Source organism: Porites lutea, chromosome 1 (assembly GCF_958299795.1).
Source record: "Porites lutea chromosome 1, jaPorLute2.1, whole genome shotgun sequence".
NCBI lineage: Eukaryota > Metazoa > Cnidaria > Anthozoa > Scleractinia > Poritidae > Porites > Porites lutea.
This window is the reverse complement of record NC_133201.1, coordinates 54,639,648-54,766,149: the sequence shown is the minus strand read 5'-3', so window position 1 is coordinate 54,766,149 and position 126,502 is coordinate 54,639,648. Positions and strand designations below refer to the sequence as shown.

At 41.1% G+C, this 126,502-nt stretch overlaps 6 protein-coding genes and 3 long non-coding RNA genes across 9 annotated transcripts in view; 3 read left to right on the top strand and 6 right to left on the bottom strand.

Annotated features, from left to right (window-relative positions):
- Positions 1 to 8,981: 8,981 nt before the first annotated feature.
- LOC140932343 (uncharacterized) lies at positions 8,982 to 44,962 on the bottom strand. The gene is made up of 26 exons (XM_073381963.1): positions 44,871 to 44,962; positions 38,826 to 38,951; positions 37,237 to 37,349; positions 33,550 to 33,648; positions 32,882 to 32,998; positions 32,104 to 32,256; positions 31,715 to 31,840; positions 30,903 to 31,025; positions 29,749 to 29,871; positions 29,147 to 29,299; positions 28,899 to 29,021; positions 28,081 to 28,254; positions 27,680 to 27,868; positions 25,786 to 27,152; positions 25,452 to 25,593; positions 20,592 to 24,689; positions 19,670 to 19,831; positions 18,705 to 18,863; positions 18,053 to 18,214; positions 16,846 to 17,024; positions 16,427 to 16,519; positions 15,991 to 16,086; positions 14,412 to 14,468; positions 14,220 to 14,312; positions 13,204 to 13,357; positions 8,982 to 9,621 (listed from the first exon to the last, which is right to left on the bottom strand). Exons 1-26 carry the CDS (start codon positions 44,960 to 44,962, stop codon positions 9,296 to 9,298), a joined length of 8,799 nt encoding a protein of 2,932 aa, XP_073238064.1. The 3' UTR covers positions 8,982 to 9,295.
- A 4,179-nt stretch (positions 44,963 to 49,141) lies between these two features.
- Positions 49,142 to 55,183, bottom strand: LOC140939986 (uncharacterized). Its single transcript, XR_012166285.1, has 3 exons — positions 55,046 to 55,183; positions 54,582 to 54,740; positions 49,142 to 49,246 (listed from the first exon to the last, which is right to left on the bottom strand). It is a non-coding gene; the product is annotated as an uncharacterized lncRNA (long non-coding RNA).
- Positions 55,184 to 62,100: 6,917 nt separating this feature from the next.
- Positions 62,101 to 66,325, bottom strand: LOC140932333 (uncharacterized). Its single transcript, XM_073381957.1, has 8 exons — positions 66,197 to 66,325; positions 65,577 to 65,667; positions 65,376 to 65,465; positions 65,034 to 65,162; positions 64,791 to 64,884; positions 64,614 to 64,693; positions 64,368 to 64,465; positions 62,101 to 62,300 (listed from the first exon to the last, which is right to left on the bottom strand). Exons 1-8 carry the CDS (start codon positions 66,312 to 66,314, stop codon positions 62,101 to 62,103), a joined length of 900 nt encoding a protein of 299 aa, XP_073238058.1. The 5' UTR covers positions 66,315 to 66,325.
- An 11,082-nt stretch (positions 66,326 to 77,407) lies between these two features.
- LOC140932323 (uncharacterized protein F54H12.2-like) lies at positions 77,408 to 78,784 on the top strand. The gene is made up of 2 exons (XM_073381948.1): positions 77,408 to 78,065; positions 78,153 to 78,784. The coding sequence occupies exons 1-2, from the start codon at positions 77,408 to 77,410 to the stop codon at positions 78,782 to 78,784; spliced, it is 1,290 nt and encodes a 429-aa protein (XP_073238049.1).
- A 1,144-nt stretch (positions 78,785 to 79,928) lies between these two features.
- Positions 79,929 to 80,642, top strand: LOC140932312 (uncharacterized). The gene has a single exon (XM_073381937.1). The coding sequence runs from the start codon at positions 79,929 to 79,931 to the stop codon at positions 80,640 to 80,642; it is 714 nt and encodes a 237-aa protein (XP_073238038.1).
- A 4,596-nt stretch (positions 80,643 to 85,238) lies between these two features.
- On the top strand, positions 85,239 to 89,210 carry LOC140932303 (uncharacterized). The gene is made up of 2 exons (XM_073381926.1): positions 85,239 to 86,574; positions 86,626 to 89,210. The coding sequence occupies exons 1-2, from the start codon at positions 85,239 to 85,241 to the stop codon at positions 89,208 to 89,210; spliced, it is 3,921 nt and encodes a 1,306-aa protein (XP_073238027.1).
- Positions 89,211 to 91,724: 2,514 nt separating this feature from the next.
- Positions 91,725 to 94,577, bottom strand: LOC140922045 (uncharacterized). The gene is made up of 4 exons (XR_012164060.1): positions 94,459 to 94,577; positions 93,688 to 93,840; positions 93,262 to 93,387; positions 91,725 to 91,834 (listed from the first exon to the last, which is right to left on the bottom strand). It is a non-coding gene; the product is annotated as an uncharacterized lncRNA (long non-coding RNA).
- A 21,387-nt stretch (positions 94,578 to 115,964) lies between these two features.
- Positions 115,965 to 119,217, bottom strand: LOC140921930 (uncharacterized). Its single transcript, XM_073371940.1, has 2 exons — positions 119,077 to 119,217; positions 115,965 to 116,411 (listed from the first exon to the last, which is right to left on the bottom strand). Exons 1-2 carry the CDS (start codon positions 119,201 to 119,203, stop codon positions 116,011 to 116,013), a joined length of 528 nt encoding a protein of 175 aa, XP_073228041.1. The 5' UTR covers positions 119,204 to 119,217; the 3' UTR covers positions 115,965 to 116,010.
- Positions 119,218 to 124,059: 4,842 nt separating this feature from the next.
- Positions 124,060 to 126,502, bottom strand: part of LOC140922060 (uncharacterized) — a 6,863-nt gene continuing 4,420 nt past the window's right edge. The window contains exons 2-3 of the long non-coding RNA XR_012164063.1: positions 124,487 to 124,645; positions 124,060 to 124,212 (exon numbers count right to left, since the gene is read on the bottom strand). This is a non-coding gene — a long non-coding RNA (uncharacterized lncRNA). The remainder of the gene's footprint in view (positions 124,213 to 124,486; positions 124,646 to 126,502) is intronic.

The following is a 126,502-nucleotide window of genomic DNA, read 5'->3' as shown; positions in this document are numbered from 1 at the left end:
GAATGGTGGTAATTTATTTTTAATGCAGTTTTTATTTATTTAGGTCTTTCTGTTTATAAATGTAGAAGATATCGATTAGAGCCGCTTACAAGAACTTATGTATAAAGAGATTGTAATTGAATAAAAGCCGGAAAAAGGTATGAAAGCCAAAGGCATTGGAAAATATCGCTATTCGGTAAATTTTGATGAAATCTAAAGTACACGTATCGAAAACTGCAATAATTGACTTTTTCCCATCACAAGAAATAACCCTAGAAAGAATAAATTGATTGGAACAGAGATCAAATATGGCGCGATCAGGAATTATATTGACCAAGCGAAAGTAGTATAGTAGGGACTGGTCAGGCCTTTTTTGAGCAGGACACCCATAAGGAGGGCAGGAATACATTAACGCTAATGACGACACAGCCTTTCGTCTTTACATTGATCATGAATAAGATGCGGTAAAATTTCATCAATATAAGGTAATGTGCTATCTTAAGGTGTTTGACAGGTTTTAGGTCAACGAATGTCTTGGTTTTTGATTGGTTGACTAGAAACTAAGAATATAATTCATTGTTCTATTCATGTTGTCGAAGAAATAAGCGCACCCTCACCCGTGACTTAACACCACTGAACCGTAACATAATTATGCAAGTTCTAATTTCTTCCGCTTTCATCGTCCATATTGCAGAAATGAAATTGTTCCAACCCCGGTTCACTGATTCTTGGCGCCCAAATCGTGCATTGCATATTAGATGTCGTGTCGCATAAAAGGTAAGAATTAGTTTAGTTTAATACATTCGCCACAAAACTTACAATAGGACATTACGAAATTACAACGGCGACGGCAAAAGGAACGTCAAAAAAGAAATTGGTTTAACGAGCAAACCAGCAACTCTGCACGTGCATCATGCTTTATTTTGTCAATTTCTTTGCCTTCCCTGCACAACCCTGTACTTGAGAACGGAAAACAGCAAGGCGATAAATTATACCATCTCCGTCCGAACTCAGGTGCGGTCCCCTCTCTTAAGTTCCAAAAATTGTGATTGTGTGGGATTATCGCAGAATAGTTTTAAAGAATGCGAAGTCTATTTTTCAGCAACGTTTTCATAGACGTCGTCGTTGTCGGATCGTACGGTCTCTAATGATGAACGAGAACAACAAAACGTAAATGGGGATAGGAGAGGAGGGTGACAGGGAATAGCGACAGAACTTTCTTCCCATTGCAACCTAACTCGCTTAAAAGACATATAGGATAGGATAATGGAATATATATATTTGAAGATTTTGTTTGATTTCAAGATGGTCTCTTGCTGCCTTTGATAAGCAGCACATAAACGAGAAAAGCAGTTGTTCTCCCAGCACCTTTAATAAGCGTCATCTAAAGGAAACAGACATAAAGAATAAAAAATGTATAAAAGGTTACATTACAAAATGTGAGTGCTCCCAAATATGGGAGCAATTACAGTGGTCTGGGACCATGCACTGTAATTGGCTTACCGCTTTTGTGAGTTTTAGCCAAAAAAGCCGACTACATCATGTAAAAATTAGGCAGAAATTGACAAACTACGCAAGTGCATACTATTTTAAAACGCTACGGGACCTTACCGCTTGTAAATATGCTATAAGATAAAAATACAAATAAGCTAAGTTTAATGACTCAAAGTTTACAATACTGACTTATCGCAAACTGCCGCTTATAAGTCCTGGGCTTATACATCTTTGTACACCAGGGGGTTTGGGGAGGGGCTTATAAACGAAATTAAGGGCTTAGGTCCGGGCCGGAGGGCTTGTAACTGGAAAAGAAAAAGAGCTTCGAGACAAACCATAGAAGTCTCAATAAATGAAACTGAGAGACTGAAGGGGGGGGGGGGGGGGCTTATAATCGGAGCTAGAGCGGGAACTTATATCCGGGGGATTACAATCTGATTTATGTTTTTGTTTATACGTAGAAGGGCCTATAACTGCTATAACTGGTGGAGGCTTCTAAGTTTGTTGGGGGTCTTTTAAGCGGCAGTTTACAGTATGTACCTACTATGCCTGTCTTAACAGGCTTCATCTAGTTAAGCCTTATTTATTATAAAGTTGATTGCCGAGCTGTTCCGTATCAACACTATTTCAGTTCGATTCACAGTGTTTAATAGCCCCTCCAGAACAAACATGTGGTCGGATTGGTTTCATTTTAAGGGGCGCCGGAATCGGAATCATCCTCGTTTGTCCCCATAAGTCACTGCAAAGCTGCAATTATTTCACTTTCTGAAATTGACCGTCACTGCATCGAAACCTTTCTTTTGAACATCTCCGTAATACTTAGATCTATATATTAAAGATAGGTTACTTTCCATTAGAGATGCCATACTCCATCCCGTCTTTATTTCAAATAATGTTTAAGGCACCTCTGCCGGATACGGACACTTTGTCCTTTGATGTCCTCCTACCTCATAATAGGTTCGACTGTGTAGATCTTATATAAATAAGGCTTTAACATTAAGATAAAACTACATGTTAAAACATAAATTGAAAGTAGCTTTCTCCATGCGTTTTATAGACCTCATGGCAGTCGTTCAAAATCGAGGGGAAAGTAATAGGCTCGGGGGAACATAGCCTCCTATGTAGACGTGCTTTTGGCTCGTCACGCAATCCTCCCAATCGTTGGGAAGGAACGCGTGACGAAGCCCTAAGAACGTCTGGGCGGGAGGCTAAGGAAAACATGGTTTGTCTACCCTTGTCGCGCGCGCGCGTCCTTTTAATTCTTGCACGCATAATGTCCCCCTAGGCTATGCAAATATGTGCTTACCTGACTAAAAGAAAAACAAATAAAAAATAACGCGTATTAGAACGAACGACGAGTCAGTGTCATCTTAAAGCTGTTTTCAAGGTCAAAGTGATTGTTGATAAACTGACAAAAAACTTTTTGGATGACGAGTAGCATATATATATATATATAAAAAACACGCAAAAAGTTTTGCTCAAATTGAGTCCTAATGGACATTTAGAAAAGGTGTTAGTTTCCTAATTAGCAACATTTCGTGCACTAAACAATCGAAATTGTTGTCGCACTTCTTAAGGACAGAGAACTGTTTGTCAAAATCTGTCGGGACAGTAGAGTGTTCATCCTTATAATGTTTGCCAGTGGAGGAAGACATATTTTTGTGTTCAACACGCGCTGGTGTAAGTGCCTTAGGGTATAAACTACATAACTTGCATTGCACAAGTCACATTTGTTGGCTCCACAGTAGAAACAAAGTTAATTTCAAGAAAGCACTTGGAAATCTTGGAACCGTTGCACGTGCACATCGTGCACATGGCTTCCATTTCTTATTGGTCAAGTGTGTTCTCAAGTGTGGTGTAGACCATACTTGGAGGCGAACTTCGGCTTCTTTGAACTACGAACGTTTCCATGGTCACCAAGTAAAGTTGAAGAAGGTACATTTTACCCCTTCAGTCTCAAACTTAAGTAGGTTCCAAGTACACTTACTTTATACTTGAAGCTCTAGTGTGAAGCCAACAATTGAAATTGGTAAACTACATACTGTTGGTTTACATATAGGCGGTTTTTTCTCGTGAACTTTAAGGACCTCCTGTATCTTGTTGCTATCTGCGGGGGCAGGTTTCGGTGGCTGGCCCTCCGCCTTTGAAGCACCAAAATCCCTGATGGTACTATTCATAAGATGTTTCGGATATTTAGCCAGAAGATTCACACAGTCGTTCAACCAGTTTTCGTTAGCAAAAAGATCCAGGAGGTCCTTAACGTTATGAGAAAAAACCGCCTATTGTAAACCAACAGTGTGTAGTTTGCCAATTTCATTGGACTTGCGCGATGCAGGTTATGTGGGTTATACACTGAGGCACTTAGGCTTCGTGCAAACGGACGCAACAACTCCCAACATTGCTGCGCCAACAATGTTGGGAGTTGTTGGGTACGTGTTGGCAGTGGTCTGCAAACGGATGAAGAAAACTCTCAACAATGTTGTGACCTGTAGTGCATCGTGGGAAGGATACAGCCCATAAGTCTTTGTAAACCATTGATTTGATTTGAATTTGAATTTGAATGCGTAATGAGCGTGCGTGGCCCCAACAATGTTGGAGGAGCTGTCCAAACGGATCCAACATTGTTGCGCTACGCTTCGGCTATCACGGAACAAAAGAAATGTTGGGAGTTGTTGGCTGAAAAGTTTGACCGCTTTCAAACTGTGCGCGACAACAGCAACAGGGTGTGCAAACGGACACAACATGCAATATCCAACAGTGTTGGGAGTTGTTGGTCAACAATGTTGCGTCCGTTTGCACGCAGTCTTACACCAGCGCGTGGGTGAACACAAAAATATGTCCTCTTCCACTGACAAACATAATGAGGATAAACACTTTACTGTCCCGAAAGATCTTGACAAACAGTTCTCTGTCCTTAAGAAGTGCAACAAGAAGTTTGATTGTTTAGTGCACGAAATGTGCATTGGAAAATATCGCTATTCGGTAAATTTTGATGAAATCTAAAGTACACGTATCGAAAACTGCAATAATTGACTTTTTCCCATCACAAGAAATAACCCTAGAAGGAATAAATTGATTGGAACAGAGATCAAGTATGGCGCGATCAGGAATTATATTGACAAAGCGAAAGTAGCATAGTAGGGACTGGTCAGGCCTTTTTGAGCAGGACACCCATAAGGAGGGCAGGAATACATAAACGCTAATGATGACATAGCCTTTCGTCTTTACATTGATCATGAATAAGATGCGGTAAAATTTCATCAATATAAGGTAATGTGCTATCTTAAGGTGTTTGACAGGTTTTAGGTCAACGAATGTCTTGGTTTTTGATTGGTTGACTAGAAACTAAGAATATAATTCATTGTTCTATTCATGTTGTCGAAGAAACAAGCGCACCCTCACCCGTGACTTAACACCACTGAACCGTAACATAATTATGCAAGTTCTAATTTCTTCCGCTTTCATCGTCCATATTGCAGAAATGAAATTGTTCCAACCCCGGTTCACTGATTCTTGGCGCCCAAATCGTGCATTGCATATTAGATGTTGTGTCGCGTAAAAGGTTAGAATTAGCTTAGTTTAATACATTCGCCACAAAACTTACAATAGGACATTACGAAATTACAACGGCGACGGCAAAGGGAACGTCAAAAAAGGAATGGGTTTAACGAGCAAACCAGTAACTCTGCACGTACATCATGCTTTATTTTGGTCAATTTCTTTGCCTTCCCTGCACAACCCTGTACTTGAGAACGGAAAACAGCAAGGCGATAAATTATACCATCTCCGTCCGAACTCAGGTGCGGTCCCCTCTCTTAAGTTCCAAAAATTGTGATTGTGTGGGATTATCGCAGAATAGTTTTAAAGAATGCGAAGTCTATTTTTCAGCAACGTTTTCATAGACGTCGTCGTTGTCGGATCGTACGGTCTCTAATGATGAACGAGAACAACAAAACGTAAATGGGGATGGGAGAGGAGGGTGACAGGGAATAGCGACAGAACTTTCTTCCCATTGCAACCTAACTCGCTTAAAAGACATATAGGATAGGATAATGGAATATATATATTTGAAGATTTTGTTTGATTTCAAGATGGTCTCTTGCGGCATTTAATAAGCAGCACATAAAAGAGAAAAGCAGTTGTTCTCCCAACACCTTTAATAAGCTTCATCTAAAGGAAACTGATATAAAGAATAAAAAATGTATAAAAGGTGACATTACAAAATGTGAGTGCTCCCAAATATGGGAGCAATTACAGTGGTCTGGGACCGTGCACTGTAATTGGCTTACCGTTGTTGTGAGTTTTAGCCAAAAAAGCCGACTACATCATGTAAAAATTAGGCAGAAATTGACAAACTACGCAAGCGCATACTGTTTTAAAACGCTACGGGACCTTAGCGCTTGTAAATATACTACAAGGAGCTATAAGATAAAAATACAAAGCAGCTAGGTTTAATGACTCAAAGTTTACAATACTGACTTATCGCAAACTGCCGCTTATAAGTCCTGGGCTTATACATGTTTGTACACCAGGGGGTTGGGGGAGGGGCATTTAAACGAAATTAAGGGCTTAGGTCCGGGCCGGGGGGCTTGTAACTGGAAAAGAAAAAGAGCTTCGAGACAAGCTATAGAGGTCTCAATAAATGGAATTGAGAGACGGGAGGGGGGGGGGGCTTATAATCGGAGCTAGAGCGGGAACTTATATCCGGGGGGTTACAATCTGATTTATGTTTTTGTTTACAGGTAGAAGGCCCTATAACTGCTGTAACTGGGGCAGGCTTATAAGTTTGTTGGAGGTCTTTTAAGCGGCAGTTTACAGTATGTACCTACTGTGCCTGTCTTAACAGGCTTCATCTAGTTAAGCCTTATTTATTATAAAGTTGATTGCCGAGCTGTTCCGGATCAACACTATTTCAGTTCGATTCACGGAGTTTAATAGCCCCTCCAGAACAAACATGTGGTCTGATTGGTTTCATTTTAAGGGGCGCCGGAATCGGAATCATCCTCGTCTGTCCCCGTAAGTCACTACAAAGCTGCAATTATTTCACTATCTGAAATTGACCGTCACTGCATCGAAACCTTTCTTTTAGATAACACCGTAATACTTAGATCTATATATTAAAGATAGGTTACTTTCCATTAGAGATGTCAGACTCCACCCTGTCTTTATTTCAAATAAAGTTTAAGGCACCTCTGTCGGATACGGATATTTTGTCCTTTGATGTCCTCCTACCTCATAATAGGTTCGACTGTGTAGATCTTATATAAATAAGGCTTTAACATTAAGATAAAACTACATGTAAAAACATTAATTAAAAGTAGCTTTCTCCATGCGTTTTATAGACCTCATGGCAGTCGTTCAAAATCGAGGGGAAAGTAATAGGCTCAGGGGAACATAGCCGCCTATGTAGACGTGCTTTTGGCTCGTCACGCAATCCTCCCAATCGTTGGGAAGGAACGCGTGACGAAGCCCTAAGAACGTCTGGGCGGGAGGCTAAGGAAAACATGGTTTGTCTACCCTTGTCGCGCGCGCGCGTCCTTTTAATTCTTGCACGCATAATGTCCCCCTAGGCTATGCAAATATGTGCTTACCTGACTAAAGGAAAAACAAATAAAAAATAACGCGTATAAGAACGAACGACGTGTCGGTGTCATCTTAAAGCTGTTTTCAAGGTCAAAGTGATTGCTGATGATCTGACAAAAAACTTTTTGGATGACGAGTAGCATATTTGAAATATGCAAAATCACCCAAAAGTTTTGCTCAAATTGAGTCCTAATGGACATTTAGAGAAGGTGTTAGTTTCCTAATTAGCAACATTTCGTGCACTAAACAATCGAAATTGTTGTTGCACTTCTTAAGGACAGGGAACTGTTTGTCAAAATCTGTCGGGACAGTAGAGTGTTCATCCTTATAATGTTTGCCAGTGGAGGAAGACATATTTTTGTGTTCAACAACCCGCTGATGTAAGTGCTTTAGTGTATAACCTACAAAACTTGCATTGCACAAGTCACATTTGTTGGCTCCACAGTAGAAACAAGGTTAATTCCAAGAAAGCACTTGGAAATCTTGGAACCGCTGCACGTGCACATCGTGCGCATGGTTTCCATTTCTTATTGGTCAAGTGTGTTCTCAAGTGTGGTGTAGACCATACTTGGAGGCGAACTTCGGCTTCTTTGAACTACGAACGTTTCCATGGTCACCAAGTAAAGTTGAAGAAGGTACATTTTACCCCTTCAGTCTCAAACTTAAGTAGGTTCCAAGTACACTTACTTTATACTTAAAGCTCTAGTGTGAAGCCAACAATTGAAATTGGTAAACTACATACTGTTGGTTTACATATAGGCGGTTTTTTCTCGTGAACTTTAAGGACCTCCTGCATCTTGTTGCTATCCGCGGGGGCAGGTTTCGGTGGCTGGTCCTCCGCCTTTGAAGCACCAAAATCCCTGATGGTACTATTCATAAGATGTTTCGGATATTTAGCCAGAAGATTCACACAGTCGTTCAACCAGTTTTCGTTAGCAAAAAGATCCAGGAGGTCCTTAACGTTATGAGAAAAAACCGCCTATTGTAAACCAACAGTGTGTAGTTTGCCAATTTCATTGGACTTGCGCGATGCAGGTTATGTGGGTTATACACTGAGGCACTTAGGCTTCGTGCAAACGGGCGCAACAACTCCCAACATTGCTGCGCCAACAATGTTGGGAGTTGTTGCGTACGTGTTGGCAGTGGTCTGCAAAGGGATGAAGAAAACTCTCAACAATGTTGTGACCTGTAGTGCATCGTGGGAAGGATACAGCCCATAAGTCTTTGTAAACCATTGATTTGATTTGAATTTGAATTTGAATGCGTAATGAGCGTGCGTGGCCCCAACAATGTTGGAGGAGCTGTCCAAACGGATCCAACATTGTTGCGCTACGCTTCGGCTATTATGGAACAAAAGAAATGTTGGGAGTTGTTGGCTGAAAAGTTTGACCGCTTTCAAACTGTGCGCGACAACAGCAACAGGGTGTGCAAACGGACACAACATGTAATATCCAACAGTGTTGGGAGTTGTTGGTCAACAATGTTGCGTCCGTTTGCACGCAGTCTTACACCAGCGCGTGGGTAAACGCAAAAATATGTCCTCCTCCACTGACAAACATAATGAGGATAAACACTTTACTGTCCCGAAAGATCTTGACAAACAGTTCTCTGTCCTTAAGAAGTGCAACAAGAAGTTTGATTGTTTAGTGCACGAAATGTTGCTAATAAGGGAACTAAAATCTTTTCTAAGTGTACAATCGGACTCAATTTGAGCAAACGTTTTGCGTGACGTTGCATATGTCATATATGCTGATCATCATCCAAAAAGATTTTTGTCGATCAGTTTATCAGCAATCACTTTGAACTTGAAAATGGCGTCAAGATGACACCGAAACGTTGTTCGTTCTTATCCGCGTTATTTTTTACTTGTTTCTGTATAACTAATAAAACCTTTGCTTGTTAACTAAAAAAAGACTGAAAAAAATACTCCCAGGTAAAGAGGAGATTCGTTTGTCTCGTTATTATGTCTTAAGATTTTCAAGGTTTCCAAGGTTACTAAATTATTGCGTATCCTTAGTTTGAAAAAACCTGAAATGTAAGGTTAATAACCAAGAGACCCTGTCAATGGCTATCGGTCCTGGCAAAAGGCCATTTTTCAGAAATTAATCACGTAACGGTGCTTATCACGAGAAACAGAAAAAATTAACGCGCTAATCATACATGCTCAAGTGCAAAATCTCTATGAATAACCAAATGAAAACTAAAAAGGCTGCTTGTGATTCGCTTGAGACTAAATAGGTCATTTCCCTTCAAATGCAGAGTTAACCTTAAGAGTAGCCTGCCTTGCAACAGAAGGTTGCGGATTGGCATTGACATAAATGCTGTAATCATCCAGCGATACATATTCGTTCTCTTGTATTCCAGGGTACTCCTCACCTTCAGCGTACATAGGATCATTATCTGACTGAATGCTTGAATAGTAGTCATCCTCCTTTGTCTCCGGAGGATTTTCGTTTGTTTCATAAGTGGGGTTATCAAACTGACACGATGTTGGTGCAGAAGAAGGCTTTGATTTCCTCGTCTTTCGTCTCTTGCACCAAAGGACAAAACCCACAAGAACTGTAACTGATAAATTGAAAAACCCTTATTACCATCTGAAATTTGAAGCAAATAATATCTTTGAACATATATGTGATCTTAATTTACTTCTTTATATTTCAAGCGTGGTTGCATGCACAGTGACAAAGTCTCAACGCTCTCACAAAAAAAACCGACACACCTATCAATGTGAAGAATCAGTTGAATTTTTCCTACTTGTCCACCCCATTAAATTAAAGTTTCATACTGGATGTGACTCGGCAGTAAGCTTTTCCCGATTATGCTAGTAAAACTGGCATTTTATTCTCCTAACAATTCTTGTTTTTCGCCAAACAAATGCTCAAATTATGCTAGATTCTCAAAATATTAAATGCTTCTTTGGTTGCAGAAAATGCTTAGTTTTATTTCAAGCAAAACGTACAAACTCAGGCATAATGTGTGCTTATTATCGACTGAATAAAGTGAAAAGTGCTTAATTGTTTGTTTATAAAACTGCTGATACAGCCAAAACTTGTCCAATGATAAACAATTAACCAATGTTCGAACTCCTTAACGCCTGTTGTACTATGACATGACGCTCGCTCATGTAATGGGACTTTCGTTGTATCGCTGTTTCCTCTCCGCTTGAACTCTCCATTGGTTGATTCTTAATATCGATCTCGAGCTACCGTTGAAGGTTGAAGAGACTGCTCTATTCCTTCTTTATACAATGATGTGAATGCTACGCGCGCTGTGATTGGTCGTTGTCCATGATCTATTAGAGTACAGATACATGGATGACGTCACGGGAAACTTGTTTTCTTTGTTTTGTTCAACATAGCACGCGGTTTTGAAAATGTTTGTGAGGTTATTTCGGATTGAGGCAAGTGAAAGCTTCGGAAAAAGTTTAGCAGGAGCTATTTACAAAGAAGAAAAATGGAGAAACGGAGACCAAAAAAGCTATTGACTACTTGACAATGCCTAAACTACAAGAAATCTTCACAACAGTTGCCATCGTGTGTCTTCGCTACGAGAGACTCGCTGTTTTGCAAAATGTTTTCGCTATTATTCTTCTTTGAGCAAGAAAAGACAGTGAAAAACTTTTCGAAGAAACTGTACACAAGTAAGATAAAGAAGAAGCTAAGATTAAAAGTTGGGTTTGGGACTTAAAAAATGCCTAAACTAGCACAAATCCTCAAAAGGTCAAGCGGTTCGAGGCAGGTATGTGTATCGGTCTTTTTCTTTTCTGATCATTGTATAAAAAAATAGATTCCATGTTGCCGTGCATCTGTTCAGTAATAGCCTGCTTAAGATCCGACGACGGCAGACGTCTGTGACGGCGAGCGGAAGTGAAATTGCTGCTAGAAAGACTTCCGGCTGCCGTCGTTGCGAAGTTTCCCGCCGTAGCGGCCTTGTCTGTGACGTGAAGAAGGCCATTTTGCCGTCGCGTGTAAAACGTGAGTAAACTTGATCAAAATAATGCCATTTAAAAACATTTTGAGTGAAATTATTTTAGCACTGTTAACAGTTTTTTCTCAGTAGACCATTTTTGTCGAATTTCTAAGCGACTTAAACGATTTGAACACGGTATTTAAATTAAATTTGTTTGCCTTCTCTAAACAGTTTGACTCGTTAATCGCCATGGACTCGGTCAACTCGACAAAGAAAGCAACCAAGTAAGTTTTACAAGTTTTTTCTTGTGTTTATTGATGTGTTTATTAACAATTATGATATCGTAGACTTGTTTCGGCATTAAATTGAGGTCCAGTGGATTATGTCACTCATCTTTTCTCGAAATAGCGTTTTTTTTGACTCGGCTTCTCTTACAATGTAATTATAATCAAGAGCTTTCAGTAAGACAAAAAAAATGCATCGTCGTCGAGACACGAAACGCTTGCTTCTCGAAACTGCTCAAAATACAACATCACGATTAGCTTATGCTTGAATTAGGCGGCATATTGCACATGTACACATGTACACAAACATGACTGAGACCGCTTTGATTTGCTTTAGAAAGATCTGAACTGATTTAACGGTGAATCGATTTAACCGGTTTCCAAGGTCGAGATGAAGTCTTCAAAATGTTCGTAATTCTGGTAGGGAAAATCCAGACTTTTAGATCTGTTGACATCATACAACAGTAAAAATTCATCTTCTGAAATGTCGCCATCATCGAAACTTGTCAGTAACAATTCACGAACATTTCTAGAAAAGTAGCCATCGCTCTTGTATTTATTTCTAAACTTCAACGGGAAAAGGCGTTACAACAACCCGCCGTCGCGCGAGCTTTCTTAATACTATTTTTCGCGCCATTGCGACGGCGACCTCACCCCAAGCCCCCTCGACCAAGTCTGCCGTCGTAGAATCTCGCCGTCGTCGGATCCTAAGCTCACTAATAGATCACAGAGGACGTCAAAATGTCGTAAAAACAAAGAAGTGGCACACTCGCCTGCGGCTCGTGTGCCACTCTTTGACGTCATCTGTGATCTATTACTGAACAGACGCACGGCAACATGGAATCTATTTGTTAAATATTTCAAAAAGATGGCGTGGCACTGGCCAAGACCATCTTGCGCTGAACAGCCTCTGAAAGTTAACCGCTGGCCAGCTAGGTCCAGACTTCTTTCAATTCAGTTCAATCTTCAGTTACAGAAATCCTTCTCTCAACCACAAAAGCAAATCATCACATGCTTTTAAATTCTAAAATTTAGCATCAAAAATCTTCTGAGTACCGAAATCTAGATCAGAGTTATGCAAAATGCTAAATAATGCGAGAAATTCTTTTAATTTACAGAAAAAGTGTGAAAAAGGCTTGTTTAACCAAATAATGCCAAAAAATGCTAGCATATATATAATCGGGAAGGGGTTGCTCGGCAGGAGCAAAACAGAGGTGTTTCGAAGAGTGTAACCACTTCCTGGAGTACATTTTCTCTTTATTTCTGTCCGAGTCAAAAGGCCAATTTTACTGTTACTTTTGGCGAACGTACTTAGAAAGATGAGAAATGAGGAATTATTATTCCCTTTGTTTACAACTTATTAGTGCCAAAATCTGTTTTGCTTTGCCACTTAAGGCATGGAGGAGAGAATGTTTAAGGATCTCTCCCAGGTTTTAAAAATTGGGAAAGACATAAAGTGTCGATGGACGAAAATGCCCACGCTTAGGTAAATACAATTGCAGCGGACACCCTCAGAGAACAGAAAAATATGTACGTGATCGGACTTGACAATTTAGGGACACTGTACGAACGAAAAGGGTCTTCGTGAACGTTCTTTAGAGATAGATGGATTGTTTGGGAAGCTTAGCACACTTTTACGTACTGAACTTTGCTAATACACCGGAATGATTACTCTTATTATGAATAATTGGTCTTGTAAAAAGTCTATTTACAAATGCAGCGTTTTTAAGTGAGTTATGTGGGGCCTTGTCAAAGCTGCCATAGGTAAAGTTGTAGGAGATTGTCCGTTGTAAGAGCTTCCGGGTGGCCTTAAATTTTGATCAGCGAATCAAGGCAATTTATTTTTGTATTTTGTGCATATTTATAATGTGCAAGTCATTGAAAATATGTATTTTTTTTCCCAAAGGTGGTGTAGTGGTACAGTGGATATATACTTCAGGAAATCTCGGCTTACTTAAGACTATAACGACTGGTCCACCAATAATGACGGGAATTTTCCATGGTAACTTCTCTGAGTCTTCCTGGCCCTTAAATTCGCCCGAATCGTCTTTTGTGGGATCAGAAACCGATGGTGGAGCCTCCGTCATTAAGGTTCCAGTAAAATGCATCTAAAAACAGGAATACGCAAAGTTTCTTAGTTTACATTTCGGGAAAAACATTAGAAATGTGGTGGTGCTGGAGGGGAAAAAATTGAGGGGGAGCAAAATATTAATTGTGGAGTAGACGAAAAGGGAGGGAGAGGTAAGTAAAAAATGTCGTTCAGTATCAGCAAAAGCTAGTTTGCCTTCGCCCTCATTAATTATGCACGATTTGCACGCCAAGAAGCCGTGAACCGGATGTGGAACAATTTGTTTTCCGCAATGGGCAACGAAAGGGCAGAAAATAGGTCTTGCATTATTACGTTACGGTTCAGTGATTTCAAGTCACAGGAGTTAGCTCTTATTTCCTTGAAAACATGAATCAACCAATGAATACTTTACTTAGTTTTTAGCAAACCAATCATTACCCAAAACATTCATCGACCTAAAACTTGTTAAACCGGTTAAACCGCCTAAAAATAGCACATCACCTTATTTTTTAAAATGACATTCCATCGCAAAGTTTATTTATGATGCAAAGACGAAAGGCTACGACGTAATCGTTGTTAATGTATTCCTGTCCTTCTTTATGGTATTTCTGCCCCCAAAGGCCCAACCAGTCCCTACTATACTACGTTTGCTTCGTCAAAATAATTCCCGATCGCGTCACCTTTTCGTTTCAAGTGCCAGCTACATTTTTTTGGTGTATGTTCCGATCAATTTCCTTCTCGGGTTGGGTCTTGTGATGGGCAAAAGGCAATTGTAACAATTTTTTGACACGTGAATGAAAGCACTAGCTCCATTATTTCATCAAAATTTTCTTTATTTTTTCAAGGTTTACTTTGTTTGATCAAAATTAACCGATATTTTCCAATGCCTTTGGTTTTCATACCTTTTCCCCACGGTATTCAATTACAATCCCTTTAATCATCAGTTCTTGTAAGCGGCTCTCATCGATATCTGCTGCATTTATAAACAGAAAGACCTGAAGAAAAAAAATGCATTTTTAAATTGATGACCAGCATTGAACTTTCCAAGTCTAGATAAAACGTTCAACTGAATAATTAAAGGGTTAGGTGCCTACCTCTGCTCCATATTTAGTTACATTCATTTCAGATTTCTTCTCAGTTACAACACCTGTCTGTTGATTTAAGAAAAAGAATCGTTTACCTAAGGTTTTAAAAACATAAACAATTCTAATCCTAACCTCAATCTTTTGCCTTTCCCTTTAAAAAAAGGAGCCGAGGCCTTAATTAGCTAAGAACATCTTTTGTAAAAAAGAAGTAAGCGAGTAAATACTCTTTATCCCATGTAAAAAAAATGAAAATTTCAATTGTATCTCTACCAAGTTACATTTAAGCTCATTTAGTTTTGTTTTCGTATGATAGTTGAATGTAACCTACGAATGCAGCCGTTTCTCCTAGGAACGTCTGCGACTCAGCGACGACAGAAATGCCATACTAAGGATGTAAATCAATGTTTACGTAATAAATCCGGTTGTCATGGTGTTCCAAATGTAAAATTGTCTGATTTTATGTTTCTCCTGGTCTGTTATGGTAACGTTTTGTGTTCTTCTGCGAACGAGCTCAAGCAAACTTAGATGCTTTTTCTAAAGAAGAATATATTCTAAGAACATTGACTGTTTTGTGGTAGATTCATCATGTTTACATTTGACCTTTGTGGCCTTTTGTCTTTTGTCTGTTATTCGTAAACAATAGCTAAAACAATATAACTACTACGTTGACCAATCAGAGCTCCTGACCAGACTCCGGACAGATTTGACGTCATGAGTAAGGAATTTCTGTCGCTGCGTCGCAGACTTCCCTCTTCGTCAAACGTCCTGAGTGGCGAGGAGCAAGGAGAAACAGCTGCATTCGCAGGCTAAGTTGAATGCAGCATGAAACAAATGGGAACTTAAATGTTTTACTACGGGGGAGGGGGAAGAAATTTAGTTCCCACCAGGAGCCATAATATTGATTAGGGCTCCTGATTCCCCCTAAAAGTCTGTGGTTTCTTTTTACTTGAGATGGGTTACTGAAAAGCACCTATGTTTTACCTGAGGGTGTGGTCATCTGTAACATTGTAAGGTGGCTGAACACAGTTTTGGCAGTTTGTGATTATGTGTCATTTGCCAAATCATGGCAAGAGAAAGGTTGCTGCTCACAAGCTGAAACTTGGCAAGTGGAAAATGTACCGATGAAAGATTTTGATTAAATTTAAAAATTGACGTTTTCATAGTTTCCATGGCAACATAAACGATTGAATATAACCTTAAAATTTCACTTTTTCTCATTTTACATAAAATTCGCTCATTAATTATAAATTTTCCTTGGAAACTTATTTGACCAAATTTTAACAGACGGGTTTTTAGATAATCAATAATTTAATTGTACTGTAATTATTAAATGTGTCACAAAATTCGTCTGTTCAACTTCCATTTTAAAGTTCTCATTACTTAAAATACGATGAAAGGAAAAATTCTGCCAAATATCACAAAATTCTAATTAGTAGATTTTGAGAAATCGTCTTCTGTGTTCCATTGCTTTTTCGCCGCCATGTTTGACATGTTTGTCTAATCTAATGGTGTTCAGCCACCTTAAACGCTCCCTAAGCCAACAAAAAATAACTTTACACTTTCAATTCGAAATAAAGATCGTTCTTACACCAAAAAATCTTGACAATTCTTTTTTGATCAGCTCCAGAATTTCTTCCTTGTTCTTCATGATATCCGGAGAAACCAGCTTTTCGGTTAAGAACAGCTGAAGATAAAATTATTTTTATATTTCAGTAGAAATATAGCAAAACATTTCACTAAGAAACAGTTAATCGAGTGAATTATCGCTTAGAATATAGAATACAGTCATAATGATATGCAAAGCGTACTTCTAATCTAAAGAGCGCTCCCTCGAATAACCGCCGCATTAAAGAGCGGAAAAAGAGAACGCTGCACCCTTCAGCAGTTAATTTTATCCAATCAGAAGTAAGTATTCATTCACGCAACTTGAAACAACCTGATTTATTACAAGACAGGAGAGCGCGCAACATCGCCTTTCACTTCACATTGCAGAAGCGATAAACACGAAAAAACGCAATCATTACCTTTATTTCAATAATTCTGGAGGGAGACGGCGATTCAACACCTGTGTTGATACAAAAGTTATAGATAAATAAATAAAGACGAAAGTAAATAGTCTTTATTTACTCTCGGCGGCATTTACAGCTCAAAGCCTAGTTGGTTCGAGAAAATAAGTTAACGAAATAATCCAGATGCAACATAATAAGACTTGCAATAATTTGTTATGAAAGACGTAGTTATTTCTCTGCTCTTTGTAATTGCGCCTAAAAAGGTTTAAAGGAGAAACGAAAAAAGTCTCTATGTCACTATGTCTACAATGTCTACCACTTCACGTAATTTTTTTTAAGTCTCTGTTTTCTGTGTCTGTCCGAGTGGGCACGCTTATGGAGAAAATGGGGACCCGAAATATACAAGAATTTGCGTACGCTACGTGAAATATTACAGCTGATTTAATCGACTTACTTATACAGTGCTTTTTATCTACTGTTCCACTTGAATGAGTGTTAAAGTTAGGTCCGCAGGAAATGCAAGATGGGCGCCCTCTTGAAGATTGATACGTGCCACGAGGACATAAGCTGCACGTTCTGTTTAGGGAACTGTACGAACCAGCTGGACAGTCAGCTGCAAAGATTCGCGTAAGAAAGGGAAGAGAAAGTAAAACTCATGTTACTGCTATTTTCACTGCTATCTGACCTTCGTAGCCAAAATACGTAGAGATTGAGAGGCTTTTCTCTCAGTACTCCGGTTGTCCCCTACTCTGCTAGCAAAGGTTTCTTCACCGGCATGGCCGGTCTTTAGGATTCAAGGAGTCGTTCGCGTAGCCGACATTTGCGTAGATTTATGATAGCGACGTGAACGACTACGCATATGCTAAAGTACATACCGGAAAGAAACTTCTACTTAAAGGGTAGCTTTTTTTTTTCCTTTTCGGCATGGTTTTAGCATGTGCGCAGTCGTTCGCGTCGTTGTCATAAGCTAACTACGCAAATGTCAGTAACGCGAACCACTTTGTAAATGCTAAGAACCCCGACGGGAAAGAGGCCTCTGCTAGCAGGGTTGGGGAGGGGGAGGGGAGGGGGGGGGGGGGGGAGAGAGGGACCCGAGAATTAAGGGGTAAAACCTCGAGGAGCAAGAAGGAGAACCACAACTAATTTCACCAACATATGACGTCGCCTCCGGCATTTGAACCCAGGCCACGATTGCTCCGCAATATTTTACTGTTCACTTGTTTGACAATTCATCAATTCATTATTAATGACTACTTTAACTGTTTGAGCCTGTAAAGCATTTATTAATCTCTCTCCTCCGCCAAGGCTCCCGCTGGGTATCCCAGCAAAAATAGCAATCCCACGCTCTCTCTTTTATTCCTCTTCTCAGCCTCCCTGAGACACAAAGAGGTCTCTACAGAGGAGAAAGGCTATTGATCACTTCTCATTGAACCTCTGTTAATCAAATGCGTCAAACGATTGTGAGGCGGGGGGAGGGGGGTAGAGGGAAAGGGCAAGTAACATGGGAGACATTCAGAGAGAAGGGAAAAATCACCAAAAACCGACAAAGGGGGTGCAAATATTATTGCGCTGCTTTAGTGCTATATGTGTTTCACGCAGATCGTAAGACGTTCAAACATTTACATAACATTGATACTTTACCAATACAATATGATTCTTCCACTGTTCCAATCAAAGCTGTAGTGAGGTTTTTGCCGCAGGGGATGCATTTCATTTGACCTTGAACAGGTTGGTAAGTACCCAGAGGACATTCAACACAAGTAGCCTTCTCAGTACTAAAGTAAGATCCAGCAGGACAGATTTCTAAAGACCAAATAAATAGAAAAAAGAAACTAATTAGAGCACTTTTGATTTATTGTCGAAGCGAAAGGTGTTAAAGAAACGTGCGTTTATGAAGAGTTGGAAATTTTTCGTCTGACTTAATACTGATCAGGAGACAATTTTTTTTTTTTAGTTTATTTTTATGAAGAGTTGCCAATTTTTGGCAGGTTAACCTCAACAGAGTGAAACCAAATACTGTTGGTCCGTGACAGTCCCCTTCCTCACAAGACACGAACCACCCCTACGGGGTCCCCATGTCCCTACCCTTTTCTAACAGCAGTATGGGCTTTATTACGTCTCCGTGCAATTGATGAGGAAGGATGAAGGAAACAAAGCCAACAGCTTCACGTTACCGCCCAATGGCGCGGTCAATGAACTGAGACAAGATCTTAAATCGCAGGGAAGATTGACTCCACGGTGTCAATTGGAGGTTATGGGGCCTAACCCAATCTTTTTAATACCTTGAACTTACCAATGCAGTGCTTATTGTTCACCATGCCAGTTGTTGCGGTAGTTAGGTTTTGACCACATGATATACAAGATAGCTGAGCTCTTGCAGGTTGGTATGTACCGTGAGGACACAGAATGCACGTTCTGTTCAGTGCTGCGAATGAACCACTCGGACAGTCAGCTAAGAAGAGAAGAATAGTATAATAGTGACATTAGAGTGGTTAAGGCCCAGTTCAAACATTGTGCGACGAGACATCCACGGCTGGAGAGGCGAGCCTGATAATGCGACATCGTGCGGTACCAAACTTAAATTGCCAAACCAAACTACACAAACGTAAAACCCCAATTTCCTATCTCGCCTCATCTATCAACAAGGTCCTGCACTTTATTGAAGGTGCGTTTGAACCGGGCCGCTAAATATTCAAACATCTTATTCTAAAATGGCAGCAATACTACTTTTGTGAAAGGTTTGAACCCAGAAGTCATTTCATAAGTAGGTTGAGCATGATCGTCCGGGTGAACGTAGTCCTGGCATGAATAGGACTGTTGTTGACAGTCACTGACGTTTCGACAACCTGTTTGGTAGTATCTTCAGAGTCAAAGTGAGTTGTATCACGTCAGTTAATGGTATTAAACTATGGTTATTGACCTGATTGGTCAATTAAGTCGTGGTGTTATTGGTCGTCTGTAAGTTAAACCGTGATGTTATTGGCTATGAAGACTCGTAATATCATTGGTGCGTTTCGAATGCCACAGTTTAATAGTCGTGTATTGTCTGAGTCAAATTGTCGGTTGTTTATGTTAATTAGCCCTCTTTGCCTTGATTGCCTTTGCAGAATTCAAATGAAATTTTACCTTGAAGCAAGGTATCCAGGGTGATTAGCCTAAAGACAAATGAATGACCGACCTTTGATAAAATGAAACCTTCGGTAAACATTTGTCAAAGTAATGACTACGCACCCAAATAATCAAAGTCGGATACTTTACCGATGCAGTCTTGTTCTTCTACAGTTCCTTCCATAGCTGTTGTGAGGTTTTGGCCACAGTGAATACACTCGTTTTGACCTTGGTTTGTTTGATACATACCATGTGGACAATCAACGCAGGAGTCATTTTCAAGGTTGTAGTATAGACCAGCTGGGCAGTTTGCTAAAAGAAAGAAAACGTCTAACTTAGCTTGAAATAAATACGGTAAATAACTTAGAGCGTATACTTTTAATAGAGTAATAAAAAAAAATCAGACGAGTTGGGCTAGCTTAACGCAACATATGTTAAGAATCAAAAAACCCTATCTAAACAACATGAGAAATCATGAGCGTCATTTTTCTAGGACAACTATCCCCCAAGTCGGGGCCAAACAATAGCAAATAACGACCGAGACAAAAAAATCGGCATGATGACGTGAGTCTTCTGGTCCCAGTTGTTCAAAAGGTGGCGAAAACATTAAACGCCAGATCAATTTCTATCTACTGGATAGTGTTATTGATTTCTCTATACTTCTCCATACTATACTGGATAATGTTTTTTTCTGCTGGATCAAATATCGTGTTTTTTCCGATGGATCAATGATGCTATCCAGATTTTGAACAACTGGGCCCTGATGTGTATTGACGTGATGAATCGAGGCCAATTTTTCATTCAATTCAGTTTTTTCCTAGCAAATTCAGCCAAGAAAAAGAGAAGTCGTATACATATATAGATTTGAACCGGTTCGCTCTGACCCGGTTAGCGCTCTAAATGTCAGCTTTTGAAACGCTTTGTACGCTCGTTTGATAAAGATAGACAACGCAGGCGCGTACGTCCCTGTCGCGGGTGACGTATTCTCACTGTGTGTCTCTGTGTGTTGAGCCAAATGAAATTGTAATTCTTAACACATCTATTAAAGTCACCAATGTAGAACGCAACTTACCACAAATAAAACCGTTCCCACTGAGGAACTGTCCTTCGGGACATTCGGGTGATAACGGGTAGGCGAATATACTTCCAGGTTCAACAAGGAGAGTGGTGGAGTTCCAAGAAACCTTAAAGGTCTTGTTAAGTACGTCTGCGTTGAACTTTTGAAGATTCTCGACCATCCTTGCTTCACCAACAGCAATCACTTCAGCTAGTTTTGTAAAGGTTGTAAGGTTTTCGTCTTTTAACAAGTCTTTATCAAAGTCGATAGTGAATAACAAATACGGATTTGACGTATTCTCTGAATAGTAGGTCAGATCAGAGACTGAAAAAGTGGACAAATTCAGCGATGTTGCCAGGGAATTTAGGAGGCTGTCAGTCAGATTGTCGTCCAGTGATGAAGGTAATCCATCACATAATTGCGAATCTGGGGCAGAACTGTTGGAAGAATTAGATGTTAGCCAACAGAGGTTGGTCAGGTTAAAAGTAATCAGCAATCGTGGAAGGCCAACAGTGTAGTTTAAAACATCTAGTCGGGCCCTTTGGCTGACTGCTCTACCGTGTTCATTAGATGCTTCACAAAAGTAATAACCCTCCTGGTAAAGATGAGGGTCGGCGATGTATAACACAGGTCTGGTTTCGTTTATTCTGATAGTGGATGCGTTTTTGGATTGAAAGAACCACTGGAAAGTAGGCAATGGCTCGGCAGTCGCATTACACTTAAATGTCACTGGTATTTGGCTTCTAAAGACTACTCTGTGTGGCTGTGGATGTTCAGTGATCACAGGCTTGCTATGAATTCTGACTATTGTCACATTGGACAAAGTATTTCCTTTATTGTTCGAAACCTCACAGACATAAGCTCCCTCATCATCCTTGGTGACGGCGTCTATCGAGAAAGCTCCAAATGTTGATTTGCTTATGGTCTTATCATTTCGTCGCCAAGTATATATTAGGATCTCTTCGGTCTCTGCACTACAATTTAGCGAAAGGCTATCTCCAGGGAAAATGATAACCTCACCTTGAGATGAAGACGTTATTCTTGGTGATCCTCCACACAAAACGGAGTCATCAAGCGTTTTGTTCAATAAGTAATCGGCGAGAATGAGAGCCTGCTCTGCTTCCTCCATACTCAGGACTTTAGTTGTTAATGACTGAATCACAATTTCAAGTCGAGGCAGGGTATCTTTAATCTCAAGTGCCCTCCGACTGCTTTCGAACTCATAAAATTCCCTTGCTCCCTCGAAAAAGTATTTGATGCAGTCTTGAGTGCCAGAGCACTCTTCAAAGCCCTTTTCTAAGGTGTATACCTCCAGGAAAGCTCTCCAAGCCTCAAAAGTGTCATTCCAAGATTGAGAAGAACCATTTATCAGCTTGATATTCTCGTCTTTTAACACCTGTATGACTTCTAGGAATCCGGTTATGAAGGAGCTGTTTAGATATTCTTTGCTGTAGTTATTTGCTGTTTTTGAGGCATTCGAAAAAGAACCGGTAGCATTCATTGTCTGGGATAGATGCTCAAGGTCGTGTACTCCAAACTTCAGGTCTTGGTGTAATCCTTTGACTGAAGAAATAAGGGTATGCAGAGATTTGAACATGTAGCTGAAGTACAAGTTTGTGTTGTTGACAAAAAGGCACGCGTACGGGTAATCCATAAAGCTCGAATGCACAGAATGTGTAGAACCTGCTGAGTCTTCTGCAGCTGATCGCTTTTTTCTTGCGTGTTTTCCACCAAATAAGTCGACAATAATGTTCTTGGATGCCGAAGAAACTGAACGTTGCATCTGGTCGAAATTAAGAAGAAAGCGGACAGGCACTTGTTTTCCACTAAGTGTGCTTGCATTACTTTGCACAACAATCTGTTTGGCGTCCTCAGATACCACGGAAAGAGAAAAGTGCAGGTCGTCAACGTCTACAACTTTCCCATTATCCGAAGAATTCATAGCCTGCGCTATTTTCAACCCAAATTCAACAATGCGTCGAGTGTGAATCATCGAAGCATTTGTGATCTCCACAACTGAAAGTTTTTGTTTCATGTGTGCTTCTATTTGTTTCAGCTGAGAAACAGCGTTCTTATGAAGGACTCTGGCTTTTTCAAAAGAAAACGTCGCTTTTTGGACCCTCTCTACAGAGGATCTTAAGGACAAGAATTCCGATTGCAGTGTTTCATTCAGAGCATCCAGCCTGAACTTAAGTTCTGTCATGGATAGAAGACATTCCTCGTTGTCTAAGATGCACTTGGGGTTCATTACTTTAGTTTCACAACCATATTGCTTGCAGCATTGGTATGGCGGTCCGTATCCACCTGGCTTTGCCGTTACAGTGTGACCATTGCATTTCACTTCCTTAATGATCTGCTCCACTGATTTTACTTTATATATTTTGTGGTCGTACTCCACAATTTGAGGCTCAGCTGGCACTTTTTCGTAAGTATTGGAGCAACCAAATATTGACTTCTTGAAAGCTCCAACGATGCCTCCTATTACACCTCCAACAACAAAACCCACAGCACCGCCAACCGGACCTTTCAACACCTTTCCAATTGTTTTTCCAATTTGAGCCCCCTTTTGAGCATATTTTAAAACAGCTTTTATGGAGATGCCGGACCTACAGTTTCCAGTGTAGACGGTTTTATATGTAGGAACTGTGAAACTGCGTTTTTCAATCTCCCTCTGTATAACGTTAATTGTTATGGGTTTGTCAACTGTGTTGCATTGCCGTTCAAGATAAGTTATATTTGTGGGATCCTGGCAAAGGTCCGGAGTGACGCAGCCATTTAAACAAGTGTAATTACACTCTTGTATCTCACAAATGTAGCCTCGGACGTTCTCGAGAAAATAGAAGGTGCTGTTAAATCGTTGTTTAGCAAGATGGTGATTTAGACGTGCAAGACGGAGCTCCTCAACAGCTTTTTCTTTCCAGACCTTCAGTTCGTCCACAACTGACTGTTTTGACTTAAGGACGTTTTTAACGAAGACTGCTTTTCTTTTTGCCTCAATATATGCTGAATGGGAGTACGCTAATCTTTGTGTTGCATCTCTCGCCGCCATAGTAGTTTCATTTTTTATCACCTTTTCAAGAAGGGAATGGAGGTGTGACGACCTATTCATCTTACCTTCTACTCTAAATACTATGGAATCCCAGTCAACAACGTTATCAATTTGAGCTGTGACATTTAATAGTGCGTCAAACCCTCCAAACATATCGCCTGAGATGACAAAGGATAACTCACTTCCAGTAATTTTTACCATTGCTTTTTTCTTCATTCCAAGTATTTGAACAATACCCTCAAAGGTTGTGGAAACGAGGTCACGATCACGCGATAGGAACATTTTCAACGTTCCACCGGCTGGAAGTGTTATTAGACTACCAAGAGAAATAGTATCCAGAGCAGTTCCTTCAACAAGTAAACCGGCTTGTTGTCGTGATGGGTTGGTGTGACAATCGTTGCTATGCAGGGACCAGATGCTTGAGTCTATGTTTGCAAAGCAGAGCTTCTCGTGGCATATTTGAGCAGTCAGAAGAAATCGAAAACCCATAAAGTTCTGCTGAATAACAGACTTGGAGAAAGAAAGAGAGATAGCCTTGGGGAGGTCTGCTCTTAATTTAATGAAACGATCGATAAAACTGTTTATACTTGTTTCATTCCTGTAGGGCTGCAACTTAGCTATAAGAAGGTCAAACGCGCGAGAGATGACATCAAGGTCGTCATCTAGCTCCTTAACAAGCACTTTCAACCCTACCCAATCGGAAGCTGAGGACAAAAGGTATCGAGCTTTGGTCACAGCAGCTAATATCTCGTCTGCCACTGCCTCCCACCTCTTTGTGTTGGATTGTAGTTGAGGTACAGTTCTTCCAACATCAAAGAGAGTTCGTTTAATTTCTTGCGCCTGCCATTCCAAAAACCTCAGGTTGTTGTTATTGTCCTGTGCCGAGATAACCTCACCACCAGTCACTGAATAGTAGATCTGCAGATATTTCAATCCACCATCGGGTCTGATGATATAAGCCAAGGGACTTGCTCTGAAAAGTTTTGAGGATTGTTCAAGAGCGAAAACGAATCCCTGAGGCACTCGGCAATCATCACTGAAACCTGACGACAATAACGTGATTCCTGCGACATCGAAAGAGAAAACATTTACTATTAGAAGGATGATCATCGCAGTTGTATACGCAACTTATGCAGTTGCGAAAAGAAAGCCTGAAAAAAAACTTCAGGCTTGTACGGGATTCAAACCCTTGACCTCTGCGATACCGTGGGAGCGTTCTGCTAATAAATTCTAATGAGCCAACTGGGAGCAGGAACAGACATATGATTTTCATGTATTCATAATCTCCTCATCATCATCCTTTCACGGGTTTATACCTAACTAATTGCACGACCTGCTCCCAGTTGGCTTGTTAGCTTAATTGGTAGAGCGCTGCACCGGTATCGCAGAGGTCAAGGGTTGTAATTCCGTACAGTCCTGGGTTTTTCAGGCTTTCTTTTCCCGACTGCATAAGTTGCGTAAATAACTGCGATGATCTTCCTTCTAATAATTTTTCACTCAGCAGTTCACATGTATAATTTTCATATATTCATAATTTAAAACATGTACTTTTAACAAACTCTTTAGTATATTTACAAACTAGTTGATTTATTTCTTGCTTTTTTATCTTAGGTAATTATTTAATCTAAAACTGGTACGTCTTGTGGGTATTCTGTACGGACCGAATATGGTTATTTAGTCATCATCACCAGATCTACTACATAGATGCAGTAGTCAAGTGATGCGAAGAAAAACAGCAATGAGATACTAGTCTGTCATTTACGAAGTGATTTTCCTCACAGATTAAAATTCATACTACCACAGTTTATCAACAGAAAATTTCTCACCTCCAAATGTTGCTTTCCCAATAAGGTCGCTAGAGTAAAAGGTTATAGGAAATACTTCTCCAAGGCTGTGAAGGGTGATGTTAAACTCAACTGATCCATGGAAGACAAATCCTATTGGCTCCGAGAAATAACTGGTAAATACCTACGAGAGAACACAATGAAAAAAAAGGGGTTTGTTTACGATCATGAAATAAACCGGAGAAGTACAGCTATCATGTCCATAGAGCTTTTTAACAGCCTATGGAAAATGCTGCAGCAAATTGAAAAATAATAGAAGAAAGGTGGAGGTTGTGTTTTGCTCAAAGCTAACAGCTCAGGAAAACGCTATACTTACGGCATCTAAGTTTTCTGCGAAAGCAAAGGTTTCTCCACTCATTTTCATATTTACAGCCTGATACTCGTTACTCAGATCGATGTTTGCACTTCCTTGCCACCACCAGTTATAATAGAAATCGGAGAAACTTCGAACCAAGTGGCCGTTCGGTACACTGCTTACAGACCTGTTATATCTTCGTGGAGTAGTGAAACCAAAGGAAGACACCAGAAGTTCCCACCCTCCCAAAGTCAGGTCTTGCATAAATTGCATGGTTGCAAATTTTTTCCTTGCCCGTTGGGATAACGTTAGGAAAACTCCTGGTTCGCAAATGTCAGCTGCGAAACACGATCCTTTGCTTGACAAGGAAAGATGACTGTTTTCAACTGAGATGTTAAAATTCACCGTTGGATGATAAAGGACCAAGGCGGTTTGTATGTGGACAGGAAATTTGCATATTGGGTAAGTGAGGTGGGTATCCATTGTTAGAAAAAGGTTGGACTGTACGTTTCCTATGTCGAACAGGTTACTTTCCTCTCTAACCCGAAATCGTAACCACAACGGCAATTGATCTGTTAAGAATCTCAGAAAAGACTTCGAGAAGGCATCTTTTTGTATAATTTCAATGAGGTCTTCTCCTGTTAATCCGATATTGTAACAATCTGGCCTTTGGTTGCTGACTTGCCATCGATCTGATAGGCTTGTGAGCCCAATCAATCTTTCCATTATATCTTTTTCTAATGGAAGCGGCGAGGAAAAGTCATAACCTGCTAAGCTAAGAGGGATCGTCCTATTGTTAGATGTTATAATATGGATTGGACCGGATTCAATTAAAGTTGGAGTTGATATGTTGGATGTGTTTGAATGAAAAGCTATTTTGACATCACATGCTCGGAATTTCTTTATGTCCATCCGTTGACATCCAACTGGTAACTCGCCCGCTAACAAACCAAGCCTGGTGTAAACACTATCTTGACTTGAGACATTTCGGCCTATAAATACAACGCTTTTGCGTGGAGCCGTGAAATCATACTTGTTCACTCCATCGAGACTATACGTCACCATTCCAACCGCAGAATTGTAACCAGTTATTTGAAACTCTGCCTTTGATGCCGGGTGCTGAATTATCAATTTCTCAGGCTGAATGGTCAAGTTCATGGTGGGATTTAAATAAACTGTCAATGAATTTTCTGGCTTTGCACCCATCTCCAGTGTCTTTGAGGGATGACCAGGAATCAGTTTGGGGAAATCAGGAGGCGTTACAACGCCCCTTTCACACAGGCTGCCCTCATATCCAGTCTGCTCACAATCGCAAGAAAATTGTCTTGAACTGATAACTATGCACTGGCCACCATGACGACAAGGATTAGGTTTGCAGAGGATTATCTCTGAGAAAAAAGGAAACATGTAGTTGGCTATCCTTTCTTTTGAAATAAAATAGAAATTTTGTGATCATTCAAATGCTACCAAGTTTTCACGTGTCTCTTCTTTTTCTTTCTTTTTTTGCCCTATATTTCATTGAAGGGATGAAAACACGAGGAGGGATGTTGTAAAATAACGATGAACGTAAAAACATTATTTCTAAACTAAAGTACCCTTCAAAACGCTCACATCTCCATGTTTTCAAACAACAGAAACATAGAAGAGTAAAGAAGCAGAATACTTCTCAATGCAGTGAAATCGTTAAGATACTTTTCTTAATTTTCGACAGTTTTTCTTGTTTAGCCACCATCAGGTTTCGCTGTAGAGGCAGATGTACATCTTGTCTTGGCTCAAATATGAAGTGGACGATATTTTCTTATGGTATGAAAAGGAAAGGCTTCAACACTTTTATTTGATATAAGGATTCAAATGGACAGGGTTTTCACGTCTTGAATTATATCACATAAATTATTGAAACATCAACAATACTAACCTTCGCAAGTAAAGTTTCCTATGTCCCACTTAACTTCGCTTGAATTAGTCAAGCGGCAAGTAGCAAGATTACTACCAACGCCAAAGTGGCCATCCATACAACCAAGTGTACATCTTGAGCCAAATGTAGAGTAACACGGAAGATACACTTGTCCTCTTGCTGGAAGGTCTAGGCGACCACAACTTTTCACTGTGCACGGGTGATAAAAACAAGAGAGAGGTAAGAGAAAATTGTTTGGGGACATTGCATAACAATTACCCAATGAAGAGTAACGCTCTTATTTTCCAGTCAGATATGGCTAAGCTTAAATTCTGATGGCCTTATCTCGTTTTTTAACAATATAGGCTGTAAACAACAGTTTAACTACGGATAAGTTTTACAGAGACCACGTCTTTGCTCACCTTTGCAAAATGTTTCATCACCGTCCCATTCTGTAGAATTCATGCAGGTTCGTCTTTCAGAGCCTTGCATTTCATAGCCATCATTGCAGGAAAACAAACATGTCTCGTTGGTAACCAAGCCGCTACATATCATGTGTCCATTAGGTGGGGCCTTGATAGCCTCGCAAGGAAGCCCTTCTCAAAAAAAGAAAGTATTAATGTTACAAAGCCTAGTGTCGGAAATCAAAAGAAAGTCTTTTTTAGGTCTTTGGGCTGGCTGCTTAGACAAGGAATAGTTTTCCCTATCGCCCAATTTAAGGGAATCAGGATTCCGGAAGGTGGGAAATTTTTCTTGTGGAAAAGAGAATGAGTACTTGGCTTTGGAATCCGGTATGTAGCTCAAGGACGACTTGAATCCGACTGGAATCCTCAGTTTCGAATGAGAATCCTAAATCCAAGCTCCACTGACACAGAATCCGAAATCCAATCTTGGATTCCCTTACTTGGGGCGATCCTTACGTGCGTTTCAGCATTAGGTTGGATTAGTTGTAAGTAAGAGGCGTTGCACCTCTAGTAACAAATGCCTGTGACAATATTACAATCCTGAAAAAAGTCTTGGGACAATTTTTGCGTATGTGGCGCTTTTTTGAACATCACACCCCCAGCCGCCTCTTAATGTCACATACAACATTGACCCTGTGTGTCGGTTGTAGATATTTACTTCCCTGTTTCGCGCAGTGTGTTACGGTGGGTTATACTAAGGAGGCAAGGTGTAAGCGTCAGGCAGCATTTAAGACTATATTTTATTCAAGATCAGAAAGAAAACTTAAGGCCTTCACCTTCACAGGTTTTCATGTCCGGTTTAAGCCTGTATCCGGACAAACACGAGCAACCATAAGATCCAGGTGTGTTGTGGCAAATGTGCTGACAAGAGTGGCTTCCTGAGAGACATTCGTCTACATCTGTGTTGTTCAAAAACTAAAGTTAATTGTTTGTGTTCAAAGATCACAGCAATTATCTGCCGGAGATCGACCAGGTAAATGAAAAACAGAGGCGTTATGGGGTTTACAAATGTCTTAAATAATACCTCGGCATCGTTTTCCATCGTAGAGCAGACGGTATCCACGGTTACAACTGCAGGTGTAATTCCCTTGTGTGTTGTGGCAAAGTTGATCGCATCCAGCAGGAATAATGGTTCTGTTCAGGCTGGCCACATACACTGGAGCACACTCATTCACGTCTGAAAGAAGTAAAGTACGTTAATTTTACTTATCTGTTACTGATTACCATATGCAGGGGGTCTTGACCACGCTGTTGTTCCCAAACGCGATATTCTAACGTTCCCATTTTGCAATTTTTTTATATCAAATTATTGATGTACCCGATTTTTTTTCGGAGATAACGTTTATCAGCTATGAGTAAAACCATGCAATAATTCCATTGCCTTTCACTCAGTATCATTAGCTAACGTACTAGCTCAGTTTATCAGCTCAGAAATAGTGAGTAAAGGAAATCGGCGTTTTTGGTTAGAAATACTTCATAAAAATCAACAGAAAGTAGATTTTTGCTACAGTAAGCAGACTCACTTTCTAGCTGACTCGTCAATTATCTTACCGATAAAAATTTTGAGTCCAACCTCTTATTGGTTATTAGTTTGCTCCTTTTGACATGCACAATTCGAACGCATACCTGAACAAGTTTTATTGTCTCTGTTTATCGCATATCCAGAAAAACATGAACAGAAAAAGCTTCCATGAAAATTGTTGCACCGATGGTGACATCCATGATGGCTCGACATACACTCATCCTGATCTAAAATCCAAGTCAGAAAAAATATGGGTGACTTCTTGGTGCCATTCATTACTTTCGCGTAGAGCTTTAGACGAGGGGTACCCCCCACGTTCCCTTTTACAACGTTCAGTGATCATAAAGATATAGAATGAGCCCATGATAATTGGTATAAGTTTGGAAAGCACAAGACTAGAGATTCATTTGTATCACCATTTAGGCCAAACAAGTAGGGCTGTCAGAATCGATTACGCCTCTACTACGATAACTAATAAAAAAGAGTCAGACCCGGAGCGAGGCTAAAATAAGTAAACTTGTTAGTGGGAGGGGACGTGGGAACAAACTGGTCTAGTGAAAGCCATACCAAAAAGTAGACATTGAAAAGTTTCATTTCACGATGGACAATTATACTTTTTGCAATGTCACAGATTGTGTTGACCTCCTGTAATATAATATTCTTTTTTATTATATAAACACCAATGAAATACCAATGGTTTGGTATTTCATTGGTGTTTATATTATAAATAGAACATTACATGGCCGCTTGGAGATACGAAATTTCTCTTCTCGTGTTGAAAAAATATTTCACTTATTCGCTGCGCTCACTCGTGAAATATTTTTCGACACTCGAAGAGAAATTTCGTATCTCCACACGGCCAGGTAATATCCTCTATATATTATAGAAGAATTGTACGTCTAGCTGTATTGGATACATCTGCAAAGTCTAAAGCCCATTCCACCTACAGTTTATCTAAAGAACAACTTCAGTATTGTTACGTTCCTTTTGTTTGTCTTACTTTAAATGAAAGATGCTGAAATACACTTTTGTCAATCTTTTTCCTTTTAACTTTTATTAATTCGAACCAATAACAACAGCATCCCTCTCGTTATGTTCTTACATCTCAAATTGTTCCCGAGACAAACTCCACAATGGCTCTTGTTTAAGTCATTAGTACTACTCTATAAATGTAGATAAGGAGCAGCAAGCGAAATAAGGTTTAATTGGCTGCTTAAGTCAAATAACGTCATCCTGAGAAAGAGCATGTTAAAATTACCTGAGCAAGTTCTGCCATTTGAATCCAAAAAGAATCCATGATTGCAGCGGCATAAATACGAGCCTCTAGTATTGATGCACTGTTGAGCGCAAAACCCGTTACTGGACAAGCATTCATCAATGTCTGCAGGTGAAACAAATACGCTGTTTATAATGGTACTTCTGCGAGGGCATACTGGATATGAAACGTTTACGGGAGATTTTAAAATATACATGTGATTGGGTGCCAATATCGGTGCCACCGAACAGGGCGTAGCCTTTTTAACCAAGTACCAGGCACCCTGCAGTTACCTGAATAAATATTTTTTCGAGTCTGGAGCATTGACAGGAATCAATAAACCGTTAAACATTTCTTATCGGTGCAGGGCTTGCATTGAATAAATGAATATTTAATTGAACACCCTCTTTCTTTCCTTTTGAGCCTTTACGAAATTAATAATAATAAAAAAATTCCCTTGAGACATTAACATGACCAGTTCAAAAAAATTCCGCAAATGGCACAAGACGAACACATTATTTAAAAGCGTTGCGAATGAGAACTCCAACAACAACTCCAGTCACCTGAAATCGAAAGCATGATCAAGGGATTTTGATTTGTTTTTTATCAAAAGATTTTCGTTTTCAGTTATGCGGTCGCCAGTCATTTCATGCTTACTAGTTGTGCTGGACACGTCAGGAGGCCATAATCTCTCCAATCAATTTTTGACAGAGATAATCAAATTTTCATCAATTCATTTCCAAGTAGGTCATTTCAGGGACTGAGAGACTTCACATTACCCATTGCAACTTTTAAGTCTTTCCATTTTTCTTTACCTTCGCATCGGCTTTCATCACTGGCTGTAACGCGAAAGCCCCGATAACATCCACAAGAGAATTTCCCCGGAAAGTTGTTACAAATCTGTTCGCATCCTCCATTCCCAGTTAAACATTCGTTGATATCTGAAGAACAAATTCAGAGACAGAATGTCTTTTTTCTAAGGTGAACTGAGATTGAGAAGCCAGAAATTAAAGTATTTTTTTTAAATACCGACCTCTTACTATTTAGTCACAAAAAAAAATTGCAGTGAGATTCGGAAGCTGGAAATTCCTAGATACTATTATTAGATGAGATCAAAATAAATTAAAGAAGACATTTATTGACACCCCTAACACATTCGACATAGAAAAACACTTTCTTCTCACAAGAAAGTAGTAGTTTTTACCGTCACAAATTGTTCCACCACTTCTAAGCTGGAATCCTGGTGCACAGGAACAAGTAAAGCTGGGCACAAGGTTGATACAGTTCGCACCACAAGGCTCGCCGCTTACACCGCAACTGCAGGGACTGGGAACTATTGTCAGGCACTCGTTAATATCTGCGAGGAAATGAACAATAGTCATAAAAGAAAGTAATTTGCCTCGATTGAAAACCTGGGTAAGGTACTCCATGAATTTTTGATGGAGCGTACCACCGGAACCCTTGGCCTATTAACTAGACCATGTTATGCTGCATTTTGTAACTCTATTTAGAGAAGACACTATATCACTGCATGCCAGCCTCGTTACCAGGGAAAGAAAAGTGACCCATCTGAGCCTAGTTACCAAGGAAAGAAGAGAATCTGGGAACGAGGTTGACTGCGTCCCAGATTACCGATACTCTACGATGATCAATAAGACTGCGCTAGGCTTGATAAAATAGTTTTACTCAGTTGGCCTTTACTTACTTGAACAATTAAGGCAAACGGTTTCAAATGTTTCGGATGCTTAGAGCTTAATTTGCTGGCATAGAATCGCATTTATTGTATTCGTGTATGTAACTCATAATATGAAGGGCTACGAAAAAACCAGAGTATTGCTTATACAGAAAAAGAAAATTTGAAACGCATATTTAGATCTAGATGTTACAGAAAGGGAATTCCTTTCAGATTTGCGAGTGTTAAAATTGAAGTAAAATATATAGCGATCTGCCAGTTATAAAAGTGATAACAATAGTGAATATACCATGGCATCGATGACCACTTTTGGTGTATCCAGGATTGCAACTGCACTGATAAGAACCCTGTGTGTTAGTGCAGACTTGATCGCATCCACCTTTGTTTACAGCACATTCATCTAAGTCTATGGAGCGAAAAAAAAACTGCATTTAAACTTTACAAAATCAGCCAGATGAATTTAAACTGGCTATCTCTTTTTTTAAGCAATTTTTGCAATAATGTGCACATCCTTGGATACGATAGGTGAAAGAATATAAGAAAGTAAGTGACTTAGCACGTGATAAAAAAATAAAATTTAGGAAAAAAATGAAGGGAAAACGTGAAAATGGAAAACACAACGGGGTAACTAAGGAGATGATGACGATGATGATAATGGTGAAGAAGGTGGCGTGGGTAATGAAAAACATGGAAAAAATCATTTTCGTCTCATTGTTTTACCGATATGTACAAGACTGAGGCCTTGCCGTAAGTCATGCCCTGTAACGCTTATGAGATTCATCCCTTTGGCGTGATAGACGAAGTGTTCCTAAGCCCCTACCTCACCTAAAAGCGAGCAATTCTGTGAAACATGATGCCATATGAAAATTACAAATAATTGGGAGTAATATGAGGTAGATGAGGTCCGACTCATGTAGATTTCTGAACACAATGCAACCAGCGGGAAAGTTAGAATACCTTGCGCACAGTTGTTACCAGTCCAACCGGATTGACACTGGCAGTTATCGGGTGCAACACAGCTCCCGTGACTGGAGTGACATCCTTGAGAACATATCGCTGATATATGGAAAAGAAAAGGAAATATTTGAGCAAATTATCTGTTGATATCTAGTTTATTATCCTGGATTAAACAGAAGGTTTTAAAATTATTTATTACAACATAATTAGGATCTCTTAATCAAAATCGACATCCTCTAGAACTGAGTAACTCAAAAACCACGCTCCATTCCGCGGCACGTATTCATGTATCTAACATTTGAAGGTAGGCTCTTCCCGGGGGTTACTTTGAGCTCTTACCCTCCGTCCGTCAAATATTTTGCTCTGACTAAATGTTTGCGTTAGAAACGTCAAATTTTCATCCATTTTAAGACGGTAAATGGACTGTATCGACTCAGTTGAGAAACCAAATTTTTTTGTTTCACTACCCGACCAACGCAACATCTCAGTTTCTGTAGATGTTATACCCTTCGTTTATTGAAAACATAATGCTGGGAAATTTTAAAGTACCTGTTAATAAGTAAATACCTACTAACTCATTTGCTTATGTAGCCCATTTCATTCCCATCTACTGTTCAGTGCTTAGTGAATATGGGCCTGTTTACATGGAGGTGGGGGACCCCAGGTAAGCGAGGTAACATGTGGCGGGTCACCCCGCCTAACATGTAAACGTGATCATATTAAAATGAGAGACTATGTGGACAGGCGGGCTACCCCACCTAAGCGGGTTACCTCACCTACCTGAGGTCCCCCACCTCCATGTAAACAGGCCCTTAGTGTAATTTATGATGGCTGTGTGAACAAGGGCCATACAGTTATCTCATTCATTTTCACTTTTAAACTGTAGTTAACTTAAATGATTCACACTTTTTGATCTGTATCAGGTACGATGACAGTGTGAGCAAGGGCCATACACCCCTCACATTCATTCAAACATGTACGTTTCTGTTGGTTACACTGATCCATCTCAGTAAGCAGGGCTTTGCAGAAAACAGCCTTACCATTCTATTTTATATGATTACGTGCATAACCTCCATTGAACTAAACTGGTGGAACTAAGCTGTAAGTGACACTGACAAAGAATGTATACAATGTCCTATTGCTATGAACGCACATGAGCCGTTATGGCTCTAGTTGACTCTATTGTTGTAAGGTGTTTACGGTTGGATGATAATAATACATGTATTATCATCTCAGCTCTCGCACATTGACCTTTTTTATTTTTAATGTGGTATCTTTCTTACCTTTTACCCCCAGAGGTTTTGTGTGACTGCATTGGTTGGGGGATACGTTCCCAATTTTTTTTTTCCCCTGTGGTTTTTCAGGTTTTCGTATCAGGCGGCGCACACCCACATCCATTGGCCTCGGGTGGGGCAGCCCTTTCACTCGTTCCTTGATCTGGGCTGTGGCGGGTGCGCCCTAACTTTTGCTGGGATAATGTTCTTGTGTATCTAATTTTCCCAGCTTTATATGCTTTAATTTAATAAACGGCCACTCCCGTGGCCAAAATATCCCATAATGGGTTTGTGATTATTTTGTGTCCCAGCAAACAGAGCTCGCCAAAAGCGAGACTCCGCCAACATCAATACCTTTCGTAATATGCTTGTATGTTATGACTTGTATGTTATTAAATGAATGTTCTTAGACTCTTAGTTTTAATTTATTGATGTACATCTCATTTTTTAGAACTTTAAAAACCATGTTTTTAAACTTTTAACTTGTAAATAATAATAATTATTTTTAATAGTGATTTTAGTCTAACAGGACCCTCGTGTAAATCACTGGTTTACCTAAAACTGGCATCCTCAATTAAGATTATCATCATTCAGTTTGAAGAATATGGGGCTTTTATATAGACCGGTTAACATGATTATAGGGAACTAATAATCAGAGCATACATCAGTTACTATTAGAAGGTCTGGTGTTGCGAAAGACGGCAAACATCAAAGTTGATAAAAGCAACAGTGCAGCTGTGAATTTATCATTCGGAACCCCCCTTTGACGGTACACTGTCCTTTGTTCTTTTGTTCACAGATTATGACGGAATAAATTAAGGAGGAGTTTTTATTGGTCAGAAAGATCAAAATAACAGGAATACTATTGAACGTTGTGTACCGTCACGTTCGCAAAAATATGAACCAAACAAACGATTCCAAACGAGCAAAGGCGTTTTTGAGCGACGCATGTCAACAGGAATAACCTGCAATCACGCTTTCCTTCTTCCCTTTTTGTATGGAAGGCCAAAAGGAAAGTTTTCGTCCCCTTTTCCGTCTGCCGATTTACGCCCTTTCTGCGAAAAAAGAACGCCTCATCGCAGGTTACAACTGGAAGTGATACCAAATAGGCCACTTCCCAGTTCCAAAGACCCTCACCTTTAAAATGAGGCTAGGTGCACAACCTTTCTTCTGAAAATGAGTTTTATTTGCATGAGAATGAAAAATGATTTCCATATCAAATGTAGCCTGAGATCATGCCCTCTCCCTATATTATCCCTTTATGTCTCTCACGGGAAGAGAGCATGTACAGTTCTTTGTCGGATCACATGTAAAAAAGCCAGAATCTGGACTTTTTTCTGATTGGATAGGAAACAATACGGATGATTTGCGCTGTTCCGATTGGCCAAAATGCCGCCATCCGTTAGTTGTTGTTGATTTCAGTCTTCACTTTTGCTTGCGTAATGAGCAGTGAATACACACGCGAGTTCGTTATGAAATTTCTGCCGGCTCAGTTTTCTTAAATTTGAAGAATGCCTAAATAGAAGTTTCATCCATTGAAATATTTTCCATCTCCTGGTAAATTAAAACAGTTGCAGTCAGAACTTCACCGATCATTTGAATGCAATTTGATACCGGCTACAAGTTACAGAAGCGACAAACAGGTTCACTTTTCAAATAATCAATTCATGAATGGAACCTTGACCTGGTTTGACTGTAATTCCTCCTTCAGAAATCATGCTGCGCATTATTCTGAGCGATCTTCGCTTTCACAACACCTTTCAGTTCGTGAAATATGGTGCTTCAGCCTATTTTTTTTTCACTGCTTTCGGCACAGAACGAAGTCAAGGAGCTTTAACCAGAAAATTCTTTATTATTTGTAGCTGTTAAATAAAGGTACGGCAGCTCCAGCTGCACAAAAAGCAACACATTAATTTTTTTTTTAGGAAGCGCCATCTGAACATGGACGTATATAAAAATTTTCTTTTCCCTAAAATTGATTTTAAAAGAGACATTATTCGCGCTAAAATTTTATTCCCGTATGGTAAACGCTTATTGGCTAATAACATGACAGGTCAAGCAGACGTTAGATTATGTAAATTAGGGGGCGGTTGACTGCTTATTAAATAAATGCATCAGGCGTTATTTTTTTTCCCCTCTCGAGCCAAAGAAGCAAAAAAAAACCAAATAACGCCTGATCTCAGGTTATATCAAATGCTGAGCCCCTACCCTCGTTTTGAAACAGAGGCCCGGGGAACTCGGAAATGGCCTACTCGTATCGCTAAGTGTCTTTTCCCTTATCAAGGCGATTTGCCTGAAAATTTTGGCCAAACCACTGCACAAGAATACAACACAACTTCTTCCGACTGACGTGTTTCACTCAAAATCGCCTTTGGCCAGGGTCCCTATTGTAGCAAGAGTCCCTTGAATGTACCTTTTCTACATTCCCTCGAACTGAAGTAAGCCTTCTGCCATCCACTACAACAATAGAGGACTGTCAAAGAGATGCTTCTTGTTCTCTGAACAGAGCGGTACGCTCTTCTTGGTCTTTCAAGGAACACAAGGAGCAGAACGAGGTTAAAACAAGGCTAATAAACTGTTACCGATGCAAAATCAAAAGCAGGGGTAATAATCCGCGGTAGTATTTATAAGACAAAGGCTAGCTGAACCGAGCAAATGACTGAAAGGAATTAAATAGGCATAGCAAGGTTACGAATCTCATCTGGCAGGAGATAAAAACGTCAGCTGTTTACAAAGCGAGGCCTAAGAAATGAAGTGGGCACTACGTACCGATACCCCCTAGCGGTTAGGGCGGGATTTGAGCCCCGGAAATGGAATTTCAAAAGTAAACATTGAATTGATCGCTGTTTAATTCATTTACTACCTTAAAGTGCCTCTATAGTTCAAAGAAAATAGTATAAATGGAATTTTAAATGGCATCCAATTCAAGATGAAACAAAATTATGAAATAAGATATAACGCGTGTTTCGTATGTGATTCTTTGGGGAACTACTTGTGCCAAATCACCTTTGAGACCACTGGTCAGCAAGTACACCCTTACAATTTTTACACTGTATACAGCAACATAGGAATAAAATAACAAATAAAGGAATAAAAGAAAAGAAAGAAATTAATGGTTGATAGAAGTGGACGGTGGTCAGAGGAGCTTAGCTTTCGAGCTAACCACCGCTGAGATGAATGGAAATACTCATTATGTGCAGGGGCGGATCTAGGGGAAGGGTGCGGTTTTCTAATACAACTGGTATTCTGCAAAAAAAAAAAACTATGTGGTTTATTGGTGTTGAAGTACAGCAAGAGACGAGTGCACCCCCTCCTAAAAAAATCCTGGATCCGCCCCTGATGTGCGATAGGTACCATGGCAAATATGGACGCTAATGTGAAACAGTCATTTATCTGTAGTCAACTTTAAGAGTTAATTAAGCAGAATTCGTTTGTATTGTTTTTTGAATTGGTAGTAGCTGAGTGTTTTCATGCTAGTAGGAATCTCTTCCAAGATTTTGGTTATGGCAAACTTAAAAGTGTGTTTGCCATAATTTGACCTCATACGTGGCACATGAGAATTAAGATTTGATGCACATCTGGTATTGTGTGAGTGAATATCAGCGTACCCTATTTTCTTCCTCTGTCTTGGAGTTAGAATAACTAACATAACTGGAAGCGTGTAAACTGACGAATGCCTGTATCTCCTATAGTCTTGGATACAATGGCTGTCAACCATTAACGGGTTTTAACTGTGTGACGAAGAGCGCTTTAAACGAGAATACATTGTTACGCCCAAAAGTGATTACTAGAACAGTCATTGGACGACTCCGTGCATCGTGGAGTCATTGGGACGGCACATGGTGTTAGCAAATACTAGTTAAAAGTTAAGGTGAAAAAAGCCAACGTGAAATTATTTTTCGTAGACACTGCATACTTCATCTTATAATTTTCTGCCGCGATATTCATAAGTATGTTGTTGCCCATACCGCACTACTTTAGTGTTACAAACTTCTTGCTTACCGTGACGTAGAGCATCTAAACCAACCCCACAAACCGCAGCTCGTAGTTGTGGCTGTGTAGACTGTGGTTGCTGTGACCGTATAGTATGACTGTGTCTGCACAGTCTGCCTGGAGCACACGTTCTGCCTGAAAAAGTTAATGGTGTAACTAGTCGATTCTTAATAATGCTCTCCCGATCTTGGAAGAGACTGATTAAAAACCTCAGGTTCAGATATAGAATTAGCCTAAACATGATGCGCCGTGTTAAAATCCCTTTTCACGTTGCCTAAATCAGTGTTCAATTACTATTAGGAGGTTAATCATGATCAGTTCGGGGGATTACTTGGCCAGTCATCCTGTACATTCAAGAATAGTCGGTCAATTATTTATCAAGATAACCTTCGCGCGACAAGTTTAGCTAAAATGTTGCCCGTATTACTTAACCTTTAAAAAGGAAAGAAAGTATGCACCAATGTACGCCCGGAATTGTTCACCTGCAACTTGGGAGCTAAAACAAAAGTGGAGAAACATCGCTACAGGGAGAGGAGAAAAGCTATTAAAAACCGTTGGGCACAGAAGTCCAGTAAATTGGAAACGAGACCAAGAGAATTCTAATAAGACCTTCAACCTATTTCTAAGTTCGAAAAGTAACCGATACCACGAACATTTCCATACGAATTAATGACAGCATAATTAGCGACCAAAGAAATGTAGCAGAAGTATTTGGAGATTACCTCTCCACGATGGCAAACGAAATTGGAGGCCAACATGTCCCTCAACTCGGCGAAGAAGACTTTAAAACGCATGTGAGCGTGGAAGCATTTCGCCATTCTTACCACAGTCTTCACTTTGAATTCATCAAGATAGACTCTCGTGCAGTCGAAAACGAGTTAAAGAAGCTAAAAAGTCATGGGATGGGACGCAACCTTCATTAAAATTCTGAAGCAAATGGCAGTCAGTCTTACACCTGCGTAAAACAAGTCTTTTTAACACCTGTAGTCAAAGTGGGCAAAAAGGAGGACAGGGCTGATTATTGGCTAATTACAGACCAGTAACTGCCCTGAAGGCAGTAACGTTCACAGAGAGAATAGATACCCATTTATATGATAAATTGTCTGCTTACAGGAAAACGCACAGCTGCGAGATCAAACTAACCCGTTTAATGGAGGACTGGAGAAAAGCTATGGATAACGAGGAATGCGTAGCGGTTTTGTCAACGGACATGAGCAAGGCATTTGAAAAGTTGGATCTGCGCTAATGATTAAGATACTTAACCTTAGAGCTCCTCGTTCCTATTTCATCGAGCGAAAAAACTGCGTTAAAATCAACAATATGACAAGCACATGGAAAGACCAGTTAGGGGTTGTCCACAAGGTTCACCACTCGGTCCGCTACTATGGATCTTGTTTCAAAATGACTTATCTCTGAACGTACACACCAGTAACTTGTTCATGTATGCTGATGATCATGATCGATAAAAATCGATATCGGAAATCAATCGATATCATCGGTATTAATCGATTTAATCCGCTGATTAAAATCGATTGATATTGGAAATCGATAGAAATCGAGGTCACAGAAAAAATATTTTAACGATTATTATCGATTAACAAAATCGGTAACAATCAATAGGAATCGATAGTAGTCGATAAAAAGCAATAATCTTGAAGTGAATATTCTGAACATGACGACGCTATTTGGCAAGCAAAACCCATGAGACAGGCTTTTGCTAAACACATTTTATTTTTGATGACTTCAGTAACTCCTCCAGGTGTAGTCTTCACCAGATTCCATTTTTATGGTTCTTTAGTTTCCTGATTTGTCTTATGGATCTTTACATGTCCATTCAATCTAGACGTGGTTCTTTCTTGATGCGACTCATTGAAAACATAAGAACACTGATTTTGTTCTTTATTATGCTCCATATATATGTAGTTGCTACAGCGACAGAGGCTTATTTTCTGCCATTTTCGTACTAATATTTCTTTCCTTATTATGATCTGCACTTAAGCTAAAAATAGTGTCTTGTTCTTTTAGTACCGGTATTTTGTCAACAGATAAATAAAAAGAACTGCATAATTTCACGACTGAATGACTCAATAATACCGTACGGACAACATCGCGTTAATGTTGAACTTCTACCGAAAAATGACTCAAGTCTTTTCCGATAATAATCGATAAAAATCGATAAAAATCGATAAAAAATTATTATCGATTTCTATCGGAAATCGATATTAATCGAAGTCACAACTTATTCTTCATCGACTTTTATCGACTGATATTGGAAATCGATATTCATGTATGATTGTTATCGATTAGGATCGATAATTATCGATTATCGGTTTATCGATTAATTACGTCTAGCAAAGTGGATCTGAACTGTTGACATCCATGCCAACCCAAAGAAGTACCTAGTTTTAGCAATGACGCCTCGAAACATTGACAAGGAAGCAAAGGATTAGTGTACCCTTGACATCAAAACCAACGGCTGATTTAAGAATTCTTGGAGTAAACATAAATAATCAGCTCAGTTTCACTAAACACATAAGCGACATTTGTAAAAAAGCGAGTAGGAAAATAGGGGTGCTAGCAAGACTACGCAATCTAGTCTCATGCAAGACCAAGCTTAAACTGTACCTAACAGCAATTCTTCCTCACCTGAGGTATTGCCAAACTGTATGTCATTTTTGTAAGCAATCTGAGAGGCGAAAGCTGGAGAGACAGCAAGAACGCGCTTGAAGAGCAATTAACAACTGCAGGGCAGACACTTACGAAGATCTTCTACGCCGTGCAAACTTGCCCTCTCTCTACAATAAGAGGCTTCAAGAGATTGTAATTTTAATGTATCAAGTTAGAAATAGTTTGGCCCCTGACTACATAGGTGAACTTTTCAATTTTGCAAACAAAAGGTACACTCTAAGAGATGCAGATTTTGATGATACCTCACTACTTAACAGTAAGATATGGAAAACACTCTATTAGGTACCTGGGCCGATACCTTTGGTTCAGACGATCTTCAAATAATCGACAGCGACCCTCGCTGGACAAGTTTAGATGAGTTAGATGGAACTTCAGAAAGAAAGACTTGATTCCTTTTATTAAGGGTACGTGCACCAATTGTTACTTATGTATCACTTAACCACGTTTGCAATGGAATTTTGTCACTTTTTAATTAAAAATTATAAATTCGTGAATATTCCAAATATCAGTTTTTCTATGAACTATATAAGCGATATTAAATTTGTGAATAGTGCAGATTTTTAGTTTTTATTATGAACCTTCCTTGTCTTCAAAATGATTGTAAATTTTAAAATAGATTTTTAGCACTCGTAGCAACCCTATTTTAATTTTTTATTTTGTATTTGGAATGTTCTTTTAGTGTTCACAATTAGCTAATATCTAGCTAAATACTCTGACACTTAAATAAAGTTCATTCATTCGTTTGCTAATTGATTGCACTGAATTAGCGATTTTTGCCTCCTTCTTACGTAGAACAATAACTAAGAGCATAGAGTATTAAAGCAAGACGCTAAAAAGGTACACGAACGACCAGAGGCAAAAATATCTCCGTTTGGTAACATATATATAGTAAGTCCGAGATTAGGCCGTATGCACTCTCCTAGCGCCGAATGCAATAAGAGTGACATAATGAGCTTAGGTTAAAAAAAAACAACAACAACATTCATCCTAACGACCATCTTGACTGTATTTTCCCATGCACTTAAAAAACCGTCGTTTTCAATGATAATATTAGTGTCCCACTAGGTGGCTCAGAGTCTGATCTACGAACTCTACCGAAAGAAAAAGAAAATATTTCATTATCTTCCCTCGTTGTTCCCTTTTTACGGGAAATGTGCCTAGGCATACTGGTGCATGCTTTGTTCTTTCGCATGCTAATCATGCTTTGTTCTTGCGAAAGTGAAGCCCGCTTTTCCTGTTTATCAGTAAACGAGACCCCAGCAATGATAATTACTTTTTCTTTTCTAAAAATTATGCTGTTTTTGAAACTAAGTATTACCAAACAAATCATCTGTAGACGGATGTAACTAAAAGGCATTTTAATAATTTAAACCTAGTAGTGTAAGTTTAAAAAGTGTTCAAATGTTTGCGTGTTGTGTCTAGCCATTACTTCTGGGAAACTATCCGGGAGGGCATTGAAATCATCAGACAAAAAAATTATTTTCCATTCATTTTGAAAATACCACAAACTGTTTCCATGTTTGATATGTCGACTACAGTTACTGACTTTTTATCGATGAAAACAATCGAAACTCCTGATTATTTGAACCATCAACATTGTATACCTCTGGCTGATTTTTGAAGTTTCTTGTTTGAATTATTTTTCATCCCTCAGGGTTGATTCCACTGTCGCGTAATTTTTACGTGCGTACGTGCGTAAAATTTATGTTTGCAAATAAAATAGAGGCAAGCATGAACGGTCGCTCGTAAGCGTAAAAGTTAAAGTTTAATCTCAACACTTTTAATCTCAACACTTTATATCTTGCCTCTATTCTAGTTACGTGCGTTACCGTGCGTAGCCAAAAACGCGTCAGTAAAAATCAACTCTCAAAGTGGTTCGACTCTATTTTTAATTGCATATTATATGCTAAAGGATCGCGGCTTGAAATTCACTGATGCGTATTTACCTTCAAATTTGTCGGCTGCACAACTCTATTTCTGTTTTCTCTAGGTGAAAAAGGAAAGGCTAATAGACCTACTACTTAACTTCCTTCCTTTTTTTCCTCAAACAATGGAGCACGAAACATTTACGTTCCCTTGGTAACATTTCTCTTTAACATTATTTTCCAATAAAAAACTATCAGGCTATCAAATTAACCTTGTTTTGTGCCATGTTATCTTTTTACAGCCACCTCAGTTTGTTAATGTGGAAGAAATCTTATAAGGTGAAGATGCAAATTTTGGTTTACTTTCGTTTGTCAATATCTATATGCATTTTTACAGTTTAATTCAGCTAGGAAAGTGAAATTTAAAACTTTTGGTTTTACGTTATATCCGATGAAGCGAACCTGAAAGTGTTTGAAATCACAAATTAAGACGGTTGAACGTAACGTCCTGCGGAAGATAGAAGTTAAATCTGATTCAGACGGTGCGTGGTGTTGAAGGAGATTAACTTTAGACGACACTTGCTATAAGGGTGGATTTATTTGCAACATAAGCGTATAGCTGTCGCATTTGCCTGATGGAATTTTTTATTGTTTTAGGCTCAAAGAAATAAAAATTCTAGCGGAAAAATGCGACAGCTATACGCTTATGTTGCAAATGAATCCATGGCCACCCTAAGGCGAGATGGCAAGAAAAATGCCTTTCTAGAAGGAAGTGAACTAAGTCCACTAATCTCATAGGTTTTTTTCTTGGTACGACCATATCAAGTGATAATTGGTGGTTTTGCTGAGCGAAATTGTCGGCAAGAAGTTTATCATTTTTTAAATCACTTACCAAGTGTATTATTGGCGCTGATTCAAAAAGTAAAACAAAAATACCCTAAGCCCCCACAAATTTCGATTCGTTTTGACGTGGTTATCAATTAGTCAAATTAAATGGCACTAAAAAAGGTCTAACTAGCTGCTAGAAATTGTCCTGACATAGACAAAGAATTCATATCCGATTGTTGTGATGGATTATCGGTATCCTATCGATGCTGAACATATCCTCGCTTACACCATGGTATTGAGGATGAAAAGGAACAAAAGAGATGACTGGAATATTGGAGCCATCTGGGAGTCGAAAAACCGTTCCCACCTGGTTAAAATGCCAAGGATCCACAATGATCTTGTCTATTCCATTTTGTTTAATGACATTTTCTTGAACGGTGTAAAAGCAAGGCCTTGAGTCTAGAACTAATTTAAACAATACCGTCCTGAAAGTAAAGCTTCGTAAAGATTGCACATCACTACCCTTACTACTTATCTTGAAATAGTTATATACCCCTTTTTTAAAACTGCTTGTACATGAACAAACTTTGTTATTATCTTTTTGCTTTCCGCGATGTTTGCACACAATTTTCAAGATAAATTTCTTCTAAGGAAGTGCAGAGGCACAACTTACCCATTTGCGTCGAGATTTGACGGATTAACGACAGCTTGCTTCGTTTCCTGAAAGCGGGAAATGAGACTAAACACTAAGAAGAGAAACAACATGACCTAGCCTTTGGACTCAAAGTAGAAAGTGCTTGTCGAAACATATTGTCGCTGAAATTAATCAATATTTACATTATTCCCGGAACTGTCATGATTCATTCTAGTAAATGCTACGATTCGTTTAAATATGAATTGTAAATGAAGCAGTGAACTATGACGAACTTTGTCTGACTCATAATATTTTTGGTTTTAAAACATTTCGGCCACAAAACGTTTGAAAAACCTGCAGCTTTCATATTAGGTTTTAATGAAAACTTTGGAGCTGAGGTCAAAATAGTTATAAGCCCCCTCTGAATTCAGTTTTGAATTAGTTTTTACAAATAAGGCCACGAATTCGAAGTTTTGGAGCAGGTGTCCCATTGTGAATAATGTATAGACTGTTTACACAACTAAACAGTCTTTCAGAGGCAGCAAGATTGGCGATCAAATATTCCCAATGCCTGGCATCATTTTTTACGATCACCATTACTCTTTCCTAGTTAGTTTTTACGTATAAGCTAACAAGATCTGCGTGAGTCAAGAAGTTTTCTAGCTTTTAGAATGCAGAATATCTTTTTGCTTACGTAAATTTGGATTAGTGCTATTTAAACTTACCGGGTATCTAGAGGGCAAATTCAGTATTGTTAACAAATGAAGCCATCGCAAGCAAAAATAGTAATATTTATTAATAATATTTATTATTTATTCAAAATATTTCCCCGATTCTGATTGGCTAAAAGCACACTTTTCATTCACATAACCAGTTTCTGATGAGCAAATTTGGAAGAATTTTGTGTTTAGCGAGGAAATGACGTCACAAATGCAGCTTCTGCAGGTTAAGGCACTGTCAACCGAGAAGACCTGGGGACGGGGCTGCGTTGTTTTGGTTGTGAACTTGAAAAATGGCGGACAATTTCATTCGTTTCAAGAGTAAGAACTAGGCGAAAAAATAGATAAAAACACGGCTAGAACAGCAAGAAGACAACTCGAAGGGCAATCTCTGCCATTTGGGAAATATTTGCGGAGCTGTACAACCCTAAACGTGCACTATCGAAGATGAACTGAACATCGATGGATCGGTGGAGGGAGGCATGTACTAGCCATGTTTTTAAACTAGGAATTATTTTGAATGACTAATAAAGCAATTATTGAATTCGGCTTTCGTATCATATGAAAAATTATGGAGATCTCGGATTGTGTTATCCGCCTCGGCCTACGGCCTCAATGGATAACATCCTCCTTGATCTCCATAATTCTTCATAAGATACTCAGCCTCATTCATTAATTGTTAATTATAAATTTGTACTGCGCAAATATCAATCCAGAAGAATTTTCCTCTGCGCAGTAGGCTGGTTGCACGTAGAGTCTGGACCAAGTGGAACTCACAGTGCGCGATCGCTTCAACCAAGGGCGCGATCCATTCAACCAAAATTTCCGGAAATTTTGGTCCAAAACTCAATGGATCAGTTCGGTCCAACCGGAAAAGTTTCGAAAAAAAACTAGTCCACCTTTTGAGGTGGACCACTTTTCCCGGTCGGACCGGTCTGAATTTTGGTTGAATGGATCGCGCCCACATTTTCATTGTTTCGAACAGATAAAACACATTTCCGAGGAGGAGGTACCCTGCGAGTAGTGGTAAGGAGGAGGCGTCTGAGGGAACACATATGAACAAGCATATTGTCGTTTTGGCTCAGAAATGTGACGAATTTAACAATTTCGAGGGCTTTTAATTGGTAGTTGACTGTGCTCTTAGAACACAACACTTGTATAAGATTCATAGTCAGTAGGGAACTCATAATCTTTTAAATTCTTATTTTTCACCCAAACTGGACATAAAGTTATCAACTTTTATTCCGCAACATTAGCCGGTACGTATATTTCGTAATCTCTAGAAACTACTGTACAAGGAATCCAGTGCATTTACTATACAATGTCAAATTGTCACACAGACAGAAAAATTCGATTTTATCAACTGAGTTTCGCCTTTATTAATTTTATTTAGACACATTGAATGTACACTTTTAAAATCTGAGTTGTTATAAAACTTAACAGAAACTCAAAATACCATCAGGTTACGTTGTAACGCCTACATTGTAGCTTAAGATAATTATTTATGGAGTTTAATAACGATTTAGGATATACTATGTTAAGCTTGATGCAGAAAAAAAAATGCAAAATTTTATCAAACTATATACTAACCACTACAACAAATTCGACTAAGGTATGGATGAATAAAAACTAATGAATGAATACACGAAATTCTATAAACTTGTAACATGTTTGTTTAATTAACAAGACTTAAAAGAGCATAGTTCAATATGTGTCCCTTTAACATCGAGAGCCAAGACGAGTCATTCTTAAAGGTGCGAGCAAGCCTCTTTCCATAACAGAAAAAATCTAGAGGAGGAAACGACAACTTGTTAACGAAATGTAAGAAATGGTAAATAAGAGATCCCAAGCGATCCCCTCTCTCTAAAAGTACATATAATCCTCCGTGACAGATCTTACACTAATTCAAAGGACAACAGGAACTAGTATAAGCAAAAATGACTTTATTGTTTGCCGGAAAAAAGCCAAGCCGCAGCAGGGGGAGAGCGAAACCGAAGGCCTACCCCCCTGATGCGGCTCGCGGGTGGGTGGGTGGGGATATAAAAATACAAAGGCGGTTCTGCTAGCTAAGAATGACTGATACAAACGATGACATGTCGTGGGCTATAAGGGCAAACCCATGTCACGCACATTCGAAGATTGACAATCGTTACTACGTATTATACAACCATTGGTCAGAGTCCAATACTTAACATATACTATGTGCTGCATGTGCTTTCTTTTCTTTTCTGCATGCTGTAGTTAACTGTTCTACGTCAGTGACGAGGGTTAATCTTGACAGTGGCTTGTTTTGCGATTCCAGGGACGCATGCCACAGCTGGTTGGACGATGACGTCATAAATTTCATCATCATTTACCGATGAATAGTCGTTCTCTTGTGTTTCCAGTGGTTTTTCGCTGACTGTATATCCAGGATTATCAAATTGACAGCTTGAGTGATATCTTCCATCCCCCCATGGAGGATTCTCGTGAAATAAGTACACAAAGCACAAATAATAAGATGCCAAAGCCAGAGGCTTATATGGCGTAGATAAGGGAGTTTAATTCGTCGAATGTTGGCAATTTATTTTGGAGTTGAATTCTAAAGGACTGCATCAAAGTTCAGGAAAAGAAAAAGAAAGTTGTTATCTTTTGTTTCCGTCCTAGACAAAAAGTGAAATTGGGCAGTTTCACGTTGTAGTCGTGCATCGACTGTAGAAAAATATAAAAAAGCGTGATGCGCGCGCAAAGTTGTTGTTTTGCTTGTCTAAACTTTTTGCATTTTTGCCGTTCTCGTTGCCGTCGTCATCGTCGTTGCGTAAACTCCCTAGTAATGTTGAAGTGAAAAACTGCGACTCAAGCGTGAAGTAAAACTCCACATATGACTCTTCCCAAAAACAATTTCCACGGATCAAGAGAAGAGAAAAGAAATTGCTCGAGGGGAGTGTCGCTAGATTACAAAATTACAAAATGGTAAGAATTGTTTTCGACCTTGAAATCGACTGGTTCTTTTTCCGTTTAAAACCTTTTTAAGCCTGAGGATTTCGTTTACTTTTACAGATTTTTGAAACTCTTTATTGATTTTTGAGTTTTTATCACCTTGTAAGTTTATATATGATGTCTATCTTAGTGAGCACTTTTTCTGTCAGCAATTCAACCCCCGCTCTAGCATTTCTCCCCTTAGACTAAACTTTAATCCCTCCCGGCCTAACGCAAAGGTAGACAAAGAGGACAATTTAGTAGTGCTTTGCCGAACTAATAAGTGTATTTATGTAAATGACTGTGGGCCCAAACAAAAAAGTCTTACGACGAGAAATCCAGACACTTTTTCTTTTATCAAATGAAGAATTTTCTTCTTGTCTCTTATCATGTTCGAAGAATCCAGCTTTCCACGGAAAAATAACTAAAAATAAAATTGCTTTACGTCAGAAGTGACAGAATACGAAATCAATTATAGTGGTAATAATATTGATAATGATATTAAGTTCGAACTTTACGCAACCAAATCAAATCGTGAGGATTAGCAAAGGACAAGCAATTTTTTTTTAAAGTATCTTAACAAAGAACTAGGTCAGATACGGGCGATGGGATACAACGATTGATAAAAATTTGATACCTTTAATTCAAGAATTCTCGTCGGAGACGAAGATGGAGAGGCAGTGACTGTTACGGGGGCTTCAACACAGAACGGAATGATACTTGTTGGTTTTGTAATCTCTGTTGTAATAAGAATTCAATAATAATTTAATCACTTATATTGCACAAGTATTCATAAAAATGATCAAATGCGCATTACATTGGTAATAAAAGCATAAAAAACCTTTATAACATAGCACGCGTGCTTGCCCTATACATACAAGTGCTATGAACAACATCTTTATTTAAGATTTTTTTCATGATGACGTGTTCATCTGTGTTTTTCGTCTCTTTTCCTAAGTACCCAACAATCGACGGCAATGATGAAAAACTTTCTAGATTTTTTTGGAATTTAGCTTCGTTTTAGCCACTCGAACTAACAGCAAAAGCGGTGAAGATGTTTCACAAATAATAGAGCCTGAATGATTCGTTGAAAAATCTGCCGTGAAGACTGACATTTAAGTGGAGAAAAGACCACAAATTGGTCTGTGTCAGCAAATATCTAATTTGTTTTAAGTGTCCTCCGTTTTCAACGTTTGTTTATCCTTTACAAAACAAGTTAATCATAAAGTAAGCTCAACAGCGAAAATTTATGCACTTCTGTTATCGCCGAACAATCCGACTAGAGCAGGAAAATTTCTCTTGCAATAACAAGAAAGTTACACAATAAGACATAAATTTTAAGTTATTACGCACAAAAACAACTCCTGCCAGGTCTTCTCAAGAAGCTCAGAGTGCAAAGAAAGTCAGTTTTACAGCCTGCAATTTGGCCAAGCTGTAGCTAGCATTTACTAGCCCACAAGTAATTTCAACTAGCCGCCTAACCCTTTTTGATTAACACGATTGACTGGATTGATTACAATCCTTCTGTAATTTGAATTTCCCCAAAAGACAGCACTTGCCCGTTGGGCAGGTTAAGAGCAAAAATCACTAGCCCGATAGCAAAATCCACTAGCCCCGGGCTGTCAGACATGACTTTCTTTGCACGCTGCAGCTGTAATGACCAGCCATTGTTCGTAAATGAATATAAGTTTAAAGTAAGATAACAGTCGTCTTCGCTAAAAGACAAGCTCTCTGGATTTCGCCGAGCAAAACATAAACATCTTTTCAGCAAATCCAAACCATACTCCGCGACTTCTTAAGAGCCAATGTCTGTAATTTTCGAGAATCGGTTGACAGTCGTGAATTTTTGCATTTCTTCATCTTTTGCCCAAATAATCTTTATAGTACATTAATTTCAAAAATCACCTTAAAACTTGTAACAGCTTTTTATTTTTTCAGGAATCAGGCAAAGTTTGAAAAACTCTAAATCGGCGCTCTTTCGAGTATGAAATTAGCGAAAATTGAGCATTTTCTTTGCGCTCGTACATAAAAACGGAATAATGTCTCTAGATGAAATCAAGTCACAAAACAGACACACATTTTTACTATATAATTCAGGAATTAACTTTAAATAAACCGTTTAAATGAGACTGTACCGGCCGCCAGAAGAAACACGGTTTGAGCACTTTTCAAACATGGCAAATTTGACCTAACTTCACCATCGTAAAAACCCAGTTGGTACATGGAATTTCAATATGAAACAAGAACTGTATTGAAGCATATCCTTTGCTGTTGTTTGTGTTAAAATATTTCTGGCGGCATTCCAAATGCGCACCGTCGAGAGACCAAAACCTGAAGGGTATTTTGACACCAGGAAAGCGCGTGCAAAGAGCAAGTTTCGACGCTTGGAATATTAATCCTTTCAAACATAAGTTACTTCGACATTTAAACCCTAGTCAGAGTTGTAAGGGTTTCAGATTATATTTCGGCGTTTCTGTTTGGTTTAACGTGATTCCTTTCAACTGATTTTTGCGATAAACCATAATGAAGAGACACGAATACGCGGTTCATATCACAGTTAGTAGAGGGGAATATTGTCGAGATACTCGCTTGCTATAGTTTTAATTGTATTGAAACCTTAAAATCAGAAAAGTTATTTACTACCTGAACTTAAATGCTAGGCGGGGTCACAGTACCGAAAAGTAAATTCTGCATCAAGGCAAAATCAAAGTTAAGTTTGTGTATGTTTCCAATCTGTCAATACGAGGGAAGATGACATTCCGGAAGTGCGTGACGCGTAACGCGCCGGAAAAGATATTCCTGGTATAAATGTCTTACGGTGCAAATCTTTGATGTATGTTCGTTTTGCATCTGGCACATATTCAAACTTGGTTTGTGGCGCCTGTGGCCCCAGTAATGCTGAATGTATTGCGATCACTTGGTATGCTCCTGAATTGTTAGTCACGTGAGTATGTAGGGCATCGAGCCTACCATGCTAATGATAAAAGTAAGGTTTTCTGCATTTACGTTAGGTGACCTTTGTTTGATCCACAAAATTGGCGCATGAAAATAAGAGTTTGTCCTCACCATTGCTAAATGTTTTTTGTTCCGGGTGGCGGTGCAACAAATCACGTGGTACCGTTCTAGATCAGGCTACTGGCTGCTCATAGAGAGGTCCATAAAGGCACGTTGATTGATGACTCTGTATGGCCTGAAGAAAATGATTTACGCAGACGTTTTCTGAGCGACGAAGGTGCAGCTTTTACACTCCTTTTTCGTTTCGAAAATGGACGAGCACGCGAGCGAGATCCCCTAGCGCTAATGGTCAATAAATCCCCTGAGGTTTTTATTTTCATACGTGAAATCGATATGAAAGGCTATTTTCAGCCTTTTATCTCTTTTCCGCGCAACGTATTTTGGTTAAAAGATGATAAGTAAAATGGCTGAGGCATTTTAAAGCATTTTTTCATTTACGCGACGGATTTTGACGTTATGAAAAAGAACTTGTCAGTCTTGTCAGTGAATTGGTTTCTTTTCTAGCCTGCGAAAGAGTGCAGGGGGGTGGTGGCGGAGAGAGCCAGGTGACTATTCCTTTTTTTAGGCGGGATCTAGCATGTACGTGCATTCTGGTCTAACGCCATAATGTGTAGACTGGCCTTTAAGGGGCGGGGGATCAGATCGTCAACAGCAGGTTGAGTCTAGCCAGAAGATACCCTTGCTGCAGAGGAGCAAAGCAATACTACTTCCAGTAATTTAAACATGTTGAATACTTGTATTTCGCTCATCAAATGTGTCCATTGTCCATTGTCGATTTTTTGTGTTTCAGGAATGTTCTTTTGCGGAGCATTGGCCAATTTTTCTTTAAACATTTTTACTCGTTTCCATTTCCCTGCTCTACCTTCATGATGCATATGGCGTACGTGTGTAACTAAATCCCTCAATTCATACTGAGGTGATCGACAGAGAAGTCTATACGCCAAGCGGGGTTAAGATCAGTTTATTACAAGCAAAGGCGCGGAAGTAAGTGCAAATAAAAGAGAACTAGTGTGAAAAGTTTTGCAGACTCAGCTTACTCTATTTGTTTTCTTTCTCTATTTGAGTTTCGGCTTGTACTTCCTAAAATCAAGTTTAGTTCGACATGTTTTGGGAATATAAAATATAAAAATAATAATAAAAAAAAACAGTGTTAATTGTCATTTTATTTTTTCTTGTAAACCCGTGCGATGATTTATCCCTGTCTGTACAGTTGCGTGACAAGACTCAAATCACACACGCTTCATCACGCAACACGGAGTTTAGTCCGTGGTTAAACGACGGAAGATTTCAGTAAACTGCGGCCAGTTGCAGTTGAAACGACTGTGGTAAGTAAAATTCTTAAAGATCTCGTATCTCATTTAGAGCTAGCAAGCCGTTTCTAGTGGTTTTATTTTAGGTGCAGAAACTCGAGGTCAATATTTACACTCAACACGAAATTAGCAGCGTTGTCTTTTTCAGCTACTTGCGTGCAATCAAATGCAGTGTTAATCTACTTAGTTCTTTTTTATAACCATCAAATTGAAAAGTGTTTTTCATAATATCTTAAGAGCTTCCCTTAATGTGCCTCTTGTAAAGGAAGCTAAGTTTGCAAAAACGTTTGTGTGCCTACACTCGCCGCTAGTTTGTTGCAGCGTTCCAACGTGCGAAACTACCCTGCACGTTTCGGTGTCTCTGCGACGCACTTTTGAAATGCCGCCAAAAATTTTTTAACACAAGAAACGGCAAAGGATATGCTTTAAAATAGTGTTTGTTTCATGTTGAAATTCTATGTACCAATTGGGTTTTTTCGATAGTGAAGTTACGTCAAATTTGCCATTTTTGAAGAGAGCCGAAATCGTGTTTCTTCTTGCGGCCGACACAGTCACATTTAAACAGCTTATCTGAAGATAATTACTGAATTTTAAAGTACAAGTCTGTGTTTGCTTTGTGACTTGATTTCACTGAGAAATATCATCCTGTTTTTATGTACGAGCGCGAAGAAAATGCTTAATTTTGGCTAATTTCATACTCGAAAGAGCGCCGATTTAGCGTTTTTCAAACTTCGCCCGATTCAGGAAAAAATAAAAAGCCGTTACAAGTTTTAATGTGATTTTTGAAATAAGTGTACTATAGAGATTATTTGGGCAAAATATGAAGAAATTCAAAAAATCACGACTGTCAACCGATTTTCGAAAATTACAGACATTGGCTCTTAAGAACATGTGGGTATGGTGGAAGTTAACACTCTTTTACCTTTGTTTCTGCTTAGTTTCTATTGATGGTTAAGGAATAAATGGGCAAATTTTCTTTCTCAGTTTTACAGAAAGAATTTTCATTCAAACTAGACGATCGTGGTGTTTTGTAATCAGCCAATAGAAGCGTTTGTTATTGTGTCGCGCGTTACGAGAATTTTGCAGTTATCTAAAAAGCAAGCAGCTATGTTATAAAAGAATTTGCTCATGCTTTTAGCTGTACGTATATCGAGTTATGGATGCTCTTGGGAAGTTTGGAGAGCACTCAAGAAGCTAGAGTTGCTTTCGGCTGCGCCTCGAGCAATTCTTACGCATCTTTCGTGCTCTCCAAACTTCCCAAGTGCATCCATAACTCGATATACGCACGCTAAGCATGAACAAATTCTTAAATTTACAATACGAAAAACGATAAGAATATATACACTACTACAATAAGAATATAAAATATCGATATGTAACAATTAAAATTCATTTAACTATAAGGAAACTTAAGAAGGTGCGTCTTAAGATGGCGTTTAAAAGTATGTAAGTACGGAATGTCGCGAAGCTCACGCGGAAGAGCATTCCATAACTTGGGTGCAGCCACCTGGATATATCATGACATTACAGTCACCTGTTGCATAATGAAAGAAACTAAAGGACCTTGAAAACGGGATTAAGTTGTAGTACATTGTTAACTAAATTAAAAGAAAAAGAATCAAGGAAAGTGGTTTTCAACCGGTTACAAACTGAGATATCAGGGTGTAGAGCAGAGGCACTCGTCAGAAGAATAGTGTTCAATTGGAAACGTCGACCAGCTTTTGTCATCGAAAACAGTGACTGCTTACCAATACAATGGTTTCTGTCAGCTGTTCCAGCAGAGGACGTAGTACGATTTTGCCCACAGAAAATACAAGATGGCCGACCTCTTGAAGGTTGGTAAGTACCGCGGGGACACAAGCTGTACGTTCTGTTCAGGGAACTGTACGAACCTGCTGGACAGTCAGCTATAAAAATGTAAAAACAAAAAACGCGTAAAGAGTCATTAATTTCCTGAATGATCATGTTTAAATAGTAACAAAACGTTGCAGTGTGTGTGACTAATGCAGGCTATAGCTTGTTTGGTACTTCTAAAAGTATGATATTTATGTCACCACCTCATAGAGATTTCGAGACACAAACTTGGAATAAGGTTGTTGATGTTGATATTGTTGATGTCGTTGACAACACCAGTATTTTAAGTTACGTACATGCTTCGTAGGCTGCATTAATTTTGACTGAGCTCTGTCTTCTGGACCCTAGGAAACATTACCAATGCAGTCTGATTCCTTTGATGTTCCGTTCAAGGCTGTGGTGAAGTTTTGGCCACACAGAATACATCCTTTTTGGCCTTGATCAGGTTAATAAGTACCAAGTGGACATTTACTGCAGTTTCCACTCTCGGTATAGTACGAACCAGCTGAGCAGTTTGCTATTGAAACAATAAAAGTGATTATTAACTCTATGTTAGGAAAACCATTGTAACGCTAGTACCACTATGCAACACGTTTGAACGGAAAAAAGACGAAAAGCCATAATGAATGGTAATGTTATCAGTTTCATCAGGGACTTTCACTGAATTTTACAGCTTTGTTCAGCCAATAATCCTGGGAAGCAAATTGAAAATAACACTCACTTACACAATGCGTTTTGTCCACTGTTCCATTTTTAGGAGTAGTCATATTTTGTCTGCAGGAAATGCAAGATGGCCGCCCTCTTTCAGGTTGGTAAGTGCCACGGTGACATAAGATACACTTTTGGTTCAGAGAACTGTATGAACCAGCAGGGCAGTTAGCTATAAAATTAATGTAACAATTATTATTATTCGTTCAAATATTAACCCGTTTCTGGTTGGTTAAAACCTCACGCATAATTCACCATAACCAGCTACTGTTGACCAAATTTGGAAAGAATTTTGGGTGCGTTCGATTGGGAAATCTGGATTTAGATTTTAAAATCCGGATTTCGGATTTGCAATCGAACGCGAAATCCGAAAACGGATTTTAACGCTGAGATATCTGTTTTTGGATTTTCATTTTTACCGTTCGATTGGGAAATCCGAAAAAGGATTTGAAGAACTTTGAAGAACTGAAGTACAGCGGTCTTGCACGCGCATGTATACTTAGCAAAAAGAAGACCACTGTTCACTAGAATAGTTTTCCAAATCCTTTTTCGGATTTCCCAATCGAACGGTAAAAAGGAAATCCATGAAATCCGGATTTGGATTTCTTAATTGAAATCCACCCTGAGGACGGATTTCTCGGAGGTGAAATCCGTTTTCGGATTTTGCGTTCGATTGGGAAATCCGGATTTAGATTTTGAAAATCTAAATCCAGATTTCCCAATTGAACGCACCCTTTGTCATCGTGAACCGATGACGTCAAAATGACGTCAAAAGTGCAGCCTGGTTGAAGTTTTTTAAGAGCGGCTCCGCGTAAATATCAACTAGACGTGGAAATAGTCAAAAAATGACCTGGCCTCAAACTCAGCCAGAATAAAGCCCTATGGGCCCTAGTTACAGAATCGTTGGTTTAAGTACGATCGAGTGAATAATATTTTTTAACGAATTTTTTTCTTCCTGAGGCCTAAATTGGGCAAAAATCATTCGAAATTAAGAGTCATATTCAGTAACTCGTACATTTTAAAATAAAGTTGGCTACTAAAATATAATGACACTTCATGTTTTTACTATCTTTCCTCTATAATTTTAGCTGATTAGTTCGCGACTTGGTCAACAAGAGATTTTTTAAGAATTTTCGAAGTTGTTGATTCAAAATCGCTTAATCAACCGTCAAAATTTAGCACTTTTTCACGAGCTAAAAAAGCGGATTGGTACATGGCTTTGAACACCAAGGCTTGTTTAGTCTAAAAGAGCAATCTTTTTTCTTCAAATTAGCGAAATAAGATTTTTGGGTAAATGAAATAACGAGCGCTGACAAAGCGAAGCAAATGTAACTGTTACACTAAAAAAGGGCGAAAAAACGTGACCTCTGACCGAAGCACAACCAAATGCGAATTACGGTAGGGGCCAAACCTTTAATTATTCGGTAACTTCTCGAAACAATATTGGTCTGAAATGTGTATAGATTTTTTAAAATAAAGCTGAGTTAAAGTATTAAGTGTCAAAAAGTCCAGAAAGCGCTAAAAAATACAACAAAAGTCACGAGGATTAAATCTGTTCCGTTTTCTGAATTTCATGCAGCGATTTATGCGATTTAACGAATTAACCATTTTTAGTCCAACGATACCCACCTAAGACTGTGTTAGTTTAAGAGTCCATAGAACTTCTCAGAAGATTTCTCGAAAGGACCTCCAGAAGGAAATGAATGTAGAATTTGAACTTATAACTGTAACAATGTCACTTGCCGCCACGGCAAAACGAAAACAACCGTCGAATTACCACAGGCAAACCAGCTTTCAGTGTAGTCATGCAAAGCAAGTCACGTCACGTTATTCTGCCTCGCGCATTTGGGAAGTAGGGAAGAAATTCTTCCATGCTGTTCGCTAAAACATTTATGAAATAAAACTAGCTTTGGACTGTATCTTTTGTAACTAGTTAAAGAAAAGAATACTTTTTTCCCCTGTTTTTGCTCGAAGGGCGCTGTGCAGTTCTTTTATTTTATCTGCTGTTTATAATGATTGTGTTTCAATTTCAGAACGTGCATCTATAGCTAGCAATTGGTGTGTTCGAATTACCGAATGCTGCAGAAAAAAGGATATCAAAGGGCACCAAAGCAGCGGCAGATCCAGGGGGGTGGTCCGGGGGGTCCGGATCCCCCTCCTCCCCCCCCCCCCCCCCCCCCATCAGACCTGATACTTGTTTGAGACTAAAATCCTTACAATAATGGGATTGTATATCACTGTTTAACTGGCTGAGTTTTTTTAATGAAACGCGTGTTTTATTTTGCCACCAAACTAAATTCCAGGGATATTCAAAAATGTGATTGTCTTTGGGTACCCTCCTATGATCTGTTCGCCTCTGCTCGCAAAGCAGTATTTCCCAACTGCGACTGGCTTTCACAGATTGAGAAACACGTAGTCGTCTCTGCCTTCTCAGTGACTAGTGGGAGGGGGTGTGGGGAAAAGTAATTTGCCACAAAAAAGTTCAACAGTTCTTTCTGAACCAAAATTTGGACCTCCCCCCACCCCAATGAAAAATTCCTGGATCTCCCCCTGCAAAGATGTTACTCTGAGTTCGGAGCCCATCAAGGCTTATGCTGGCGCGTGCAAGTAAATCAATTTTTTTCGAGTTACATTAGAGGCTCACTTGTAGGACGAAAAACAGTATAATTTTACTTATGTAATATGAAAATTCTGCCTGATCATGTGTATCCGAGAGGAACAAGAGACATATTTGTTGCGAGCCTTTCTAATCATTCGGCTTCCTGTGGCGCGGTGGTTCCTTGTGTTGAAACATCCCGACTTAAAGCCAACAACAGGGAATGAGATCTTCGGAAGCCAATGAACTAGTGGCTGCATCCGGATCTCAAAAAAAGTCTGATCGGCGAAAAGAGAAAAGAAAGTCAGTACAAAACAAAATATACATGATATCATTTTTTCCAATATTTGTCGGTTTGCAACACAAACCTTTGTCGGGGGCTGATACTGTGGGGTCGTTACCAAAATTGAATTTAAAACTAAAGTACATAACTATAAACACAATTGGTCATTACAAAGGTAGTCTAATAAACCTGACCTGACGCAAGTAGGGAACCAAAAATAACGACCTGGCCCTGGTTGATCAAACGACCGCTCATTTTTCCAACGGATACCGTGTGAAACGAAATTTTTGCGGGAGTTTATTTTTGCGTATCGGCGATTTTTTGTGTTTTGCGGGAACTAATTTTTGCGATTAGGACAGACTGTTTTTTTTTCTTGCTGGGGATTAGTTTTTGCGATTTCAGAAAGTACCCAGTACCCAGCATTGATAATACTTCCGTTTTTATTGAGTACGTGCAATAGAAATACATATTTTCAAACAATACTAAGTGTGTGTCAGTATTTGTTTCTGAAAAAAAGAGACCAGGTGTAATTGAACAGACACGATTTCTTGGTAGTGTATTCTTGTGTAGTGAATTTAAGTTAGAGAATACAGTCTTTACTCTGGGGTAGATTTTTGGGGGAAATATTTTTGCGGTAATTTTTCAATTTGCAGGAACTTATTTTTGCAAAGTACGGACAGTCAGATGAAATCCTATCAATAAAATTTAGCCGTGAGTGAAATAGTAAAAATGACAAGAAGTCAGAGGGGAAAAAATAATAACAGATCAGTCCACTAGCTGGGTTTAAAAGTGTTTAGCCTGACATTTTATGTACGCGAACGGGAGTGACATATTTATTTGTTCTGGAGCGATTAATTATTTTTAAAAACACGTTTCATAGCAAAACTTTGCCAAAACTTTAACTAAGAGTCATTGCTAGATTCTATGGTATTTTTTCTCGTTCCTTTTTTTCTCTAGTTCTGTTTGGTCACATGAACCGTGATGTCAGCTTTTTAAGTTAAGATAACCATATTTAGGCTGTTGTTTTGACATGTTCCATATTATCTCAGTCGTGACAGATGAAACCTTTATTACACTTGGGTTCAAATGTTATTACGGATGGACCTTTATTACACTTTGGTGCAGTTATTACACTTGTGCCTTCCGTAAGTTCCACTGACAAGAAATCTGGCTCCCTGAAGCGAATTTGGCCTAAGAGGCAACCAAACATTTAGCCTCCCTTGGTGGCATTTTCAGGGGAGTCATATTTGCCCATATTTCCTCCCTTACCTGAGACCAGGATATGTGTCATTTATCGGTACCAGTCTGTAAATAAAGCGAAGGGCAAATCAGAAAATTGAGGGTAACGTTGCTGAGATCAAAGGTGAAAAAAATAATTCACACTTTTCGTTTGTGGGGAGGGAGGAATTACGAATTCCCTAAAAACGCCTGCTCATCAAGTCCAAGATCATATCGGCGGAAGAGGCACCTTTGCCCTCAAGCGAGGACTAAAAGGAAACAGTCCAAAGCTTATTTTATTTCATAACTGTTTTAGCGCACAGCGTGGAAGAATTTCTTCCCTCCTTCCCAAATGCGCGGGGCAGAATTACGTGGCGTGACATGCTTTGCATGACTGCACTGAAAGCTGGTTTGCCTGTGGCACTTCAATGCCGTTGCGGCAAGTGAAATCGTTACAGTTATAAGTTCAAATTCTTCATTCATTCCCTTCTGGAGGTCTTTCTAAGGAATCATCTGAGAAGTTCTATGGACTCTTAAACTAACAAAGTCTCAGATGGGTATCGTTGGATTAAAACTTGTTAATTCGTTAAATCGCTGCATAAAATTCAGAAAGCGGAACACATTACTTGAGACTTTTGTTATATTTTTTACCGCTTTGTGGACTTTTTGACACTTAATACTTTAACTCAGCTTTATTCTAAAAAACCTATTCACATTTCAGACCAATATTGTTTCGAGAAGTTACCGAATAATTAAAGGTTTCGCCCCTACCGTAATTCGCATTTGGCTGTGCTTCGGTCAGAGGTCACGTTTTTCGCCTGTTTTTAGTGTAACAATTACATTTGCTTCGCTTTGTCAGCGCTCGTGATTTCATTTACCCAAAAATTTTATTTCGCTAATTTGAAGAAAAAAGATTGCTCTTTTAGACTAAACAAGCCTTGGTGTTCAAAGCCATGTACCAATCCGCTTTTTTAGCTCGTGAAAAAGTGCTCAATTTTGACGGTTGATTAAGCGATTTTGAATCAACAACTTAAAAAATTTCTTAAAAAACCTCTTGTCGACCAAATCGCGAAAAGAGGAAAGATAGTAAAAATATGAAGTGTCATTATATTTTAGTAGCCAACTTTATTTCAAAATATACGAGGCCACTGAATATGACTCTAATTTTGCATGATTTTTGCCCATTTTAGGACTCGGGAAGAAAAAAATTCGTTAAAAAAATATTATTCACTCGATCGTACTTAAACCAACGATTTTGTAACTAGGACACATAGGGCTTTATTCTGGCTGAGTTTGAGGCTAGGTCATTTTTTGACTATTTCCACGTCTAGTTGATATTTACGCGGAGCCGCTCTTAAATTGTCTACCGTGAAAACCTGGGGACGAGGTTGAGTTGTTTTGGTAGTGAGAAAAAAATGGCGGAACAGTCGGCGGAACAATTTACTCGTTTCACGGCGAAATATTGTCTAAAAACATGGCAAGAACAGCATGAAGACGGACAACATCTGCTATTTTGAGTGTATTTGCAGGCATAAATAGACCTTTATCTCCTAAACTTCCCGATAAAGATGCATTATCGATAGGTTAGCATGTTTTAGCTTGTTTTTAAACTTGGAAGTATTTTTCTCGAAGGTCGTCATCCTTCTCGGCCTTCGGTCTCGGTGGATAACACCCTCCTTGATCTGCAGAATTCTTCATATCCTACGAAAGCCGAATTCAATAATAACTAAATATTTCTGGCAGAAAAAAAGTAGCTCTGTGTAGATATTTTTCACAAAATTTATTGAGTTTGGAATTATCAATTCAGCAGCTGCATATATTACAAATATGACAAATATGTTGTCTTATCAGTGACCCTTACATTTGAATACCAAATACGAGTACGAAATCAAGTTTGGGAAAATATTCCGAAAGTATTTTAGTCTATGGTAGTCTCGAAAAGAAACTATAAAAGAAACTATAAATGTTTTTGTTGCAAAACCAGTGATAGCTTAAAGCTTTATCTCTTGTCTACTTTAAACAAAAACTGAGCACTAGTGAAATTTTAAAAAAATCTTCATGATTTTGTAAGACAGTAAATTTGCTACCACGGGGGAATTCGCCACCTGACACACCCAACAACGTAAGAAGAACGAGCTAAGCTCATGCATACATTATAAAGCGCACATGACCAATGCAATCCAGTTCTTTTACTGTTCCATTCATGGCTGTAGTGAGGTTCTCGCCGCAGGAAATACACTTTTTTTGACCGTGACCAGGTTGGTATGTTCCAAGTGGACATGCACTACACTTGTTGGCCCCGGCATTGTAGTATGAACCAGCGGAACAGTTTGCAGGGGGCAGTTTTTGGGTCAGGATTCTAGGGGTAGAATTTTCTCAAACGAAGGACTAGTGATCGAAAAAGCAGCTTATCAATCCGTCGACGGTTCTATCTCCCCAGTTGACAACACCGAAAGGTTCAGCGCATTGATCGGAGTACTAACTCCATTTCTCACTGGTTTACAAGTCGTGTGGTGGTCGAAGGCTACGCTCCTCTGGTATTTTTTCTGATTACTTACTAGACTTAAGATGAGAGAACCATAACTAAAAAAAAGAGAAAAAAGCTAATTCATTTGAAGAAACCAAGTAAAATGCACTTGAACCTACTAAAACATTGGATTTTATCCACTGTTCCACCTGACGTAGTGGTAAGATTTTGACCGCACGGAAGGCAAGACAGCCGACCTCTTGAAGGTTGGTAAGTGCCGCGTGGACACAAGATGCACGTTCTGTTTATGGGTGTACTAAATGAACCAGCTGGACAGTCAGCTACAAAGACGAACACAAGCAGAAAAGTCAGTAACTTAAAGTCTTTAATAAATGTTCCACCTTTAGAAAGGATACGATGAAACCGGAGCGTCCGAATTTGAACATAAGCTATACAACAGAATAAAGAAATGGTTGCGGTTTCTGCGAAATAAAAAAAACTGTTCCTTACAGTATCGAAGGTGTGTTTGGCTTCCTTTGGACAGGACAGTGTGCGTTAGTATAGATCTCTCTTATCAGTAAATTTTTTTTATTGTCTCATGATCTTTGAAACACAAAGTAATCAAATCTTATTTGATTGGCTACTACGTCAGGAGCAAACTAATGTAACGATATTAGTAAATGGACAACTTACCGATGCAATCTAATTCTTTTTCCGTCCCTTTAAGCAGTGTGGTAAGATTTTCACCGCAGGAAATACATTCCTTTTGACCTTGTCCAGGTTGGTAAGTACCAATTGCACATTTATCGCACGCGTCCTTCTGCGTGTTGTAGTAGGACAGTTTGCTATTGAAGGAAATACCCATGTCAGCTAATTACAAATTTTGTTTTGCTTAGAATTTCATGAAATCATTAAAACAAGTGCAAAGGAGAAGTTTGATTTTAGCTGACAAACCCAGTCTCCTGCCCTCGATCCCCTTCCGTTTGGTTGGTAATAAAGTGTGTACCAAGAAAAAATTGCATATACTCTAGGACAAGTTCATTTATTAATCGCGTACCAGTCTCCCCATAACTTCTGAGTTTGGAGTGCTTAAACCTTATATCATCAAGGGCGAATATTTTTCCAAACATTACTGGGGTATGTAGGCCTAATCTTCTGGTTCTGCAAATTATAAAAACCGAACTGAGAATCTAGCAGAGCTATCATTTTCTATATCAGTTTCGGTTATTGTCACTGTGACCGAGTGGTAAGAGCGCTGGACATGCAATTCGGAGGTCCCGCTCAGACCGCTAGCTGAATTTGTTTATCAAATCTTTGGCCATGCTTGTCTGGACGAAAAAATGGATTTGCTTCAAATTTGCTGAGCGCAAAAATGATGCAAATTTGTGCAAACTGGGGAATAAATCTGAGCAAAGGTGGTAAATGCCGAATTTGCATACCTATTTACACCCCCGCGTAAAAGGTATGCAAAATCGGCATTTAGCACCTTTGCTCAGATTTATTACCCAGTTTGCAAAAATTTGCATCATATTTGCGCTGAGTAAATTTGAAGCAAATCCATTTTTTCGTCCAGTTACCTCCGTCCAGTTGAGATTCTTAATCCAGTTCTATTTAGATTATTTGTTTCTGAACAGGCATTTGCTCGGCTGAAATTTGCAAAATTTTAGGACTGTTTCAAGAATAAAACCCAAGGCTGGGATTTTAGAAAGGATATACTATTTTGTTTGTTGAAAATGTGTTAATACAGGTTTGTGGGGAGGAGCGTTGCGTGACGACACTAAAAACGGCTGTGTAGCAGACTACAAAACTAACCAAGAAAACGAAAAAAACCTACACTATAAAATATAATTGATACCCCAATACATTATAAACAGAAATGCCATAACCTATCATTTAAGGTAGTACAAGAGAATTGTCATCCTAAAATGGGCAGAAAATAAGAATGCTCAGCCTGGGCCGGGAAAACAACATTCCTGAAAAAAAAAAGAGTGATACCGCGGGAAAAAAGAAAACTGTGCGGTTGGAAGCATCCAGCCGCGCGGCAGACAAAACTTCTTCTTGCTGAAGCTGTGCGATCCAAGAATCTCTAACTCTTTTTAGCTCCTGCCACGCAGGCAGCCAGCTGCAAATGTGTAACCAGGCACAGTAACTAAAATTGGTTGGCATTATTTTTACCTGATTTGCTGTGGATTTTCCGTACATAAAACTTTTGTCCCCAGAAAAGCTGTCGCGTCCGTTTGCCCTAAAAAATTTTTGTAAGACTTCCACTTTTACATTCTCGGTTCCAGGATCGGCACGAACAATCCTTGCGGTCCCTAAAATTAAAAGAATAACGACAAGGGTCTTTATTTACACGTGTAGGGCTTTGGAAGGTTAGAGACACGGACTTCAAACCAGCCAAATTCTACCTTTCATCTGGCAGACGTAACCCAGAAAGTGATCAGCAATTACAGCAGCATCGTTGTTAGTGCTCCTGACTTCCAACCACTTAATCCGTCTAGAATACCTATAAAAAAGGTTAACGGTGAGGTATTGGTGGGTATGAACGAAACAAGGCACATAAGGACTGGGGATAATTCAAATTCAAAGTAAACTGAGCAATGTCCATGCATACTAATCATGAGACGAGTGCACTTAATCTATGAGGTTCCTACCCATCAATGCATCCATGAATTGCAAAGCCGTATGCTTTTAATTTATCATAGCCATCTATGTGCCAAAGGAAATTTGGTCCCTGAAATAAAAAGTGAATACCTTCATATATATGCCTATCTTTGACAGCACGTATAAGAATTTGGACCGTTAACTAGTAAATAGGAGGTTGAAGTTACCGGGGAGAAGTACTTCCGTCGTTTCAACCGGTGTTTTTTCCTTTCTGCAACGCCATCTGGGTCCATCACTTTCAAAGCCAATCGAACAGTTTCTCTATCGACAGGAAAAAAAGGTTTCAAGTAACAAAATAAATGAAACACAAAGATAAGACTGAAACTAAAAGACCCGCAAAAAGCATGGCACACTCATAATAAAAGCAGTCACTAGCTTGATAGGAGCTAGCTAGAGCTATTTACCCTCACCTGTCTACAACAAGGTGATGATCATTTCTCAGCCTCTGATACATCACTAGTCGGTACCCAATGCAGTTCGCAGACCCTGTTAACTCACTCTGATGATAATGATGGAAGAAACAAATTACTGCGAACATTCTTTTTTGTTAGTCTTGTCACCACACGGAAAATTTGTGGCAAACATAATTTTACAGTGCTGTGTTGTAATACCTACCAACAGAATGCACAGATTACGAATTAAATAACCGTGCCATTAACTGTAGCTTAAATCAGATCTCGTAACCATTCAATGCGCGATACCCAAAGCTACTCCCAGACTTGTAAATATGTAGGCTAAGGCGGGTGGCTTACCGAAAGGCTGCAATAACTTCTCTTGCAGAACTTTTATGTTTCCTTCTATATAGGCCCATTCTGTTAAGCATTCGCCTTATGTGACGCATACTAAAAGGAGGAGAAAATTATATTGTAGAGTTTAATATTACTAGTAAATCCTGTCCATGTACTCAGTAACAACTGTCACTAGTGCAATGCTGGGGTTCTGCATACGGTTACCTGAAATAAATCCCATGAGCAAAGGCTAGCAAAGCCCATATTTCGGAATAACTGAAGCCCAAATCGAAGTAGTGTTTGAGGAGTTCTTCACCTTTCAAGTTAAGCTTTATCAAGGAAAGTTTAACTTGTATCTCTAATGACAAGTTTCATAATAATAGTAATAATAATAATAATAATAATAGCCGTCGTCATCATTATCGTGATCGTCATAATCTTTTTGGATTGGTATTTGACCTCTTCAAAGTGCTTTTTCTCATGAAGTCATTTTACAAAAACTAAGGCCATGCGAGCTTGCACACAGACTAATGGTGCAGAGACTTGACAAGAAACTCAAGTCAGCATATGAAACGTAGCTCAAAAATAATAAGAAAATGATATTAAATGATGATAAAAATAAAGTTAAATAATAACAAATAAAAAATAACGGTCATCATCATCATCGCGAATAATACTGAGCACTTCTCTTGAAGCATAATATAGCGCATAACAAGAAGGTAAGAAATATATTTTTGATAACAACATCTTAGTTCGGCAGTTCCGGTGGAGTAGAGGGGAAAGGGCACACCGGCTGAAAGACAAAAATCAGTTTTACGCAAAATTAGAACAGTTAACAAGGGTACAAAATTGCGTATGATCCTGTATGGGTGCTATATACCTCGGAAGGACACTTCCAGATAACGATACAGACTCTATCAGTAGAAGCAGGATCAACAGCAGGTTCGATGACACAAACGTCATGATTCATTAGCTGCCTCGTACCCAGACGTCTCTCTTTTGATGAAAATGTGCGCGCAAAGGAAGGCGGGAAGGAGACAACGGGCGAGGCGTCTGGCAGATCTTGTTTTCAAGATGGCGGCAAGAGCAATGGCGACCTGCAATGGCGGACGAATATGCAGTTTTTAAAATAAGTTCAGCCCTGTTCATTTTGCGAATTTTGAGCAAATCATTGCCTATCCACGTCGTGTGTATGAAGAGGAAGCTGTTTTCACCCCACACATTGGACTCAAGCATCATAATGTTTACTACCGAACTTTAAATCGAAAAACTACTAGCCGCGGACAAGACGGTACTGCCTTTAATTTAATGAAACTGCCGCACGCCAAGGTAACAGCCGGTCAGGAAAATTAGTAAGTTAGTAAGTTTAGTAGTCGTTTCTGTTAAGGACCCGAGTGAAGTCGAAGTGAAAAATGGCGAGCTGAGAATTGTTGCAACAGTCAAATGAAGCCAAAATTAATATTTTGTAAAGCTTTAAAATACTATTCGCTGCACGCTGTCCCTTGAGTACTCGAAAGGCAACAAACCAGTCTAGTCTCAAGACCTCTAAGTTATGTTATTAAATAGATGATAAAATATTTTTTAAATCTGTTAAATTTTTTTTTTCTGGATTTCGCATTGTGTATCATTTGATCGACAATGTAAGCTTATGTACAGGAAAAACAGCCACAAAACTAGGTCTAGGTTTTTTTTTTTTACATGTAGTTTTTTATTGTTTGATTACCTCACTGGGTACTAGACTTGTCACTGAATGCACAGCCCGGTGTAAATAAATTCTACTTACTTTTTATTTATATACCTCATTTTATGATGAAGCTGTGTCGAATGTGAAGCAAATGTCTGTATTGTTTTTTATTTGTTTTTGTGATATTACACAGTAGACCAATTGGGTTTTGCCATGCTCTTTCACAACACATCATTTGTGTCTTAATAAATAAATTATTGGTAACTTTAGTTTTAATTTGATAGACAATTTTGTTACCCTGATTGAAGAGGGTGATGTAGTTGATGAGATACCATCGTAACTACCATTTGGCCGGACAGGAGGCGTTGTCCTATACACTTTTCTTAAAAAAATAATTGTGTTTGAATATTTCAAATTTCATGCCAAACAAGATGCTGTGAATGCCATTTTAGAGAATGATGATTGCATTGTCCCAGTGCCAACTGGTGGTAGGAAAGACTGAGTACTAGTAGTAAAGGAGGCTCAAGAAAGTACTGACCAATCACAGCGCAGCAAAATTTTTCTCGACCAATCAGAATCAAGCATACAGCCCATGTGACCAAAGTGACGTCAAAGCTCCCAAATATGGGCATAAAAATCACGTGACCCCACCCAAGAGATGGAACCGCATACTTGGCATAGTTTTGAAGGACCGCGTAGAACCTGGGTACAAATGAGACGCTCAAAAACGAAACCCCAATCCCCTCGCATTCCCCGGAAGTCCATAAAAAACACACATTCTATGGAGAACCAAATCACTGCCTTGGTTTTAATGGACGTATCACGTAAACCCTAAGTTACATCCGGGACGTATGTGAGGTCCTAGTGACGTCACGCCCATGGTTTTTACATAAAATACACATTACGAAGAAAGGGTGTTTGCTTCCTGGCTGAAGGAGTCATGAGCAATGGATTAGGCCATGGAAGATAATGGTGGAATCCTATCAAGGACCATGGTTTAGATAATGGTCGACGTAAATCGAAATGGGTGGCTGAAACGAAAGGAGGGGTGGTTAGAGCCAAGAAGCAAACTGAATCAAAAACACTCGACCATTGGCACGCACGAGGCGGTGTCTTACTGTCCAATGATTGACTGGAAAAAACAAAAAAAGACTTGTTTACAAAGTGGGACGTGTGTGACGCCCTCGTGGTGTCACGCCCGGAAAAGATTGTACACAAAATAATTCAATTAACATCCAGTCTTGGTTGAAATTAAAATGTTGAAAGATCCAAAGCGTTTCTGGGAAAAAAATTAACGTTTTAGTTTGAACAAATAGAGTAAGCTGGACCATCCTTGATGATTGACAATACAAAGTTTGTGAGGAATGGGCCAGCTTCGGAAAATCATAACATCTTGTAAGACCCAAAAAGAATCTAATAAAAAAAAAATATTCATGAACATCCAGCAGGGGTGGCGCCACCATGCAGACCTCCCCCTGCCGGGTGTTCAAAATTCCCAGTCCATACTCTCCATCATGGCACAGCCCCGACAAGGTTCATGGAGTTCAGACACGTGCCGTAAATAAATCCAGCACCGTTTGCATACAAAATATAATTGGCCCGTCAAATTTTGAAAGGACCTGGAATGTTGGTCTATCACCTCGGCAATGGCTGAAATAAGAAAGGGAGATAAATGGCTCGTATGACAAAACGAGAATCTGAAAAAAATAAAAAATAAATGTTTTAAGGACGGGGTGGGTAGCCCATGCCTTGCAACAACTCACACCAATAACAGGGCACATGTAAGTCACTGGCACGACGAAAATTCAAATAACAACGACAACAGAGTAATTTAATGGGTCTCGGTAATGGAAGGGCGAGTCCCGATCCAGTGTACCACTGCACGATGCTACTGAGGAAACACCATGCAGCGGAAGTACCATGAACCTGGTGGGTACTGAGAATGGTAAGCGAATCTACGAAAAAAATTAATAATAATGGTCTAAGCCATGAGTAAAAAAGCAATGCGGTCTCGGATCCAACTTCTGTACCCATAGATTTCAATATCGGTAATCGCATCTAAAAATTTAATAATAATAGGCTAAATTTATGAAGACTATGGATGATTACAGTATTGCACAAAATGATGAACAGTATGAATATGGTATCGTTGGTATACGGCAATGATCCACCCCCATTCGTCCATTGTGGAAATCACATCTGAAACGTTTCATGAAGACTAATTACACATCGAACCGTACTATAATGACATCGCAATTGCACGGGTCTAATCCATCCTCCATAATGGTTTAATGTATAATGAAAGCCTACAAAGAGGTGGAAAGTCGAATCAAGACGGGAATACTGGTACGAAAAAAACCGGCTTGCAAAGGGCGGATCCATTGCGTATGATGACGCAACAAACAATGCGTGGCTGTAAAAAAATTTAAACTAAAATTAATCCTCTGAAAAACCTAACAGGGCTAAATCCGGGTCATCCACAGGACCCTGGCGCCGGAGAAACGAATTGATTCTAAACGTCATGCGAAGGGGCCAATCATCCCAATCTCGATGGTTGGGGTCCCCACTCTGTACATAGTCCACAATATCATCTTCGGTGAGGGACCCCTCCCGGTTGCCTGCAATCACATCGTCTAAGGTCAAACCCTCCATCATCCGCTCACAATGGTTACAGACCCCGCCAGGGGTGGGATGCGCGACCCATTGATAAATGTGACACACCGGCTGATTCTCCAATACCTCCCAAGAATCTAATAAAAAAATGAAAATCAACAGGAACAGGCTGGGACCCAGAACCGCGCGGCCCAATTGAGTCGAGCTCGTCGAGGGCAAAGGCACAGGTGGACAGGCCACAGCACGTCACGTAAAAACGCAAACCCCTTGAACACGTCTAGGAATCAAAAAGGGACATGAGGAAAAAAAGGACCCACACACCCGAAAAAAGGAAAGCCATGACACTTACCAGCCATACGGCGGCGATGAACCTCATGATCCAACTTACGAGCAACAGGGTGGTCCCAAGGCAGTGTCTTGGCCCAATCCCGCAGTTCCTCGTGGGTGCAGCGACGGAAAAAGGCGCGCAGGCAGTCACTTCTCAGAGGCGTATGCCACATCAACTTCAGGGCATCAAACAGCATAGCGATCGGCATCGAGTACAGTACCATCGATTGCAGAGAGCTCACCATCTTGATCAGCGTAACGGATCAAACTGGAATGAACTCACACAGGGCGCGCAACGTGCTTTAGAGACGCCACCAGCGAATCAGATGAGTGGAGAGCCATCACGTGGGGTGTCTAGAAACGAGAGGAGACTCTAGGGGGACCCCCCCATGGGTACACCTTATCCTCCATGGACCAGGGGGTCTAGCGCGAGTACGTGATTGGTGGAGACTGGAGGATTAATAAGGGAATGTCAAGAAGAGACATCAATCGCATACTGTTCACGGTGTCAGAATGGACTGCCGAGGGTTAGTTGACCCCAGGAACAAACCATTTGGCCGCGTGTTGCCGTTGGAGGTCCAAGTGAAGATTATGTTTTGGGTCCAATGTTTCTATACGATGGACAAGCGGAAGAAGGTGGTACAAGAGTTCAAGGGTCTACCCAAATGCGACCTCACAGGCTTCCCACAACACCTGGGCGAGGGCCGTTGGTGGAACCAAGTGGTGGTGCGTTTACATGCCCCCCGAAAAAATGGCTGCCACCACTGCCACCGCCTGATGGATCACAAACTCTCGGTGAGTAAAAAAAAGTGGTTTGACTCTTGGTCTTCTCATGACCTTGACGTTGAGAATTTTTTATGTCTGGATTTCAGATTGGCATGATGACGGAGATGGCGCGTCCATCCCCCAACCTCGACCGCTTATTGAACGAGGGCATTGCCTTTGTGATTGACACCTTCAAGGATCAGATCAATTGTCCCCTGGGTCAGCGCCCCGTCATGATTGGCAGGAGGAAACCTTCGTACGATACAATAGACAAAGTGATGAAGAGACTGGACTTGATTATGAATGTGATGTCAGCGATGAATTTTGTGGTCGTCGATATTCATTAAAAAAATAAAACAAATGATGTGGTTTAGAAGTGTGTCTTTTTATTGGTATTTGAATAAACGTTCTAGGGTGGGATAAATGGCTGGGTCTTCTTCCCGCGTGCCTACAATGGCGGTCTTGTCCTGGAGGGTGGGGAGGGCAATGGAGTCCTCGGTCATGCCTTCACAGGGTTGATAGTGACCTAGGGCGGGATTCCACCATAACCATTCTTCCCGATCCACATCAAAGACATAGAGGGGTTTGCCTAAGAGCTGGGCCATGACCACACTCCAGCCTGTGCCGCCCAAGAGATGCTTGTGCAACGCGTCAAAATAACCCACGGCCAAAACTAAGGACGCTGGCTGGATCACATAATAATTGCGTTGGATATACTGAAGGCTAATGGGATGATGCACTTGTCGACCCAATCGAAACGCGGCCTGGGTCACAGTGGGGGTAGCGGCGTCCAACTCCGATTGCGTTAAAGGCGCGAGAGACTTGGCTCGAGGGTGACAGGGTGGAATGAGGACCACACACGCATACCCATACAGTTGACATAATCGTTCCACATGCGTGTCCACACCTTTCGCACCGCCCGTGTAAATCGTCAGCGGCATCCTCTATGAAAACAAATTAAAAACAGTGTTTAGGGCGAGATAATGGAGTCCAAGCCCATAAGGTATGCGGTTCATCATCTGCGTACAGCAAAGGGTTTGCCATTCCCGACACGTGACCGTTTGTTCGAAAATACGTCGGGCGTGGCGACAGTTGGAGCAATTGTCGGGATTCCAATCCAGGCCTTGTCCTCGAGCGAAGGCCTTGTCTTTGTCGTCCTTACAAGGGTTGCATAAGATCACATCCAATAATCGATCGCATCGTTTTTGCCACAAAACGCGTTGGGCATTGACTTGGTACAGGGTGGGTAAGACATGGGTTTGGCGACGTAACCATCCACTCATTTGACAAACTCGGACGTGCGCGCAATGATCATGCCAGACCCCACTTTCACGGGCTCCCTCGGTATGATCCATGCACCAATTACGCCCCTGATCGTTCGTGGCCATCACATTGGCGGTGGCAATGGGAAGAGAGGCCAAGTCTCTACACCCCTGCCCTTCCAAGACCACGAGGGGGGTCGACCTCTCTTGGCACAGTCGATACAGACCATTGAGGGTGAACACCCCGACTCGATTCCGTTGGGGGGTCAGGTACTGGTGACACCAACGGGTGAGATCATCCTGGATTTGCCGATAGGGATGAAACTCGTGGCGGTTATACACCGTAGACGGTTCAAACGGCAACCCATGCACTGTCCGGGTCTGACGATCGACCCGCCTCTTGGCTTTCTCGGATAATTGATCGTAGGACACACCATGGGGTAACAGGTATTTGAACAACACATGATGATGCCCTGTCCAGTCACACAAAGCCAGTTCTCGAATAATATACTCGTCTCGGGAAAGGGCAAACCCCTGACTGTACGCCAAAAGACCCACTTGGTTCAACGCCATAGTCGCTTACCGTCAAGAAGAGAGGACCGCGACAACTGAAAACACTCGTCGACCTACGGCTGGTTTTATAATGGAATCCGTAGGCTCTGATTGGCGGAGCGTCCGATCACACCACTCTCACGAGTGTCAAGGGCTGAGACCGGATTGGTGGACACCAGATCGTATGAGAATCACGAGATGCAGGAACATGGGCTATAAAAGGCAGGCCAGATGTGCACCCCAATCATTCCGCTCAAGCATGGAACGTCAAGCCACTCAACCTGCTGCAGTGCCCACAGGACGCAAACGACGCCGAGTGAGTAGTAGTAAGAAACCCAAGGGGGAAAAAGAAGACATGAAAGCCACCCGTGAACTCGAGATGGCCTTGAACGGGTTGCCCCGAGCTGAAGCAGAAGAAGCCCAAGCGTTAGCCATAGACAGGAAAGCCACCCAAACCCCCACCAGTGAACTCGTGTGGGCCCTGAACGCCATACCCCGAGCAGACCCACCACCCACCCCTTCTCTCATCGTCTCACCCGTTTCCTCTGTGAACGACTTGATGGAGGGCACCCTGAAAGAGTATGAGGAAGAGTGTCTAGAGGAAGGGATATCTCAGGCAGAGCCTGCCCAGGAAGACCAAGACCTCGATCAGATGGAGACCCAGTTGAACGAGCTCTTGTATGAAACGTGCCCCTTTCATTCTCATCGAATCCTCCAATGCGTTAACCCCGAGACCCAATTTGGCCAGTTGAGGTTCAAGTGCCCCTTAGCAGGATGTCCCGTGTATTTGTTTGAAGATAGTCGAGAAATGATGATGGAGAAATTGAAAGAAGACACACACCCTCAAGTCCGGGCCCGATTGCAACGAGGGGAGCTCAAGTGCAAATGTGGGTTGGTCCCTAGGATGAAATTGAGCCGAACCAGCAAGAATTTCCAGAAGGTGTTTTTCAGTTGTGGCAGTTTTCTCCAAGACCCCTGTGGCTACTTTCAATGGCTCCATGGCCCCCTGTGGTCCCCCCGAGAGCAAGCGCAACCCACCCTGAGACGATGGGTAAAAGACACACCCCCTGAGGCGTCCGTCAGACCATGGGGCATGCCTGCCGACCCCCTGCTGAAAAACTCAGAGAGGGACTTTGTGGAGAGGCTTAGACCGTGGACCAATCAGTTTGGGGAAGCCATCCAAGCCAAGGAAAGGGAGCGGGAGAGGACGCGCCATTTGCATAAGAACTTTGGTAGCTCATGTTTGTTTTGAAAAAAAAATTCATGTAGGTGTGTGAAAAAACTATTAAAGACGGAGATTGGCTACGAGTGTGTGTCAGTATCTTGATGTCGTGGCCACGCGCTTACGAAGATCCCCAGCAACCCGGGGCCTTGGGCGGGGTCCGACCCTTTGCCCAAGCCCATAAATTGAAAACCCCGCAAGCCCAACAGATTCTCCAATCGGTGTTGAGTTATACCCTCCACAAACCCCGACGGACGCGGTTTCCCACGGCGCCCACGTTGGTCTTTGACCGAGACGAACAATGGCAAATGGATTTGGTCGACATGCAAAAACTCCGTCGATGGAATCAGGGGAACAACTATTTGTTGACCGTGATCGACGTCCTATCCAAGTATGCCTGGGCCGTCCCCATCAAATCCAAAAGCAGCACGGAAATGCTCCGAGGGTTGGACAAGATTCGTCGACAAGCCTCGCCGCGACGACCGCTCCGCGTGCAGACGGATCAAGGCAAAGAATTTTTAAATAAAAAAGTGCAAGCCTGGTTCAAGCAACAAGGGTGGCATCATTTTTACACGTTTGGGGATAGCAAGGCCTCCGTGGTGGAACGATGGCATCGTACGTTGAAACAACGCATGTACCGGTATTTCACCGCGCACAATACGTTACGGTACGTGGACGTGTTACAACCCTTGATTCATACCTACAATCATACCCAGCATCGCAGTATTGGGCTGGCCCCGCATCAAGTCACCCCCCAAACAGTCCCGGAGGTGTGGGACCGACTCTATGGGTCGCGTTTGGAGCAAACGACCCCACCCCCTAAATGTCGTGTGGGGGATCGAGTGCGTCTCAATAAGAAACATCGTCCCTTCAAAAAAGGGTATTTGCCCGGGTGGACGGAAGAAGTGTTTGTGGTCACGCACGTTCGTCGTCATCCCATCGTCACGTATCGACTCAGTGAATGGGACGGCACCCCTATAAAAGGCACGTTTTACGAACCCGATGTTCAAAAAGTGCAAGTCACAGACGACTCGTTATTTCGGGTCGAAAAAGTCTTGAAACGGAAAGGACGCCAACTGTTGGTCCGGTGGAAAGGGTGGCCGGCCAAGTACGATAGTTGGATTCCCGATCACCATGGTCCGCGTCAAAATCACGCCTCGAAAAAGAAAAAAGCGGGTCCGGTTTCTCGATGAAGTGCAAGCGGATTCCAGCCGACCGCGCGCCAGTTACACCCCCACGCCCACCAACGACGCCGACGTGCTGAAATTCATTCAGAAGAAAGCCGCCGAACAACGGCGAACCCAACCGTGGTGGGAAAAATTGGCCAGTCCGACCAAGCAGCAATGGGCGTACGCCAACGCCTACCATCGAGCCGAAGCGTATGCCAAGAAACGAGGGGCCTTGCGGTCCCCCACCAAGAAAAAACAACAACGTCGACGCGCGGGACGTCATCCCCCGATGCGCAAGAAGAAACCCCCCAAACCCAAGACGTGCATGACCCTGATGGAATTGGCCCGGGCCTTTCCCAACATTGCCCAGCAAGTCTGTTTTCATCCCAAACAATCGACCTTCAATTCCGTGGTAGGACGCGTCCCTCGCAGCAAACAGAAAGTGGCCCAATGGCTATAAAAGGGACCCTGACCCATTGGGAGGAGACCACTCCTCCTCATCATGAGCGAGATTAAACGCCTGACGCTGATCAGTGATCCCACCGACGAGTTTCCCAATAATGCCAATAACAGTTTCAAGGTGCGATTGCCCGAACGGCTGGTGTTACCGGGCGCGGGGTGGCATGCCTCCTTGATGTCCCTGACCGTCCCGGATCAAGGCCAGAGCAATGCCGTCATCGCCGCGGATCCTCATACCAAAGTGCTCAAATTCAAAATGACCTATGTGGTCCGCAAGTTTGTGATAGACTCCTATCGACGGGTGGAAACCAAAACCGTGGACTGCGAAGTGGAATTGGAAGAGATCATGAATGCCAATCAAATCGTGGCGACGGGGAGTATGTTTTGGCAACGCGTGATGCAAGAAGTGAACAACAAAATCATGCACAATGTGATGAAAGAACAAATACAGCGTTTGGTCCTTGACCCCGACAAAAAACCGATTGTCAGTGCCAAAAAAAACGCGATACCCCGACTGTCCTGGAAAAAAGGTGCCTTGGTGATTCAGGCTTTGTCCGCCGAGGATTTATTGAAAGTGGACAAGAGCGCCATCACAGATCTGTTCATCAACCTGGTCATTGCGCTCAAATTTGGGTTGGTGGTGGAAAAGACCGGTCGAAACAACACGACCGTGTATGAAATAGGGCCCAATCTGCAATACATGCTGCCGACAGCCTCCTACGGTTCGAGAACCCGACCCACTGGGTCCCAAAATCGCACGCCCTACGACTGGGAAGGCGAGCAGTACATGGGCATCAATCCCATCTTAGTGTTTGGCAACACAGGTTCTGTTACCAATCATGATCCCTTCCATGTGGTGACCCATTCTGGGGTGAAGTTTGTGCAATTGTCTTTGATGGTGGAATGGCGGTTGAACAACCTGGATGCCTCGTTTGAAAAGATTGTGGGGACCCGTAAACGCACCGTCATGGTCTATTCGGATCTGGTGGAATCCACGGTGGTGGGCAGTGGCAAGTTTCCCCTGTTACGGGAAGTGCAATTGTTGAGAACCGGCGATGGGGAAAGCACGGCCGAACCCCTACACCATCAATGGATCAAAGTGCGAGGACAACAATTGGATATTTTAGAAGTGGAGATTGCCAGTACCAGTGGACCCCTGGCCATCTTACCCCCAGGCAAAACCTTGGTGACCATCGGTCTCAAACAGCTATAAAAAGCCACTCGCGCCACGCGAGGGACCAAACAGTACCTCGACGTGAACCGATCAAAATGCGTGGAGGCAGTTTAACGCGGTACCACACGCCCGTGGTCACCTCGCAAGACGGGAAAGGGTTAGCCGAAGACTTGATCAAACTAGCAGGACCCATGATCCTGCAGCAAGCCCAAGCGGGATTGCAAGATATTCAACGAGGCAAGAGTGCTGCGGCCACATGGGCGGATCAACGTGGGCAACTCGTCCGCGGCTTGAAACGCAAAGCCCCCGCCATGGTCTGGGCGGCCGGCAAACACCAAGCCAAAAAACCCTATAAAAGAGTGACGCAACGTATAAAGGACATTTTTGGACGTTAAACATGGTACGCGTGGGTGGTTTTCTCAAAACGCAAAATCGCATTCGACGGCAACGGGCCCGTGGACGGTTCATCTCGCCGTACCAAGTCGGGGGCACGATCTTTGGCAAGTCCATGACGGCGCGCTATCCCTGGATGCATACCTCCTCCCGCCTGACAGACCCCCTCTACATGGAGAAGAGGATGCTTCGACAAATGCGCCGGATGAAAGGGGGCACGATTTTTGGCACGTCCACTCGCATGCACATGGGGGATCCCATGAGGGTCCTCGCGGCAGAGCAAGACAAAGTGAGAAGGAGACGTTGGCTCGGGCAACGGATGAAAGGGGGGGATCTCAGAAAAGTGTTGTGGGCCAATCAAGCCAAAGCCCGGAGGCAACGGAGGCGAAAACGTATAAAAAGGGGGGAACGTTGAACCCCAGGGACAGACCGCATCATGTCGCTCCAACTGTTTGACGTGCCCGATGTGGATTATCGGTACGAAGCCTCCCGGGAGGTGGAGTTTCAACCCGCCTTGACGGGGATCCAGCCCATCACGTTCTCCATCCCGGGCTCTGACGATTATTACGATACCAATTCTCTCCGATTCAAAGTCAAAGTCCGTCTGACCAATCCAGCCGCGGGGTATACCGGCTTGGATGCAGGGCTGCTCATCTCGGATGCCAACGAATCGAGACATGTGTACTGCGTCAACAATTTTGGACACTCCATTTTTCGAGATATCACCCTGAGCATGAATGGGGTCCTCATGACGGAACAGAGCAATACCTACCATTACAGAGCCTACCTAGAAACCCTCGTGAACTACAACCGAGAAGAAGGGGCCACCAAGTTAGCCCCGCAAGGATGGGTCAATCAGCTGAATGTGGTGAATGTCATGGGAGCCACTGCCGCCAATTCGGATGTGCCTACGGATGCCAACTGGAAAGGGAATGCCGAATTGAGAACCTTGACCAGCAAGTTACTGGAAGAACATTGGCACACCTTCCTCATCCGCCCCCATTTGCCACCCCTCCGAACAGGCAAATTATTGGTCCCCAATATCCAGATGGACTTGGAACTCTTCCTCAACCCCAACACCGTCTACTTGATAGGTACCCCTAACAAAGGCACCTTGGTGGCCAAGAAATTTCCAGCCATTCACCCAGAAGACATCAAAGTCACCTTGTTGATGAGAAAAGTGACCTTGAATGCCAGTGTCTATGTGAGACTACAGAAAGAAAGACAGCTGGGCAAACAAATTGCCCGCTACCCCGTGGTGCGGAGCGAAATCCGGACCTTTTCCTTCGATGGACGCACCACCCAGTGGGAACAAGACAATGTGTTTGTGGGTCGATTTCCTGACCGAGTGATGGTCGGGTTATTGCATTCCGATGCCTTCAATGGAAACCTACAACGCTACCCCTTTGCCTTTGAAAAGTTTGGGGTCACCCAAATACGTCAGACCTTGAATGGAGAAGAATACCCTTACAGAACCCTGCAACTGACTGGAGACCAAGCCTATGAAGATCTGCTGGGGTACGATCGATTTCTACAAGCCATGGGTGTCTACAATGAAGACAAGATTCCCATGCTACTGCCTGGAGATTGGGGCCAAGGCAAGAACTGCACGTTGTTCTTGTTCAACAATGTGCCTAGTGGCAAAGCCGATGATCCTCAGTATCGCAACCCCCGTCAATCGGGCAATACGCGACTGATCATTGATTTTGCAGCTGCGGTGGGTCACAACATCACCGTGTTGGTCTGGAGCGAGTATGAAAACATGTATGAGATCAATCACATGGGAGGTATAAAATACAACATCAACGGTTGAAGTGGACTCAGAAGACAGAAGACACCGGGCATGGAGTTTGTGGCGCTCAGTGATAGGGTGCTGCGCACGTTGGCCTTAGAAGATCCCACGTTGCGACGCGTGTTTCATGGCGTGTACCCCGCCGACCAGTTACCCCGTTCACCCCCCAAGAGTGTCCGTCAAGCCTACATTGTCAACACGGATCCAGCGGGAGAACCGGGACAACATTGGTTGGGTCTATGGACGGAACAGAACAAGTGCGAAATCTTTGACAGTTATGGACTGCCCTTGCACGTGTACACCCACCCCGACCTGCACCGATGGTGGAGTCAATGGAAGCACCTGATCCGCAGTGACCAGACGTTGCAAGCCCTGGATAGTCAGACCTGTGGCCATTATGCGTTATTTTTCTTGAAAGCCCGAGCTCAAGGCCAGTCCTATCAAGACTTTTTGGGGCAATGGAGTTGCGACAATTTAGTGTTGAATGATCAGAAAGTGGCCGATCGCTTGAAACGGGTGATTAAACAAGAAGTCCAAGATGAAGTCGATGCCCGCCCAGAGGAGGGAGGGCAAAAGAATGTGAGCCGCCAGGCCTTTATGCTTTGTAATCCTTGTGAGTGTTAAGAAATAAAAAAACACCATAAAACGAGAGGTGCTGTGTTCGAGGGGTCATTTTTCATCATGATTACGCGAGGGGATGTCCAACGGGTGACGGACGCCTTTGTGATAGAAGAAACCTTGTATTGGTGGTCTCACCCCATTGAACGGGTGAACACTGTCCAAGGGGTGGATGCCTGGGATGGGTACCATTGGCTCATAGCCCGCACGCTGGCTCAAGACCAAGATTGGGTCGCGCTCAAACAGTACATGGACACCCTGAAAGAAACGCATTTAAGAGAGACGATGGAACATTTGATTCAGTTCGAATCGCCACGCCTCTACCGCGAGTATTGGACAGCATGCCCAGCCGCAGACGACGACGACGACGGCAGCGCGCTTCCTCCCAACGACGACCCCGTTTCCGTCAAAACGGGCGAGGGATCATGAGCGTGTTGGCCAAAGCGTATAAAATCGGCGACAAATTGGGACGTGACAAACGGTATAAACGTATGGGCGCGAAAGGGGCCACGGGTCATTATCGACGTCTGCCTCGACCGTGGGAAGGATGATTCGACAGCCCAGTAGTGTGATTATCGCGGGCCCGTCGGGCAGTGGCAAGAGCGAGTTAGTGGAACAATGGTTACGGGACCTGAACGTGTTTCAAGTCAAACCCAAGAAGATCGTCTACGCGTACGACCGATGGCAACCCCGGTTTGAGCGTATGCAAAAGAAGGAGGGGATTCAATTTCATCGCGGGTTACCGGACCCCCGTCATTTAACCCAATGGTTTGGCCGGACGCGCGGTGGCGTGCTGGTCTTGGACGATCTGATGGAAGAAGGGGGACAGGACAAACGCGTGTTGGATTTGTTCACTAAAGATTCCCATCATCGCAACATCACCGTCTTGTATTTGACGCAAGATTTATTCCCGCCGGGTAAATTTGCCAAGACCATTAATCGCAACGCGCATTACATTGTGGCCTTCAAGAACCCTCGGGATCAAACGGGCATACGCACGATTTTACTGCAAGCTTTTCCCGACCGATGGCGTCAAGTCTTGCGCCTATTTAAACGCATCACGTCCCGTCCCTTTGGCTATTTGATGTTGGATGTGCATCCTGCCTCGGATGATCGGTACCGCCTGTGGAGTCATTTAACGCGCCGAGAAGGCAAGGCGCAAGTCCATACCCTGCCCGTGGATGTCCCTGCCGTTCGAAAACGAGCTGCAACGAGAACTCGCCCGGGTCCGTCGGCAAAGAGAAGGCGGACAACGTACTGACTTATCGGAGCGCATGGACACGCCGACCTTCTCGCCTGCCGGGGTGGGGTCCCCGACCTCGCCCTCGGTACTTCGGGACCTTAGTACCATGACAGACATGGTGGCTGAATTGACCCAATCCGTGGATCGAGCCCAATTGGATCAAGAGATTGAGGATTTTCAATTGACCTACCCGGTCAATGTGGACGATGCCCTGAATGCCTTTACCTTACCCCCCGTGGCAGGCACAGGCACTACCACCACCACGGCACCGCCCCCACCACCACCCACGATCACCACGGCTCCCACCACGACAGCCACCCCAACCCGTCCCACCACGTCCACCCGCACACGCCCTACGGCCACTACCACCACCAGCAGCTCTAGACGGCCCAGACCACGCCCTGTCACCACCGCTACGACCACCACGGCTCCCTCCCGCCCCTCCACGTCCCGACGTAGTGCTGGAGCCGGCACCAGGACCACCACGTCCACGGTGACGACTCCAACGGGCCGACCCACGGTGGCCGCTAAACAACCGCGACGACGTCCCCGCGTGCCCTCTCCACCATCCCCCGATTCTTCCCCACCGTCGGAGGATGAAGATGAAGATGACGACGATCGAGGACGAGGCTTAAGGCGACGGTTGGATTTGTTGAACGAAGATGCGCAAGAACGGGCGCGAGGGAGACGCATTCGCAATATCACGCATACCAATACGGTGACCACCGTGTATGAAGAAGGAGGCCGACCGTCGGTTCGTCGCACCTCCACGCGAACGTCCGGTCCACCCCCACCACGCCGAGGTCGTGGCCGGGGCCGGGGCCGAGCCCGTGGACGGGGACGACGCTCGTGAAGCTATAAAACCAGGAGCCTGCCTTCGACGGTCCCCAAAACCATGTGTGGTCAATGTCGACGTGGGATGGCCCCTCGACGCAAACGCAAACGCACCACGACCCGACGTCGACGCAAGATGAAGGGTGGGACGGTGCCGTACATGGTGAATTTCAAGAAAGGGTTTGAGTTGTTGACGACCCCGGATACGTGGAAGATACCTTCCAAAGCCGAAATCAAGTCCGCCAAACGACAAGTGGCCGACTACAAACGCCAGTATCGTGCCAGTGGTACGAGGGATTCGTACAACACGTGGTTGGCCAAGAAGGGGTACGCCAAAAAAACGGGGTGCAGTGTGATGTGAACATGTATAAAAGAGGCTGGCGGTGGTCAGCGCTTAGAACTGTCATGGGACCCCGACGCAAACGCCGACGCACCACGACGCGGCGTCGCCGACCCGCCAAACGACCACGGCGTATGACCTATAGTCAAGTGGGGGGTGTCTCGCCTGGCCTGCCTATTGGGATTCTCAAAGCCGGGTATGGGGCCACTAAAGCCATCGGGGAGCATCAAACCAAGCGAGCCATCAAAATTGCCGACAAACGCCGACGAGACGTGGAATCTGGCAAACGGAAACGCTATGCGGGGGAATCGTTTAATTGTTCCATCATGTAATGAAAATGTATAAAAAGACACGTTGGGTAGGGACTCAGACATTTATTGGAGGATGGTCCGTGGACCCAATGGACGCCGACACCGTTATGTCCCCCGAAAACGACGCCGTCGACGTGGTTTGCAACGCGGAGGTAGGCTACCGTTGTTGGCAATGGCTCTCTCGCCTTTGTGGCTCCGAAAATACAAACCCAGGATCCGTGTTCGTCGACCGGAGTAGACCCCCCCGTAAAGCCATCACGTTGACGTTAGAATGGACGGAGGAGATGGAGGCCGTGTTGTGTCAACGCTGTCGACGTCATATGCAACGGCATTATCATGGGGAACTGTGTCGTGCATGTGGAGCCCAATTTACCATAAATAGAGCGGGGTCGTGGCAATTTCTGAACCTTCAGCATGGCGTGGCGCATGGAACGTCAAGCCCCGTTCTTGAAAAGTGTCTTACAAGAAGCCAATCAACATAAACGACAAGAATTGTTACGGATGGCCAATGCGGATCAGATCAATGCCATCAGTGAATTAGTGATGAACACGCTCCGTGGCACCGTGCCCCGTTCTCGACAGACTATCACGTTGCTCAAACCGCATGCCCAAAGTTTACGCGCCATGGCCAAACCCGCGCATTCCGTGAAACGACGGCGCGCCATCATGATGGCTCAAACCGGCGGCGCCCTCTGGCCGGAACTCTACCGATGTTATAAACGTTGCATGCGCTAAAGGAGACACGTCAGTTGCACCATGGAACCCGAGATGGTGAGCACCACGGTGGACAACGCCCCGGCTTTTTTACAATTAAAAGAAAAGTACAAACAAGAATTGGTGGAAGATACTCGCTTGAGTAAAGCCGCAGATTTGGCGGCCAGACAACATGTGCTCTTGACCAGTGAGGTCCCGGATGCCTGGAAACGACCGCAACTCAAAACCGTGAGCCGTCAGTTACGCCATTGGACCAAAAAAGTGCGCCAACCCTTTGGAGCGCCCGCGGGAGGTGTGAGTGCTGCAGGGGCCGCCACGCCCGGCGAGGATGATGATTTTGAAGCGGGGCCGATGCAAGCGTGGTTCACGCAATTGGTCAAAGCCACCCAGGGTATAAAACAAGGGTCCACGCCAGCTGGGCCCAGAAAACCACCGGTCCCGCCTAAACCGAACATCACCCCGAGTGCTAAAAAGAAACTCAAGTTTACGCCTCAACCGAGTAGTGCTGAGTTGGCGCACGAGTTGCCTTTTTCAGACAGGCCCGGTACAGCACCCTGGGATACCCCTAGTGAACGAGTGGACTCTATCAAGAAAGCGGTGGCGCGTGATATTCGCAAACGCACGACAGACTCTGCTAAAAAGAAAGCCGCCAGTATCGCCAAAAAGAAAGCCGCTGGGTTCGCCAAGAAAGCCTTGGATTGGAAATCGTGGAAAACCCCGTGATGGGCCGGAGACGTCGTCGGACAGCTACTTCCCGTGCCCGATCGAGGCGACGCCCACGACGATCGCAACGCGGGGGCAAATTATTTGATGTGCAAAACCTCCTCAACAAGACGGGGATTGAATTTCATTGGCCCGGCTATCAGTATATGGGCCCTGGCACTCATTTGAAAAAACGGTTGGCCCGTGGGGATCCCGGCATCAACCGGTTAGACAGGATTGCGAAAGTACATGACATGGACTATGATAAAGCCAAGACGTTGAAAGATAAATGGGTGGCGGATCGCAAGATGATTGCCAAGATTGATCAACTCCCTGGTAGTAAAACCCTGACGGAGCGTATTGTGAGACGCATTATGAAAACCAAACTGAGATTGGGCATGTAATTTAATAGAACACAGTGATCACACAATGGAAATGATTCAAATCACATGGTTTAATAAAACTCACATTTTGTTCTTACAAGTATTGTTGTAACTGTTGTAAGGCATCGGAACGGGATGATTGCACAGGGTCCTCGTCAAACTCGGAGTCGGACCAGTCTAGCGGACACCACGGGAGGGGAAAGGGACGTTCCAAATGTTCGGCCAAGCGTTGGTTTTGTGTGGTCTCCATCCGCTTCCGATACTTTTCTTTTTGCAACGCTCTCCACCCCTCTTCGCCCAAGGCTCGCTGTTTTTCGGCCCGGAGTTGTCGCCGCCGTTGGTTGAGCCGTTCTTTGTAGGCCTCGTACGTCCCCTCCTCTTTCATTTTGGCCATCCAGTTCTTTTGGGCTTGGGCGTTCCGGCGTTTGACTTCACTCCGCTTTTCCTCCGACATGGCATAATAGCGTTTCATCCCATACTCCACTTTTTTGGCTTTAAAGGCCTCATACTCTCCGTTGGCTTTCAAGTTTGCCATGTGCTGGTGGTAACGTCGACGATGGAGGGCCTTTACTTTTTCAATCCCGTTCACGGATGCATACATACGTTTCCTATACAGTTTTTGGTTCCGTTTGTTGACCTCGGGGTCCCGTTTTTTTCGGTGCGATGCTGGTGTATCCATACTTTAATTCTAGCAATCGGGAAGAACACACGTCCGCTAACGCTCGCAACTTTCGAAAGGGACTCTCTTTGATTTGTCGATCCCTGGCACGACGGTCCCGTTGCTGTTGCACAATCTGCTCGCGGTGTTTGTGGTAGTAGTCCCTGTTCAGCAAGCGTACGTAGGCCGCGTTTTTGGTGCGGTAGCGCAGACAGGCCAGTCGGTTCAATTCTCGGGCTCGGGCTTCCTGTTCGGGGGTCGGCGCTGGTTTAGGCGGTTTAGGCGGTTTCACCTTTTTCTGAGCCGCCCGCTTTTCTCGTTTCTGCTGTAACAATCGCTCTTTGTTCTTGATGTACCACTCGTGTTTCAGTTGTTTCGCCTTCTCGGGATTTTTGTTGGGCATTCTCAAACGCAACTGACGTCTGTTCTGATGGACAGACTTTATCTAAGGTTCCATCGGCCAATCACCGATCTCGGTCCAGGCCTAGAGGCGATGGAAGGAGTCTGTACCCATGGGGGGGACCCCCCTCAATCTTCTTCTGGTCGATCCAACCCTCTCACCTGACTCTCACCTGAGCTGGGTCCACCAATCCCAGCGCAGGCGAGATCACGTGAGAGGGTCTATAAAAGTCCACAGCCAGCGCGGGAAAATTCAAATTGGTTGCCGCTGTCATGGCGGAGGCATATCCATTCAGTGATGATGACGAAGGGGATGCTCTATTGGACCGCGCCTATGATCGGTGGGAACAGTTGGGAGGGGCTGCCGCCCGGGGCCCTCTCTTTCAGTTTACTATGCAACCCATTGGTCGACGACGCCGCTGGCGTGATGTAGTGGAACGCGCGCAATTCAATGCGCAGTTACGGCAATTGCGGGATCCTGTGCCTGGAGACAATATTGGGTTAGCGTTGACCGAAGCACTCCATCAAGCCATTGAAACAGAACTGGGCCGTGAGCAGCGACCTGCCCATCATTTTGTGAATTTTGCTATTACAGCGCATGGGTTCACGCATGCTTACCAAACCGCCAATTTTACCGTGGGGGAATTTCTACAACGTACCGCCCGTTTGGATGAGATGTTGGCCACGTTAGCCGGCAAGTTGAATAGTAATGAAGCCTTCAACCCCGATCGTGGGTTCCAAGTGGATGTGGTGTTTGTGTCTATGCCCGGCCCAGGAACAGGCCATCGTAAACAACACAATGCCGGACGACTCTGTCTGGATCGAGAGAACAAGAAAAAGAAATGCATTATCACCATTCGAAACAGAGATGCCCTATGCTGTGCTCGCGCGATTGTCACCATGCGAGCTCACTGCCATAAAGATCAAGGCGTGGATGGGTTTCGCGACTGGGAGAATCTCAAACGGGGGCTTCCTGTGCAGCAACGTCAAGCCCAAGCTCTCCATCAGCAAGCGGGGGTGGTGGAGGGTCCCTGTGGTTTACCCGAACTCCGTCAATTTCAACAGGCGTTGGGGTCTCAGTATCAACTCTTGGTGATGACCCGGATGAAACCGTTTTTTCTTATCTTCAAAGGCCCTGATGCCCCCCATCCAATCCGTTTACTCAAATCCAACGATCATTTTGATGGTTGTACGTCCTTTCCGGCGTTTGTGAACCGCTCTTATTATTGCCTGGACTGTGAACGAGGGTTCAACACCAACGATCGGGCCCATCACAGTTGTCAAGGGACACGCTGCAAAGCGTGTGGTCGATTTGATTGTCCCGATTATGTGCGCGGCACTCGCCCTGCAGACTATTGCCCCTTCTGTCATCGCAAGTTTTATGGTGAGCAATGCAAGCGTCATCATGTGGTCACTAAACAATGTCAATCCATCAAAACCTGTCTCAAATGCCAGGCCCAGTACACGGTGGTTCCTAACCAACGTCACCAGTGTGGGTATGCCAAATGTCCCGTGTGTCACGAATGGGTGTCTATCCAATACCACAAGTGCTACATTCAACCCGTGGTGGAGAATGAGGAAGAGACTGAACCCACAGAGGAGGGGGGAGGTAGCATGGTGGCGCCACCCCCTCCCCTGTTTGTTTACGCTGATTTTGAAGCCATGCAGAATGCGGAAGGTGTGTTTGTGGCCAATTTGTTATGTTATTCGTCCAGTGAAGAAACGACCATTCATGTGTTGGACGGAGAGGACTGTGCCCTCCAATTTTTGCGCGATTTGGATGATCTCATGGACATTCCAGACAGCGAGAGTCAACGGGAGATTCTCGTGGTGTTTCACAACTTGAAAGGCTTTGACGGTATGTTCATTTTGCATGAACTGTACCAGCAACAACGCGAGGTGGTGGATCAATTGACCGTGGGTGCTAAAGTGTTGTCCTTCAGGAGTGGACCCCTCAAATTCATTGACTCGTTGTGCTTCTTGCCCATGCCGCTGGCCTCGTTTCCCAGCACCTTTAATTTGACCGAATTGAAGAAGGGCTTCTTTCCGCATTTGTTTAATACCCCGGATCATCAACAGTACGTGGGTCGCATCCCTGATTTGAACTTTTACGATCCTGAGGGCATGATGGCCAAAAAGAAAGACGAACTGACGCGTTGGCATGCCGACCAAGTCCGTCGTAACGTGCGTTTTGATTTCCAGCAAGACATGATCGAGTATTGTAAATCAGATGTGGCGCTGTTGAAAGCGGGGTGTGAAGCCTTTCAACAAGAATTTGAACGGCAGGCAGGTTTCAATCCCATGGCCAAATGTATCACCATCGCCAGTGCCTGCAATCTCTATTGGCGCAAGCATCATTTGACCCCTGACACCATTGCCGTCGAACCGCTCCAGGGGTGGCGAGGGGCTCAAGTCAACCAATCCCTCATGGCCCTACAATGGTTGTACTACCAAGAACACCTTATTCCTAAAGAGGGGGCTAGTGCCGATCGCATTCGTCATGTCCGGAATGGGGGTGAGCAGTTTGTCCGGACCCTAGTGAACAGTTATTTCGTCGATGGCTATGATCCTCTGACCCGCACTGTTTACGAATTTCATGGATGTCTCTACCATGGATGTCCCACTTGTTATCCCAGTAGAGATGCCAAACATTATGCCACACCAGATCGAAGCGTAGAGGAACTCTATCAGGCCACGCTCTCCAAACGCCTGGCCCTGCTCCGAGCGGGTTACACGGTGATCGAAATGTGGGAATGTGAGTGGGACAAGTTGGTGGTCACGGATGAAGCTGTCCAACGTTTCTTGACGTCGTTTGATTTGGCTGCACCCTTGGAACCCCGTGACGCCTTTTTTGGGGGTCGCACCGGTGCGGTGGCCCTGCACGCTGTGGCTGAAGAGGGGGAGGAAATACGTTATGTGGATGTGACCTCCCTGTACCCATGGGTGAATAAGAACTGCCCTTACCCTATCGGTCATCCCAAGATCATCACCCAGCCCGCTGACCAGTCCCTGGCGTCCTATTTTGGTGTGGCGACGGTGGATATTCTGCCTCCCGCTGGTCTATTCCACCCGGTCTTGCCTGTACGCTGTGGCCAAAAGCTCACCTTTCCTCTCTGCCGTGCCTGTGTCCAAGAGGAACAAGCCCAACCCATGTTGACCCGAACCCAGTATTGCCCTCATTCGGATGCCGATCGTACACTACGTGGGACCTGGTGTACGCCCGAATTGGTCAAAGCCGTGGAAAAGGGGTACACCCTGATCAAGATCCATGAAGTCTGGCATTTTCCCCCTGAGCAACGCCAAACGGGTCTTTTCGCTGAGTACGTGAACACTTGGCTCAAACTCAAACAAGAATCCGCGGGGTGGCCCAGTTGGTGTCAGACCCTCGAACAAAAACGCGACTACATTCATCGCTACCAGGAACGGGAGGGGATCCGACTGGACATTGCCAGCATTGCCAAAAACCCTGGTCGCAAGGCCACCGCCAAACTCATGTTGAACAGTTTTTGGGGCAAGTTTGGTGAGCGGATCAACAAACCCACCACTGTCACCGTTCAAAACCCCGCCCATTTGTTCAGCCTCGTTTCTGATGCGGCTCTTGATCTCAGTACGCTCCGCCTCTGTACCGACGATATTTTGGAAGCCGTCTACACCAGTGTCCAAGACAATGCCGTGAAAGGCACTAAGACCAACATCTTTGTGGCGGCGTTTACCACGTGTCATGCCCGATTGAAACTCTACGAGTCCCTGGACACTCTCCAGCAGCAAGTGCTTTATTATGATACCGACAGTGTAGTGTACAAGTGGCGTCCCGGTCAACCCAGTATTGCCACTGGGGATTTTCTAGGGGACATGACGGATGAATTGGACGGGGACGTCATCACCGAGTTTGTTTCGGGGGGCGCCAAGAATTATGGGTACACGACTCGTGGAGGTAAAGTGGTGTGTAAGGTCCGCGGTTTCACGCTGAACGTCCGGGGGTCGGCCATTCTTAATTTTCATACCATGAAAGAGAACATTCTCTCGGAATTAAACTCGCCTCAGGACACTCGCCGAAATTTGAACATTGTCAACCCCTATCATTTCACACGGGATTTGGAAAAGAAACACATTCAAGTGGTTCCGCGCGTGAAGCAGTATGGATTGGTGTTTGATAAGCGTGTCATTGATGTGTCTACTCGATCCAGTTATCCCTATGGCTACGAGAGGATTGGGGATGAATTGGATCTGCTCTTAGATTTGTAAAACCATGGGCGTGACGTCATTAGGACCTCACACATGTCCCGGATGTCATTTAGGACACTCGCGAATTTTGTTTTTGTAATAAATATGTGGACCTCTATACAGTGTGTGTGTTTTTGAGTGTCTCCCTTGTACCCAGGTTCTACGCGGTCCTTTCAAACTATGCCAAGTATGCGGCTCCACCTCTTGGGTGGGGTCACGTGATTTTTATGCCCATATTTGGGAGCTTTGACGTCACTTTGGTCACATGGGCTGTATGCTTGATTCTGATTGGTCGAGAAAAATTTTGCTGCGCTGTGATTGGTCAGTACTTTCTTGAGCCTCCTTTACTACTAGTACTATGAAGTTCTTGGGATCATTCAACCCAGATTCAAAATTGTTGTTCCTGTGATTGCTTATACATGGTTCCTTTCTTGGCAAACCTGTGGTAGTATAAAATTCCCCTCAAAAGTCTCCTGAAGGGGTAGTTTTTGACCTGCTTTGGAGTTGCAGGGGAATACAAGATCATCTAATAATTATCAATGGACACAGAATTACCTTGAACTGCAAAAAACGTTAAGATAAGTATACATGGTTCTCCATAACTACTAACCCCCAACCCCCTTCCTAGAAATTTTAACTACAAAATCATAATCAAGATACAAGCATTGAATGGAAAGAACAGTAAAAACAGGCCCCTGGACAAACTGGAAGAATATGCAGTAAAAAACACTACACTAGACTGTTATTAGTAGGCTAATGTCAGGTCAATTAACAGTGTCAAGCAATGAAAAATGCCAGCTGTTTTATGTACGGACCAGAAGCTCAGCCATGCAAAACCCTCACCCCTTTCCATTGCTTCCACCTCACCCAGAGAAATAGAAAATATTGCTGCTATTCCTTAAATTAGTGTCACTGGACATTGAATTGATGTATGTTTTATGAACTTCTGCCAAGATTATTGAACTGAGACGTGGTCAGGTCATTGAACTATGCCGGGTCAGCAAAAGAGAAAACCTGCACCTGCACCCTAGTCTGCTACACAGCCGTTTTTAGTGTCGTCACGCAATGCTCCTCTCCACTAACGGCTGCTGAAAACAGAACTACATGCCTTTCCCATGATTAGCCAATTATGATTCAGCTCCCATTTTCTGGAAGGTGTTCGCGCCACGTTTGCGGTACTGTGACTCCTCCAATTACAGCTTTGCTTTTATCGGTGCCCCATGTGTGAGTGACAGAATAATCATAACCGTTGCGTGAAAACAAGCAATTAACTACAGTAGTGTTGTCGTAGTCGAGTCCTATTCAAAATTTAGGAGATAAGCAGCAGCAAGTCGAGCAAATTGCGATGCACAACATGCACAACATGTGCTCATAAAGTTGCCAGGTATAGTTTCGGGAAGTAGCTCATCGATAATTTATTAGATTGCTTTTTGAATCAGTACCTTTGAGAGTTAAGTCTTCACAGGAACACAATGAGCACATCCGGCACATTAAATTTCTTCATTACATATCAGTACATATGCACGTTAAATGAAGAACCAACCGATCCTGGTGAAAGTCTTCTAGGCCTATCAAACCTTTTTTTCACTTGGAACTTTCTTGACCACTTAAAACAGACTTTTTTCCAAATTAACCTTTTCATTTACGTAATCGAATCGAAATCGAAAGGTAATAATCGAAATCGAATCGAATCACAAGGAATATGAATATTTACACCCATAAAGAAAATGAAATAAAGTTAAAACTAATGATAGCAATAACAAAATCTCTTACAAAAGATAAAATCGATAAATATATTTTGGCGTTAATTTTTGTACAATATATAGAGGATATTACATGGCTGCGCGAGTATACAAAATTTCTCTTCGAGTGTTGAAAAATATTTCATGAGTGGGCGCAGCGAACGAGTGAAATATTTTTTCAACACGAGAAGAGAAATTTCGTGTCTCCAAGTGGCCATGTAATGTTCTATTTATTATATAAACACCAATGAAATACCAAACCATTTCACTTTAATAGTTTTTTGGTGTGAAAGGCGCGATTTATTATGTAAGATAACATGTTATTTTCACATGTGAAGATATCAAGTTTTCGCGCGAAAGCTCACCTGGTACTTCATTTGTGTTTATATAATAATTAAAAATACTAAAAAAAAATTAAACTAGAAAAGACTGCCTTTATAGCTGGAGATTTTCGTTTCCCTCATCAAAATTGACAGAGGTAGTCCAAAATAATTGATTGATCAATGCTGGCACCTTCCTTCTCTTGAACCCCTTCCCTGATCCGAAAATAAAGCTCATTACTTATCTCTCGAGAATCTAGGGATCTTATACCGAGGGTTAGGTAATTGTAAGCTTCAACAATTCAAGTTATGCATTTTTATTTATTTTGTCAAAAGCATCAACTGAAATATATCCATCTGTCCCTGGTTTCATAGTTAGTAACGTCGCAGACTTAAATCTTGATGTAAGGGCATAATGTGGTCTTGATAATCAACTTCTGACCTTGCACAATCTAGCTAGGCAGGCTAGGTCTCGCACTTCTTTCAGTTCACAAGGTTACTTACTCGTTGTTCGGTGGATTTGGCCTATAAGAGCTTAAAATAGAAACATAGTCGCCGGCGCTGTACTTTACTAATCCGGATTCTGCAATAAACGACAAATTAAATACTAAAATATAAGACTCACCCGATACCGTCAAGTCATCAAATATTTTGTTAGAGGTCTTCGATTCGTAAGAATCCAGCAGAATCCGCCTCCTTTGCAGCCTGTCGATTTTTTCTACCTCAGGTTTTGGAAATTTTGAGCAATTTACCTGTCTACTCAAAGTTTACAATGCTTACAACAATATGCTACTAAAATTGATCGCTTCCAAGACTTAAAAAGACCAAAAATTGGGCCGTGCCAACAAAACGACTTTTTTTGCCAAGAAAACGACACAAGATCTGGCAGTCGCTTCGTCCGTCGTCTGTACCCTTCCCATGGTCCCTTGCGGTTCATCACCAGTCACTCGTTTCGCGCTCGCCTCTGCCATGCGAAAAACGAAGCGCCTGAGGAGGAGGCTGATTCATTAGCCCTTTCAACGCAAAACGTAGAAATCAGCTAATTAATTATTACTCTATCACATGTACTGTAATACGCATTATTATATGCAATACTCTCAAATAAAGCGTAATGAAATGGCTTACCCATCCAGTGGAAGAGGATAACCTGACCGTTCAGAAGGTAACCACGTGTCTACACGAAAAAGTCCGAGTTGCAAATTTTGAAATGCACACAACTCGAATTTCTGCGGTTAAAATTCGAGTTGCAAATTTAGAAACGCACACAACTCGAATTTCTGCGCTTAAAATTCGAGTTGCAAATTTTGAAACGCACACAACTCGAATTTCTGCGGTTAAAATTCGAGTTGCAAATTTAGAAACGCACACAACTCGAATTTCTGCGCTTAAAATTCGAGTTGCAAATTTTGAAAACTCACACAACTCGAATTTCTGCGCTTAAAATTCGAGTTGCAAATTTTGAAACGCACACAACTCGAATTTCTGCGGTTAAAATTCGAGTTGCAAATTTAGAAATGCACACAACTCGAATTTCTGCGCTTAAAATTCGAGTTGCAAATTTTGAAACGCACACAACTCGAATTTTTGCGCTTAGAATTCGAGTTGCAAATTTTGAAACGCACACAACTCGAATTTCTGCGGTTAAAATTCGAGTTGCAAATTTAGAAATGCACACAACTCGAATTTCTGCGCTTAAAATTCGAGTTGCAAATTTTGAAACGCACACAACTCGAATTTCTGCGGTTAAAATTCGAGTTGCAAATTTAGAAACGCACACAACTCGAATTTCTGCGCTTAAAATTCGAGTTGCAAATTTTGAAATGCACACAACTCGAATTTCTGCGGTTAAAATTCGAGTTGCAAATTTTGAAACGCACACAACTCGGATTTTTGCGGTTAAAATTCGAGTTGCAAATTTTGAAATGCACACAACTCAAATGTAAAGTGTGAAAAAAATAAATGGATGTCCTATATGAGCCACGGTATTTAAGTCTTTCCATTTTTCTTTACCTTCGCATCGGCTTTCATTACTGGCTGTCACGCGAAAGCCCTGATAACATCCACAAGAGAATTTCCCTGGAAAGTTGTTACAAATCTGTTCGCATCCTCCATTCCCAGTTAAACATTCGTTGATATCTGAAGAGCAAATTCAGAAACAGAATGTTTTTTTTTCTAAGGTCAACTGAGATTGAGAAGCCGGAAATTGAAGTATGTTTTAGAAGATACCGACCTGTTACTATTTAGTCACAAAAAAAAAAAAAAATAATAATAATAATAATAATAATAATATAATAAATTGCAGTAAGATTCGGAAGCTGGAAATTCCTAGAGACTATTATTAGATCATATCAAAATAAAAGAAGACATTTATTGACACCCCTAGCACATTCGACATAGAAAAACACTTTCTTCTCACCAGAAAGTAGTAGTTTTTACCGTCACAAATTGTTCCACCACTTCTAAGCTGGAATCCTGATGCACAGGAACAAGTGAAGCTGGGCACAAGGTTGATACAGTTTGCACCACAAGGCTCGCCGCTTACACCGCAACCGCAAGGACTGGGAACTATTGTCAGGCACTCGTTAATATCTGGGAGGAAATGAACAATAGTCATAAAAGAAAGTAATTCGCCTCGATTGAAAGACCCGTGGGGGTACCCCATGAATTTTTGATGGGGTGTGCCACTGGAACCCTTGGCCTATACCAGACCATGTTATGCTGCATTTTGTAACTCTGTTTAGAGAAGACACTATATCACTGCATCCCAGCCTCGTTCCCAGGGAAAGAAAAGTGACGCATCCTCGTTGCCAAGGAAAGAAGAGAATCTGGAACGAGGTTGACTGCGTCCCAGATTACCGAAACTCTACACTGATCAATAAGACTGCTCCATGTTTGATAAAAAGTTTTACTGAGTTGGCCTTTATTTACTTGAACAATTAAGGCAAACGCTTTCAAATTCTTCGAATGTATAGTGCTTAATTTGCTGGCATAGAATCGCATTTATTGTATTCGTGAGTGTAACTCATAATATGAAGGGCTAAGAAAAAATCAGAGTATTGCTTACACAGAAAAAGAAAATTCGAAACGCATATGTACATCTAGATGTTGCAGAAAGGGAATTCTTTTCAGATTTGCGAATGTGTTAAAATTGAAGTAAAATATATAGCGATCTGCCAGTTATAAAAATGATAACAATTGTGAACATACCATGGCATCGCTGACCACTTTTGGTGTATCCAGGATTGCAACTGCACTGATAAGAACCCTGTGTGTTAGTGCACACATGATCGCATCCACCGTTGTTTACAGCACATTCATCTAAGTCTATGGAGCAAAAAACAAACTGCATTTAAACTTTACAAAATCAGCCAGATGAATTTAAACTGGCGATCTCTTTTTTTAAGCAATTTTTGCAATAGTGTGCACATCCTTGGATACGATAAGTAAAAGAATATAAGAAAGTACGTAAATGACTAATCACGTGATCAAAAAATAAAATTTAGGAAAAAAGTGAAGGGAAAACGTGAAAATGGATAAACACAACGGGGTAACTAAGGAGATGATGACGATGATGATAACGGTGAAGACGGTGGCGTGGGTAATGAAAAACATGGAAAAAATCATTTTCTCCCCAGTGTTTTACTGATATGAACAAGATTGAGGCCTTGGGGTAAGTTATGCCCGATAACGCTTATGACATTCATCCCTTTTGCGTGATAGACGAAGTGTTCCCAAGCCCCTACCTCACCTAAACGCGAGCAATTCTGTGAAACGTGATGCCATATGAAAATTACAAATAATAGGGAGTAATATGAGGTAAATGAGGTCCGAGTCATGTAGATTTCTGAGCACAATGCAAGCAGTGGGAAAGTCTGAATACCTTGAGCACAGTTGTTACCAGTCCAACCGGATTGACATTGGCAGTTATCTGGTGCAATACAGCTCCCGTTACTGGAGTGACATCCTTGAGAACATATCGCTAATATATGGAAAAGAAAAGGAAATATTGAAGCAAATTATCTGCTAATATTTAGTTTATAACCCTGTATCAATCAGAAGATTATCCCTCAAGTTATTCATTACAACATGATTAGGATCTCTTAATCAAAATCGACACCCTCTAGGACTGAGTAACTCAAAAACCGCACCCCAATCTGCGGCACGTATTCATGTGTCTTACATTTGAAGGTAGGCTCTTCCCGGGGGTTACTTTGAGCTCTTACCCTCCGTCAAATATTTTGCTCTGATTAACGGCTTGCGTTAGAAACGTCAAATTTTCATCCATTTTAAGACGGTAAACGGACTGTATCGACTTAGTTGAGAAAACCAAACTTTTTTGTTTCACTGCCCGACCAACGCAGCACCTCAGTTTCTGTAGACGTTATACCCTTAATTCTTTTATAGAAAACATAATGCTGGGAAATTTTAAAGTACCTGTTAATAAGTAAATACCTACTATTTCATTTGCTTATGTATAGTGAATAAGTGTAATTTATGATGGCTGTGTGAATAAGGGCCACACAGTTATCTCACTCATTTTCACTTTTAAACTGTTAGTTAACTTAAGTGATTCACACTTTTTGATCTGTATCAGATACGATGAGAGTGTGTGCAAGGACCATACACCCCTCACATTCATTCAAACATGTACATTTCTGTTGGTTACTCTGATTAATCTCAGTAAGCAGGGCTTACCATTCTATTTCTATATGTTTACGTGCATAACATCCACTGAACTAAACTGGTGTACCCTCACCTTTGCTGGCATAATGTTCTTGTGTATCTGGTTTTCCCAGCTTTATATGCTTTAATCTAATTAACGGCCACTCCCGTGGCCAAAATACCCCATAATGGGTTTGTGATCATTTTGTGTCCCAGCAAACAGAGCTCGCCCAAAGTGAGACTCCGCCAACATCAATAACTTTCGTAATATGCTTATATGTTATTAAATGTATGTTCTTGGGCTCTTAGTTTTAATTTATTGATGTACATCTCATTTTTTAGAACTTTAAAAACCATGTTTTTAAACTTTTATCATGTAAATTTTTTAAACTTTTTACTAGTAAATAATAATAATTATTTTTATTAGTGATTTTAGTCTAAGAGGACCCTCCTGTAAATCACTGGTTTACGTAAAGCTGGTATCCTCAATCGGTCGGTGTAAAACGCAGACTGCGGACTGCAGACTGCAGACCGCGGACCAGGGGTAAAATGCAGGCTGAGTGTAAAATGCAGACTGCAGACTAAGAGTAAAACGCAGGCTGGAGTAAAATGCAGAATAAAGACTGTAGACTTTTTTAAACATTTGTGCTACTTCTTCTTCAAATCGGTGAAATAGTATCAGTTACACACTTCGCTTCCTGGTCGAAGTGAATTGCACATTCGCCAGAAGTTTCAATGAACATCCAAACAGAATAAGTCTGCGTACCTTGATTTGCAATACTTTCATAGAAGGTCATCCAAATTTCCTGCAGAACACCTTTCCTTTGTTGTTGGAATGACTTACTCCCGTTTTTATCGCCATAATTCCTGTACAGTATTTTGGGTCAGCAGCTGTCATTTAAGCGTAAACATCGTGGTGTTGTACCAGTTCACGGTCCCTGGTCACGCATATCGAAAACTTCGCATCAAAAGTTGAAGCGTGAAGTCTCTCGGGTGGAAAAAAGGTTCAAGATTGCGATTATGTTTTCGGGTCGTCGACGACGTTCCAGAGAAGAAAGGAATGGATTTGTGAAAGCAGATGTCATCAAGTAAGTGTTCGTTTACGTGTATTTGCGGGATTTTTTTGCCCTTAAACCCTTCCACGACTACAGTTTATGCTCGGTCTGCATTTTACCCCAGCCTGCGTTTTACTCTTAGTCTGCAGTCTGCATTTTACACTCAGTCTGCATTTTACCCCTGGTCCGCAGTCTGCAGTCTGCAGTCCGCAGTCTGCGTTTTACACTGACCGTATCCTCAATAAAGATTATCATCATTCAGTTTGAAGAATTTGGGGCTTTTATATAAAGCGGTTAACATGATTATAAGGGACTAATAATCAGAGCATAGTCAGTAGAAGGTCCATCCTCGGAGACCCAGGGGCAGTTAGTCGGGTCGATAAAATGTTCGTGGTGAAAGTTTATTGTGAGATCTTACAGTAAACTTTCACCACGAACATGTTATCGACCCGACTAACTGCCCCTGGGTCTCCGAGGATGTGGAAGGTCTGGTGTTGCAAAAGACGGCAAACATCAAAGGTGATAAAAAACAACAGTGCAGCTGTGAATTTATCATTCGGCACACTCTGACGGTGCACTCTCCTTTATTCTTTTGTTCACAGATTACGACGGAATAAATTATGGAGGAGTTTTTATTGGTCAGAAAGATCAAAATAATAGGAAGGAATGCTATTGAACGTTGTGCACCGTCACGTTCGCAAAAACATGAACCAAACAAACGATTCCACCGAGCAAAGGCGTTTTTGAACGACGCACGTCAACAGGAATAACCTGCAATCACGCTTTCCTTCTTCCCTTTTTGTATGGGAGGCCAAAAGGAAAGTTTAATCCCCTTTTCCGTCCTCCGATTTACGCCCTTTCTGCGAAGAAAGAACGCCTCATCGCAGGTTACAACCGGAAGTGAGTCCTTTTCCTTTTAAATATGCCTTGACGCTACGAAATAGGCCACTTCCGAGTTCCGAAGACCCTCACTTTCAAAATGAGGCTAGGTGCACAACCTTTCTTGTGAAAATGAGTTTTTATTTGCATGAGAATGAAAAATGATTTCCATATCAAAGGCTGAGCACCTACCCTCGTTTTGAAACAGAGGCCCGGGGCAACTCGGAAATGGCCTACTTGTATCGCCAAGTGTCCTTTCCCTTATCGAGGCCATTGGCCTGAATATTTTGGCCAAACCACTGCACAAGAATACAAAACAACTTCTTCCGACTGACGTGCTTCACTCAAAATCGCCTTTGGCTAGGGTGCGTACTGTAGCAAGAGTCTCTTGAATGTACCTTGTCTACATTCTCTTGAACCGGAGTCAACTTTCTGCCATCCACTACAGCAATAAATGACTGTCACAAAGATGCTTCTTGTTCTCTGAACAGAGCGGTAGGCTGTTCTTGATCTGTCAAGGAACACAAGGAACAGAACAAGGTTAAAATAAGGCTAATAAACAGTTACCGATGCAAAATAGCAGGGGTAATAATCCGTGGTAGTATTTATAAGACAGAGGCTAGCTGGACCGAGCAAATAACTGAAAGGAATCAAATAAGCATAGCAGGGTTTCGAATCCCATCTGACAGGAGGTAAAAACGTCACCTGTTTACAAAGCGAGGCCTAGGAAATGAAGTCGGCACTACGTACCGATACCCCCTTAGCGGTTAGGGCGGAATTTGAGCCCCGGAAATGGAATTTCAAAAGTAAACATTGAATTGATCGCTGTTTAATTCATTTACTACCCTAAAGTGCCTCCTTAGTCCAAAGGAAATAGTATAAATAGAATTTTAAATGGCATCCAATTCAAAATGAAACAAAATTATATAACGCGTGTTTCGTTTGTGATTCTTTGGGGAACTTCTTGTGTCAAATCACCTTTGAAACCACTGGTCAGCAAGTACACCCTTACAATTTTTACACTGTATACAGTAACATAGGAATAAAATAACAAATAAAGGAATAAAAGCTAATAAAAGAAAAGAAGGAAATCAGTGGTTGATAGAAGTGGACGGTGGTCAGAGGAGCTTAGCTTTCGAGCTAACCACCGCTATGATGAATGGAAATACTCATTATGTGCGATAGGTGCCATGGCAAATATGGACGCTAAAGTGAAACAGTCATTTTTCTGTAGTTAACTTTAAGAGTTAAAGGGGCCGGGTCACGGCAGTCCAGTTCATTTTGTTTAATTTTGCCAGTTACTCGCCTTCAATCCTACGGAACTGAAAGTAAGCAAGGAATTTACAGGTAAATTACAAAATCAGAGATCCGAGACAAACAAATATGTCCCCTGAGCATTATTTTTGAAGTTGCAAGCAGCAGGGATCAACTTTCAAAAACTGTTAGGCTGGACAGTTTTCAAAAACCCTAATCTCAGTCCGTTTCAATCTTCTTCAGTTTTGCCCATCCGTGGTATCTGTTGTTTCTGTTGTGTTATTTTAACCTCCCTTTAATGTTTTAAACGGTTATATTTAAGTTTCTCTTAATTAAATGGGCATTTTGTAATTACCTAATTTGGCTGAATTTGGTGACACAGCTCCCTTAAGCAGAATTCGTTTGTATTTTTTTTTGAATTGGTAGTAGCTGAGTGTTTTCATGCTAGTAGGAATCTCTTCCAAGATTTTGGTTATGGCAAACTTAAAAGTGTGTTTGCCATAATTTGACCTCATACGTGGCACATGAGAATTAAGATTTGATGCACATCTGGTATTGTGTGAGTGAATATCAGCGTACCCTCTTTTCTTCCTCTGTCTTGGAGTCAGAATAACTGACAACTGGAAGCGTGTAAACTGACGAATGCCTGTATCTCCTATAGTCTTGGATACAATGGCTGTCAATCATTAACGGGTTTTAACTGTGTGACAAAGAGCACTTTAAACGAGAATACATTGTTACGCCCAAAAGTGATTACCAGAGCAGTCATGGGACGACTCCGTGCATCGTGGAGTCATTGGGACGGCACATGGTGTTAGCAAATACTAAGTAAAAGTTAAGGTGAAAAAAGCCAACGTGAAATTATTTTTCGTAGACACTACATACTTCATCTTATAATTTTCTGCCGCGATATTCATAAGTATGTTGTTGCCCATAACGCACTACTTCAGTGCTACAAACTTATTGCTTACCGTGAGGTAGAGCATCTAAACCAACCCCACAAACCGCAGCTCGTAGTTGTGGCTGTGTAGACTGTGGTTGCTGTGACCGTATAGTATGACTGTGTCTGTACAGTCTGCCTGGAGCACACGTTCTGCCTGAAAAAGTTTAATGGTGTAACTAGTCGATTCTTAATAATGCTCTCCCGATCTTGGAAGAGACTGATTAAAAACCTCAGGTTCAGATATAGAATTAGCCTAAACATGATGCGCCGTGTTAAAATCCCTTTTCACGTTGCCTAAAGCAGTGTTCAATTACTATTAGGAGGGTCATCATGATCAGTTCGGGAGATTACTCGGCCAGTCATCCTGTACATTCAAGAATAGTCGGTCAATTATTTATCAAGATAACCTTCGCGCGACAAGTTTAGCTAAAATGTTGCCCGTATTACTTGACCTTTAAAAAGGAAAGAAAGTATGCACAAATGTACGCCCGGAATTGCTCACCTGAAACTTGGGAGCTAAAACAAAAGTGGAGAAACATCGCTACAGGGAGAGGAGAAAAGCTATTAAAAACCATTGGACACAGAAGTCCAGTAAATTGAAAACGAGACCAAGAGAATTCTAATAAGACCTTCAACCTATTTCTAAGTTCGAAAAGTAACCGATACCACGAACATTTCCATACGGATTAATGACAGCATAATTAGCGACCAAAGAAATGTAGCAGAAGTATTTGGAGATTACTTCTCCACCATGGCAAACGAAATTGGAGGCCAACATGTCCCTCAACTCTGCGAAGAAGACTTTAAAACGCATGTGTGCGTGGAAGCATTTCGCCATTCTTACCACAGTCTTCACTTTGATTTCATCAAGATAGACTCTCGTGCAGTCGAAAACGAGTTAAAGAAGCTAAAAAGCCATGGGATGGGACGCAACCTTCATTAAAAAAATCTGAAGCAAATGGCAGTCAGTCTTACACCTGCGTAAAACAAGTCTTTTTAACACCTATAGTCAAAGTGGACAGTGGCGGGGTAACTGGAACAGGGGAGTGTGGACACCAGTTTTCAAAAAGGAGGACAGGGCTGATTATTGGCTTATTACAGACCAGTAACTGCCCTGAAGGCAGTAACGTTCACAGAGAGAATAGATACCCATTTATATGATAAATTGTCTGCTTACAGGAAAACGCACAGCTGCGAGATCAAACTAACCCGTTTAATGGAGGACTGGAGAAAAGCTATGGATAACGAGGAATGCGTAGCGGTTTTGTCAACGGACATGAGCAAGCCATTTGAAAAGTTGGATCTGCGCTAATGATTAAGATACTTGTCCTTAGAGCTCTTCGTTCCTATTCCATCGAGCGAAAAAACTGCGTTAAAATCAACAATATGACAAGCACATGGAAAGACCAGTTAAGGGGTTGTCCACAAGGTTCACCACTCGGTCCGCTACTATGGATCTTGTTTCAAAATGACTTATCTCTGAACGTACACACCAGTAACTTGTTCATGTATGCTGATGATCATGATCGATAAAAATCGATATCGGAAATCAATCGATATCATCGGTATCAATCGATTTAATCCGCTGATTAAAATCGATTGATATTGGAAATCGATAGAAATCGAGGTCACGGAAAAAATATTTTAACGATTATTATCGATTAACAAAATCGGTAACAATCAATAAGAATCGATAGTAGTCGATAAAAAGCAATAATGTTGAAGTGAATATTCTGAACATGACGACGCTATTTGGCAAGCAAAACCCATGAGACAGGCTTTTGCTAAACAAATTTTATTTTTGATGACTTCAGTAACTCCTCCAGGCGTAGTCTTCCCCAGATTCCATTTTTATGGTTCTTTAGTTTCCTGATTTGTGTTATGGATCTTTACATGTCCATTCAATCCAGACGTAGTTCTTTCTTAATGCGACTCATTGAAATCATAAGAACAATGATTTTGTTCTTTATTATGTTCCATATATATGTGGTTGCTACAGCGACAGAGGCTTATTTTCTGCCACTTTCTTACTAATATTTCTTTCCTTATTATGATCTGCATTTAAGCTAAAAATAATGTTTTGTTCTTTTAGTACCGGTATTTTATCAACAGATAAATAAAAAGAACTGCATAATTTCACGACTGAATGACTCAATAATACCGTACGGACAACATCGCGTTAATGTTGAACTTCTACCGAAAAATGACTCAAGTCTCTTCCGATAATAATCGATAACAATCGATAACAATCGATAAAAAATTATTATCGATTTCTATCGGAAATCGATATTAATCGAAGTCACAACTTTTTCTTCATCGATTTCTATCGACTGATATTGGAAATCGATATTCATGTATGATTGTTATCGATTAGGATCGATAATTATCGATTATCGGTTTATCGATTAATTACGTCTAGCAAAGTGGATCTGAACTGTTGACATCCCAAAGAAGTACCAAGTTTTAGCAATGACGCCTCGAAACATTGACAAGGAAGCAAAGGATTAGTGTATACCCTTGACATCAAAACCAACGGCTGATTTAAGAATTCTTGGAGTAAACATAAATGATCAGCTCAGTTTCACTAAACACATAAGCAACATTTGTAAAAAAGCGAGTAGGAAAATAGGGGTGCTAGCAAGACTACGCAATCTAGTCTCATGCAAGACCAAGCTTAAACTGTACCTAACAGCAATTCTTCCTCACCTGAGGTATTGCCAAACTGTATGTCATTTTTGTAAGCAATCTGAGAGGCGAAAGCTGGAGAGACAGCAAGAACGCGCTTGAAGAGCAATTTACAACTGCAGGGAAAACACTTACGAAGATCTTCTACTCCGTGCAAACTTGCCCTCTCTCAACAGGAGGGCATTTTGCATGCGCATGCGTGAATCCGCTGAACGACAATAGCGTGGGCGCATCAAATCTGATGGCGGGAAATCGAAAACTAGCGCGTAAAGTTACGGTCCTTTTAAAAGCCATTTCGTTAGTGCTTTGAATACCGTACTTTCCTACAAAAAATATGCTCCATGACAAAAATCGGACGTTTTCTACGCGGGTTTTCACTTGTAGATTTTTCAGAAGTAGGGTTTCTTGGCTTTTTAAAGACTTTCAAGACTCAACGCCAAAAGGTCATGTTCCTCTATAAGTCTGATTTTCACTGGCAAAGCAATGCATTTCTATGGTTTGATTTCCAAACTCGTGGTTTTACTTATCACGGAGGAAATGCATCGTAGCAATGTTCAGCTGCTTTAAGACAAAAAGCGAAAAAAAAATTACCACGCGAGGTTTATTTATTAGCGCGATGTCTCATGTTAAACTGATCGCGGAAACACGCGTTTATATATGCCACAAAAACATGAACTCTATGGGGTTTTTACAGTTTCTCGAAAGTTTTCGCGGAAAAATTTATAAAAAATATTCAATAGGAAATAAAGAATAGATCGAGTTTGAGACAGCAAAAATTACAAGTGATTATGTAGTACCAAGAGACTATAAAGGGGACAGAGAGGGCATCCCCCATATACACCCTATTCCATAGGTAATTCGTCTCGAGTTATTTTTAACACCACAGATCTCAAGGGGGATTAGACAACAGCCAATCACATACCGCAAATGTGTTCCGCGTGGATGACCCACGCTGAGAGCCACGCAACCTTCACGAAATGACGCAGAACAAAATGGGGGAAGACGCAGAGAGCGATTTCGCTATTCCTTTTGTCGACGAAAACGACTACAGCGAGATTTCTGCGAAAGCTGTGTCAGCAAAACCGAAATTAAAAAGAATCGCCCTATCTCTCTTGTATAGAGCTAACAGTAGAGCAGGGAAATCCTTAACACACTGAATATTCTCTCAGGATCATTTATAATTTACAGTTTGAAGAGAGCAATTTCTGGTTTGATGTTTATTTTTTTCAGTCTTTATAGCGATTATTCCTACCCACTTACTTTGTCAATTTTAGGCGAACCCTCCAAAAGCTGAATTTCAAGGGACCATATTCAAGCTTAGAAAGAGAAATAAAATTTCGTCGTTGCTTATTTAAGTCCTCCATAAAACGCGAAATTAGGCATTTTCACGTCGTAGTCGTGCAAAAACGGGAAAGAAATGAACAAAAAAGTGTGTTGCACGTGCGAAGTTGTTGTTTTGCTAATTAAACCTATTGTTTTTTTTGACGTTCTAGTTGTCGTCCGCGTCGCTGGATCTTAATCTCCCTAAATTGTACAAACGACCGGTTTCAACAGACCGGCGAAATTTCTCATTTTATTAAAGCACTGAGGCTACGACAACTTCGAGTTAAACTGACTTCAAGGGTTGTCAAAGAGTCCAGCGATTCCTTTTTCCCAGGTGAGCGCTGACTCATTTCGCTTCAATATTCAGGAATGCTCTCGATCTTTTTACGCTTTCATTGCCTCTCGCCCGACATGTTTTGCACGGCGTTTGGTCATGCGAAACCTCCACGAAACATCCACGCCTCGCGCGAGGTAACTTCATCCCGATTCTAAAAATAACTCGAGACGAATTACCTATGGAATAGGGTGTATATGGGGGATGCCCTCTCTGTCCCCTTTATAGTCTCTTGGTAGTACATAATCACTTGAGCATTTCATAAGCTCAGTTGCAAACAAAACGAATGCACAATTACTCCGAAAAAACGAACAGTACTTTTATTTTTCTTTAACTCTAAAGATACAGAGATTTTTCCTAAGCTACTATTTTGAAGCGGCTCTTGAGTAACAGCTCCTGTGTTCCGCAATCGTTTCTTGTTATTAATTTATATTTTATGATAGTAGTGATCCATTCAAAACAGAGAATGGCCATCACTCCATAAATCTAACTGATGATGTTGTCCACCTTCAAAGCCTGTTTAAACATAAGACAGGAAGTTTGTTAAAGGGGTGCATATAATGCTGTTTCCTCAAAAAATAAATACTTCTGCTAAAGGACCCAAATGAGCTGGGATGCGACAACAAACATGACACAAATGGATGGATGAATTTGTCTGTTATTAAATAAATGTTTCTTTTGAGCGCTTTTTACTGTATCCAGATGAACCCCTTATGTAAGTTGTACATCATGGAAGAATTATCAAGCAGAAACTGATGCATTAAACAAAGAAAGTGGTCCAATACAGAGGAGAAGCTGGTCTCAGTCAACATCCTTCGTGAATGAAATGTCTCACAAATTAGCATATTAACAAATGTAGTATCCACAAAATGGTATCATTTAGGAATAAATGCGATTTTTTTGCAACAGAAGCCAGGATTTATTTAAAAGGTGTATTGATAACGTTTCATTTCGTGCTATTTTGGGGTTGGGGAGTTAGGCTAGATTTTCTTTAAAACGCCAAAATGTTATATTTATTCGCATAATGAAATGTAAACAAACAGTGTACCATCAAAATAAGGTTGAAAAAATCAGAATTCAAACCGATTGCTGTAATTTTTTCCTTTGTATAACTAAATGATAGAATATTCTTATTTTCAAAACACAATCTTACTGACATCATTATATTGATTTAAATTTATAGTTGAAGTGCGTGTATTTTATTTCTCAACGAAGACGTACCGGAGAAGACAGCTAAAATTACTGCAGAAGGCGATTTTTCACAGCCTTCATCAAAGCACCATTCATTCGCGGAAGTATTCTTAGTTTCATTAATCATTAACTTAATCTGGGGAGAAAGACAAGATTTCGAGATGAACAAACCAGAGAAAGGGTGAAAAACAGTTTCACGGCAGAATGGACACTTAATTAACCACTGTATTCCTGAAACGATTAAGTTCGATTTTAGAGTTATACTATTGAGAAGAATTAAGTATCTATAGGACAAGTTTTTGATAAAAAACTATAATACTGACCTTTTCCTCCTGTTCAAAAAATGTGCGCGAAATGTTAGGTGGTAAGAACATTCAGCCGCCATCTTGTCTTCGATGTGCTGTTTTACGAAATGGAAGACTGTCCTCTCAAGGGTGACAGCGAGTCTACAATAAACTCACTTTCATCATAGAAATACCTCGATACCCTAAATAACATGCTTGTGGAACGTAGCACCCAATACACGTCATTCAGCTCCAGAAAACAGCCTGCAAATGCTGGTACTGAACGTAAACAATTCACAACAAATGCCTCTGTGGCACTTCAACAGTCCATATTGACGCATGCGCATACAAAATGCCCTCCTGTTCCCTCTCTCTACAATAAGAGGCTTCAAGAGATTGTAATTTTAATGTATCAAGTTAGAAATAGTTTGGCCCCTGACTACATAGGTAAACTTTTCAATTTTGCAAACAAAAGGTACACTCTAAGAGATGCAGATTTTGATGATACCTCACTACTTAACAGTAAGATATGGAAAACACTCTATTAGGTACCTGGGCCGATACCTTTGGTTCAGACGATCTTCAAATAATCGACAGCGACCCTCGCTGGACAAGTTTAGATGAGTTAGATGGAACTTCAGAAAGAAAGACTTGATTCCTTTTATTAAGGGTACGTGCACCAATTGTTACTTATGTATCACTTAACCACGTTTGCAATGGAATTTTGTCACTTTTTAATTAAAAATCATAAATTCGTGAATATTCCAAATATCAGTTTTTCTAGGAACTATATAAGCCATATTACATTTGTGAATAGTGCAGATTTTTAGTTTTTATTATGAGCCTTCCTTGTCTTCAAAATGATTGTAAATTTTAAAATAGATTTTTAGCACTCGTAGCATCCCTATTTTAATTTTTTATTTTGTATTTGGAATGTTCTTTTAGTGTTCACAATTAGCTAATATCTAGCTAAATACTCTGACACTTAAATAAAGTTCATTCATTCGTTTGCTAATTGATTGCACTGAATTAGCGATTTTTGCCTCCTTCTTACGTAGAACAATAACTAAGAGCATAGAGTATTAAAGCAAGACGCTAAAAAGGTACACGAACGACCAGAGGCAAAAAATATCTCCGTTTGGTAACATACTACGTCCGAGATTAGGCCGTATGCACTCGTATGGAGTCTCCTAGCGCCGAATGCAATAAGAGTGACATAATGAGCTTAGGTTAAAAAAAAAAAACATTCATCTTAACGACCATCTTGACTGTATTTTCCCATGCACTTAAAAAACCGTTGTTTTCAATGATAATATCAGTGTCCCACTAGGTGGCTCAGAGTCTGATTTACTAACTCTACCGAAAGAAAAAGAAAATATTTCATTATCTTCCCTCATTGTTCCCTTTTTACGGGAAATGTGCCTAGGCATGCTGGTGCATGCTTTGTTCTTTCGCATGCTAATCATGCTTTGTTCTTGCGAAAGTGAAGCCCGCTTTTCCTGTTTATCAGTAAACGAGACCCTAGCAATGATAATTACTTTTTCTTTTCTAAAAATTATGCTGCTTTTGAAACTAAGTATTACCGAACAAATCATCTGTAGACGGATGTAACTAAAAGGCATATTAATAATTTAAACCTGAATAAAGTGTAAGTTTAAAAAGTGTTCAAATGTTTGCGTGTTGTGTCTAGCCATTACTTCTGGGAAACTATCGGAGGGCATTGAAATCATCAGACAAAAAATTATTCTCCATTCATTTTGAAAATACCACAAACTGTTTCCATGTTTGATATGTCGACTACAGTTACTGACTTTTTATCGATAAAAACAATCGAAACTCCTGATTATTTGAACCATCAACATTGTATACCTCCGGCTGATTTTTGAAGTTTCTTGTTTGAATTCTTTTTCATCCCTCAGGGTTGATTCCACTGTCGCGTAATTTTTACGTGCGTACGTGCGTAAAATTTATGTTCGCAAATAAAATAGAGGCAAGCATGAACGGTCGCTCGTAAGCGTAAAAGTTGAACTTCGCTCAACTTCACGTTTAATCTCAACACTTTATATCTTGCCTCTATTCTAGTTACGTGCGTTACCGTGCGTAGCCAAAAACGCGTCAGTGGAAATCAACCCTCAAAGTGGTTCGAGTCTATTTTTAATTGCATATTATATGCTAAAGGATCGCGGCTTGAAATTCACTGATGCGTATTTACCTTCAAATTTGTCGGCTGCACAACTCTATTTCTGTTTTCTCTAGGTGAAAAAGGAAAGGCTAATAGACCTACTACATAACTTCTTTCCCTTTCCTCAAACAATGGAGCACGAAACATTTACGTTCCCTTGGTAACATTTCTCTTTAACATTATTTTCCAATAAAAAAAAAACAGGCTATCAAATTAACCTTGTTTTGTGCCATGTTAATCTTTTTACAGCCACCTCAGTTTGTTAATGTGGAAGAAATCTTAGAAGGTGAAGATGCAAATTTTGCTTTACTTTCGTTTGTCAATATTTATATGCATTTTTACAGTTTAATTCAGCTAGGAAAGTGAAATTTAAAACTTTTGGTTTTACGTTATATCCGATGAAGCGAACCTAAAAGTGTTTGAAATCACAAATTAAGACGGTTGAACGTAACGTCCTGCGGAAGATAGAAGTTAAATCTGATTCAGACGGTGCGTGGTGTTGAAGGAGATTAACTTTAGACGACACTTGCTATAAGGGTGGATTTATTTGCAACATAAGCGTATAGCTGTCGCATTTGCCTGATGGAATTTTTTTATTGTTTTAGGCTCAAATAAATAAAAATTCTAGCGGAAAAATGCCACAGCTATACGCTTATGTTGCAAATGAATACATGGCCACCCTAAGGTAGCCTACGTAGCAAGCGTTTCCTCGCGAGATTCGTCTAGAAAGCCGGGACAAGAGCAAAAAAAATATGAATGATGGGGAAGGGGGAAGGGAACGAAGGAACCGCTTGCCCGTAAACCCCACGATTTTGAAAAACTGCGTTCGCCCACGAACGCAGCTTCTGATTGGCGCGGTGCGGGTAGTGTTGATTACTTAGTATTCGAAACATCAATCAAACCAGGTATGCTTTGTTTTCGTTGCGTCACAGATCTCGTCTCGTCTGATTTGTGGTCGCAGATTACAAATGCTTTGGACTGATATTTATTGGAATCGTGTTTGTGCGAAGATTTATGAGAACAGAGTCTTCAAAGTATAATTGGAGATCGAGCAGTGGAGACTAGGGAAGGCCAATTTATTGAGAATGACGGCGTGCAGATCTGACTGGCAAAAATGGACTGTTTGTTAGAGATAACATCAACATTAATCAGAGCATCGGTACTCGACATTAGCTAATGCCGCCATGGACAAGCGATTTTTCAGCTTTTTGAAATGAAAAGATTCTTTTTGTTTATTGGAAATTTAGCGGCATCTATTGTAGACAACGTTTCGACACAGGCTGAAGAGCAGCCGCTCTGCAAAACTTATACCCGGCGGAGTGAACAAATCATTTTTGACTTGTCGACAAAGTTTCAGACGAGATAAACCCACACAATAAAAAACAAGAAATTCTGCAGCAATCGCTCATAGTTTTAACTTTCTTTTATCGTAAATCTTTGTTATTACAGTTCTTGCAATCGCCTGCAAGGTGTTCTATTAGAGAACAAAGTAATTTTACAAATCTGGTAATCCAGGGATAATCTGTTCGTTATGTTTCTATTTTGACGAGCTGTCAATTTACAAATGAACCGAACCGTGAAATATCAAGGGGCGTTATCCAGAATCGTGGGGTTTGCGGGCAAGCGTTTCCTCTTCTCCCCTCCCCCTCCCCCTTCAACCTTTTTTTGCTTCCGCTCTAACTTTCGCGCAATAACTCGATTGGAAACGCTTGCTACGCAGGCTAACCCTAAGGCGAAAAGCGAAGATGGCAAGAAAAATGCCTTTCTAGAAGGAAGTGAACTAAGTCCACTAATCTCATAGGTTTTTGTCATGGTACGACCATATCAAGTGATAATTGGTGGTTTTGCTGAGCGAAATTGTCGGCAAGAAGTTTATCATTTTTTAAATCACTTACCAAGTGTATTATTGGCGCTGATTCAAAAAGTAAAAACAAAAATACCCTAAGCCCCTACAAATTTCGATTCGTCCTGACGTGGTTGTCAATTAGTCAAAGTGGCACCAAAGAAGCTCTAACTAGCTGCTAGAAATTGTCCTGACATAGACAAAGAATTCATATCCGATTGTTGCGATAGATTATCGGTATCGTACCGATGCTGAACATATCCATGCTTACACCATGGTATTGAGGATGAAAAGGAACAAAAGAGATGACTGAAATATTGGAGCCATCTGGGAGTCGAAAAACCGTTCCCACCTGGTTAAAATGCCAAAGATCCACAATGATCTTGTCTATTCCATTTTTTTAATGACATTTTCTTGAAACGCGTAAAAGCAAGGCCTTGAGTCTAGAACTTAAACAATACCGCCCTGAAAGTAAAGCTTCGTAAAGATTGCACATCACTACCCATACTACTTATCTTGAAATAGTTATATACCCCTGTTTTAAAACTGCTTGTACATGAACAAACTTTGTTATTATCTTTTTTCTTTCCGAGATGTTTGCACACAATTTTCAAGATAAATTTCTTCTAAGGAAGTGCAGAGGCACGACTTACCCATTTGGGTCGAGATTTGACGGATTAACTTCAGCTTGCTTCGTTTCCTGAAAGCTGGAAATGAGTAGAGTCAACGCTAAGACGAAAAACAACATTCTAGCTGTTGAACACAAGCAGAAAGTGCCACGCGAAGCATTTGCCGCTGAATTTAATCAGTATTTACATTATTCCCGGAACTGTCATGATTTATTCTAGTAAGTGCTAACATCCGTTTAAATATGAATTGTAAATGAAGCAGTGAGCTATGACGAACTTTGTCCGACTCATAATATTTTTGGTTTTAAAACATTTCGGCCACAAAACGTTTGAAAAACCTGCAGCTTTCATATTAGGTTTTAATGAAAACTTTGGAGCTGAGGTCAAAATAGTTATAAGCCCCCTCTGAATTCAGTTTTGAATTAGTTTTTACAAATAAGGCCACGAATTCGAAGTTTTGGAGCAGGTGTCCCATTGTGAATAATGTATAGACTGTTCACACAACTAAACAGTCCTTCAGAGGCAGCAAGATTGGCGATCAAATATTCCCAATGTCTGGCATCATTATTTACGATCACATTACTCTTTCCTAGTTAGTTTTTACGTATAAGCTAACAAGATCTGCGTGCGCCAAGAAAATAATAATAATAATAATAATAATAATAATAATAATAATAATAACGCGAATATTTATACAGGATAACCTATCAGTTCTAATAAAAAGAACTGTTATCAAAAGGGTCCTGTAATTATCTCATAAATAGCTAAAAAATAAAAAATAAAATCGAAGAAGGAAAATAAAATAACACTAAAAAATCTAAGATTTACAAATCAAAATCTGTAAAAATCATCGACTAACAAAACTGAAAAGAGTTGTGAATTATGGAATACTATTGAAAAAATTCTTTTAAATTACTCTTAAAAGGAAACCTAGAATTTAAATTTCTTGAATGCCGAGGTAAAGTATTATAAACTAGAGCCCCTTGAAAGACAAAACTTCTCCGTCCCAATTCTAATTTGGCTTTGGGAAGTTTTAGTGAACACCCATTGTTTCTAGTGTTAATGTTGTGTTCAATTTTTGTAAAATATCCTTTAAAAGGGGTACAGACGTTATCCTGAAGACAATCAAACGCAAGCTGGCAGGACTGTCTCTTTATTAAACTCTCCACTGTCTGGACTTGATAATTTCCACCAATGACTTTCTGACTTCGACGTTCAATGCTTTCAATTCGACTCTTACGGGAACGTGACCAACAGAGACCCAAAGTTCCACAATACGTAAAAACAGGTTGAATCATTGCTTTGTAGATTTTCTCAGCACTGCTCTTCTCGATTAAAGGTCGGATTAGCCTGAGTAAATTAAATCTTCCAGCTGCTCTTTTATACATTTTGTCAAAATGTGATTCGAGATTTAAGGATGAATCCAAGTTTACACCCAAGTATTTATAGGATGACGTGGTATTAATCAGTGTTTCATTTACAGTCAAGGCTAGTTGTCTTCCATTCAATGCATTAAGCCTTTTGGCAGTACCAAAGATCATACACTCAGTTTTGCCCTTTTTTAGATTAAGGACAAGCACGTTATCACGAAACCAAGAAGACAGGTTGTGACAATCTTCACTGAGATGCCTTTTATGGATTCCAGATCTTTAGCAGCCGTGAAAGTTACTGTATCATCCGCATAAAGTGATGATTGAGGTTGACTGAAGAGGCGTATGCACATCATTAAAATGGATAGTAAACAATAGCGGACCCAATATACTTCCCTGTGGAACTCCAGAAAATATGGCATTGGCATCTGACAAAGCACCTTTGTATTGGACTGATTGCGTTCAAGAAAACAAATAATCAGTAAACCAATGAAGCTCCTTATTGTTAATTCCATAAGACGGCAACTTGTTAAGAAGGCACGAGTGACTAACAGTGTCAAATGCTTTTAATAGATCGATAAAAACAGCACCCAGGATGTTTCCACTGTCAACTTCTTTCCTGATTTTGTCCGTAAAATATGTAACTGTTAGTTCAGTAGAGCGTTTAGATCGGAATCCGAACTGGAAAGATGACAGCAAACCATTATTCTCGAGGTGTGATAACAACTGTTTATATACAATCCTTTCCAAGATCTTAGACAATACTGGTAGTATAGATATTGGCCTGTAATTGTCAGCTCATCCATGGAACCGCTTTTGAAAAGCGGTATAATCTTGGCAGCTTTCCATTCCATGGGTACTGAACCAGACTGTAAGGATAAGTTTATTATGCACGCTAATGGCTTGGTTATAATAGTAGCTGCATCCTTTAACATTCCAGGGGGAAAATTATCTACGCCGGTCGATTTATTTCTTTTAAGATTTCTCAGCTCTCTGAAGACTTCATCATCGGAGACTGAACTAAAAGCAAATAAAACTGTTCAGGTGATGTGGTTTCACATGAATTTACAGGCTTACCCCAGACAAAATTGCAAAGCAGAAAACTCTTGGTCTTCAAAACGCCAGCTATAGTGGAAAAGAAGTCACAAAAGCCCTGGGCAATAGAGGATGTGTTTGACGTTTTAGTTCCGTTTATATTTATAGCTGCCGCAGACCCTGTTGTAATTTTTGTTGGGTACAACTTCTGGATTGAAGTTTTCTAGGTTTTAGAATGTAGAATATCTTTTTCCTTACGTAAATTTGAGTTAGTGCTATTTAAACTTACCGGGTATCAAGAGGGCAAATTCAGTATTGTTAACAAATGAAGCCATCGCAACCAAAAATAGTATCATTTATTAATAATATTTATTATTCATTCAAAATATTTCCCCGATTCTGATTGGCTAAAAGCACACGTTTAATTTACCATAACCAGTTTCTGATGACCAAATTTGGAAGAATTTTGTGTTTAGCGAGGAAATGACGTCACAAATGCAGCGTTCTTGAAGGTTAAGGCATGTTAACCGAGAAGACCTGGGGACGAGGTTGAGTTGTTTTGAAATGGCGGACATATATTTCACTCGTTTCAAGAGTAAGAACTAGCCGAGAAAATAGCTAAAAACACGGCAAGAACAACAAGAACATAACTCGAAGGGCAACATCTGACATTTGGGGAATATTTGCGGAGCTGTACAACCCTAAACGTGCACTATCGAAGATGAACTTAACATCGATGGATCGATGGAGGTAGGCATGTTCTAGGCATGTTTTTAAACTAGGAATTATTTTGAATGAATAATAAAAAAAATTATTGAATTCGGCTTTCGTATCATATGAAAAATTATGGGGATCTCGGAGGCCATTATCCGTCGAGGCCGTACACCCTTCCCGATCTCCATAATTCTTCATAAGATACTCAGCCTCATTCATTAATTGTTGATTATAAATTTGTACTGCGCAAATATCAATCCAGAAGAATTTTCCTCTGCGCAATAGGCTGGTTACACGTAGAGTCTGGACCAAGTGGAACTCAACCAAGGGCGCAATCCATTCAACCAAAATTTCCGGAAATTTCGGTCCAAAACTCAATGGATCGGTTCGGTCCATCCGGAAAAGTTTCGAAAAAAACTGGTCCACCTTTTGAAGTAGACCACTTTTCCCAAACGGACCGGTCTGAATTTTGGTTGAATGGATCGCGCCCACATTTTCATTGTTTCGCACAGATAAAACACAATTCCGAGGAGGAGGTACCCTGCGAGTAGTGGTAAGGAGGAGGCGTCTGAGGGAGCACATATGAACAAGCATATTGTCGTTTTGACTCAGAAATGTGACGAATTTAACAATTTCGAGGGTTTTTAATTGGTAGTTGACTGTGCTTTTAGAACACGAGACTTGTTTAAGATTCAAAGTCGGTAGGGAACTCATAATCTTTTAAATTCTCATTTTTCACCCAAAGTAGACATACATTAGCCGGTACGTATATTTCGTAATCTCTAGAGACTATGTACAAGAAATCCAGTGTATTTACTATACAACGTCAAATGGTCACACAAACAGAAAAATTCGATTCTATCAACTGAGTTTCGTCTTTATTAATTTTATTTAGACACATTGAATATACATGTACACTTTTAAAAACTGAGTTGCTATAGAACTTAACAAAAACTCAGAATACCATCAGGTTATCGTAACGCTTAAGATAATCATTTACGGAGTTTAATAAGCATTTAGGGTATACTATGTTAATTGATGGAAAAAAAGCCAAAATTTTATCAAACTATATACTAACCACTAAGACAAACTCGACTAGCGTATGGAGCAATAAAAACTAATGAATGAGTACACGAAATTCTACAAACTTGTAACATGTTTGAATTAACAAGACTAAAAAAAGCATAGTGCATTATGTGACCCTGTAACATCAAGAGCCAAGACGAGTCATTCTCAAAGGTGCGAAAAAGCCTCTTTCCATGACAGAAAAAATATAGAGGAGTAAACGACTACTGAAACTCTCAGATAACAATGCAATGACTAGCAATTAGTATGTTTTAAAACAGTTGGTTTGTTAAAGAAATGTAAGAAATGGTAAATGAGTGATCCCAAGGGATCCCCTCTCGCTAAAAGTACATTACTAGACTTAGTATAGACACACTCGGTGATCTTGGTGATTTAGGCAATCTGATTGGTTCGCTATCTCGGACTATTCAACAATATTCACCTCCTAGCGAGTGGATAATGTGTGAGCTCGGTGTTTTTCCCATTTTTTTAGAGAGCGATCTTTTAAAAGCCAACAAAATCCTAGGGCTGACTTTTTTTAAGGCAAGAAAAGACTTGGAAGGATTCAATACGGCGTTTTTCAATTTACTGTAGCTGAGTTTTGTGTTCAATGGATTGTTTACAACTCCCGTGTATTCGCGTAGAAGAAGCCGTTTCGTGAACTCGGCGTTTTCTAACAAGAAAATTTTGGCTCAAAAATCGAAGTTTATTTATGACAAACAAATTTAAAAGGAAATGTTTGCAGAAATTCTACGTTTCAAGTAAACAGGAAAAAGAATAATACAGGAAGACGACGTCTTACCTCGAGCAACCGAGCCGGCCATTAAGTCAGCACTTCATGCGAAGAACGACACAACAAGCCCTTTTGGCTATAAACTTGGCGAGTCTCATAGAAAACAACAAAGCTCCACTTTTCTTCTCAGGTAAGGAAACAGTTCAAACTTTTAGCGGTTCCATTTAAGACATTACGCTGTTGTTTGCGAAATGATAAACTTGTGAATTGCCATATTTGAAAATTCTGCAAAGATCTATTTTTAAACTTACGCGCGATTTGATCTGTCAATCAAATTGTACTTTTTAATGGTTTTCTCTCTGGTTTTGTTGAGATCACTTCGTGTGTATATACTAAAACAATTATTCTTTTCAATCTCGGTGAATAGTGGCTTTGTGAATATCTACCTCGCCGCTTTCGCTGCTCGACAAATATTTAGCCACTATTCACCTCGATTTCAAAGAATAGTTGTTAAATATATACTATATGCTGCATGTGCTTTCTTTTCTTTTCTGCATGCTATACCTAAATGTTCTAAGTCAGTGACGAGGGTTAATCTTTACCGTGGCTTGTTTTGCGATGCCAGGGACGCATGCCACAGCTGGTTGCACGATGACGTCATAAATTTCATCATCATTTACTGATGAATAGTCGTTCTCTTGTGTTTCCAGTGGCTTTTCGCTGACTGTATATCCAGGATTATCAAATTGACAGCTTGAGTGATAGCTTCCATTCCCCCATGGAGGATTCTCGTGGAATGAGGAAACAGGATAATCCAACTGGCAGGTAGAATACTCATTCCTCGTTGTACCCACATTAGTCTCAAAGGCTCCGTACGCGTGATTTTCAAACTTACAAGTTGATGATGCGGGAGTCGCCTTCGGGGCTTGTTTTTCCTTTCGTCTCTTGCACAAAAGGACTAAGCCGAAGGTACCTATAACTGATAAGGGAAGCAATGAACAAAAAATAGATTGTATAATAAACTTATAGTGTGATAAATAAATTCTTGACCATTTCTTTAAAAGGGAGAAGATGGTTTATAGATGAGATAACTATGCAAAGTTAGGCCCAGTTCAGACGTCGTGCTTCTGCCGTGCCAAACTTAATTGTAATTTGGTTCGACTGTAGCACGGCAGGAAAACAACTTTGATTCAGACGTCGTGCCAGAGTCGAACCAAATTCAGGATTTACTGATGCCTCGTAACAATTCTTCTCCCAACTCCCCGTGGGAACGCAGTCTCGTCAAAATACATTAATAAAATTTATGAATTTTGGTTTAGCGCGGCAGAAGCACGACGTTTGAATCGCTGCCGTACCAGAGCCGTGTAGCACGACAGCGCTTGTCGAACTTAATTGCTTGCCGAACTTAATTCAAAAGTTTGATTCAGACGCCGTGCTTCTGCCGTGCTTTTGTCGAACTTAATTCCTGAATTTAGTTCGGCACGGCAGAAGCACGACGTCTGAACTGGGCCTTAGTTTAAGAAGCAAAATGTATTACATAAAGTGGAAAGAGTTATGGCAAAAAAGATTGTCGCAACTGATTAAACCCGGGGGGGGGGGGGAGGGAGGTGTCTCCAAGGAAATCTGTGGTACAGTCCGCCTGCCAGTATGACGTCACGTTTCTCGTCAGTAAATGGCGAGCAAAGTGATCATCGAAGAGACGGATAAAAATTTCGATTTTATCACGATAAAAATCTTCCGATTTCTTGGATTTGGAGATTTTAAGGTTTCTATTGTCATAGAAAACTAGAATTAAGTACTTTTTTTTGGAATGAAATGTTCATTGGTGTAATGAATTTTAAAGATTCCTTTCTATTGTCGAGCGAATTTTACGGACAATCATATCGACCGGTCACACTTTTGAGGGCCAGTACACAGCAAGATTGAGGAGTTTAGAAACAGCAATAGGAGGTTATCAAAGGATATATTACACTTTACATTGTGCTTATTTTCAGATCTTCAGAGCTAGTGGAACCCCATATCATTCCTCTCGAAGTTCGCCTAGCTGTAGCGTTGAAAGAGGAAGCTAAATGGCAGGTATTTGTGAGATACTGTGAGCATTGAATCTTGTTGCTTTACCGTATTTTAATACTGTGTTGGGCATACACCTGTAATTCTGTAATTAAATCCCGAAAAACAATAAAAGGTTTCGTTTAATTATTTTTGGGGGGCAAACCCAGTGTAGATTTAAGGGTAATAATATTCAGTGGTGATAAAGATGATGTACAAAAGGCAAGTTTAACTTTCGAAGGTGGGTCTCTGGTGAGTGTTGGGTGTAAATTAGTACAGTTTGTGGTGTACTGTGTGTTGTTTGTCATGATGTCAAGTAACATTGAAAAAATTCACCTGTTTCAAAGGAGGGACATGTCTTGACAGCTTATGTTTTTTTCTGGTCGTAAGCTTGGCCTGTATGCAGATCAAGAGCTTTTGAAATCCCTTTTCCAAAATAAAACTCCATACTTAAGCTTAAAATATATACTGATCCAAGTGCATGACCAGCAGGGTTTAAGCATTAACAATAAAGAAAAATAGGCCAAAATGAAAAAACGTGTTAAAAAAAAAGAGACTAAACAGAGAAAAAAAACGGTACAAAGGAACAGAAAACAGCGTCGCCGGAAGTCGAACCCGGTTTATCTGCACGTTCAAGCAACTCCTTGACCACTGCACCACAGTGACCCACATGATTTGAAAAATTAATTTTGTCATATCAAAACAATTTTTCCCTGCCATAAACGCTGTTTGAAGCTGGTGAAGCTGTATTTATCATGAATTCAAATATACATTTGAGGAAAATTAGTTTAAGCGCGTGTTTCAAAGCTATTTCGCATTATTTCGGGTTCAACGGGCCGACTCGATGTAGATAATCGATCGAACTAGCTTCACTGAATTTGGTGGAGAATTAGGAGATCAACAGAGGCCCACACTCGAAAGGAATGACATGAAGCTAGGCCCGTTTAATTAGCAAAAGAATAGATGAAATATAAACATGTGTGATCTGCGAATGGAACCTCCTATTCTGGAGACTAGACCTTACCTATTTTAGAGAAAAAAAAAAGGATTTAAGTTTTGATGACCTTGCCGGTTCCGTGAAATAGATGGCGATCCCACAACACGGCTCACAAAACAAATTTAAAAAATTATACAATCACGGACACAAAATATCAAAACGGTTTACAAAAGCAGATTATAGCAACACCAACCGAAGCTCACAGACATTCGATCAAATAAGCGATATATAGCGATATTTGCTAGCTTCTTGGCTTTTCCTCGACCTCGCTCGTCCAAATAACTATCGTATCCCTTGCTAATTTACACGAGGCTCTTGCTCGTTACTATGTGACGTCATACTGGCAGGCGGAGTGGGTCGAGAAACTTAGGTGGAAAGCAATAGAGTTACCTCCCCCCCCCCCGATTAAACCTAAATAAACTATCTCTCCTCAGGAATTTTCTTTTTTCCTTCTTGTGTTATTGTAAAAAAGGTAGCCCCCCACGTAGACTTTCTTTTGGTTCGTTATTCAATCCTCCCCAACGAACGAGGGGAAGGAACGCGAGACAAAGCCGGCTAAGATCTCTTTCCATCCCCTAGAAACAAATGAAAAACGTACTGATGACTATAAGAACTGGTCCACCGATAATGACAGGGAGTTTCCATGGCAACTTTTCAGCATCCTCACGCCCTTTTGTTTCACCAGCGTCTTTCGTTAAATCAATTGATGGAGAGTCTGTCGTCATTTTCCCACTAAAATGCAACTGTAAAACAAAAATCGGACACCTTTATAACCCCTAATGGCAGATGAAATACTCATTCATAAAGCAGTGATACCGATGCGCGAGGTACTGATCTCCAGTGATGTACAAGATAGGGTAACAAATAGCTAACACAAGAAGCAATCAGAGCGTGAGTTGGGTGTATGAAGTTATCATTTCATCAAGCGTGGTAGTGGCAGAGTTGTTTTTCCTTCATCTCAGTCGTCGTTGATTTTTCCAACGTTCCTGGGCATTTAAGGTGAGTAAAAACAGTTTGTACAGTTTAGTAGAGTGTGTTCTTTGAACTCGACCTCACTCGAGTTCAGTTTAGTAAACGAATTTCTTCTCACTTGCAACCTATATTGTACAGATTATGCAAAGACATCAGACATTTTCGGAAATCGGATTGTTTTTTCCTCGTTGGCACTCAGTGATAGCTGTAACTAGTTATAATGAAAATGATAATGTTGACGAAAGTGTTATGTCCCTGAGTTAAGGGCGGAAGCTAAGACACAATAGGCCCCTTCCAAGTTCCTCCGGCCTCTGTATCAAAACGGGGTCAAGTGCTCAACCTTTAATTCATGCAAATAAAACTCATTTTCACAAGAAAGGTTGTGCACTTGAGGGTTTCTGCAATTGGGAAGTGGCCTTTTCAGACCGCTACCCAGAAGAACATCAGGAATGAACAGGAGTGAATCGTGATAACGATAACGATAACAAAAATAAAGCAATATTGATATTTTATCGCAATTTACCCCACATAGCTGGATTTTTAAGTACCGTTAAGTTTTTTTACCTTTCTTCCCCCATATTCTATATCCACTCCTTTCCTCAATAGTTCTTTCAAGCGAGTTTCATCGACTTTTACAGCATCTATGAACAAAACGACCTGGGTACAAAAAAGACTAAAATTAGTACATAAACCATAAGCTTATGTTGCGATGAACTTTGAATAGGTGATTTGCTCGTCATGGTGTCTTTTGATTACTTTTACCACACTTCTTAAGCACCTTGTGCACATTAGGGCAATTTTCACTTAAACCTCGCTGGGAATTCCAAATGTAGATATGAAAAACAAAACGGACTAGATTCTGCTAGTAGCTACGGTAATAAAATGATGCCATGTTGCAAATGGCCTGTTGTTCGAAAGTTTTTCAGGATTATTCAGATGCAGAACAATCACACTTGGAGGTAGATATACCTCAAATCACGAAACGATTCCCGACTTAAGTATCCTGACTCTTAACTACATATTTACCTCTGCTCCATGTTCGGTTACACTCATTTCAGGTTTCCTCTCTGTTACAGCATTTGTCTGCAATTTTGAAAACAATCTAGCGTGGAAAACGTCAAGAAAACAAAATTGACTGGCTAAAACAAAACCATTCTTTATAAGAACCGAAATTTTCCATCTCAGCCTGTAAATAGATTCTGGTTTCTCCTGATGTTTTAGGCTTTTAAAACGTGCTGAATAAACAAAAGTAACGGCCAAAGTGTTAGAGAGTTTACGCAACGACGACGGCAACAGCTACGAAAACACCACTTAAACTCAAACTTAATCGCGCTTATTCCATCTTTTTTTTTTGTCGAATGTTGGCAGTTTTTTTTTGGAGTTGAATTCTAAAGGACTGCATCAAAGTTCAGGAAAAGAAAAAGAAAGTTGTTGTCTTTTGTTCCCGTTCTAGAAAAAACGTCAAATTGGGCAGTTTCACGTTGTAGTCGTGCAACGACGGCAGAGAAATGTACAGAAAGGCGTAATGCACGTGTAAAGTTGTAGGAGAATTTTCATTGGTATATATGCTGCACCTCTATGGCACACACGGGGAATACTAAGATATGGGCGAAAATTATTTCCGCGTATGCGAAGAAGTACAGCATAACCAGGTTTTCGTCGCTGAGGGGAGGAGGGGGGGCACAAAACGCAAGTATATATGCCCTCTCAGGGCATGAACGCATAGAAAAGCGATCTGATCAGTGATCCTGATGTTGGCAAATCATTTAAATACTACGCTCAATACCCAGGGGTAATGCAAGGGTCCCAGGAGGGAAAACGTCCTAAGTTATGGGGCCCGCGCGCCCATTTCGGAGCAAACATATCAATGAGAATAGTTGTTTTGCTTGTCATGTCTAAACCTTTTGCCTTTTTGCCAATCTCGTTGCCGTCGTCGTCATCGTTGCGTACACTCCCTATATTAAAGGTTGACAACTATATATATATATATATATATATATATATATATATGAGGTGCAAAATTGTGACTCAAGCAACTCGACATATGACTCTTCCCTAAAACAATTTCCACGGATCAAGAGAAGAGAAAAGAAATTGTCAGTAATTGAACCCCAGCGCTAGCATTTCTCCCCTTAGACTAAATTTTAATTCTTCCCCCCCCCCCCCCCCCCCCCAACGCAAAGGTAGACGAAGAGGACAATTTTTTAGTAGTGCTTTCCCGAACTAATAAGTGTATAATGTAAATGACTGTATGTCCAATAAAATAAAAAAGTCTTACGACGAGAAATCCTGACACTTTTTCTTCTATCAAATGAAGAATTTTCTTCTTGTCTCTTATCATGTTCGAGGAATCCAGCTTTCCATGGAAAAATAACTAAAAATAAAATTGCTTTACGTCAGAAGTGACAAAATACGACATCAATTATGGTAGTACTAATATTGATAATGATATTAAGTTCGAACTTTAGGCAACCAAATTAAATCGTAAGGATTACCAAAGGACAAGCAATTTTTTTTTAAAGTATCTTAACAAAGAACTAGGCCTGATACAGGCGATGGGATACAACGATTGATAAAAATTTGATACCTTTAATTCAAGAATTCTCGTCGGAGACGAAGATGGGGAGGCAGTGACTGTTACGGGGGTTTCAACACTGAACGGAATGATGCTTGTTGGTTTTGTAATCTCTGTTGTAATAAGAATTCAATAATAATTTCATCACTGACATTGCGCAAGTATTCATAAAAATGATCAAATGCGCATTACATTGGTAATAAAAGCATAAAAAAACTTTTATAACATAGCGCGCGAGCTTGCCCTATACAAGTGCTATGAACAAAATCTTTATTTAAGATTTTTTTCATGATGACGTGTTCATCTGTGTTTTTCGTCTCTTTTCCTAAGTACCCAAAAATCGACGGCAATGATGAAAAACTTTCTAGATTTTTTTGGAATTTAGCTTCGTTTTAGCACTCAAACGAATGATTCGTTGAAAAATCTGCCGTAAAGACTGACATTTAAGTGGAAAAAAGACCACAAATTGGTCTGTGTCGGAATATATCTAATTTGTATAAAGTGTCCTCCGTTTTCAACTTTTGTTTATCCTTTACAAAACGAGTTAATCATAAAGTAAGCTCAACAGCGAAAATTTATGCACTTTTGTTATCGCCGAATAATCCGATTGGAGCAGGAAAATTTCTCTTGCAATAACAAGACAAGTTACACAATAAGACATAAATTTTTAGTTATTACTCACAAAGACAACTCCTGCTAGCTCTTCTCAAGAAGCTCAGAGTGCTGTACAGTACCGCAAATGATCCCGAGACCGCGTGCAAAGAAAGTCAGTTTTACAGCCCGCCATTTGGCCAAGCTGTAGCTAGCATTTACTAGCCCACAAGTAATTTTAACTAGCCGCCTAACCCTTTTTGATTAGCACGATTGACTGGATTGATTACAATCCTTCTGTAATTTGAATTTCCCCCCAAAAAAGCACTTGCCCGTTGGGCAAGTTAAGAACAAAAATCACTAGCCCGATAGCAAAATCCTCTAGCCCCGGGCTATCGGACACGACTTTCTTTGCACGCTGAAGTTGTAATGACCAGCCATTGTTCGTAAAATGAATATAAGTTTAAAGTAGGATGACAGTCGTCTTCGCTAAAAGACAAGCTTCTGGATTTCGCCGAGCAAAACATAAACATCTTTTCAGCAAATCCAAACCATACTCTGCGACTTCTTAAGAACATGCGGGTATGGTGGAAGTTAACACTCTTTTACCTTTGTTTCTGCTTAGTTTCCCTTGATCGTTAAGGAATAAATAAGCAAATTTTCTTTCTCAGTTTTACCGGAAGAATTTTCATTCAAACTAGACGATCGTGGTGTTTTTGTAATCAGCCAATAGAAGCGTTTCTTATTGTGTCGCGCGTTACGAGAATTTTGCAGTTATCCAAAAAGCAAGCATTTTCGTCAGCTATGTTATAAAAGAATTTGCTCATGCTTTTAGCTGTTCGTATATCGAGTTATGGATGCACTTGGGAAGTTTGGAGAGCGCTCAAGAAGCTAGAGTTGCTTTTGGCTGCGCCTCGAGCAATTCTTACGCATCTTTCGTGCTCTCCAAACTTCCCAAGTGCATCCATAACTCGATATACGCACGCTAAGCATGAACAAATTCTTAAATTTACAATACGAAAAACGATAAAAATATATATACTACTACAATAAAAATCTAAAATATCGATATGTAACAATTAAAATTCATTTAACTATAAGGAAACTTAAAAAGGTGCGTCTTAAGATGGCGTTTAAAAGTATGTAAGTACGGAATGTCGCGAAGCTTGCGCGGAAGAGCATTCCATAACTTGGGTGCAGCCACCTGGATATATCATGACATTACAGCCACTTGTTGTATAATGAAAGAAACAAAAGGACCTTGAAAACGGAATTAAGCTGTAGTAAATTGTTAACTAAAAAAAAGAGAATCAAGGAAAGCGGTTTTTAACCGGTTACAAACTGAGATCATGTGTAGAGCAGGGGCGCTCGTCAGACGAATAGTGTTCAACTGGAAACGTCAACCAGCTTTTGTCATCGAAAACAGTGATTGCTTACCAATACAATGGTTTCTATCAGCTGTTCCAGCAGAGTACGTAGTTAGATTTTGCCCACAGAAAAAACAAGATGGCCGACCTCTTGAAGGTTGGTAAGTACCGCGAGGACACAAGCTGCACGTTCTGTTCAGGGAACTGTACGAACCTGCTGGACAGTCAGCTATAAAAATATAAAAACAAATTACACGTAAAGAGTCATAAATTACCTGAATGATAATGTTTAAATCGTAGCAAAACATTGCAGTGTGCGTGACTAATGCAGGCTAGCTTGTGTGGTACTTCTAAAAGTATGATATTCATGTCACCACCTTATAGAGATTTCGAGACACAAACTTGGAAAAAGGTTGTTGATACTGATGTCGTTGAAGTACGACAACATCAATGTTTTTAGTTATGTACATGCTGCTTTCTGGACCCTAGGAAACATTCATTACCAATGCAGTCTGATTCCTTTGATGTTCCGTTCAAGGCTGTGGTGAAGTTTTGGCCACACAGAATACATTCTTTTTGGCCTTGATCAGGTTGATAAGTACCAAGTGGACATTTACTGCAGTTTCCACTATCAGTATAGTACGAACCAGCTGAGCAGTTTGCTATTGAAACAATAAAAGTGATTAGAAACTCCATGTTACGAAAACCTATGTAACGTTAGTACCACTATGCGACACGTTTGAACGGAAAAAAGAAAAAAAGCCATAACGAATGGTAATGTTATCAGTTACATCAGGGACTTTCACTAAATTTTACAGCTTAAATATTCAGCCAACAATCCTGGCAAGCGAATTGAAAATGACACTCACTAATACAATGTATTTTGTCCACTGTTCCATTTTTAGGTGTAGTCAGATTTTTTCTGCAGGAAATGCAAGATGGCCGCCCTCTTTCAGGTTGATAAGTGCCACGGGGACATAAGACGCACTCACGGTTAAGGGAACTGTATGAACCAGCCGGGCAGTTAGCTATAAAATTAATGTAACAATTGTTATTATTCATTCAAAATATTCACCCGTTTCTGATTGGTTAAAACCTCAGGAAATACACTTTTTTTGACCGTGAACAGGTTGGTATGCTCCAAGTGGACATGCACTACACTTGTTGGCCCCGGCATTGTAGTATGAACCAGCGGAACAGTTTGCTTTTAAAGCCAAAGATGGTAGATATTAGAATATGTTAGTGACCAGAAAAAAGCCGGTTTCACTTCGCAGCAGTATCTGAAGTATATGATGTTGAAACGGAAGGCCATTGAAGATACACAGAGATATTACAAAACGATCACATTTGAAATGAAACCATGCAGCCTTACTCAAGGTAGTTTGGTAAGAGTTCTGATCTCATTCACGCTAGCTGAGGACGGGGGCAGCTTTTGGTTTAGGATTCTAGGCGTAGAATTTTCTCAAACGAAGGGCTAGCAATGGAAAAAGCAGCCTTTCAATCCGTCTACAGTTTTATCTCGCCAGTTGACAAAACCGAAAAGTTCAGCGCATTGATCGGAGTACTAACTCCATTTCTCACTGGTTTACAAGTCGTGTGGTGGTCGAAGGCTACGCTCCTCTGACCCATCTTAAGTATTTTTTCTGATTACTTACTAGACTTAAAACGAGAGAACCATAACTAAAAAAAGAAAAAAAAGCTATACTAATTCATTTGAAGAAACCAAGTAAAATGCCCTTGAACCTACTAAAACATTGGATTTTATCCACTGTTCCAGCTGACGTAGTGGTAAGATTTTGACCGCACGGAAGGCAAGACAGCCGACCTCTTGAAGGTTGGTAAGTGCCGCGTGGACACAAGATGCACGTTCTGTTTATGGGTGTACTAAATGAACCAGCTGGACAGTCAGCTACAAAGAGGAACACAAGGAGAAAAGTCAGTAACTTAAATTCTTTAATAAATGTTCCATGTTTAGAAAGGATACGAAGAAACCGGAGCGTCCGAATCTGAACATAAGCTATACAACAGAATAAAGAAATGGTTGCGGTTTTTCCGAAATAAAAAAAACTGTTCCTTACAATATCGAAGGTGTTTTTGGCTTCCTTTGGACAGGACAGTGTGAGTATAGATCTCTCTTATCGGTAATTTTTTTCTTTATTGTCTTGTGATCTTTGAAACACAAAATGATCAAATTTTATTTGATTGGCTACCACGCCACAAGCAAACTAATGTAACGATATTAGTAAATGGACAACTTACCGATGCAATCTAATTCTTTTTCCATCCCTTTAAGCAGTGTGGTAAGATTTTCACCGCAGGAAATACATTCCTTTTGACCTAGTCCAGGTTGGTAAGTACCAATTGCACATTTATCGCACGTGTCCTTCTCCGTGTTGTAGTAGGAACCAGAAGAACAGTTTGCTATTGAAGGAGATACCCATGTCAGCTAATTACGAATTTTGCTTTGCTTTGAATTTCATGAAATAATTAAAACAAGTGCAAAATAGGAGTTTGATCTT

What these genes read in the sequence shown, in the direction of transcription:
- LOC140932303 (XM_073381926.1), top strand. Translation starts at nt 85,239, where the DNA reads ATGGCGGAGGCATATCCATTCAGTGATGATGACGAAGGGGATGCTCTA. An exon ending in ACCCACAGAGGAGGGGGGAG is followed by an intron (nt 86,575 to 86,625) that starts GTAGCATGGTGG and finishes CTGATTTTGAAG; the next exon opens with CCATGCAGAATGCGGAAGGT.
- LOC140932343 (XM_073381963.1), bottom strand. Translation starts at nt 44,962, where the DNA reads ATGTTGTTTCTCTTCTTAGTGTTTAGTCTCATTTCCCGCTTTCAGGAA. An exon ending in AGACAATAAAACTTGTTCAG is followed by an intron (nt 29,300 to 29,748) that starts GTATGCGTTCGA and finishes TACTTCTTTCAG; the next exon opens with ACGTGAATGAGTGTGCTCCA. An exon ending in TCGCAGAAAACTTAGATGCC is followed by an intron (nt 25,594 to 25,785) that starts GTAAGTATAGCG and finishes GTTCTCTCGTAG; the next exon opens with GTATTTACCAGTTATTTCTC.
- LOC140921930 (XM_073371940.1), bottom strand. Translation starts at nt 119,203, where the DNA reads ATGACGACAGACTCTCCATCAATTGATTTAACGAAAGACGCTGGTGAA. An exon ending in ACCAGTTCTTATAGTCATCA is followed by an intron (nt 116,412 to 119,076) that starts GTACGTTTTTCA and finishes TTCCCTTATCAG; the next exon opens with TTATAGGTACCTTCGGCTTA.
- LOC140932333 (XM_073381957.1), bottom strand. Translation starts at nt 66,314, where the DNA reads ATGACGTTTGTGTCATCGAACCTGCTGTTGATCCTGCTTCTACTGATA. An exon ending in GCTCATGGGATTTATTTCAG is followed by an intron (nt 65,466 to 65,576) that starts GTAACCGTATGC and finishes TCCTCCTTTTAG; the next exon opens with TATGCGTCACATAAGGCGAA. An exon ending in GAAGTTATTGCAGCCTTTCG is followed by an intron (nt 65,163 to 65,375) that starts GTAAGCCACCCG and finishes CTAACAAAAAAG; the next exon opens with AATGTTCGCAGTAATTTGTT.
- LOC140932323 (XM_073381948.1), top strand. Translation starts at nt 77,408, where the DNA reads ATGTCGCTCCAACTGTTTGACGTGCCCGATGTGGATTATCGGTACGAA. An exon ending in CAACACCGTCTACTTGATAG is followed by an intron (nt 78,066 to 78,152) that starts GTACCCCTAACA and finishes TGATGAGAAAAG; the next exon opens with TGACCTTGAATGCCAGTGTC.
- LOC140932312 (XM_073381937.1), top strand. Translation starts at nt 79,929, where the DNA reads ATGATTCGACAGCCCAGTAGTGTGATTATCGCGGGCCCGTCGGGCAGT.